At 46.3% G+C, this 127,715-nt stretch overlaps 1 protein-coding gene across 3 annotated transcripts; it reads left to right on the top strand.

Moving 5' to 3' along the window:
• The first annotated feature begins 32,001 nt into the window (after positions 1–32,001).
• Positions 32,002–123,786, top strand: MAPK4 (mitogen-activated protein kinase 4). Of its 3 annotated transcripts, none has more exons than XM_028748827.2 (6): positions 32,002–32,205; positions 77,831–79,150; positions 107,302–107,446; positions 117,898–118,059; positions 119,366–119,567; positions 120,140–123,786. In XM_028748827.2, the coding sequence occupies exons 2-6, from the start codon at positions 78,605–78,607 to the stop codon at positions 120,825–120,827; spliced, it is 1,743 nt and encodes a 580-aa protein (XP_028604660.2). In that variant the 5' UTR covers positions 32,002–32,205; positions 77,831–78,604; the 3' UTR covers positions 120,828–123,786. The 3 variants fall into 3 exon arrangements, with proteins under 3 accessions (XP_028604660.2, XP_028604659.2, XP_077792615.1); XM_028748826.2 differs by having other exon boundaries at positions 107,302–107,467; XM_077936489.1 differs by lacking the exon at positions 32,002–32,205 and adding an exon at positions 74,868–74,931 and having other exon boundaries at positions 107,302–107,467.
• The last annotated feature ends 3,929 nt before the right edge of the window (positions 123,787–127,715 follow it).

Raw genomic sequence — 127,715 nt, 5'->3', positions numbered from 1 at the left:
TGAGAAGATGCCACAAGCAAGAAAGCAACTACCTTAAAGTTTGAAAATAGCATCACATGGTAAAAGCCTTCGATGACGGGCTCAACATCTAGGCTGTGTATACAATATCCATTTAAAGCACATGAGCTCCCCAAAGAATCCTGGGAACTGGACTTAATCCCTCACAGAAATACAATTCCCAGCACCTTTAACAAGCTACACTTTCCATGATTCTTTAGGGGAACTTATGTGATTTAAATGGTGTGCGCAAATCTGCAGACTGTTTCATGGGAGCAAACGTGATCCTTCAGCCAAAATACACGTTAAATACATGGCCAGACCCGAAGTTGTTGGCGCAAGCTTTGCTGTGCAGACCAGGTTGCTTGCCACCCGTGCCATTGTGCCATCTCTAACTTCCTGATCAAATAATTGCCGCAATAGGCTTCTGTTCACTGAGCTGTTTGCTCAAATGGTTCCCGTATGCATTGGGTTGGCCATTGTGGGAACAGGAGGGTGGACTGGATGGGGCCTTCGGCCTGATCCAGCAGGGCTTTTCTTATCTTTTCATATTTTTTTTTAATCGAAACATGCAACTTGACAAAGTTTTGCTGAAACTTTACAACATGCGACACAATAAAAGCCAAACTAATCTAAATAAAGATAAGAGGAAACGAAAAATAAAGCGCGCGCACACACACACACACACACACACAGAGAGAGAGAGAGAGAGAGAAAATACAGAGACCTCTAAAAAGGTACAGTGGTGCCTCGCAAGACGAAATTAATCAGTTCCGCGAGTCTCTTCGTCTTGCGGTTTTTTCATTTTGCGAAGCACGGCTATTAGCGGCTTTAAGAAAAAGGAAACAAACTCGCAAGATGTTTCGTCTTGTGAAGCAAAAAAAACGGAAAACCCTTTCGTTAGTGAGTTTTTCGTCTTGCGAGGCATTCGTCTTGCGGGGCACCACTGTAGATCTTATCTTTGGTCCTATGCAAAATGTGGATTCTCCCAGCAGGCACTTGGAAACTTCCGTTTCTTCTCTCAGCCTCCCACCCTAGGAGATCTTTCTTTCCCTAGCAGGGCTTTTCTTATGTTTACTCTAGACCAGGGGTAAGCAACCTAAGGCCTGTGGGCCAGATCCGGCCCAATCGCCTTCTCAATCTGGCCCGCGGACGGTCTGGGAATCAGCGTGTTTTTACATGAGTAGAATGTGCCTTTTTATTTAAAATGCATCTCTGGGTTATTTGTGGGGCATAGGAATTCGTTCATATTTCCCCCCAAAATATAGTCCAGCATGGTCTGAGGGACGGTGGACCAGCCCATGGCTGAAAAAGGTTGCTGACCCCTGCTCTAGACTGTGATCCAGGCGGAAGTTCTTATGCTCCTTGTCTTCCTCTGCCTCCCTCATGAAACAAACTACCCCATACAGCTGCCACCTTCTCCTTCAAAGTGATGTTCTACCTTCCTTTCCATTTCGTCTATTCCTCTCTTTTTTCTAACTTCAGAGAAGGGGAGGACAACCTCCTTGCTCTCAGGGGTCATTGTTACAGCAACAGCCAAGGCGACATTTTTCCACCTTCGCCGCATCAAGCAGTTGGTCCCTTACCTTTCCCGCCCCACCCTGGCCACAGTGATCCATGCGACGGTCACCTCCAGGCTTGACTACTGTAATTCGCTCTACGTGGGGCTGCCCTTGAAGCTGACCCAGAAACTCCAGCGGGTGCAGAATGCTGCAGCGAGGCTCCTCATGGGGTCTCTGCCATGGGAGCATATTCACCCAGTGCTTTTCCAGCTGCACTGGCTCCCGGTGGAGTACAGGGTCAGATTGAAGGTGCTGGTTTTGACCTTTAAAGCCCTTCACGGCCTAGGACCCTCGTACCTACGGGACCGCCTCTCCTGGTATGTCCCACAGAGAGCCTCAAGGTCCATAAATAGCAACACCCTAGTGGTCCCGGGCCCTAAGGAAGTTAGATTAGCTTCAACCAGAGCCAGGGCCTTTTCAACTCTGGCTCCGGCCTGGTGGAACGCTCTGCCTCATGAGACCAGGGCCCTGCAGGATCTGATCTCTTTCCGCAGGGCCTGTAAGACAGAGTTGTTCCGCCTGGCCTTTGGCTTGGAGCCAATTTGATTCCCTCCCTCTCTTTCTTTTTTCTTTTCCTTCTCCTCCTGCGATGAGGCTACATTTTAATATTTTAATGTTTCAATATTTTAATGTTGTATTTTAATTTTGTTTTTAAGTTGTAATCATTCAACTTGTTTTTATTATTGCTTGTAAGCCGCTCTGAGCCCAGCCTTGGCTGGGGAGGGCGGGGTATAAATAAAAATTATTATTATTATTATTATTATTATTATTATTATTATTATTATTAATGGTAGAGAGCAGTGGTCAGGGGTTGCATGGCCATTGGTGTGACCTCATCTGTTGGGTAAAAAGGTAAAGGACCCCTGGATGGTTGCGTCCAGTCAAAGGTGACTATGGGGTTGCGGCGCTCATCTCGCTTTCAGGCCGAGGGAGCCGGCGTTTGTCCACAGACAGCTTTCTGGGTAATGTCGCCAGAATAACTAAACCGCTTCTGGCGCAATAGGACACCATGATGGAAACCAGAGCGCATGGAAATGCCGTTTACAATGGTGGGACCATTGTCTCATTCTCTTTCTCACACCCCTTCTCTCACACATATACTTATGGGAGACACACTCACCCAATATCACACTCCCTGTCCAGTTCACTAAACTGTGAGTTGGTTTTATGTGGCTTTTAGGCGCCTGTTTCAAATGTGAACCCCTTTTCCTACCCCCAACTCCATCTCAGACTTCATCAAAGCTTGCCTCTTCTGGAGGTGGACCTAATCCTGCAAAGGCCCAAACTAGGCATAGGCAAACTTGGCCCCCCAGATGTTTTGGGACTACAATTCCCATCATCCCTGACCACTGGTCCTGTTAGCTAGGGGTGATGGGAGTTGTAGCCCCAAAACAGCTGGCGGGCCAAGCTTGCCTATGCCTGGCCCAAACACTCAGCATCTGACTGCTTTAAGACTTGGGGTTAGTTTATACCTGGGAGTATCATAATAAATGCTGCTGTTATTCTCCTTTTGCTCATGCTGTTTTGAATAGAAGTAGCCTGCCAGATTATAGTGGCTCTTGCATATATAAGCGGCTTAAGCAATTTAAATATTTTCTCCTTTGGGAAACAGTCGTAATCTTAATATGGTGTTGTTGTTGTTTTTAATTGATTAATATGCTGGCTTTATTACAAGTTGGGTTTTAGAAAAACAAACATGCACAGGCACTCTGAATCTTGGATTCACTATTTTTCTTCCCCTCCCCATCCTTTTGTCTCCCTCCCCCTTAAAAAAAAAAAGACAAAGAAAACTAGGCACCTGGGAAGAAATTTAACCTGCCTACTGGTGGCAGTAGAACATTTTGATCCTGTGAGGAGACTTTGGTGCTGTGCCGTTGCATAATAGCATAGCTGTGAGCAGAGTCCAATAACCCTCAAAAGACTAGGGAGTTCAGAGAGGGCAGTTGGCTTTCACATCCGGATTTGGTTTAGCACAGTGGTTAAGACTGGTTCTCAAGGGGTGTGATGCGGCAAGAGAGGCTGGCAAGTGGCAGGAAGATTCAAGGGCAATCCAAGAAACATTGTAACATTTTACCATCATCATCGTCGTTGTTGTTATCTTCATAATTTATTATTTATATCCCGCCCATCTGGCCACTCTGGGCGGCTCCCAACCGAATATTAAAAACACAATACAGTATTAAACATTAAAAACTTCCCTAAACAGGGCTGCCTTCAGATGTCTTTTAAAAGTGAGATAGCTTATTGCCTTGACATCTGACGGGAGGGCGTTCCACAGGGCAGGTGCCACTACCAAGAAGGCCCTCTTCCTGGTTCCCTGTAACCTCACTTCCCTTAGTGAGGGAACTGCCAGAAGGCCCTCGGCGCTGGACCTCAGTGTCCAGGCTGATTTCAGTGTCGTACAGTATCAACATTTTTTTTATTTGCAGAATATTTTTTATTTGCAGATAGATATTGTTAAGTTGTGGGCAAACATATCAGACAACACAGCGATTCTTCCAAAGCAGCTCTTTATTTGTAAGCTGGAACAGAACTGAACTGAGGAGCTCAGTCAGCCTGCTTATATAGAGCTCCAGAACAATTGTAACTGTTGCAACTTTCTAAAACTATCCAATCACTGAACGTCACTTTTCGATCCTTCATTTGCATACAAACTATCCAATCACTGAACGTCACTTTCGATCCTTCATTTGCATAACTATCTACAGTATCCCCCTGCTGGACCAGGGTGAGAACATCAGTACATAACACCCCTCCCCACCGAGATAAGCTGTTAGTTACAATCGTAATGGTTTCCTTATATACAGCACTACACGTAATGGTTCAATTAGGCACAAAAGCATATCGGTTACATTTCACATACTTAGACCAACAGTGATAAATGTCCAACAGCATAGTCCTTTAAATAAGTTGGGCGCTTGGAAACTCTGCCAGACCGCTGGGGACTGGCAGCCAAGTCCGGGGGGCCACACAATTCTTGCTGCAACTTTCTAAAACTATCCAATCACTGAACGTCACTTTTCGATCCTTCATTTGCATACAAACTATCCAATCACTGAACGTCACTTTCGATCCTTCATTTGCATAACTATCTACAGTATCCCCCTGCTGGACCAGGGTGAGAACATCAGTACATAACAGATATTGTCAGGGGTCTGCTTTCAGGGGAGGGGGGAGAGACATGAACGTACAGCCAGCCTCCTCCTCTGTTGAGCAGCTGCACTTCGTCAGAGTCTGGGGAAGGGGAGCTTTCAGGAGACACGGTGTGTTCTGTGATTACATGATAAAGCAGTTGTGTCCTGTGTTATAAATCAAACACTGCTAGCAGTTGTTTATTTTGTTTTCCAATGCATTTCTTATCAATAAAAAAAAAACCTCAGTTATCCCCAACCCCATCCCCACTAATCCCCCTGGCATACCACCCATTATTCCACCATGCAGCACAAAACCTCCAGATAAAAACCTGGCGAACCAAAGGCTTATATCGCCTAATAGACTTTTATAAAAATAACAAACCCTTGTCAACACAAGAAATACAAGACAAACTAGAAGACACCCAAATGACCTGGTTAACACGACACCAACTACATGCCCTCTTAAACAACCCAACAGTAAAATCAGCAGCAACTAGGCCCCTGACAACCTTCGAAAACCTCCTCCTAACAACAAAGGAAAACGGTAAAGGGACGGTATCCGCAATATACAAAATACTACTCCAAAATCCCGCAAATCCCCTAGACGCAATCAAAAAACAATGGGAGAATGACATAGGCTATGAGATTAACCCCACTCAATGGACCAGAATGTGGTCTAAACCCCCCTTTAAATCCATATCAACGAAAAGAAAAGAACTCACACTGAAACTCACCTACAGGTGGTACCTAACACCAAGGAAACTAGCGCTAATACACCCAGGAACCTCACCAAAATGCTGGAGAGGGTGCACCTCCACAGGCACATACCTCCACATGTGGTGGGAGTGTCCCAAAATTCAACTATTCTGGACAACAGCCATACAAGAAATATGTAAAATAACTAAGCAAGTAATAGACATCACCCCAGAATTGGCCCTACTAAACATCTTCCAAGACAACAATGCCCATTTACACCACAAAGAACTCATAACCCACCTGCTCTCAGCAGCCAGAAACACCATAACCAGACACTGGAGAGACCTGTCAGGAGTAAGCATGGACCAATGGTACCAAATAGTATGGGAAACAGCCCTACTAGAAAAATTAACTAATAAACTGAAACTGACATGGGGACAAACAGAAGAAGACGCCTTCACCCCGGTATGGCTCCCCTTTATCACATACACAGCCCAACAGGACAATGACAATAATCCACCAACAGCATACAAATCAATATGGCTAACCTGATCCAAAACACCCACCCACCTCACTCACACACAAAAACAAAGATCACCACAGCCAATCACAAGCAAACAATCACACCCTAGGCCAACCCCAACCTCTCTCACCACCAAAGGAACACAAGTGAACAACACAAGCAACGCTGACACCAAACTCTACATACATTAAACATAATAGAAACACCGCCACCCGACCCCACCCCCATCCATCTTCCCTCTCTCCACCCCCCTTTCTTTTTTCTTTCTTTTTTCTTCTCCCCCTAATGCCTCAACAAATGAAACGGATTTGTAAAAATGTTACATGGAAGAAGAAGAAAAATACGAGGCACTACACTTCTGTAAAACAAGAAAATCCTTAATAAAAAATATTTAAAAAAATAAAAAATAAAAAACCTCAGTGTGGTGTGAGGAAATTTTCATTCTGAAAGTGTGGTGCAGAGAAAAAGGTTTTGAGAACTACTGTGTTGGGAAGATGGCTTCAGCCTCACTATCTCTGGCATGGCTTAAAGGTAAAGGTAAAGGGACCCCTGACCATTAGGTCCAGTTGTGACTGACTCTGGGGTTGCGACGCGCATCTCGCTTTACTGGCCGAGGGAGCCGGCGTACAGCTTCTGGGTCATGTGGCCAGCATGACAAAGCCGCTTCTGGCGAACCAGAGCAGCGCACGGAAACGTCGTTTACCTTCCCGCCAGAGCGGTACCTATTTATCTACTTGCACTTTGACGTGCTTTCGAACTGCTAGGTGGGCAGGAGCAGGGACCGAGTAACGGGAGCTCACCCCGTTGCAGGGATTCGAACCACTGACCTTCTGATCAACAAGTCCTAGGCTCTGTGGTTTAACCCACAGCGCCACCTGCGTCCCTCTGGCATGGCTTAACCAAGGGCAATTTCCAGGTGTGTGTGTGTTTTTAAAGGAGCTTGTAGCATCTCCTGCAGGAAGAGTCCAGCTTTGCCACTAAAATGGCCGAGCAGTTTGTCACATGCTAGCTCAGCTGCCAATGTATTCCTCCCCGCCTGTCCTCTTGCCTCAGGCGGGCTGTCTGTCTGTCTGTCTTTACAAGGAAAAAAGTGCCTTGTGGACACGGGTGCTTCTCTACATTAAATAGTTTCCTTATTCCTTACTAATCCAGAATGCGGCAGCTAGACTGGTGACTGGGAGTGGCCGCTGAGACCACATAACACTGGTCCTGAGAGATCTGTATTGGCTCCCAGTACGTTTCCGAGCACAGTTCAAAGTGTTGGTGCTGACCTTTAAAGTCCTAAACGGCCTCGGTCCTGTATACCTGAAGGAGCGTCTCCACCCCCATTGTTCAGCCCGGACACTGAGGTCCAGCACTGAGGGCCTCCTGGCGGTTCCCTCATTGCGAGAAGTGAGGTTACAGGGAACCAGACAGAGGGCCTTCTCGGTAGTGGCACCCGCCCTGTGGAACGCCCTCCCTTCAGATGTGAAGGAAATAAGCAGCTATCTTCTCTTTAAAAGACATCTGAAGGCAGCCCTCTTTAGGGAAGTTTTTAATATTTAATGCTGTATTGTTTTTAACACTCAATTGGAAGCCGCCCAGAGTGGCTGGGGAAACTCGGCCAGATGGGCGGGGTATAAATATATTATTTATTTATTTAAAATTAGGCAGTTATGTTATGATCTGTTCAGTGGCGTAGCGTGGGGGGTGCAGGGGGGCTGGCCGCACCGGGCGCAACATCTGGGGGGGGGCGTGGTCGCACTCGCAGCTCTCTGCCCCTACTAAAATCCACAGGTTAGGGGGCACAAATTACTTGCCTTGCCCCGGGTGCTGACAACCCACGCTACGCCACTGGATCTGTGCCAGGGATGGAGGAAATTCAGGCCTTGGGCTTAAAGGCAGTCCTTCTGGTCCCTTTGATTGGCCCCCAAGACTCATTGCTCCATTCACTTTTCCCTCTGGCATGCGGACCCCAGAAGGGAATTTGCCCCTCAGAAAAGGAAAAGGCAGGGAGGCAGGCTGTGAGTGTTCTTGCCCCATGGCAAGTCACAATGGTGCTGTACTGAAGACGGAGTGTCTCCGCACTTTTAAAAGCTATCACAACGGTTTATTTCTACATAGCGGACTGTTTTTAACCCTTCTGCCACCAGTCCCGGCTGCCCCAGTTTGCTGCCGCTGATTCAAGTTTAAGCCAAGAGATTCTTTAAATTATAAGGAGAGAGTCTATGTATGTTCGCACCCACAATGCTCCCGCCTGTGGGGTTGCTATGGTTTTGCTATAATAAGGAAGACTCCCTTTCGCAGGGAACCGTTCTAAGGTGAAACTCAAGCGACTTTTGAAATGTCAGGCAGGGTGGGCGATGTACACATTTAAGAGCCACATTACAGACTTTGGACATAAACGGCGGCTTTGTTCAGCTAGCACTCTCCCCACAAACCTCCAGTCATGGGATATCAGTGATTTGGCGACACTGCCGTTCATATTGGTGAGCCACATGCAAATTGCACGGAAAGGACACCAAAATATTAGGTGAAAATTCTGGTGTTTCCTGAAATTCATCACTTGATGTTGACAGCCATCAAGTGATGAACACGAGCTGCCTGAGAGATCAGCCCTGTTTTTATGCTCTTCATAGAATCAGAGAATTGGTACAGTACTGATATATCACACACAGGTGTTGCAGTGGCAAAGTGAGGAGAGGGAGAATTCTGTGATCCTTGGGATTGAAATTCATTTTTAAAAAATTATTTTCTGCGTAAGGAAAGAGGGGAGAAGGCCTCTTCTAAGATAGTGGCGCATTTTCTGTTGGCTCTTGTAAAAAAACAAGATCAACAAACACTTCCAAGAACAGAAATTTGCCTTCTGGTTGTTTGGCAGGGGCGGAGGAAGGTGAACATTCACAAGATATTTAGCCAATTAACCGAGCCCAATGCATTAGTTAAACATTGCAACTCTACAAAGCACTCCACACATTTTGAAGAGAATCCCACCCCCAACAGTTAACTCTATTCCTCTTAAGCAAGATCGCCGCCACTGTATCAACCACCGAGTTAACCTACAACGAAAGAATCTTAGGTTTGAACTTTTACACGTATTGACAGAGCATCCCTAACCCTGGAGGGGAATTAGCTGTGCTGGTTTGACGCTCCTGCTTCTGTACCTTGACAGCGGTGCCTGGAAGGGCGCAGCACAAAAGCGAACCTTTCAAAAGGAAACTTCTTAGATGGCGAATCATAACTTATTCATGTCTCTTGAACTGAGGATGCTGGCATGCAAATCCCTAAAGGCCACGCGCAGAGGGCACTGAAAGAGCCATCCTCCCAATTAGCAGGAAAGCCTCATTTCTGTTGGATCAATCCATCAACCTCTGAGGGATGATTTAGAAGGATTGGGTCTGGCATCACTTTCACTGCTTGTGTGTGCCGGTAGCCATACTCTGCAGAGTTACATCCTTGGAAGCGTCTTCGGGGTTGAAGGTACACACAGTAGGCAATAAACACACATGGGCACCGTAAAGATTCAGTCTTTACTGAGATTTACTCGAAGGCGTTAAAGCATATTGGTAGTAATTGCAAAATACTGGAAAAGCAACACAATTCCAACAAAGAATGAATGGTTATCAAAATTAAGCGAATATCTTGAACTGGCAAATGTTATGTACTGAAGTTCTCACCCTGGGCCAGCAGGGGGATACTGTAGATAGTTATGCAAATAAGGGATCGAAAGTGACGTTCAGTGATTGGATAGTTTTAGAAAATTGTTACAGTTACGTTGTACTGCAGCTCTATATAAGCAGGCTGACTGAACCCTTCAGTTCAGTTCTGTTCTGGCCTCTGAATAAACAAGAGCTGTTTGAAGAATCGCTGTGTTGTCTGATATGTTCACCCACAACTTAACAGCAAAGTTAACAGAAATAGTAAGAAATCAATCAAGTGGAAAAATCAGGAGAGAATGGGATGTCTTTACGAATTATATGAAGAGGGCCGGTTTCCCAAATTAGGATTATGACTTCGTCTAGACTAAAACCTCCGACAGGTACCGGTAAACTAATTGTCTCTCCATAAAGTGTATAATGATTACAGATAATCAAAGATATGATAATATACTGCATGGAAGTTGAAGGAAGTCAATCTTTCTTTTCTTTTAGGTTTTTTTTACTTTTGACTTTCTATTTTTACTTTTGTATTTATGTATTTTTTCTTATTACCATTTTTTTGGTAATTTGTATTCTATTCTTTTATGGATTGTATGTACGTATGGATTTATGTATTATGTATATAGCAAACAAACTAATAAAATAAATTTTTTAAAAAGCATATTGGTAGCAAATACATACAGAAATTCACCACTGCTGTGGCCTAGGCATGCTTAGAGTCCAACAAGAGCCCAAGACTATCTCTCTGCTTCTCTCACCGCAAGGCACAAGCAAGAGACCCACAACAAGTTACAACAAGTTACACAGAACCATTGTTATCAGTACTCCCTGTCACACTGCACATGTCCAAAAAACAGTTCCCACAGAAAACGTCCTTGCATAGAAAACATAATCTCAGCCTTCTGCTGCTTTCTTGAAACTTCTTCTCTGTTTCTAGAACAAATGATTCTCTCACACACAGAGAGAATATCCAACAGTTTCATTTTGCTGCTTGGTTTCGGAGGCTACAACATTAGCAGAAAAGCTCCTGGATCTACCTAATTGTTCTCCACCACCAGTTGTGACTAAGGTTGCCAGCTGTTCAATGGGCCCCTGCAGTCTTGCAATTAACAAGCGAGCTTAATTTTCGGTGATTAGCAGGTGACAATAATTACCACCACCGCCCAATGAAGCTTCAGCTTCTCATTCCAGCAGATCACTGCTTCCAGGCTCAAATTCAAAGACAGCCAGTGGGATGCGTTGGTTAGAGGGCTGGACTACGACCTAAACGCATAGGGTGAAAATCCCTGGATCACGTAGGGCCAATCACTGCATCTCAGCCTAACAGTGTTATTGTGAGGATAAAATGGAGAGAGGTAGAGCCATGTGTACCACCCTTGAGCTCCTTGGAGGAAAAGAGAGATGCAACAAATAACTAAAAATAAAGCACTTGTTCTAGCCTCTGAAGCAGGGATGGGGAACCTGTGGTTTCCCAGGTGATTAATAATAATAATAATAAGCAGAGACATCACCTTGCCAACAAAGGTCCGTATAGTTAAAGCTATGGTTTTCCCGGTATTGATGTATGGAAGTGAGAGCTGGACCATAAAGAAGGCTGATCGCTGAAGAATTGATGCTTTTGAATTATGGTGCTGGAGGAGACTCTTGAGAGTCCCGTGGACTGCAAGAAGATCAAACCTATCCATTCTGAAGGAAATCAGCCCTGAGTGCTCACTGGAAGGACAGATCCTGAGGCTGAGGCTCCAAGACTTTGGCCACCTCATGAGAAGAGAAGACTCCCTGGGAAAGACCCTGATGTTGGGAAAGATGGAGGGCACAAGGAAAAGGGGATGACAGAGGACGAGATGGTTGGACAGTGTTCTCGAAGCTACCAGCATGAGTTTGACCAAACTGCGGGAGGCAGTGGAAGACTGGAGTGCCTGGCGTGCTCTGGTCCATGGGGTCACGAAGAGTCGGACACGACTAAACGACTAAACAACAACAACAACAACAACAACAACATTATATCTACCCCACCCATTTGAGCAGCTTCCAGCAAAATATAAAAACATAATAAAACACCAAACATTAAAAACTTCCCAATACAGAGCTGTCTTCAGAAATAATAATACTTTTTGTTATTGGACTCCAACTCCCATCATGCCATGTTGACTTGGGCTGATGGGTGTTGGAGTCCAGCAACATCTGGGGCATGGCAACTTGGCAAGTCCCCTTTCCCTTTGCTAAATGGCTAAAAATCAGGATATGCTCAGGGAGGGATAGGTGCCACTAGATGCTATCAGTCTAGCATCCCTTGCAAGCATGAATTTCCAGAATCTGTAGCGTAGATAGCCGGGGGGCGGTGGATGGGGTTCTGTACTGTGGCAAGATGGCTGCTGTGCATTGGAGCTTGGGACTCTGGGCGGCAGGGGAGCTTGAGCGATTACAGCGGTTGCTTGGTGTTTTGGGCGCATTTCCCTGAAGTCGGACTTTTTCCACACAGCACATAGTTAAAAACTGTGGGGTTTTGCTACTAGAGAGCCAGTGTGGTGTAGCGGTTAAGAGCGATAGACTCGTAATCTGGGGAACTGGGTTCGTGTCTCCGCTCCTCCACATGCAGCTGCTGGGTGACCTTGAGCCAGTCACACTTCTCTGAAGTCTCTCAGCCCCACTCACCCCACAGAGTGTTTGTTGTGGGGGAGGAAGGGAAAGGAGATAGTTAGCTGCTTTGAGACTCCTTCGGGTAGTGATGAAGCAGGATATCAAATCCAAACTCTTCTACTACAAGCTGCCAATTCGGACAGCTTTAAAAAGGGATTAAAGTAACCAATTCACAGAGGATAAGGCTATCCATGGCTATTAGTTGTGAGGGATGTGTTCTACCTCCAATATTGCAGGCGATATGCCTCTTAATACCAGCAGCCAGGGAACATGAGTGATGTTAAGTTCATGCCCTGCTCGTGGGTGTCCCATAGGACCCTGGCTGAGACACTGAAAATAGGACAGTGGGCAAGCTGAGTCATGCTTTTGAACCTCTATATGACGCCTCTGGGAGCTGTCATCAGGAGATTTGGAGGGAGGTTGACACTCGATGACACCCAGCTCTGTCCCTCTGCTCCATCTGAATCAGGAGAGGTGGTTGAGGTGTTAAGACTGGCGCTTGAAGCTGGTGATACGATACAATACGATAATCTTTATTGTCATTGTCCCATACAGAACAACAAAATTGAAAAAATCTACATAAGACATTCAAAAACCAACCAGCCTGCTATCCCAACCTGGTTAGCCCCCTAAAAACTCCAATACCCCATTTTTAAATACAATATACTCCCATAGAGACTCCTTAAGGTAAAGGTAAAGGGACCCCTGACCATTGGGTCCAGTCGTGACCGATTCTGGGTTGCGGTGCTCATCTTGCTTTATTGGCTGAGGGAGCCGGCGTACAGCTTCCGGGTCATGCGGCCAGCATGACTAAGCCGCTTCTGGCGAACCAGAGCAGCGCACGGAAACACCATTTACCTTCCCGCCGGAGCGGTACCTATTTATCTACTTGCACTTTGACGTGCTTTCGAACTGCTAGGTTGGCAGGAGCAGGGACCAAGCAATGGGAGCTCACCCCGTCACGGGGATTTGAACTGCCGGCCTTCTGATCGGCAAGTCCTAGGCTCTGTGGTTTAACCCACAGCGCCACCCTAGAGACTCCTTACACTGCATTTAAAACCAAAATTGCATTTGGATAGAAACTGATTTTCAGGTGGCTAGTCCTAGTCTTTATAACCCTGCACCTTCTTCCACCGCCATCTTCTTTCTGCTGGGTAATCTTGGCACTAACTGATTCATAAGCAAGAGGGGAAAGTTCCTTCGGTTAACAGTTTTCCTTTAGCAGTCAGAAGCAGCCAGCTCACTAACTTGGATCGGCCAACATGTCTTCTCTCAGCACGGCGGCCTTTATTGCCAAACTTATTAGCTGGCTTGCATTGAGTGTGAAATTAATATGCGGCCCATTAACGAACCAAGGAGAACCAATGCCTCTTGTTTGCCCAAAGCTGTTCTCTTTGGCTGAGGTGAAGTAAGACAAGCAACAGGCACATAAATACATCCTCAAGAAATAAATAAATGGCTCTTTCGGAACGCCTTACTCGCCATAGAAGGATAATTATAGGCACTTCAGAGATAGACACTTTTGGCGAGACTTGGCTCCCAGTCTTTTCCATTATAAATGAGACAGAATACACTTTTATTCCACCCACAACACAAGAATCTCTGTGGAGAGGATACTTGAATTGACAATGCATAAATAAACATATTGCTTGTGTACTGTGTACTGCATATGGAACTTAATAAGAATGTATCACTGGACAAGTTACTGCAGTTACTGTATATGTTGTTCTTGTATTTTCATGAAAATCAATAAAAATTATTTGGATAAATAAATAAAGAGGAAGGGAGGAGAGATGGTGACCCAGGTGAATTGCAGATAGAATTTTACCTGGGGTAAAATTTAAAGTGGTAGAGGGGGGGAGTGAAACCTATGAGGAAAATATCTGAGGGAATTTTGAGGGAAGCTGACAAGAGTCTGAATAAGATTAGGTATATTTCTCAGGAGTTGCATTGACTAGATGAGCTCTGAGGTACCTTTCAACTCACCTGCACTGTCATTTAAAGCAATATCAGGCCACTTTAACAGCCATGGCTTAGCCAAAGGAATCATGGGAACTGCAGTTTGTTAAAGATGCTGAGCGCTGTGAGGAGACCCCCATTACCCTCCCAAAACTACAGTTCCCAGAGTGGTTTGACAATGAATCAGGCAACTACAATTCAGTGGATACTTTGCAGAAAGTGATGACTGTTAAAAGTAGTACAATACTGCTTTAGATGAGAGCCTTAGACTACATTTGTAACTCCCCAGGAAGCACACTGTCCCTCCACAAATCCTTATTTCTGTGGGATGGGTGTGAGTATATATGAGACCGCACCTGCTGCCCATTGAACTATAGCTCCCGTAAGACCTAGGCAGCATAGCCAATGGTCAGGGATGATGGGAGTTGCAGCCCTGCAATGCCTGGAGGGCAACACAGTTCCTCATTGGAGGCTTCAAAGCAGAGGATGGATGGCCATCTGTCATGGATGCTTTAGCTGAGATTCCTCCATTGAAAAGGGTTGGACTAGATGTCCCTCAGGATCCCTTCCAACTCTACAATTCCACGATTCTCTGATTCTACTTGCACCAGTACTGCATACCTGTCTACACTCATTCACTTCCACCTCTGGCTTAAAGGCTTTTAAGAACTTCGTGGAGAAAAGACTCGAGAACAGCAATACCCCATCCAATGTTGTTGCCTTTGCATAGGGCAGTCATTAGGCACACAAATTTAACACCAAAAAGGAGACAGTCTCACAGCTCTCTGCTATTTCTGGAGACACAAGCAGCCGTGGTGAGTAATTACTCTGCTCCTTGCTTTGTGTTTATTATCTGACCAATTAACGCGGCAACAATGCTATGTTTCGCCTTGGAGTCCTCTTGTGTTAAATAGGAAGCTTCCATATAGGGAATCAGACCATCCGCTCACATAACTCAGCACAAATCCAGAGCGAAGTCCCTAAGATAGTTGGGTTGGCGCCTTGTGCGCCTCCTTCCAGCAACTCCCGCAGCCCGGCTGGTGCTATGAAGGTATTGCTCTGCTTTCCTTTGGGCCAAATCAGCAAGGCCAAGAGGGGAGGTCTTGTCAGCTGGGCAGCCAAGAATGTCCATTTGCCCAGGCTTGCACCCTGGAGAGGTCACTTTGGTGCTGCTAACACAGCAAAAACAATGCAGGAGGCAGCAGTCAGCAGTTACGAGTTACTGGTCTTTACAGCCACAGCAGGCGCTGTGATTCTCCAGCGGCTTGACTTCACCCCAAAGGTGCACTCCATTTGTTGTTGTTGTTGTTTCGTCGTGGCCGACTCTTCGTGACCCCCTGGACCAGAGCACACCAGGCACTCCTGTCTCCCACTGCCTCCCACAGTTTGGTCAAACTCATGCTGGTAGCTTCGAGAACACTGTCCAACCATCTCGTCCTCTGTCGTCCCCTTCTCCTTGTGCCCTCCATCTTTCCCAACATCAGGGTCTTTTCCAGGGGGTCTTCTCTTCTCATGAGGTGGCCAAAGTACTGGAGCCTCAGCTTCACGATCTGTCCTTCCAGTGAGCACTCAGGGCTGATTTCCTTCAGAATGGGTAGGTTTGATCTTCTTGCAGTCCATGGGACTCTCAAGAGTCTCCTCCAGCACCATAATTCAAAAGCATCAATTCTTTGGCGATCAGCCTTCTTTATGGTCCAGCTCTCACTTCCATACACCACTACTGGGAAAACCATAGCTTGTGCACTCCATTATTGGATGCCAACAAGGTCTCTCTCCAAGGCAGGTGCAGGATCTAGGCAGTGTTTTCTCTCAGATTTCTTGATATGTTTTAGCTGCCTTTTAGGTGTCTTAGCCTCCAGGTGCTGTTGGACTTTAACAGCCATTAGCCACCCACAGCCCTGGCGTCATTAACTCTCCTTTTTGCTTTGTGTTTATTAACTCAACAATTAAAAACACACACCACAAAGCTGCAATTTCACTGTTCTGCTCAAACCTTTCCCCCATCTCCCCAGTCCCCTTTATTTTCTGCATTTGAACACCCACATACGCAAGCCAGAGCCATTTTCCTCCTTTTCCCCCACAGCAACGCCAGTGATGAAATTGAACGTGCAGGGCAAGGAGCAGCTGAGAGGAATACTCATATATTATTGACAGTACAGTATAAGAAAAAAGAGAGGGGGAGAGGATTGGAGGGAGGCAGCTGAGAATAAATATGTGCTTGGCTCTAGCTGTTTGTAGAGCTTTTCCCTAAATGAAGATAAACAAGCTTCTCTCGTGTATCCCTGGAATGAAAACATTTAGAATCCCCATTTATGACTGTGGGCTTGTCCACACCAGAGGAAAATGTGACTTTGCAACTGCCTGGCTCCCCATTAATGTAGAGATGTCCCCATGATGTCTTCCTCATCTCAGTGTCATCCTAGACCTCCCCCCATCCTTTAAATGAGTGGGTTTTTTTATATTTTGGCTCTTTTGGATTTCCCAGTGATCGAAAAACCCCACATTTAAAGGGGGAAAGGTTCAAAGTAACACTAGGATTAGGAGGATGCCATGTGCCTCCACTGTATTAGAGAGACAGGCTGGCACAAATCCACATTTTGGACAAGCTCATAGACAAAATGTACATAGGCTTGTCTTTCTCTGTTGATACGTGACAGAATCTAATTGCCACAGTATTTCCAGGCTACATTATTTTTCAAGTTAAAGGTAAAGGTAAAGAGACCCCTGACCATTAGGTCCAGTTGTGTCCGACCCTGGGGTTGTGGCGCTCATCTCGCTTTATTGGCCGAGGGAGCCGGCGTACAGCTTCCGGGTCATGTGGCCAGCATGACTAAACCACTTCTGGCGAACCAGAGCAGTGCACGGAAACGCATTTTACCTTCCCGCCGGAGCGGTACCTATTTATCTACTTGCACTTTGATGTGCTTTCGAACTGCTAGGTTGGCAGGAGCAGGGACCGAGCAATGGGAGCTCACCCCATTGTGGGGATTCGAACCACTGACCTTCTGATCAGCAAGTCCTAGGCTCTGTAGTTTAACCCACAGCGCCACCCGCATCCCATTTTTCAAGTTGGGGTCTGCTTAAAAAAACTTTCCAAGTTCTTGTTGCATAGCAGCCTCATAGCTGCACTGGTGGAGGAACGGGAGTGTGGAGGGAGTGGACTGCCCCAGGCACCACTATTTCAGCATGGTGCCGTCGCAGCAGCCCCCCTGGACATGCACCGCGCACCCCCACATGCACCAGGCACCATGCCCCCACAAGCAGCGTGCCACACACCCAGAACATGCGCCACACCCCTGTGGGCAGCATGCCACGCCCTTGCAGGTGGCGTACCACGCCCCTGGGATGCGTGTCACACCCCCAGGGGGGGCGCCAGCCACTCCCCCACCTGCTCTCCGCCCCTGGTAGTGGAGCACGCAGCTTCGCCACTGCATAGCTGTCCCCATTGTTAAAGCTCAGGACGAGTTCGTGATAGTTGTTCTGCATAGATACGGCCTAGCAAGTGTATGTGTCTGCATGTATGTGTATGTTGTGTATGTTGAATTCTGAAAATTATGTCTTCCTCAGGCTTGCGGGTTTATTTTTTTTAAAAAAAAATCTTTCAGACTAAAGAAGAGATGGTTAAAAAAACCCTGATGGCTAAGTTTTTCTAGATTGAGAGTAAAGCTCAAGTTGAGCGCATGCATGCATGAATTTAGTTAGTTGTGTCCTGGCAATGGGTATGTTTGCATGTGCCAACTTTTACTGGGTAAATTTTGCTAGGCTTGTCGCAAACCGCCATGGGTCTTTTCCTAACTGCACTGTTCCACCAGGGAAAGGGTTAAGCCGTCTTTGCCCATTTTCAGTTCACTTTGCCACAAAGAAATGCAGTAATATCAAGGTCCAGTTTAGGAAGAAGAAGAAAAAAGGAAAATTAAAGTAGGGTTGGAACTTTGTGCATTCCTGGTAAAGAAGATCAGTGCCTTCACTCGTCATAGCTGTCAACGTTTTTTAAAGGGAACTTCCCTTATTCTGAATAGGATTCCTCGCAAGAAATGAGAAAAGTTGACAGCTATGTCACTAGTAGCTGAAAGGCAGAAGGAAATTTAGTAGGTGCCATGTTTTCCTATCCTTGAGATGGAACTGTTAGATGCACAGATCCTCTAAAATGGCGACAGCCTTAAGAACATGCAAAAAATAAGGCATGCTCTGTTGTTGCTTTTAAGTGCCACAAACAGCCAAACAGATTTGGTTTGGTTTGCTCTGACTTACAGCCAATCTCTTACAAAATATACATTTTACAGCATCATCATTATCCATCTTATAGTTCTTTTTCGAAAATGCAAAAATTAAACTGAACAATATTAAATCCTCCTAGTAATTTTGCAGTGCAATCCTAACTGTGTCTACTCAGAAGTCGGTCCCACTGGGACTTACTCCAAGGTAGGTTCATTTAGGAGTGCAGCTTATATTGCACATCTGTAGAGCTGTGGCTGTTAAAGGCACACAGCCTTTGCTGGGTAGAAAAAAAGGAGAAATTTTAAAGAGAGACTTGCAGAACAACGGAACAAAGGGCTAACAACTTTTTATTGGTCCAGCTGTTGTACTTTTAACAGCCTCTTGACGTACAGAAATTCAGCAGAAAAAGATTCCTAGGGGAACCCATCATCTGCTCTCTTTATTTTGGGTGGTTACTGAATGCAGAAGTGGGAGGAAGGTGGTAAAATAAAGTTCTTAATTTGCCACAGTCCGTGGGCGAGAGGTTGGCAACCAAACAGGGTTTGAGAGACTAAAATCCATTAGGGAATATTTATTTTTAAGACCTCAGCAGACGACTGATGAACACATTTCAGTTTATGAAAGATGTGAGCATAATAATATTGAAGAGAAATCAACAGCACACGATAGTTGGGTGAATTGTCAGGTGGAGGCCAAACATTTGCTGTGGTTTGCTCCTTCTCTATTCCACTGACAAAAAGTGGCTTGTCCATGTAATGGGAACTCAACTCAACTTCCCCTGACAAGAGTGCCAACTTACCAGCTGACCTCTGTAGCTGTGTCTTGAACAATGTAGTAGGTATGCCACAAGCTTAATATGAGACAACAGTGATGTGGCAGCAAAAAACCAAAGCTAATGCTATTCTAAGCTGCATCAACAGAAATAAAGTGGTACCTCGGGTTACAGACGCTTCAGGTTACAGACTCTGCTCACCCAGAAGTATTACCTTGGGTTAAGAACTTTGCTTCAGGATGAGAACAGGAATTGTGCAGTGGCGGCGCAGCAGGCCCCATTAGCTAAAGTGGTACCTCAGGTTAAGAACAGTTTCAGGTTGAAAACGGACCTCCAGAATAAATTAAGTTCTTAACCTGAGGTACCACTGTATAGTGTCCTAATCAAGTGAATAGTCCCGTTCTTGGTCACCTAGAATATTGTGTCCAATTCTGGGCACCACAATTTAAGAAGGATGTTGACAAGCTGTAATGTGTGCAGAGGCGTCTCAAGGTGGGTGATGTGGGTGCGGTCTGCCCCAGGTGCTACCTCTGAGGGAGTGGGGTGACAAAACGCTGTGCGGCAGTCAACGTCGGTGAGAGACGCTGTTGCTTTCCCTCAGCTCTCCGCCAGTTCTTTTTTTTTTTTTTTCTTTCATAATTTTTATTGAATTGCAAATAAAAAGTACAAAACATAAAAGTTACTTCTCATATTCACAAATTATATAATACAACTTCCTTCAGCCTTCCCGTGAATCATCCGTTATATTCTTATAAAACTTCGCATTTCTTATGCTGTATTGTCGTTAACCGCTGTAATTCTTCTTTTTCTCTCTGACAATACCCTTTTTTTCCCTTTTACAGAGCTCTTTTAAAACCCACTAGCGTTATCTGACCTTCACTCAAGTTTTCCAGATAATTCGTAAAATTTTCCCACTCCTCAATGAACCTCTGATCTTTAGAGTATCTTATTTTCCCTGTCATCTTATCCATCTCTGCATAATCTAACAGTTTTGCTCTCCATTCTTCGATTGTCGGCAGTTTCTCGGATTTCCAATTTTGAGCTATTAAGATTCTTGCAGCCGCTGTTGCATATTGAAAAAGCCTATGATCTTTCTTTCTTATCTCCCTCCCTATCATTCCCAACAGGAACGCCTCAGGTTTTTTAACGAAAGTATATCTTAGAATTTTTTTCAATTCGTTGTACACCCCCTCCCAGAACTCTTTAACCTTTTGGCACTCCCACCACATGTGGTAATAGGACCCCTCCCTTTCTCTACACTTCCAACATTTATTACAGATCCCGTACATTTTGGCTAACTTTACAGGGGTTAGATACCAGCGATAGAACATTTTCATTAAGTTTTCTTTCAATGTCACACAGGCTGTAAACTTAAGGTGTACTTTCCAAAGTTTCTCCCACTCTTCAGCATATATGTTATGGCCAATGTCTCTCGCCCAGTGAATCGCTACTGCCTTTACTTCTTCATCTATTAGATTCCAGCCTAACAACAGGTTGTACATTTTAGATAGAGTTCTATAATTGTTGTTCAGTATTTCGGTTTGGAATCTGGAGTCTTTATCGGCATACCCTTTGTCTGCGATATCTTTTCTAAGCATTCCGTTTAGCTGAAAGTAATGCAACCAGTCATAAACTTTCTCCTTAATTTGATCGTACGGCTTTAGTTTCCATTTCCCCTCTTCTTTCATTAACAGTTGCTCGTATGTAGGCCAGTTATCTCCTCTATTTATTTTGCTAACACTCATCGCTTCTAGCGGCGATAGCCAGTGGGGAGTTTTGGGTTCCAGCACCTCTCTGTTCCTTTCCCACACCTCTATCAGTGGACCTCTGAAGGTGTGATTTCCAAAACCCCTGTGTATTTTCCTCTTCCCATACCATAGGTAAGCGTGCCACCCAAACCTAATATTATATCCCTCTAAATCTAACACCTCCCTGTCTTCCAATTTGATCCAAGTTCTGATCCAGCATAGGCAAGCTGCCTCGAAATATAATTTTAGATCCGGTAGGGCGAAGCCCCCCCTTTCCTTCACGTCTGTCAATAACTTATATTGAATCCTTGGCTTCTTGCCTTGCCAGACAAATTTCGAAATCCGCCAGTTCTTCCTCAGCTGTATCTCCCCCCAAAAAGCTCGACAACATTGCCCCGCCAAATGAAATAAAGTCAAACCATTGTTGCAGGCAAAAATAAAAAATTCAATGTTGGGGGGGGGGGACAAGAAATTTTCTGCACCGAGTACCACCTGACCTTGCTACGCCACTGCCAAGATGATCTAGGGCAGCCTTTCTCAACCTGTGGGTCCCCAGATGTTGTTGAACTACAACTCCCATCACCCCTAGTTAGCAAGGCCAGAGCTCAGGGATGATGGGAGTTGTAGTCCAACAACATCTGGGGACCCACAGGTTGAGAACTGCTGACTAGGGTCTGGAAACCAGGTCTTATGAGATACGGTTGAGGGGGTTGGGCATGCTTAGCCTGTTAAAGTGCTGTTGCTAGAGGAGACTCTTGAGAGTCCCATGGACTGCAAGAAGATCAAACCTCTCCATTCTTAAGGAAATCGGCCTTGAGCGCTCACTGGAAGGACAGATCCTGAAGCTGAGGCTCCAATACTTTGGCCACCTCATGAGAAGAGAAGATTCCCTGGAAAAGACCCTGATGCTGGGAAAGATGGAGGACACAAGGAGGAGGGGATGACAGAGGACAAGATGGCTGGATAGTGTTCTTGAAGCTACCAGCATGAGCTTGACCAAACTGCGGGAGGCAGTGGAAGACAGGAGTGCCTGGCGTGCTCTGGTCCATGGGGTCACGAAGAGTCGGACATTACTAAACGACTAAACAACAACAACAACAGCCTGTTAAAGAGGAGACTGAGAGGAGACATGATAGCCATCTTCAAATATCTAACTATCACAAGCTTGTTTCTGCTGTTTTGGAGGCTAGTACTTGAACTACGGTAATGGATTTGAGTTACAGGAGAGGACATTCTGACTAAACATCAGGTAGAACTTCCTGACAGTAAGACCTTTTTTTTTTTTTTTACAGTGGAACAGACCCTCTCAGGAGGTGGTGGGCTCTCTCACTTTGGAGGTTTTCAAGTAGAGGATTGGGGGGGGAGGGGCACCTACCCTGTAGGATCTACCTGAGATTCCTGCATAGCAAGGGGTTGGGCTGGATGACCCTGAAGGTCCCTTCCAACTCTACAATTCTGGGATTCTAGGTGGTGAAAGAGCATCAGCAGCTGGTTTTTGTGCATGGAACTATTGTGAAAGGCACAAGAGGAGACAAGGTTTGGGGCTTGTTTGTTTTTTGACTCTAGTGAGTTGGCCCTGCAGGATTCCTAAAACACACACACACCTTCCAAGCCTCAGACTGCTCAGGCACAAATTGGAGTGTGCATGCTCTCCTGCCTTTTTTAAAAAAAAAAAAAGAGACTCAGGAGAGAACCTGAGAGGTGAAAGTGACCTTAAGGGAGATTGGGCTGGCTTTCTCTCTTCAGCATTTTCCATTAGCATGAAAATGGTTTCTCAGCCTCAGCTCCTATTACCAAGATGGAACAAGTTCACCTACACAGCTCTTTGCAGAAGGGTCAGGAAGACTCTGAAATCAGATGGCTGGAAGAGCCCGGTGGGGAGAGATGATAAAGTGAGGCTTAGAGGACTTGCCTGCAATCCAGCAGCTGTAATGAGCTTCCCTTGGTTATTGCTCTCAAGCCAGTGCAAACACCAGACATAGCTAGCTGTGCATGCAAATGCTCCAGCCTTAACAGAAAAACCAATTCTGGAGTGGGAGAGCAATTCAGAGTGTGGAAGGGAGATCTAAACTCTTTCCCAGCAAAGAAGATTGTGTGTGTGTGTGTGTGTTTGCCCTTGTAAATAAGCTGCCGTTAGTGGTTCTCTCTATTTTCTTTACTGCGTTTGTTTTCGCCACCCAATAACATTCCTTTAAAATATTAAAATACCATAAAGCAACCGCAGAACAAAACAGTTCTAACAGAGAGAGTCCTTCGGCCAAAATTCACAGCACTGAAACCCTGTAGCAGGGAAGTTGCAAGGCGAGAGTAGTGGTATTGTAGTATTGTATTTTAATATTCTGTTGGAAGCTGCACAGAGTGCCTGGGGAAACCCAGCCAGATGGGTGGGGATATAAATATTATTATTATTATTATTATTATTATTATTATTATTAGTGGGGGTTTCGATTGTTGCAGGGAGAGGAGCAAGACTGAGAATCCCCTGCTAATTCTCTGCTCTCAACTAGCCCCTTCTCAGGCTGCATATGGCTCTTACATTTAAAGTACTTCCCCATCCTCCTAAGACTCATGGGAACTGTAGTTTATTAAGGCTGCTGGGAATTGTGGCTCTTTGAGGGGGTAAACTATAGATCCCAGGATTCTTTGGGGGAAAGCAATGTGCTTTAAATGTGTGGTGTGTACATAGTCACGAAGTGCTTTTCCTTTACATAAAAATGGCGTTGGGTTCTAATATGCACCTCTGCATGCAATATTCGTTCAGAGGTTTAATGACCTGCTTCTACATTTAAGCAAACTCTCAAAAGTGGAGAACCCAAAAATATAAATAGGTACTGCTTAAAAATGAACAATATTAGTAGCAACAAAACTGTAACAATAAGTAAACACTAATCCAATAGCAGAGATTTACAACAACAGAAATTAACCATGTTGTTATCTTGTTGTCTTTCTTCCCTTTTCTGGAATGGTCTTTCTTGGGAATCAGCTACATTAGTAAAAAAACCACAGCATTTTGTATGCGTTATAAACAAGCAACACCAGATGGCACTGTAAAGCACTTGGGAATTCAAAAGTTAATTTGGTTAAATTAATATAATTTGCTTGGCTTGGTAAGGAAAATGTGTGTAAAATTGCATAGAAACCATTAGAAATGACTGCCAAGTACTTGCAGTTATATATCATTATCATTAAAATTACTATTATCATTATAAAAAATTATTATTATTTAGAATTACCTGACCTTTTCAGAAGGTAAAATTAAAATTCCTTGGTTTTCTGAAAGCAGCTTATGTGCTTCTTCATCAAACGTATACTTACCAAGCTAAATGCTTTCCAGTCACAAAAACAACAGCAGATATGAACTCATCGGACTCAAAACCATATATTAAAGACCTACCATGGAGGAAATTTGCAAAACTTAAGTTGCACTCCCTAAAATGACACGCCCTAATGGGGCAGTGTCTTCTCTGTGGTGGCTCCCTGCTTGTGAAACATCCTCCCTTCTGAGGCCCACCTTTGACTCTGTTCTGCCACCGGGTTATGGCCTGTTTATTCTCTCTGCTGCAACATTTAGGAATTGTTAATTCTATACCTTAACATTGTAATAGCTGCTGCTTTTGTTTTAACAATATGTCATTACTTACTGTTTTATCTTACCTGTGTTATAAAACCATCACACAAATTAACTGCATAGTCCTGCCCAGAGGTCCTTTCCGTATAGGGAAGTCTTTGAATATTTAAATATTTAAATAAGAATGACTCCCTGTGGGTTCAGGCAAGAGTCTTCTCCAGGTTTTTCAAAAACTGGAAATACAATGAACTGAACCTGGGGGGCTTTTGCTAAATGACTAAGGGCGCTTCATCCTGATTTTCTTGCAGGGGAATTAAATGATGGTGGCTGCGGGTGGTGCTGTGGGTTAAACCACAGAGCCTAGGACTTGCCGATCAGAAGGTCGGCGGTTTGAATCCCAGCGATGGGGTGAGCTCCCGTTGCTCGGTCCCTGCTCCTGCCAACCTAGCAGTTCGAAAGCACATCAAAGTGCAAGTAGATAAATAGGTACCGCTCCGGCGGGAAGGTAAATGGCATTTCCGTGTGCTGCTCTGGTTCGCCAGAAGCGACTTAGTCATGCTGGCCACATGACCCGGAAGCTGTACGCCGGCTCCCTCAGCCAATAAAGCGAGATGAGCACCACAACCCCAGAGTCGGTCACGACTGGACCTAATGGTCAGGGGTCCCTTTACCTATTTAATGAGCATTCATACAAATTTGTGGGTTGCGAGGCCGGGTGGCATTTGCATCTACGCTTTGTCATCCCACAGTTTCCAGAGCATTTCTCCATCAGCCTTCATATAAGTCTGATCATTGGGAAGCTGGTTTGTTGTGGAAGACCTTTCACCCGACTACAATCTCATGACCTGAATTTGCTGGTATGAACCCCACCTGAAAACAGTGACAGCCTGGAAGTGCCTTAAATAAACGTCCGGTATTAAAAGTGGAGGAGCAGAATTGGGGAAAACACTGGCAACCACATGCCTTGCTTCAATAACATGTAGGGCAGGAGAATGAACAACCAGGCTAATACCTTATTTTCCTGCCCGCCCCTCTTTTTTTGCCTGCTTTTTTTGGAAGTCCTATCTGCTCGTAGGGTTGCCATATGTCCTCTTTTCCCAGGGCACATCCTCTTTTTCATGGGTATGTAAAATGAGAGTCGTCATAGCGATCCATAGTTAAAAGTAGAAGTCGGCAAATGTGTCCTCATTTTTGCTCTCAAAATATGGCAACCCAAATAAACTGGAGCTTCCTTTTGGTCTGAAAGAGGCCAGATACAGAAAGCAACTCCTGTTGAATTTCCACTATTTTATCAAGCCCTTCAAAACACCTTTCTGCCATCTGCTTAAGTCATGCATTTTTTATAAAAACTAAAAGAATACAATTTAAAATAATGACATCAGCTTAAACCAGTGGTGGCCAAACTTGGTCCTCCAGATGTTTTGGGACTACAGTTCCCATCATCCCTGACCACTGCTTCTGTTAGCTAGGGATGATAGGAGTTGTAGTCTCAAAACATCAGGAGGGCCAAGTTTGGCCACTACTGGCTTAAACAAACAACACTTATCTCCATGCTAGGAAAAGCTTCACCTATTACAGTGGTACCTCAGGTTACAGACGCTTCAGGTTACAGACTCCGCTAACCCAGAAATAGTACCTTGGGTTAAGAACTTTGCTTCAGGATAAGAACAGAAATCGTGATGCAGCAGCAGCAGCAGGAGGCCCCATTAGCTAAAGTGGTGATTCAGGTTAAGAACAGTTTCAGGTTAGGTATGGACCTCCAGAATGAATTAAGTTCTTAACCAGAGGTACCACTGTACATTTTTATGGCTGCAGACCTGAGGACACTTATCACTGAACAAAGTGGGGCTTGTGACTATGTCAAGACCGCAGCATAAGATTGCAGTGATTTATTGAATGGGAGGGGGCAGCGGATGCTTCAGCAGGGGGTATGCCTGACAGCTGTTTCCGTGCTGCTCTGACAGGTGGGTCAAATAGCCCATCCATCAAACAAAAGGGGCCATAAAAAGGTAAAGGTACCCCTGCCCGTACGGGCCAGTCTTGACAGACTCTAGGGTTGTGCACCCATCTCACTTAAGAGGCCGGGGGCCAGCGCTGTCCGGAGACACTTCCGGGTCACGTGGCCAGCGTGAGAAAGCTGCATCTGGCGAGCCAGCGCAGCACACAGAAACGCCGTTTACCTTCCCGCCAGTAAGCGGTCCCTATTTATCTACTTGCACCCGGGGGTGCTTTCGAACTGCTAGGTTGGCAGGCGCTGGGACTGAGCAACGGGAGCGCACCCTGCCGCGGGGATTCGAACCGCCGACCTTTCGATCGGCAAGCCCTAGGCGCTGAGGCTTTTACCCACAGCGCCACCCGCGTCCCTAAAAGGGACCTAAAAGGGGCCATAGCATCCTACGATTCTCGTGCAATCTCTTGCCCTTTGCCCCTATGGCTACTTTGCAAGCTCTGGGGTTCTTCCAGTACACGATGGGCAAGTCAGACACGCAAGCGCACATGCCTGGTTATTATCCTCACATTCTCTTGCTTTCGCCCACCAGCCTCTCAAATATTCATTAAGGCTCCTGCGAAGCCATCCTGCTTAACTGGGACCTTAGGGAAATTATAGCCTTTCTAGAGCAGGAATAGGGTATCCTGTTCTTCAACGAGTGAATAAAGTAATCTTGTGTAAAGAAAGAGGAACCGTCGTCGCTGATACGGTATTTCATTCCCCTTGGGTTGTCAATTGACACACGCAGACATCTATAACCCTGGCCTGGCTTGTTCTTGTGCCTCAAACAGCAGGCTGGAGGTGCAGAAGTCAGCAGATGGAGGTTTTTCACAGCAAGGAAATAAACTTGCTAATGTCTGTGCATCAAACTACTATTTAAAGGCACAGATACTGAGGATGGCTGAGAAGTTGGGAGCCCCGAACTGAATTTTGATGCTGTCTCTTTGCAGTTTGATGCCGTGTTGCCTAGAGAATACTGAAAAAAGAAACAGTGCAACCAGATATAAATTTTTAGCATTTCAGTCTTGGAAAGAACCAATGTTCTCCTCTCCCTGATCTTTCCCATTCCCTGGTATGATTGCCGTATTTTTGTCCTATATCTGCTCCAGTGCCTACAACAAGCAGGCTGAAGCTTTTCCTCCATGCTAGGAAAAAGCTACATTTGTTAAATCTCTGCGCTTGCAATTCTGTGCACGCTTTTCTATGCAAGGCCCAGCAGGATTTCCTCCCAGCTAAAGACCCATAGGAACAGGGAGCATGTATCGGGGGGGGGGGTGCTATAGGCACAGAAGAGCAAGAGAAAGGGGGCAGGATATGGTAGGGGGAAATGCAAAATTGCATTTGTCACCTGAAGTTCTTCTTCATGTACCCTCTCAAAGGAAAGTGTGGAACTGGCCTTTTAAGTGGTGGCTCCCCGTTTGTAGAATTCTCTTCCTATGAAAGCACCCCTGGCACTATCACAGTCTCTTTTTAGGTGACAAGCAAAAACATTATTAGTAACATGGAGGCTTATGGCTTTTAGTTGAAAGGGTAGTTAGATATGTCAATGGCCTTTGTTTTGTACATCCAGTCAAAGACAACTATGGGGTTGTGGCGCTCATCTCGCTTTCAGGCTGAGGGAGCCTGCATTTGTCCACAGACAGCTTTCTGGGTCATGTGGACAGCATGACCAAACCACTTATGGCGCAATAGAACACCATGATGGAAACCACAGAAACACCATTTACCTTCCTGCCACAGTGGTGCCTATTTATCTACTTGCACTGGCGTCAGTGGTAGAACTAGTTGCTTGGGCACCCAGAGCGGCACACATGCCATGCACCCGGAGGACGGGGCGAGCCGCCCAGGGGGGCAATTGGCGTAGCAATTGGCATGCAGAGGGGTGATCAGTGTGGCGATTGGTGCCCATTGGGGGCGATCAAAGTGGTGATTGGTGCCCAGGGGGTGATTGGAGCAGTGATTGGATCCCAGGGAGGCGGCATGGCAATCCGCCCAGGGGGAATTTTGTCACACCCTCCCCCCCCCAGGGATGACACCCGGGGGCCAACCGCCCCCGACCCCTCTTCCTATGCCCCTGATTGGTGTGCTTTTGAACTGCTAGGTTGGCAGGAGCTGGGACAGAGCAACGGGAGCTCACCACATTGCAGGGATTCAAACCGCCGACCTTGGCAAACCCCAGAGGCTCAGTGGTTTAGACCACAGTGCCACTCGCGTCCCAAAATACTGTAGAGCTGCTGTTTTCAGTGTGGACAGTACTGAGCTAGGTGGACCAATGGTTTGTTGTTGTCGTTGTTGTTGTTTAGTCGTTTAGTCGTGTCCGACTCTTCGTGACCCCATGGACCAGAGCACGCCAGGCACCTCTGTCCTCCACTACTTCCCGCAGTTTGGTCAAACTCATGCTGGTAACCTTGAAAACACTATCCAACCATCTCATCCTCTGTCGCCCCCTTCTCCTTGTGCCCTCCATCTTTCCAAGCATCAGTGTCTTCTCCAGGGAGTCTTCTCTTCTCATGAGGTGGCCAAAGTACTGGAGCCAATGGTACAACTCATTATAAGGCAGTTTCCTCAGTTCCTACATGCAGAAGACCTACATTTCCAAGGCATCCCTCCTCCTCCTCCATCTAAAGATGTGACAAATTGGCTTACGGAGATGGCAATATGTGGTACAACAAGGTCTCTTGATCACTCCACAAAATGGTGTCTCCCTCAGCTACATTATTATGCAAGTTATCTTTTTTTCACACTTTCTCTCCGCCCCCCCCTTTTGGCAGTGCTAGTTCAATTTAATAAGGAAAAAGAGGGGCCTCTCGCAAGAGTTGATACGCAGGCGGTGACAGCTTTGGAAATCAAAGACTCCACGCCACGCAAAGTTCTTTTCCAGAAGCAATTTAGCTTTGGATTGAAGGGAGAAAAGCCATCTCTAAGCAGCCAGTGATCCGGTTGCATTCATATCGCACCACTCTTCTCCAGCCCCGTACACAGAACGATTCGTGACAAATATAATGGTTAACATATGCATTGTTAGATGAACAATGAGCACGAGGTTCCAACTAAACGCCACCCCACGATTTTTTGCTGCCTGAGGCAAAGAGCAAAATGGTGTCCTCGATTTAAGAGCTGCTCAACAGTGGAACGGACTCCCTCAGGAGGTAGTGGGCTCTCCTTCCTTGAAGGTTTTTAAGCAGAGATTGGATGGCCATCTGTCATGGGTGCTTTAGCTGAGAGGGGGCTAGACTGGATGGCCTTTAGGGTCCCTTCCAACTCTGCAGTTCTATAATTCCCTGTACAGAAGTTGACTGGCAGTTGAGTCTGCTGAAACTGAGGCTGCTGAAGAGACCAGAGACCATCTTGGCTGTGAGTCCTGGAAGACCTGCTCCCTGCTTTGCGGGCTTTTCCCACCTGGGGTTGGTAGTTATTCCTGGTAAGTTATCAACAACAAACTTTTGTGCTCATGAACAGCAGCACCAGTACTGCCATCTGACCAAAACCCGATTTTTCTTTTAAAATAAAAATAGATCAAAATATTTTTTTTAAAAAACCTCACATGTTTCTAGACCTCATGGTGGAGTAGATTGTCTTGCATGTAAGCAAAGCTATATAGGCACAAGACCAGTGTTTGGAGTGGGTGCTTTTCTGCTGCATGCAAGCTGAGGCGCTGGCGTTGTCTCACGATTCCCGCAACTTGTACATGTGGTTGTGATCACATATTTGCATGCAACGAAAGTAAAAGTTGCATCCAACAAAGTTCTATCCAGAAGAGACCCATACAAATGAATGGGCAATACTAGTCTAGGCCCATTAAGTTCAACGGGGATGGTATTCAGTCCCAACAAATTGTAGCGATGGCCACCACCACAGATGGCTTTCAAAGAGGACTGGGCAGGTTAATGGGAAACGAAGCCATCAGTGACTACTAGCCAAAAAAGCTATGTTGCACCCCATCTGTTGTGAAGGGAATCACAGGAGAGAAGAGTGCTGTTGTGCTCAGGTCCTTCTGGTCAAATCTGGGTGCCCACTGTGAGAACAGGACAGAGCCGGCCCACCCATGAGGTAAGCTGAGGCAACTGCCTCAGGCAGCAAGTGTTAGTATTCCTGATCTATGATTGCAGTCATGGGATTTTTGTCTATCACATGACGGTGTATGTTTTGACTCCACAAAGTGGGAAGTGATAGAGACAGGATGTTTGTGTTACTGTGTTCCGTGAAGTGGGGCTATTGTCCTTTGTTCTTTTTCTCTTTGCTGTCTGATGCTAGAGAGAGAGGGAGCCATGTTGCAGTGCTCCGTGCGTCTTTATATGTAAATAAAGTAGATTAGCCAAATTGCTGAGTTGCTGAGGTCTGTTACACAACTGCGCAAACTCTGCGGATCCCTAAGTGTGCTGATGTCGGTTGGCACCAGTCATTGTGATGTTCGGGCTGAAGAAAGCTTAGGAAGCTCCTGAATGATCGGCCAGGAGGGAGAGAACTTGCCAGTTGAGCATGTGTCTCTACCAGGGTCCTACTCGAGTGCAGGCTGAACTCCTGACAGCAAGATCCACAGGGACAGATTATACGGCCTCCAAGAAATGCATCACCCATTGCTGCAGCGGCACTGACAGCAGCGATGCACCCTTGGATCTGTTCCCCACATGCTGCCTCTGTAGGAGGCTTCCTCAACCTCAGCCCGCCAGATGTTTTAAGACTACAATTCCCAGCATCCCTGACCACTGGTCTTGCTAGCTAGGGATCATGGGAGTTGTAGGCCAAAAACATCTGGTGGGCTGAGGTTGAGGAAGCCTGCTCTTGACCAATAGGAGAGGTGCTCACTGATCTCTTCTGACCCTTGATCCCAATGTAGATCTCCCCCCTGCACTTGTTTTGGATGTAGATCTTCACCCACCCCTTATTCCACAGCAGGGGAGGCTGTGCCATTTTGTGGTCTGCCTCAGATGCCAAAATGTATTGGGAACAGGATTCTGGACTAGTTGGACCATTGTCCAGCAGGGTTCTCCTTCTGTTCCAACCTGTTCAGCTTTCAGCCTTAAGCTTCTCTTACCTTTGCTCTTCTCTCCACCCCCCATCACACACACACACACACACACACACACACACACAGAGAGAGAGAGAGAGAGAGAGAGAGAGAGAGAGAGAGAGAGAAGGAAGTAGATACCATCTCCAAATTTTCCTGCTGATGTGCCCAAATTCCCATCTGAGCAGGGAACTACACAGCTGGCAGACTTCTCCTTTCTTCCGCCTCCCTTTGCACATAAGAGCCTCTCACTGTTCTTGCACCCTTGAACCAACTGCTGTCTTCCCTCCCTCCCCCCTCCCACTTCCCTGCCTCCAACCGGGGACGGGGTGGGGGCGCAGCTGCGGTTGCAACCAGCCTGAGCTAACAGCAGGTGGCTGCCCGGTGACTGACAGCCCTTCCATGACGTCTTGCAGGTGGGCAGGGCGCCGGGAGGCGTTCTTTTTGCATGACTATAGAGGCAGTGACTGGTAAGTGACAGAGGGGAGCTTATCAGTACACAGAGAGAGTGAGTGGAAGGAGGGAGGGAAGGGAAGGAGAGACAGAAAAGAAAGCCGATCTCTCTCTCTCTCTCTCTCTGTGTGTGTGTGTGTGTGTGTGCGCGCGCGCGCGCGCTTCTGTCTCTTTATGGCCGGTGCTTTTAAATATGAAATGCACCTTAGGTGAGGCTTCCCTGCGAGAAGGGAGATAAGAGATCAGGACCATCCTTCCTGCCTGGGCTCATTCAGCTGGCTGGGCTTTCCCCCCCATAGGTGAGTAGCTCCATTCTTCCTTCCACAGGGATGCTGGTTCTCAATTAGTTCCGAGGAGCCTGTGCGCGCGCGGCTGCTTGATCTGCTCTCAGGAAGAAAAGGATCACAATAATAATCAATGAAATGAAATCCATAGCCAAGAAGATCCTGGAGGGGCATATAGAGGAAAAGGAGGGGGCGAAGGAAGGGAAGAGATTCGGAGGGGCTTTGCTCGCCTCTGCGCCTCTTTTTTATCGGTCCTATAACGCTCTCCTTCTCATTGTCCTAGAGAGAGAGGGGGGTGGGGAGCTGGTCCTCCGCCTTTTAGTCCTAGCCGGATTGTTCCAGGGGGGTGGATGGGAGCTGGCGGAGGCATCGGCGGCTGCCTTGGCTGCCAGGGGTTCTTTCAGGACAGGGTGATGGGAGGGAGCGAGCGAGGGGAGGCGAGCAGCAAAGAATGAATGACGAGACGAGTTTGGCTGGGGAGGCATCTTTTCCTCGCTCTCGCTCCCTCTTTCTCTCCACTGGCAGCATCTGAGCCAGGCAGCCCCGATTCTTTTTGCGCGTTTTGGTCGGGAGGAAACCCCTCTTCATTCAGAGGGTCTTGATTTTAATGGAAAGCCCCTCCTAATTCAATGGGACTTCACTCCCCAACTCAAAAGCGCGCAGAATTGCAGCTTTGGGGATTGCTTAACCGTGGACCTGGGAGAGAATGTATTGTTGCGTTTGTGAAAGGCAATGTCTTTCTTTCTTTCTTTCTCTTTCTTTCTTTCTTTCTTTCGCCCCTTCCCCTCTTGCTTTGTATTGCACTTAACCAGGAGATTTGCACTAATGTCCTCCTTGCGCCAAGTGGGTAGGCGCCGGAAGAGGGTTTTCCCCGGGGCCACCTTTCCACTTCGGATTCTGATGCCCGCTTAGCGCTGGGTGAGCAGGTGGGGAAAGAGGCGAGGCGGTGCATCCAAGCGAAAGGGCTGTAGCTCAGTGGTAAAACATCTGATTTGCGTGCAGAAAGTCCCAGGTTCGGGTCCTTGGTTTCTCCAGGTACGCAGATAGACGCATGTCACAGTTCCTGGATAGCCGCTGCCAGCCATCAATAAATATTGATTGGCTTTTAAAAATCACATCACAAAGTCCAGTCTGAATAAGATTAAAATATTATTTGTGCCTTTCACAACTGAAGTGAGAAAGACTGTAGCTCAGTAGCTCCAAGTAGAGCTGGGAATGTCCCCTGTCTGGAACTCTGGAGAACAGCTGCCAGTCAGTGTAGACAATACTGAGTGAGATGGATCAATGGTCTGTTTCAATGTTTAATACTAGGAGCCCTAAGGAATATGACCAGGATCCTTTTCACGTGGTCTTGCATCCTCCTTTCCTAATTCTTTAGCCTTTACTATGCCATGAAGGCTGGTGATGGATGTTGGCACCTGTCTGTCTCGAGAGCAATGGAGTGCGCCTCGAGGGGTGAAGTCAAACCGCTATGTTAGCAGCACCAAAGTGACCTCCCTGGGGTGCAAGCCTGGGCAGAGTGTGTGGAGGTCCTGGGCTGCCCAGACGACAAGACCCCACCCCCTGGCCTCGCTGATGTGGTCCAAAGGAAAGCAGAGTGATATATTTGGCACCAGCTTGGCTTGCAGGAGTTGTGTATAAGGTACCATCCAACTGCTTTAGGGACTCCACTTAGGATTTGTTGTAGGGTTTACTCCTTTGCCATTTCTTCTCCTGAAGATGTCTGGCAAGGCAGCACAGGTTTAGGACCAGAGTTTTCCTTCTAAATGGACTGCCTTCTCAGGTGGATGAGCCCCATCTGCCCCTCACTTCCCTCTACAGCACATGCAGAAACCACCCTCCTCTTGACTGTTGGGTCTCCACTATGGGTCTCCACCAGCTAGAAGGTGACTAGCTGTATGTTTTCTTGGACACAACAATAGTGTATTGCAGGGACTGGGATACACGATAACAACCTGATTCAAGAAAGACTGCTAATGGCTTGGGAGTTAACAGTGCAGTCCTAGGTAAAGGTAAAGGGACCCATGATCATTAGGTCCAATCGTGGCCGACTCTGGGGTTGCGGCGCTCATCTCGCTTTATTGGCCGAGGGAGCCGGTGTACAGCTTCCGGGTCATGTGGCCAGCATGACTAAGCCGCTTCTGGCGAACCAGAGCAGCACACGGAAACGCCGTTTACCTTCCCGCCGGAGAGATACCTATTTATCCACTTGCACTTTGACATGCTTTTGAACTGCTAGGTCGGCAGGAGCAGGGACCGAGCAATGGGAGCTCACCCCATTGTGGGGATTTGAACTGCCAACCTTCTGATCGGCAAGTCCTAGGCTCTGTGGTTTAACCCACAGCGCCACCCTAAACCATGCCTATTCAGAAGTTAATTCCCATCAAGTTCAATGGGGAAGTGGGTGTAGGGCTGCAACCTTAGAACAATGTAGGGGTGAACTGGGACTTTGCTGGTTCAACACTAAGCTCTGCGCTGAGCATTTTTCCAGAGGTCTGGGGGAATGAGCTGTCTGCCCCAGCAATTCATCTGCACTATGGAGGCAGTTCTAGGTTGCTTGACAGCAGTCTTGCCCGATCTGGGACTCTCCCCAGTCTGCAAAATTCCCCAGTCCTTTCTTCATGTCCTTCTTGAGTGGTTTTACCTGGCTGGAATGTGCCCTTGAACTCGGGCAATGCTTTTTGTTCGCCTGGATGGAGGATAGAGAGTTCTGTTTAGGAATCAGCCTACTGTATGAAGATAACATTTACATTTGCTGCTGCACTCACTTTCGCCTCTGCCCCTACTCCCCATCAGAAGGTTGCCAAGAAGGGAGTGGGTCCCTCGGTGTGGAAAAGATCCCCCACTTGAGCCGTAAATTCAGGGGCAGTCTACCTCTGAGAGCAAGTTGCTAGGGAACAAGATCAGGAGCGGTCCCCCATGCCCTTATCTCAGTTTGCTTCTTGCAGATCAGTTCTCACAGCCCAGTGCCTAAGCAAATGTGTTCAGCGAGGTTACCCATTAAAAAAGTTAAATAAATGTACACCTGTATTTCACGTGGGACCTGGCAGGTATTGTACAGACATTAAACAGGAATCAAATTGCTTATGAAGTTGGCTGCAGACGCACCAGGCAGCAGTTTTAAAGAAGTCGAGTCACTGCTGCTTACCGGGAGGGAGAGTGGAAGAGGCGAGGTTGCAAGGAGGTCAGCGCTGTGCAAACTCACTGGCAGAACCCCTGGCAATTCCACAGCACCAACCAGCCCTGTCCCACTCTCTGCCTGGTAAGCAGAAGCAAACTGCCTGCCTGGAGGTCAGGTGAGTGTCATTGCCCAACTGCAGCACCTGCCACTGTGTTTGGCTAGAGGTAGCCAACATGGGCGCTCTGTTGAACTGCAGCTCCCATGTCACTCCATGTTGCCCTGGACTAGAGCCACAAGGGTGCCTTAGCAAGCAGAGACAGGGTAGGCACCTGACAGAGTGGGCCCTAATCCATGAAAGCTTCTGCCACCACAAATCTTTCAGATGCCACAAAGGACTCCGTTGTTCTTGCTGCAACAGGCAAATGGGCACCACAGGCTTGCAAGGAATACTGGACTAGGCTAACCTCACTATGCTCTGGCAAGCACTTCTTACGTTCAGAGGCCAGATTGTTAATGCAATGACTCCTGAGTATGGGACCTTTGCTTTTATAAATGAAATATATATATAAGCAGACCTCATGGGGATTCTCTTTCATTTTTTAAAGCAGACAACACAAGCCATCAACTAGTTTCAACATTGATGTTGCATTGGCGGCTCCCAGACCACTCACGCCCCTGCCTCTATATATATATGATGTCTAATCCAGTCTCCCCCCCTCTCTCTCTCTTTCTCTCTCCTCCCTATGCTATAAGTCTGCTTTGCTTGCACATTGCTTTTCCTTTGCTGGCTCTCCTGTGCTTTAAAAGCCAGCGTTCCTATAAAACCAGACCTGATGCCTACAGCGTACAAATGCTTCTGTTGCAAATAACTGATTTACATTTGTATGAATGAATTCTGTTATGCTGTAAGTCTACGTAGCAGCTCGCCCATTGGCTGAATGCATCCTTTGCTGCGCTCATGCTTTCAGATCTACAAAAGAAGCCCTTTTGGTAGTCACTGCACCTAGTGAGGTCTGTGCTGGAGGGGGCTGTGGGAGTGTGTTCTCTGTGGTTGCTCCACACCTGTGGAATGACCTTTTGTCAGAAGTATATCATGCTCCAACATTGCTGCTTTCATTTCACCAGTGGGTGAAAGACGCAACTCTTTATCCAAGCCTTTGAGGAGTACCAGGAGATGGAGAGTCTGAGACTGCCTCATTTAGCTGCTGCCGCCTATGTTTTTTTAGTGTGTTTCCACTGCAATTTGATGAATGTTGTGTTTAGTCTAGCTTATTATTATTGTCAGTTGTTGGTTTTCAATACCTATGCATTTACCTTCCTAGGACCTTTGGGCCAAAGGTGGATTATAAACGCTTGTAATAAACAGATTCATAAACGGCAGGTTTCCAAGGGAGCAACCTGTTTATTGAGCATTCGTTCTGTTTGATTTGTGGGGAGATTTGATGATGTTGGCTGTTTAAGGAGCATTCATTCTGATTTGTTTCTGGGGAGGTTAGTCAACATGGTTTCAAACCATTTCCCTATGGCTTTCCTTACTGTAAGCTTTTGAGGAAGAGGGGTTGTCGCGCAAGGCCTCCCAATGATCTTTGAGTTCCCAAACCTGAATTTGCTGCCAGGGGACTGGATCCCACCTGAACATAGTGACAGTCCGGAACTGCATGGGCAGACTCAGAACATGATACCACACTCACCAAACCAGCACTCTTTGCATGCACCCAGGAGCATGGGATTTGGGTGCTGTTGCATGGCTTTCGATGCACAAACTCTATTTATATTGGTGCTCACTGACAAGCTGCTGCATACAAATTTACCACTTAAACTGATCAAGTAGCAAGGTACTTATATGCACCCCAGACTTAAAAGGAGTTTACTTGCAGCAGATGCATCCCATTTGTGACACACAAATTTATGATAAATTCCTCAATAGCAACTGTGGTAGTCTGCCATGGCAAGAAGCAAAGAAGAAACTTGAGACATTGCCCCCCCTTAAAGACTGTGATTTCGGACTATAAGATCTAGTGTGGAGTAGTGGATAGCTTGTCACACCAGAATTGGGAAGACCAATTCAAATCCCCTCTTGACTATTGGGTAGCCTTGGACCAGTCTCTGCCTGACCTACTTCACAGGGTTGTTGTGAGGTTTAAATTTGGGGGTGTTGAGGAGAAACATATATGCTACCTTGAACTCCTTGCGGGGGAAACGTGAGATGCAAAGGCAATAAATAATTGCTAGGCACTTGTAACCGGAGAACGGGAAGCTTAGTTCAAACCAGCCTCTGAAATTTGGGCCCAGGTGCAGATTTCTGCTGCTTACTGCTTCATAGTCCTTGTTGACAGATCGCAGTGCGGAAGTGACAGCGAAAAACATTAAGTGTTGGAGTTATGTCAGACTTCAGTAGCGCAGGGAGGTAGTTTTGTGCCTGGACTTCGTGCTCTTAATTGTGTCACCTTTAGGTAGGTGTAAGAAACATGGGAAACTGGCAGAATACTGGTCTGGCTAGCTTGGTATTGTCTCCACAGACTGGCAGCTGCTGTCCAGAGTTTCAGGCAGGGACATTCCCAGCCTTATCTGGAGAGATGAGGGAGATTGAACCCAGGACCATCTGCTTACAAAGCAGCGGCTCTGCCACTGAACTGCTGTTCTTCTCCACTCCATACGTAACCCTTTGCTTGTGAAACATGCAAATAATATTTCTTTCCATGCTTTGCTACCCTAGGGGAGTTTTACTTGCATTGCATTGAAAAATATTTTAAGAATTGCTTTTAGGATAGGTTTTTTAAATTAAAAAAAGGTCCACTTTTTGAAAAGACCCCCTCTAAGGGTGACGAGAGGACAATTAATTTTGTTAACATGCCAGCATTTGAGACTAGGTTATGTCCAATTCTCACAGAAAAGGTCTTAGCACCAGTGGCGTAGCGTGGGGGGTGCAGGGGGGGCCGGCCGCACCGGGCGCAACATATGGGGTTAGGGCAAACCCACAGGTTAGGGGGCGCAAATCCACGGGTTAGGGGGCGCAAATTACTTGCCTTGCCCCGGGTGCTGACAACCCACGCTACGCCACTGCTTAGCACTAGTATAGCTCTTAGTACTATTGTCCCCGCAACCACACCACACAAAATTGCTCTCCTGTGTTGCCGTTTGGAAGCTTTCTAAGTCTTCAAATGCCTAAAACGACCCCTGTTCCATGTGTGTGAATAGCAAACAAAACAGCAGATGAAATTGAAATTAACTGGCGTTCTAGTCTAAGCTGCCTAACTATGGTTTTTCTTGTTTTGTTTTATTTTGCTTTTTTAAAGTGTGCTAATATTAAGCTGAGTTATCTGTCTTCGGCTTTCACTTGTTTGGCCTTTTTCTGGATATGCAAAGCTAGCGACCAAATCCTCTTAAATAAATCTTCATCAGTGTCTCTTAGAAAGCGCAGCCCAGTTTGCAAGAAAGTCGATTACATCACCGCTCCTGTGAAGGAGTCCTCCTGGACACCTACATATCAATGCTCGACCGCACGCCATGGGTTCAGAGCCCTGTACAAACATGGATCGCAACAAGGCTCCTGTGACAGCTGTCAGTGTTGCAAGCCTTGTTTTACAGACATTTTGGAAGGTGAAATGTCTTGCCTGAGGCTATATTGGGGGTGGGGGGGAGGGAGAGAAAGCAAAATTGATGGAAGTTAATCTCCACCAGTGATTCGCAAGCAGTAGGGCAGCCATGGTGGCATGAGGTGTTTAGAAGAGGTAGTTTTGATGTCCCAGGGAAGGGAGAGGTCATCTGACGAGGCACGGCAATGCCAAATTTAGCATGCCCACAGCTAGCTCCCACTTACCTCCTTACTTCCAGCCAGTCTGGGAGGGAGGTGGCAATAGATGTCAGCTTTCTCTTCCTCCTCCTCTCTGTCAGTGCTGTCCTTGCAGAACTCAAGGGGGAGGAGAATGGGGAGAAAGCTGGAATTAGTTTTGAGTATATTGGACTCCATGACATTCATGTAGGAAAGTCCTGCCCAATACAGATAGGTGTTAAATGTTGAGAAGGCTTGAAGGAAGAAGAAGAAAATTACAGGGACAGAACTACCTAAAATGTACAGAAACGTATTTATGAATGAAGTGAGGTACCAAACTTTGTACGATGAAAGACAAGCTGTGAAGCTTTGTGTATTCAGCAAATATGATGTCCAACACTGAACAGTGATTCTGGATATTGGCTACTGTTTCGTAGAATTCTTCATCAGCGTGGTGGGAGGATGTGGAATTGCCTCATAAACTGGATTTTTATTTTTTTTTACAGACGATGACCTGCATGACATATTACTTTACAAAAATTATAAACTATAATACAAACAGTAATGAAAAAGAGTACATACCCCATCTTCATTTAAAGATTTTCAGAGACTAAAGATTTCATTTTGTACTTGTTATGGTTTGAAGGAATTCTATAAAGATTGTCTATTACATATGTATATGGTCATCGTGTTGCCTAGACATTGCTGACGTTCTCTTTGCAACACAGGGGTTTGTTTGCCGACTTACCCATGGAGGCAAGAGCATAGCCATCATGGCTAATAGCAATCCATAGTCTTATGCCCCATGGAGTTGTCTAATCCTTAAAAAAAAAAAAAAAAGCCATTCAAGTTTGTGACCATCACTGCTTCTCGTGGGAGTGAGTGCCATAGTTTAACCTTGCACTGCCTGAAGTTGCTATCCACATCAATTTTGTATCGGCACAATCCTTGATAATTGCAGGTGTTCATGTACCGTGCTTATACAGTGGTGCCCCGCAAGACGAATGCCTCGCAAGACGAAAAACTCGCTAGATGAAAGGGTTTTCCGTTTTTTGAGTCGTTCCGCAAGACGAATTTCCCTATGGGCTTGCTTCGCAAGACGAAACGTCTTGCGAGTTCTTGCGAGTTTGTTTCCTTTTTCTTAAAGCCGCTAAGCCGCTAATAGCCGCTAAGCCGCTAATAGCCGCTAAGCCGTTAATAGCCGCTAAGCCGCTAATAGCCGCTAAGACGCTAATACCCACTAAGCCGCTAAGCCGCTAATAGCCGTGCTTCGCAAGACGAAAAAACCGCAAGACGAAGAGACTCACGGAACGGATTAATTTCGTCTTGTGAGGCACCACTGTATGTTCCTGTAGTCTGGGGGAGTTAATGGGAGGACACCAGAAGTGGACTTTGCAAGCCTTTCTTGTTGCTAAGAGACTTTGTCCACCATCTGTTATGAAATGGTCTGAGGACCTCGCTGCCCTGGCTATATATGTAGGATGCATGTACTGATAATATTATTATTCATACACTATTTTTATCTTCTTCTTCCCCTCCCTTCCCTTGTTAAATTTGCAAAAATAAAATAAAAAAATAATAAAAAGCTTGCACTGAATCCAGTGAGTCAGCCAGGGCTACACTATACCACACTGCGGAAGATAAGGCTATTGATGATTTCTAGCTTTGACAGCTGGGTAGGACCTCCGGTGTCGGGGACTGCATGCCCCTCTGACTATCAGCTGCTGGGGAACACAAGTGGGGAGAGAGCTGGCTTTGCGAGAACAGGATGTTGGACCAGATGGGCCTTTGGGTCTGATGTAGCAAGGATCTTCTTATAGGTGGCTGTCCAAGTACACTTCATACAGATGAATGACACAGTCAACGTATGAAATGAATACGGCTAATATTCAACTTGAATCGGTTCTCACCACGCTAGTACCTTATCTTCCAAAACTCGATCAGTCACATATGCCCGCTGGGAGGACAGAATAAATTCCATTCCCCAAATTTATTTTCCACGTTGATATGCGTAGCAGAAACCAAAACCACAATTCTAGCGCTTTTCATGGTGGATTTTATCTCTTTCTCTTTCCCAACCGTGAAGTGCAGTAAATACAAAGCCTATCTATCTAATCTCAGTCTCTGTGGGTGCACATGGAGAGAGGGAGAGAGTAGGGTGGAATGCTGTTTTGGATAAGAACATAAGAAAATGACAGTCATGGGTTTGAGCCCCACACTGGGCAAAAGATTCCTGCATTGTAGAGGGTTGAACTCGATGACCCTTGTGGTCCCTTCCAACTTTCCAAATCTATGATTCTATGCATAGCTGTCAAGTGTCCCTTATTTGAAGGGACAGTCCCTTATTCCAGTGCCATGTCCCGCTGCTGTCCCTTATTGATGGATGTCCCTTAGATGTCCCTTAAATGATGTCCCTTAAATTTCAAAGGAAGCAGCTCCCCTCCCTCCCTCCCTGCCGGCCAGGGAGGAGGGAGGCTCCAACTGTGTTGCTTGGCTGTGTTGCTCACCCAATAAGAAGTTTAAGAACAACTGGGGGGTGGAGCTTGCATGCCTTGTGTGTGGCTAGTTAATGCAAGCTGAGGGGGTTTTGAATGCTGGACGCCATTTTGTTGCACGTGCTGCTGCAAACTTTGCAGTGCAAAGCCAGGCCGGGGAGCCATCTTAAGTTGAGTCTGCATAGGCCTTGTGGTGCATGTGATCCAGATTCTATTCAGTTGAACCTCTGGTTACAAAGTTGCTTGGACAGTGTTCTCGAAGCTACCAGCATGAGTTTGACCAGACTGCAGGAGGACAGGAAGACTGGAGTGCCTGGAACAGGTGAGGCTGCAGGTCCCTTATTTTGGCTGCTGGTCCCTTATTTTCAAGGCCGCTGGTCCCTTATTTTCAAATCTGTAAGTTGACAGCTATGTCTATGTGAAGTGTAGGTGGGTTCCCATGAGGCAAGACACAGCGATAACAGCAAGAAGCTTTATGGAACTAATAGAACTGGACAACAGGGGCAAAGCAAATGCTTATATATATTTTTGAAGGTGTGGGCCACTCCCACTCCCAACGTGATTGGCTGCCTAAACTTCCAAGCTGCAAATCATGACTCAGAGTTTAAGGGCCAATGGCAGAGGCCAAATCCTGAAATGTGCTATGATTGGATATTATGTATCAAATCAGAACACAGGGGCTCAGAATCCTTAGTCCAGACCAAGGGTCAGCAAACTTTTTCAGCAGGGGGCTAGTCCACTGTCCCTCAGACCTTGTGGGGGGCCAGACTATATTTTGAAAAAAATAAATAAAATAAACAAATTCCTATACCCCACAAATAACCCATAGATGCATTTAAAATAAAAGCACACATTCTACTCATGTAAAAACACCAGGCAGGCCCCACAAATAACCCAGAGATGCATTTTAAATAAAAGGACACATTCTGCTCATGTAAAAACACGCTGATTCCTGGTCCGCCCGTGGGCTGGATTGAGAAGGCGATTGGGCCAGATCCAGCCCTCAGGCCTTAGTTGCCTACCCATGGTCCAGACTCAAGCTCAGGCAAACACTGAATACATAACACTATGAGAAACAGCAAAGGTCCTCACCAGCACCCTTGTTGAGAAAAGTTGTGAGAAACCATAGAAACAGCTTGGTCCTTTGTGCTGCCCACTATACTGTACGTCACGTACCCAAAGATTTATGCTATGGAATGACTACACAGAAGAAGCAACAGTTATTACTGATAGGCGACCCCGGTGGACGAGCCCCATCTGCCTCTCACTTCCCTCTACAGCACATGCAGAAACTGCCTTCTTGACTGTTGGACCTGTTAGAATTCCTGCTCCATGATTGCAGTCATGGGATTGTTGTCTTTCACTTGACGGTGTATGTTTTGACTCCACAGAGTGGGAAGTGACGGCGACAGGATGTTTGTGTTACTGTGTTCCGTGAAGTGGGACTATTGTCCTTTGTTCTTTTTCTCTTTGCTGTCTGATGCTAGAGAGAGAGGAAGCCATGTTGCAGTGCTCTGTGTGTGTTTATATGTAAATAAAGTAGATTAGCCAAAATGCTGAGTTGCTGAGGTCTGTTACGCAACTGCGCAAACTCTGCGGATCCCTAAGTGTGCCGGTGTTGGTTGGCATCAGTTGCTGTGATGTTCGGGCTGAAGAAAGCTTTTGAAGCTCCTGAACGATTGACCAGGAGGGAGAGAACTTGCCAGTCAGGCATGTGTCTCTACCAGGGTCCTACTCGAGTTTAGGCCGAGCTCCTAAAAGGACCCACTATTGGTCTTGTTCACTCAATCTGCCAGAGCCTGTGTTTAGGTGCAGAGGAAGGTCCCTAACTTACTGAGGGTTTGAGACCCATCGGCTCCCCTCACCTGGTTTAACTGGCTATTAGAAGCCATTCTCAAGGTGTGGCCTGTTGGGAAACTGTGTACGTACAGCTACTCACACAGAGTCAATTAAGGTTTGGCAGACAGCCAGAAGGCAATCTGAAGGAGTAAGTCTGCCTGGTGATAACAGAGACATGGAGACTGCTCCCTGATTGGTCATGCTCTCTCAAGGGAGTGATAATTAATGGCCTACTAACTGGAATGTGTTCATTCGAGAGTTCAGTGGTTCAGTGTGTCAGTGTAGGAGATGTGAGTCGTGTCAGAGAGAGCTAGCAAAAGATCCATGTTCTGTTCCTGTAAATAGGTAAAGGTAAAGGTACCCCTGCCCGTACGGGCCAGTCTTGACAGACTCTGGGGTTGTGCGCCCATCTCACTCAAGAGGCCGGGGGCCAGCGCTGTCCGCAGACACTTCCGGGTCACGTGGCCAGCATGACGAAGCTGCTCTGGCGAGCCAGCACAGCACACGGAAACGCCGTTTACCTTCCCGCCAGTAAGCGGTCCCTATTTATCTACTTGCACCCGGGGGTGCTTTCGAACTGCTAGGTTGGCAGGTGCTGGGACCGAGCAACGGGAGCGCACCCCGCCGCGGGGATTCGAACCGCCGACCATGCGATCGGCAAGCCCTAGGCGCTGAGGCTTTTACCCACAGCGCCACCCGCGTCCCTTATCAGAGGTACTACCCTTCCCCTAACACCCTATAAACCCCTGGGGCATCTTGGCAGGAAAAATAACACTTCTCATGCCACTCTACAAAAGAGGGCATTTGGAGCAGGGGTTTCTGTGGAAGATCTTAAGAAATGTAATTGCAATTATAAATGTCATTTTAAAAAATAATTCCCCTTTGTCTGCATGCCTGATGAACCCATGGCGAGCATTCTTTTGCAAAACCAAGTATGCAACGCAGATTGAAAATGAGGAAGGAAAAAAATGGTAGATAGTTCTGGATACTGCTCTAGTAGGGAAAGTAATTTTTAGTACATTTGAGTTAATTATTATTGGAAACCTTTCTCGCCCCGCCACCCCGCTGTCTTTTTTGCTCTGCTAAGTTCAGGATTCTTGTACTCTTGGTTTTGTTTCATCTCCTTTTGCATGCCACCCACTGTGGTTTTCACTACTCATTAAGCGAATTTCTCAGGCAGCCGGAACGCTAACTGGCATTTCTGAAGATTCCTTTCTCCCTATGCCCCCCAAAAAGCAAGTGTTAATTCGTGTCATCAAAAAAGAGAATGAATTAATGAGGGCAAAATGAGTGAATGAAGGTGAGGATCAAAAATACCGCAGAACGCAAAAGAGAAAAAAAAGGGGAAAGAAAGGTATCCTGATAACAGGACTACTAAGCGTGTTATGGGCCATACCCAAACTCAATTACTTGCCTATTTTGGATAGAGATAAATTAAAACAGGCTTTTAGCATATGGAAAGCTGTGCCAGTTGGTGACATATATTTTAAAATGAGTGTCGGGCTGCAAAGGAAGAGCCAAACACTATGCCTTGTTTGTTTGTTTGTTTGTTTGTTTATATTTCTTTACTGTATTTATATCCCACCCTATTATCCGAAGGTGAATTATGGTGCTGGAGGGAGACTCTTGAGAGTCCCATGGACTGCAAGAAGATCAAACCTATCCATTCTTAAGGAAATCAGCCCTGAGTGCTCACTGGAAGGACAGATCCTGAAGCTGAGGCTCCAATACTTTGGCCACCTCATGAGAAGAGAAGATTCCCTGGAAAAGACCCTGATGCTGGGAAAGATGGAGGACACAAGGAGGAGGGGACGACAGAGGACAAGATGGCTGGATAGTGTTCTTGAAGCTACCAGCATGAGCTTGACCAAACTGCGGGAGGCAGTGGAAGACAGGAGTGCCTGGCGTGCTCTGGTCCATGGGGTCACGAAGAGTCGGACATGACTAAACGACTAAACAACAACAACAGCCTGTTAAAGAGGAGACTGAGAGGAGACATGATAGCCATCTTCAAATATCTAACTATCACATGGAGGGAAGAGCAAAAGATGAAAGGCACAAGGAGAAGGGGACGACAGAGGACGAGATGGTTGGACAGTGTTCTCGAAGCTACGGACATGAGTTTGACCAAACTGTGGGAGGCAGTGGAAGACAGGAGTGCCTGGCGTGCTCTGGTCCATGGGGTCACCAAGAGTCGGACACGACTAAACGACTAAACAACAACATTATCCACGGAGCTCAAGGGGGTGTCCATGGTTCTCCCCTGCCTCATGGAATACCCACAACAACCCTGTGAAGTAGGTCACCCTGAGAGGCAGTGACTGGCCACACGTCACCCAGTGAGCTTCATTGCTGAGTGAGGATTCAAACCCTGGTCTCCCAGGTCCTAGTCTGGCACTCAAACCACTGCACTACACTGGCTCCTTAAGTCTTGTACCTTTCAAGAAGAGCCTTAGGGACACAAGAAGCTGCCTTGTAGCAGGTCAGACCATTGGTCCATCTACCTTAGTATTGTCTACACTGAATGGCAGCTACACTATTTTAGGCAGGAGCTCTTTCCAAGCTGCATCTCGAGATGACAGGAATTGAACCTGGGATCTTCTGAATGCAAGGAAGATGCTCTCCCATTTTGTGGTGTCCTTTCCCTATTATGTCCATTGCACAGGTGGAAAACTGAGGGCGAGATGTACTTTAAAAGAAGATTAGAGAAATTCTTGGCTATTCATGAGCATGGTGGCTATTTCTCTCTCTGCTGTATTGACTAGGGGAGGATGGGTTATTGGTTTGTTTTCGTTCCTGGTTTTTTGTTGTGGATTTTGTGTTTTTTTTAAAATCTTGCATTGCTTTGTTGTAAACTGCCTTGAGCTCTACGGATGAAGGGTGGTATACAAATTTAATTAATAAATAATAATAATAGCAGCGGCTCTCCAGGGTTTCTGACAGCCCACCCTGAAGACATTGAGGTTGGAGTTGGGACCTTCTGCATTCAAAGCACCTGTTCTGCCTTTGGACAATGGCCACTTCTTCCCTTTCCTAGCAAGCAAAGCCTTTACCCTTCTTCTATGTTTTTCTCTGGTTTCTGGTGCTTTTTGATGTTCCCCGGAAAAGGCTGTTGACACACTTATCTGAGAGGCTTGTGCATTTATTTTCTGTTTGTGCAGAGAGCAATTTAGGGTGACAGAACAGAGCAAGGCTCCGTGGCAGACTGGAGATGAGAAATACGTCCCGTCACCCCATGCATAATGCATACGCAATTACCTATCCAGAAGCCCTTCTGAAATGAGCTGTTTCAAAGCTGGGTTAGAGCTTCCCCTCTTCACTGATCCACAAAAGGTGGGCAGTCCCATCATCAACATCCAACGTATTTAGAGCAAACTCCAACTGTACGAAGACATGGCCATGCCAACTTTGCTGCCTCCACTGAGTTCTTGAGTAGCCTCCATCTAAGTGTTGTGAAAGATGAAGGGTTGCTTTCGCCTACCCCAGTTATCCCAGTCAGACCATTGGTCCTCCTAGCTCAGTCCTGTCTCCACCGATGGACAGCTGCTGTCCAGGATTTCACACAAGGGTCTTTCCCAGCCCTTCTCATACCCTCCAACATTTCTCTGATAAAAATAGGGACGTCCCATTCCATAATGATAATTTTACTATATATACCTCAGATATCTGACTGGGTTGCCTCAGCCACTCTGGGCTGCTTCCAACATATATAAAAACATAATAAAAGATTAAACATTGAGAAAAAAAATCTTCCCTATACAGGATTGCCATTAGACGGCTCAGGGGTTGGATAATGCCATACCCTCCAACATTTCTCCAATGAAAATAGGGACATCCTAAGCACTGGCGGAGGAAGAGGAGTGTGGGGAGGGGGGGAGTGTACCGCCCCCGCCAGTGCGATCCCAGCAGAGTGCCATTGTGGCTGCCCCCCCGCCCGCACTGGGGCCCCCGCCCCCGCCTGCTCTCTGCCTCCCAGAGCATGAAGCTCCACCACTGAGCCTAAGGAAAAGTGGGACATTCCGGGATCAAATCAGAAACTGGGACAGCTTCTCTAAATCAGGGATGTCCCTAGAAAATAGGGACACTTGGAGGGTCTGCCTTCTAGGAGTTGCCGGGAATTGAACCCGGATCCTCCAGCGTGCAAAACAGAAGGGTTCATGCTACCTAAAGAAACCATTGTGTGTTCTTCCGTGCCGTTTGGACATACTGCATGATTGATCTCAAACTGTTCATCCAAGTGCATTACTCATAGGTTCCCAAATCATAAAATAGTCAAAGCTATAGTATACCTGAAGGAGCGTCTCCACCCCCCATTGTTCAGCCCAGACACTGAGGTCCAGCGCTGAGGGCCTTCTGGTGGTTCCCTCCTTGCGAGAAGTGAAGCTACAGGGAACCAGGCAGAGGGCCTTCTCTGCAGTGGCGTCCGCCCTGTGGAACACCCTCCCATCAGATGTCAAGGAAATAAACAACTATCTGACTTTTAGAAGACATTGAAGGCAGCCCTGTTTAGGGAAGTTTTTAATGTTTGAAGTTTTATTCCGTTTTTAGTCCTCTGTTGGGAGCCGCCCAGATGGGTGGGGTATAATAATAATAATAATAATAATAATAATAATAATAATAATAATAAATAATAGTTGTTAGTATGATTATGATTTTGACTGGTTTTCCAAAATATATGCTCCTAACTGCAACCTTCATGAAACAGCAGGTCGCTTTTCTGTTCGCAGTGAAGAAAATGGGCTATAAGAAAAATCCCAGGCAATTATATTTCTTTAGCAGCCTAGCAAGCTGTGCACATCCTTCCCAGAGCATAAAATAAAAGAGCTCTTATGCGTCTGGCCAAGGCCGGGAGCAATAAATTGACATCGGTGCCATACGCGATGGTTGGTGTGTTAGCTTTTGTCCATTGTTATCACTGCATTCTCCGTCCCTTATTTCCATTCACCTACGGCCAAATGCTATCCCCCCCCCTGTCTTATTTACATATATGGACAGTGTCTCTTCGAAACTGCCTGCAGCTCCACCAGCAAAAAAAATATAAAATAAGGATGCGTCATTGTGGGAAACAAACAGGTTAGTTTTGTTAGTTTTGCAAAGCAATGGGTTATGGAAGGCTGATCTCAAGGCTCAGGTGGATTTGCACGGGTGCAGGCAGTACTTCACATAACCTGGTCCCCAAGCGAGTAGGGCTTTGAAAGTCACCACCAGCTGTTTAAATTGGGTCCCAAATCAATCAGCAGCCAATTCATCTGTTTTAGGGTGGCCAGTTGCACATCGTCAAAAAAGAGGGCAAGCAACGTCAAGCAATAGTACAAAGGGGAATGTATATGGTTATTTATGGGTATAAAGGTAAAGGTAAAGGGACGTGGGTGGCGCTGTGGGTAAAAGCCTCAGTGCCTAGGACTTGCCGATCGAAAGGTCGGCGGTTCGAATCCCCACGGCGGGGTGCGCTCCCGTCGTTCGGTCCCAGCGCCTGCCAACCTAGCAGTTCGAAAGCACCTCCGGGTGCAAGTAGATAAATAGGGACCGCTTACTGGTGGGAAGGTAAACGGCGTTTCCATGTGCTGCGCTGGCTCGCCAGATGCAGCTTGTCACGCTGGCCACGTGACCCGGAAGTGTCTGCGGACAGCGCTGGCCCCCGGCCTCTTAAGTGAGATGGGCGCACAACCCTAGAGTCGGACACGACTGGCCCGTACGGGCAGGGGTACCTTTACCTTTACCTTTAAAGGTGAAGGTACCCCTGACCATTAGGTCCAGTCGTGACCGACTCTGGGGTTGCGGTGCTCATCTCGCTTTATTGGCCGAGGGAGCCGGAGTACAGCTTCCGGGTCATGTGGCCAGCATGACTAAGCCGCTTCTGGCGAACCAGAGCAGCGCACGGAAACGCCGTTTACCTTCCCGCCAGAGCGGTACCTATTTATCTACTTGCACTTTGACGTGCTTTCGAACTGCAAGGTTGGTAGGAGCAGGGACCGAGCAACGGGAGCTCACCCCGTCGCGGGGATTCGAACCACCGACCTTCTGATCGGCAAGTCCTAGGCTCTGTGGTTTAACCCACAGCGCCACCCGTGTCCCTCCATTTATGGGTATAGAATCAAATTATTTCTTTACCTATAAATTATCTTATGCAATACTGTAATTTAAATATAATAACTCTATAAAGCCGGTGACTAGGTGACATGTGTGTGCCTGTCTAGTCTGCTGATGCTGCAAACTGTGGATGGAGAACTTTGATGCCCTTCCTGTTCTCCATTTTTATGGTTCTCCAGCTTTCATGGACCAGACAGCCCTTCAAATAGAGGATTTTATTCGTCTGTCCATCCATTCAACCAAATTCCTATGCTGCTTGGATGTAGTAAAACCTCTAAGCAGTTTCCCAGAAGTATTAAAACAGATAATATCATTTAAAGATAACTAAAATTAACAGCAATGAAGATTAAAGCATGTCAACAGCCATGTGCCTGGATAGACTTGCCTAAACAAAAATGTTTCAAGCAAGCACTGAAAAAAGTAGATCAAAGATGCCTGCCTAGCGTCAATAAGCAGGGAGTTCCAAAGTGGAGGTCCTACCACACTAAAAGGTCACTTTCTTACAGCTGTGGAGCAAGTATTATGTGACACCAGTAGCAATACCGATTCCACTGGGAACTGTAAGATATGGCATTGTGTGAACCTCCATAAGCTGTTTCTGTTGGTTAATGGGCACTGTTTTCCTAGCTCCTAAGCCTAGCTCTTGTTTGTATACTGTTGCCTGCTCTTCCACACCTCTCATCTTGAACCCACTGATCATTTAGGAAGCATCTGTGTCTCACTAGACTGGTGATACTATAGAGTTTCCTAGGAGGTGATGTATGGAAGTGAGAGCTGGACCATCAAGAAGGCTGATCGACGAAGAATTGATGCTTTTGAATTATGGTCTGGAGGAGACTCTTGAGAGTCCCATGGACTGCAAGAAGATCAAACGTATCCATTCTTAAGGAGATCAGCCCTGAGTGCTCACTGGAAGGACAGATCGTGAAGCTGAGGCTCCAATACTTTGGCCACCTCATGAGAGGAGAAGACTCCCTGTAAAAGACCCTGATGTTGGGAAAGATGGAGGGCACTAGGAGAAGGGGACAACAGAGGACGAGATGGTTGGACAGTGTTCTTGAAGCTACCAACATGAGTTTGACCAAACTGTGGGAGGCAGTGGAAGACAGAAGGGCCTGGAGTGCTCTGGTCCATGGGGTCACGAAGAGTCGGACACGACTAAACGACTAAACAACAACAGGAGGTCATAGGAAACCTTGCCTTTGGCCACTGTCATCCCTCCAATCGCTTTCACTTGGAGCAGGCAGAACTCTCCGCTCTTTAATGCCCACTCTTAATTACCAACCAGAACTACTTTGGGCAGAGATGAATAACTGTTCAAGCCCACCAAACACTCCCTGGAGATAGCATTGTGTGGATAGCGTCATTATGCATTCTGATCACTAGGTGGCTTGGGACTACATCCAGATGAAGTCATGCTGTGGTTCTGTTCTTGCTTAAAGGAGAGACCATAAAGATCTGGCCAGCTCCTAGACTGGTATCTATCCCCTTGAGTTTTCCATAACACCAATTAAGGAAAAAAGACTTGCGTGTTCAGACCTTGAAACCTCCCCCTTAAATAAATCCTGACATGACTCAAATTTTGGTTTAGTTTTTGGCAGAATTTAGGCCACAACTTTATTGATTACAGCATGTGAATGGTTGCATGGGCTTTGGTTCGACTAGCTCCCCGCCATGCAGGTAGCGCTGACCCAGGGCACCAGCATAGGTCAGCCTAGGGTGAACACCTGGATAGGTGGAAAGCCGGGAACAGGCTATGTCCACCACCCAGATGTACCCCTGGACTCAGGCATGGGCACAACCCCCTCACAGGGTTGACCAAACCATTGAGTCCCTGGATTCCTTTAACGGAATACCCTTCACACAGGGATGTCGAGAGCGTTCCCCCATCCCTATCACCTGAACCAGAGCCTATTCGCAACCTTACAAGTTGTGACGATTTGCTACTCGGCAGGCGAAACCCAAATGGCTCCAGCCAATCAGCCAAGTGGGGAAATTCCTGCCGTGCCCCTGTCCCAATGGCAGACAACACACGACGGCATAGCAAGGTCAAGCGCAAAGCCCTAAAAGTAGGGAGAGGTGGGCAGGTGTTCCGATGCACGCACCGAAAGAGGAAGCTCTGAGTCACGTGCATAAGTCCCTTGATCCGTTTAGCCTGCGTCCCATTGGCCTGATTAAACCTGCATCAAGGGACCTACCAATCAGGTGTTGTGGCTATCCAGTCGTACCCACCCACAACACAGGGTTTGGTTGCCGGGTCTCACCGCAACATGTGCCCTCTTTAAGGGAGCACCCGATTTGCAGCAAAAAAGTTCTGCTGATGAAAATCGGGACATGTGTCCTTTGGTGCCACACTTTTGTGTGTGCCAGCTGACTCCAGTGAGAGTGCGGCACCACTGCAAAGACCAGCTCCTTCTGCAAGCGCCGGCTCATCCTCCTTCCCCAAGCTTGGTGGCAGTGCTGAAGCAGGGAAATGGGACATTCTGGAATCAAATCAAAAGCTGGGATGGCTTCTGTAATTCTGGGATGTCCCAGGGAAATCAGGACACTTGAAGGGTATGTTATGATAGGTTCTTTGCATTCTCATTATGCATTTTTACGCTGTAAACTTCCCTGTGATGAAAGGCAGGATATAAATTTAAGAAATAAAACACAGTGGTACCTCGGATTAAGTACTTAATTCATTCTGGAAGTCCGTTCTTAAACTGAAACTGTTCTTAACTTGAGGTACCACTTTAGCTAATGGGGCCTCCCACTGCTGCTGCTCAATTTCCGTTCTCATCCTGAAGCAAAGTTCTTAAACCGAGGTACTATTTCTGGGTTAGCGGAGTCTGTAAGCTGAAGGGTCTGTAACCTGAAGTGTATGTACCCTGAGGTACCACTGTAAAATAAAAAGGCAGGACGGGTTAAAGGTTTGGCTTGGGGAGGGGTGGTGATTAGGGAGGGGGTTGACCTGAAGAGACTCCCAAAGGCCGTACATTGGGCTCTCAGGCCTGAGGTTCCTCACCACTATCTTTTAAGGTCAATTGATTATTATTTTTTAATGAACATGTGAAAAACAATTGCATATTTTGGGAGACTGGAATGGGAGGTTCATTGGCAAAGTCACAGACACTCACTATTGTGGCCTTGTGCTCTTCGTAGTTTTAGTCTTCGGACCACGACAAACAGTTTCAGAAGCAAGCCCCCCCCCCCATCTCACCTTGGGACAGGAGAAGAACCTTTCGTTTGTTTTGAATGCGGCAAGAGTGCCTTCCTACCTGCCCTTTTGTGCTTGAAATGTTGCAACTGTCTGGACGCTCCTTTGTATATTGAAGGTGTTCCAGGAAAGGGCTTTCCCGCCCATATGCTTTTATCCATCTCTTGGATTCATTAGGGATACTACAAGAAGAGGTTTCTGATGAGGAAGGGGGGTGGTGAAGAGAGAGCTGAAGCCCCACTTGAAAGCTCATTAACCCTCTACTTTTCAAACGAAGGAAGAGTAGAGGAGGCAGAGGCAGATCCCTCCTGCAATATGTGCAGTGTCCTTTCATTCATCTCCAAAATGCCTCAAATTTAGCATGCTTCAGATTGTGCCTGGGAAATTAACATAACAAAAAAGCCTGAGAGGCAGAAACAATAAAGAAAATACCGTACCTCTGAATTCTTTCCTCCATTCTTGAATGGGGGAAATGCTATTTTCAACTAAATGCATCACATAGTGACAGTGATAACACGAGTGACTTAGCTTTTCATCTGGTGTGACACATTTTGAGGAAATTAGTCAAGTCTGCTTCACAGGATTTGTTTCATTTATCGCAGAGATATATATTGCATTTTTAAAAATCCTGTCCTTCCACGTACAAACCTAAGAAGAACATTGCTAGTCCAATAGCTTGTTTTTGCCATGACCAGCTAGATGCCTCTAGGAAGCCCACAAGCTAATGCGTTTAGGGCGCTGTTCAGAGTCTCCCCCTCATATCCTCACATCGACCTTGTGAGGTAGACTAGGATGAGAGAGCGTGACTTCCCAACTATGCTTCTTTAACAGACTGTGACATACCACCCCAATATCTAAGTTAATCAGCCTGAGCCTCCATGGGTTCCATAATTCAGTTTCCTTGGAATGAAGGTCAGCGGAGACTGTGAAATCCTTAGAATATATGGTTTTATTTACACATATATGCAACCTGAGTACAGGATGGAGGGGCTCACAGCATTAACACCCCACAGCATCAACAGTCCCAAATATCTTCCTTCTCCATTAGTCATAGTTTGGGGTCCAGCATGGAGCAAGCATGTCTCTGTGTCTCCAGCTTCTAGACTGCATTCTGCTCAGCTCAACTCTGGCTGTTATTCTCCTACCCAGCAACTAGGTGAGGTGTGGTGGAGGAAAGACCCCATTATCCTTGAGGGCACCATCACATAGTTGTAGCTCTTGCAACCTAGCTCATTTTTTTGGGGGGACGACCTGATGAGGACACTTAAATGGCCAGTTAAAGTCATTGTCTTACAAAGAAATTTGTCTGACTAGTTCAGCAAACTTCTGTTAGCCGCTAACCCTCACAAGGGGGCACAGGGCCCTAAGAATTGGAAGGAACGGGGTATCCCCTAAACCAACCCCCCACAAACCTACAACAATATTTACACACCAATCTTTAGCAGAATAATTAATTAATTAAATTTGTATACCGTCCTATACCTGTGGTACACAACACAAAACAACTACTGTAATATCACCTGTCTATCTCTATCTCTATCTCTATCATTATCATCTATCTATCTATCTATCTATCTATCTATCTATCTATCTATCTTCTATCTATCTATCTATCTATCTATCTATCTATCTAATCTATCATCTATCTATCTCTATCTATCATCTATCTATCTATATCTACCAGTATCTATCTGTCTGTCTGTCTGTCTGTCTGTCTGTCTGTCTGACTGTCTATCTGTCTATCTATCTACCGTATTTTTTGCTCTATAAAACTCACTTTTTCCCTCCCAAGAAGTATGCATCTTATGGAGCGAATGCAGGCTGTGCAGCTATCCCAGAAGCCAGAATAGCAAGAGGAATTGCTGCTTTCACTGTGCAGAGATCCCTCTTGCTGTTCTGGCTTCTGAGATTCAGAATATTTTTTCCCTTGTTTTCCTCCTCCAAAAACTAGGTGCATCTTGTGGTCTGGTGCGTCTTATTGAGAGAAAAATACGGTATCTATCTATCTATCATCTATCTATCTATCTATCTATCTATCTATCTATCTATCTATCTATAATACGTAATAAAACCAAAAACAGAAACAACCCAATAATTGCCCTTCCACAACATTTAAAAGGCCATTGGACGTCGATCAGCCAAAGGCCTGGCTGAAGAGGAACATCTACAGCTAGTGGCTAAGGGTGTATAATGAAGGTGCCAGCCAAACCACCCTGGGAGAGCATTCCACAGCTGGGGGGCCACTGCAGAAAAGGCCCGTTCTTGTGTTGACACCTTCTGGACCTCTTGAGGAGGAGGAACACAAATAAGGGCTTCAGAGGATGATCTCAGGGTCCAGGTAGGTTCATATGGAGAGAGGCGGTCCTTGAGGTATTGCAGTCCTTGAGCCGGGTAAGGTCAAAACCAGCACTTTGAACTGGGGCTGGAAACGAATTGGAAGCCAGTGCAGTTGGCTCAGGATCGGTGTAATACGCTCAACCTGCCTTTAACCAGGTGAGCAACCTGGCTGCTGAATTCTGCACCAGCTGAAGCTTCCGAACCATCTTCAGAGGCAGCCCTACGTATAACGTGTTGCGGTAATCTAGCCTAGAGGTTACCAGAGCATAGGTGATGGAAGTTAGGCTATCCCTGTCCAGATAGGGGCGTAGCTGGACCACCAGCCAAAGCGGATGGAAGGCACTCTGCGCCACTGAGGCCACCTGAGCCTGGGACAGCTGAGAAGAAGAGTTCAGATGCTTTGATTTCTCTGTTTTATTAATAGGGAGGCTGTGATTGGGAATGCTAGGAATATACCAGTGCAGAAATAGGTAAAGGTAAAGGGACCCCTGACCATTAGGTCCAGTCATGACCGACTCTGGGGTTGCGGCACTCATCTCGCTTTACTGGCCAAGGGAGCCGGCGTACAGCTTCTGGGTCATGTGGCCAGCATGACTAAGCCGCTTCTGGCGAACCAGAGCAGCGCACGGAAACGCCGTTTACCTTTCCGCCAGAGTGGTACCTATTTATCTACTTGCACTTTGACATGCTTTTGAACTGCTAGGTTGGCAGGAGCAGGGACTGAGCAATGGGAGCTCACCCCGTCACGGGGATTCGAACCGCCGACCTTCTGATCGGCAAGTCCTAGGCTCTGTGGTTTAACCCACAGCGCCACCCACGTCCCACCAGTGCAGAAATAGGACTGAATAAACCTTTGTGAGAGGTGACACTGACCAAGCTGATTGACGCCAAGGGCCTGTTGCTGGGACCACACTTGGCAGTTCTGCTGCATGGAGGTCACTTCTTATCTGTCCACCTCGCCCGTGGAAGACTATTTAGAGAGACTCTTCCTTAAGTACAGACAGCTGGCTGGAGTCCTCTTGTCTGCTCAGCTCACCATGTAGCACCAAAAATGCAGCACAGATGGGTTACCCATTTTAGCGACATTCCTTTTTAATTCCCCTCCACCTCCCCGCAAAGGTTAATGCTCCTAATCTCATTATTGCTGTAGGTGATTGCTCTGGGCTGCTGCTAAAGCTGGTTCCTTGGTACAACCTTTGATTTTTTTCCCCCCAGTGTGTCATGGGAACGGTGAAAAAGTCACTGGGTATATACAGTGTGTTCCGTCCTGTGCTATTTTAGGATTTTGATTTATGATGCAGACCTCTTTTCTTCTTCTAAAAATTTAATTCCTATAAGGAGATTGTGAAGTATTATTTATTATTTATTGAAATGCACACTGTATGTAGGAGTCTGCTTGGGAAGATAAGGTTTCTTCAAAAGATGCATCTCTGTGTGTTGTTCCATGTTTGTGCCTTCTTGGAAACCATATCCCCTTTTTCCCCTAATCTCTCAAGTGTGAGGACTGTCTGTAGTTATTCAGGGAGGGGGATATATTCTGTATGTTCTCAGAGGCACCCTTGCCTCTTGTTTCACATGTCAGCGCTGCTAAACTTTAGCCCCACAAATAGGAGCTGGCTGGGGCTGATGGAAGTTGGAAGGATTCATTAGTTGTGATTCCTGCAATTCAGGGGGTTGGACTAGATAATAAATAATAATAATAATAATAATAATAATAATAATAATAATAATAATAATATTTATACCCCACCCTCCCCAGCCAGAGCCAGGCTCAGGACAGCTAACATCAGTAAAATTACAATAGAAACATAAGGGGGGGGGGAGAGAGACCCAATTTAAAATACAGGTTAACATGCAATTTAAAAAGCAGCCTCGTTTTAAAAGTAGCCCATAAATCAAAACTGTAAGGGGAGGGAAGACATAAGGGTCAGACTGAGTCCAAACTTGAAATATACTCAGAGTTGAGTGTGGATTTCATGCTCTTTATTCAGCTCATAGTGGTGAGGAGGAATGGAAGTTCCCCCAAAGTGTCTGCTTTATATACATTATTTACACAATGGGCCCCGCGTGATTGGCTAATTCCGGGATTCTCCTGTAGGCCAATCAGGTTGCGGATTCACTTCCACCTGGAGCTGGATTGGGTGGCTCCTGTGGACCAATCAGACTGCTGCATTTTGGATCCTAGTCAGCTCAGTACATAACAAAACCAAAGGCCAGGCAGAACAGATGGTCAGCCCTTTCCAACTCTTCTATGATTCTGAAGGCCACAGATCCCCTCCCTTCCTTGATTTAAACCTGTTTCTCACCACCCACAAAGGGCAAAAAGCAGTCTGGGTGCTATATTGCTTGAGGAAACAACCCAGGAGGATAGGTTTGAGAAGCTTTCTTCACCCATTATTTCAACTCAGTATACTCCCAGCTGCAGTTCAGTGCTTTTAAAAGTCGGGAGGTGGAATCTCGCATTTTGCTCCTCTGAGTGGGTAGGGTTAATGGCACATTCCGAGACACCGTCTTCCAGAAATATATCCCGATATAGACTCAACTGTTTCTGTAGAGGAACTTTGAAAGTTCCCATTGGTGAGCTGTTTTGGAGCAACGGCCCCAGTTATGTAAAAGTTTACGAGATTACGAAAGACAAAAGAGTGCCTGCTGGCTCAGGGAAAATGTATTTCTGAGACTCTATTGCAATTTAGGTTGAAAGCTCGGTCAGGTTACTGGTGCCAGTTACCTTCTTACATAAGATGGGTGGGCGCAGCGGGCATTTTTTCAGCAGCATGGGCGATCTGAATGTGAACTTGCTGCGTTCAGGCTAACTGTACTTTTGCTTTTCTGAGCAGGTTGGCCATTAGAGCAGACAGTCCTATCTCTGGCGGACTCCTCTGTCTGAAGGGCTGTCCAGCATAATAATAATAATAATAATAATAATAATAATAATAATAATAATAAATTTGTACCCCGCCCATCTGGCTGGGTTTCCCCAGCCACTCTGGGCAGCTTCCAACAAAGATTAAAAATACATTAAAATGTCACACTTCCCTGAACAGGGCTGCCTTCAGATGTCTTCTAAATGTTGTTGTTGTTGTTGTGTAGTCGTTTAGTCGTGTCTGACTCTTCGTGACCCCATGGACCAGAGCACGGCAGGCACTCCTGTCTTCCACTGCCTCCCGCAGTTTGGTCAAACTCAGGCTGGTAGCTTCAAGAACACCATCCAACCATCTCGTCCTCTGTCATCCCCTTCTCCTTGTGCCCTCAACCTTTCCCAACATCAGCGTCTTTTCCAGGGAGTCTTCTCTTCTCATGAGGTGGCCAAAGTATTGGAGCCTCAGCTTCACGATCTGTCCTTCTAAATGTTAGGAGTTGTTTATCTCTTTGACGTCTGATGGGAGGGCGTTCCACAGGGCAGGTACCACTACCAAGAAGGCCTTCTGCCTGGTTCCCTGTAGTTTTGCTTCTCGCTGGAGCTCAGTGTCCGGGTAGAATGATGGGGGTGAAGACGCTCCTTCAGGTATACTGGGCCGAGGCCATTTAGGGCTTTAAAGGTCAACACCAACACTTTGAATTGTGCATTTGTAGGGTTGCCATATGTCCTCTTTTCCCAGAGCACGTCCTTTTTTTCATGGGTAGAGTCATCAAGCGATCCATAGAAGTTGGCAAATGTGTCCTCTTTTTGCTCTTCAAAATATGGCAACCCTAGATGTGACAAGGGGGCCCTTTGGCCCTTTGGGGGTTGCTGAATTACAACTCCCATAATCCCTGGCCATTGGCCATGCTTGCAAGGGATGATGGGAGTTGTAGTTCAGCAACATCTCAAGGCATAGGTGCCAACTCCCTGGGGCCCTGGGTGCCCAAGCACCCACAAAATTCTCCATGAAGGGACTGGGCACACACAAATTTCAGGGTCAGGGTCATGCATGCCACATGGCACCCATGGCCCCGGACACCCATGGTTGTGGGGCCAAGCCAGCACCCTTTCTGTCAAAGATTCTCCACACCTGAAGTTCCCTCTCAGTCGCTGGAGCAGTTTGTATTTATTTATTTATGGAATTATTTTATCATGCAGAATTGGCAAAGTTAACAACCAAAATAAGAGAACCTAATTCCTTTGTGGAAGAATGGAAGCCTTTTTTTGGGGGGGGGATGACTTAAATAAACACTATAGTATCAATTTGTGAGCAGGATTCATACTATGAACAGAAGGAATCTGAGATTTTGTATTGTTGTTATGGTAAAAGATATAGAAGACAGGGTGCAGCAAGGGGAAGAAATAAAAAATCACAGAAAATGGGGTGGGAAGTCAACAAAACGAAAGAAAAAAATATATTATGTACAGGTATTGGAGTGTCTATATTAAGCTTTGGAAAATTTAATAAAATATAACTGAGAGTGAGAAAGAAAGAAAGAAAGAAAGAAAGAAAGAAAGAAAGAAAGAAAGAAAGAAAAGAAAACCTCCACTCAGAAGGCTTGTTGAAAGGGGAGAGCTTTTTTATTTTTATTTTTTAAGAATCCTTTTAAACAAAAAGGAATATTTGGCGGCTAAGGAATGGCTAATCATATGAGTGTTCTTGGGGGCAAGGGACAATTTTGACTCCTGAGCCAATGTCTGATTTGTTGCTATATGTGTCTGTCATTATTGTCCCTCCCTTCCCAGCTGGAGAAGCTGATGAATGTTCACAGAAACATCACAGACATCTTGGCAACAGTGGGGGTCTCTGGGGAGGGAAGGAAAGGTCTTATTTAGGCACCGACTGCCCCAGAAATCTGACTCAGGATTTCCCAGCATGTAACTTCGGTCAAGCTGTTTGTGGGTGTAGTTCTCCTGCCCATCACCTCCAGCCTGCAAAGCTAAGATGACAGGACCTGTCTCACTGGCGCCATCTTGGCAGTTTTCTTCCCTCACGAAGGGTGTGAAAAACTAGGGCAGCCAACTGACTGAAAGACTTTGACTGCACTGTTCTAGCCATTTCTACTCAGAAGCAAGGCCCATTCAGTTCAATTGGATTTTCTTCCAGGTAAACGAGTAGAGGATGACAACTGCAGTCAGCTGTATCACTTTTTAACAGGGATACAGCTCGGTCCTAATCATGTCTACTCAGAGAAGCAGGTCCTGTTGAATTAAATGAGGCTCGATTTCAGGCAAGGGAGGATCGCAGCCTCGCATACATGGTGTGACACCACAGTAAAAGTGTTTCTGAGGTTCCCGAATGAAGTCCGATAATAATACTTAAGGAGAAAACGCATCCTCCTTTGCTAAGGGAAATTAAAATCTCCCAGTCTCCATAAAAGTGACATGGATGCCTGTTGCTTTGAGGTGCTCGAGTTAAAAAGAAAACAGGTGCGTGGGACCAAACTGCATGGAAACTGTGCTCCAATGTATTCCATTTTATGTATGCTATATTACATAAATAGTATAGGATTTAGGTCAAAACAACATCTTTGATCAACAATACATGGGTAATTGGCAAAAGGAACAGAGTATATTTACACCCGGGGGGGGGGCAGTGGTGAGAGAGAGAGACAGAAAGAACCAATATACAGTGGTACCTCGGGTTACATATGCTTCAGGTTACAGACGCTTCAGGTTACAGACTCCGCTAACCCAGAAATAGTACCTCAGGTTAAGAACTTTGCTTCAGGATGAGAACAGAAATTGTGCTCTGGTGGCGCGGCAGTAGCGGGAGGCCCCATTAGCTGAAGTGGTGCTTCAGGTTAAGAACAGTTTCAGGTTAAGAACAGACCTCCGGAATGAATTAAGTACTTAACCCGAGGTACCACTGTACTTCCTTAACAGAAAACTACTGCTATACTGGGGAGCTTTTCTTGAAAACTATCTAGAAGCTGGTTTGGGTAAGGCTGTCATATGTCCAGATTTTCGTGGGAGGAATTTCTGAAAGGCAGTGCTTTTTCCTGGATCTTAGGCAAGTCAATCAAAACATCATGTTCTGAAGGGGGGAGAAAGCTCAACAACTTTTTTGGGGGGGTGTCCTGGTTTTTACTTTTTGAAATATGGCAGTCCTGGTACTATTACTTCCCGTGGTCTGGAAAATACACTTCTGTTGATGCAACCTAGAATAGCATTACTCTTTTTTTCACTAGTGGGACTGGTTGGTTGAATCTGGCAGTTTTAGGCCCTTCAGATGTTGCTGGACTTCAGCTCCCATCATCCTTGACGTCAAACCATGCTGGCTGGAACTGATGGGAGTTGGAGTGCAACAACCTCTGGAGGGCTACACTCTCCCTACCCCTGCCATAGAAGGACCCAGGGGGGGGGGTCTGACCCTGTATAAGGTAGCTTCCTGCGCCAACACTAAAGCAAAAGAATCAGCTGTTGCTTATTTCTGTTCCTTGGCTGTTTGCGCTACTCTTGTTTGTTGCATATTGACATGGCATATTGACTAGCTTAAATGAGTGTTGAAAAACAACCTGCCTCTTGGCAAATCTTGACGCTTTGCCTTGAGCAGAGGTCAGTAGTCGCACACTCTTCCTGATGATTTGCAAGTGGTGATTTGTAGGTGCAATCGCTTTAAGCTGTAATTGATTGGATTGATTTTGTTGTTGCAGATGCCCGAGAGCCCCCCCCCCATTCCCAAGCCCCTTTCCTGGACCACTCTGCTTTCCATGCAGTAACAGCAAAGCCTATTTTTATGGCCAGGATAACTAAGGCTGCCATAAATAGCCTCTGAGCATCACTCCCTTTTTTCCCTTCTTTTTTTTCTGCTTGAAAGCAAATAGTTTTTGCAGGGCTCCTGTTGATGGATAGGGAGCCTTTTAAGTTAATTAAGGGTGCATCCGTGAGGCTCTTACTTTCTCAATTAGGGGCACTTAAGCAACTCAGACCATTGCTGCTTTTCCTGCTATCTTCCCTGGTGCACACTTTATTCCCTGCACTGTGATTGCCTGCATTGGTCCTAAAAAGGTAAAGGATAAAGGGACCCCTGACCATTAGGTCCAGTCGCGGACGACTCTGGGGTTGCAGCGCTCATCTCGCTTTACTGGCCGAGGGAGCCAGCGTACCGCTTCTGGGTCATGTGGCCAGCATGACTGGCAAACCAGAGCAGTGCACGGAAACGCCATTTACCTTCCCGCCGGAGCGGTACCTATTGATCTACTTGCACTTTGACGTGCTTTCAAACTGCTAGGTTGGCAGGAGCAGGGACTGAGCAACGGGAGCTCACCCCGCCGCGGGGATTCGAACCGCCGACCTTCTGATCGGCAAGTTCTAGGCTCTGTGGTTTAACACACAGCGCCACCTGACTGCTTTATATGGTCAGGGAAAAAGCAGGCAGTCTTGGACTATATGCCAATGCAGAATGCAGGTGGGGATGTGGGATGCATGACTGAGTATTCCCCAGCATTAAAAAGAAGAAGAAGAAAAGCCAATTTTCCTCAGCAAAGCTAGCTAGCTTGCCTGCACAGTGATGCTAGCATGCCTGCTTCCTGAGTTGCTAGTTTTCAGGTGGAGTGGGTGGGAGGGGAAAATTGTTTTCTTTTCTCCAATGTATCATATGGTAGGGTTGCATTCAACAAGATCATAACTGGGGCCTGAACTCACGAACAGCGTGGAGTGCTCGTTATTTTATTATTTATTCTTTAACAGCATTTATCCACCACCCCTAGCAGTTTTCCAGCTTACGGTAACATGCAACTGCAAACCATCAAACAAGTCCTAACTGAGCCCATAGAAGGCAATTGCAAGAACTTTCTGACAGAAAGTGCTGTTCTACAGTGGAATGAATGGGTTCCCACGACGGATGGTTGTGGACTCTCTCTCCTTGGAGGTTTTTAAGCAGAGGTTGCATAGCCCTCGGTCATGGATACTTGACAGTGGTACCTCGGGTTACATACGCTTCAGGTTACAGACGCTTCAGGTTACAGACTCCGCTAACCCAGAAATAGTACCTTGGGTTAAGAACTTTGCTTCAGGATGAGAACAAAAATCGGTGGCGCGGCAGCAGCAGGAGGCCCCATTAGCTAAAGTGGTACCTCAGGTTAAGAACAGTTTCAGGTTAAGGACGAACCTCCAGAACGAATTAAGTACTTAACCCGAGGTACCACTGTAGTTCATATCCCTGCATTGCAGGGACTTGGACGATGGTTCTCAGGTGTCCCTTCTAAGTCTACGGTTCTGTGATTCTCTGTCTTCCATCCAGGGCATGATCTGTTAAGTTGTGGGTGAACATATCAGACGACACAGCGATTCTTCAAACAGCTCTTGTTTATTCACAGGCCAGAACAGAACTGAACTGAAGGGTTCAGCCAGCCTGCTTATATAGAGCTCCACTGGAACGCAACAGTAACCATTTTCTGTAACTATCCAATCACTGAACGTCACTTTCGATCCCTTATTTGCATATGTGGACCTGAACTATCTACAGTATCCCCCTGCTGGCCCAGGGTGAGAACTTCAGTACATAACATGATCAAAGTCCAGCCAGACAAAAACAGTCTACACAGAAGTGAAACAAGGACAATGACTGGTATGGTTCAGGAGAGCCTATGTGGTTGGGAAGGGGGGTGGGGCGTTGCCTAGGCAAAGTCTCAAGGGCCAAGTAGAGAAACCTTCTTTGGCCCTTGAGCTTGAGGTTCCCCACTCCTTTCCTAACACATCCCTTCCTGGTAATGTGCGAATCGGTCCTGAGCTTGCTGGATTTTGTTGTCTCTGCTCTGAGCTTCTGCATGCTGAAGCTTCCCACTCACTTCTAGACATTGAAAGAGACTCAAGACCTTGCAGAGCTGCTGCTGCTGCGCACATCAGCAGATCTTCACAGATTCTCCTTCCCACGCCTGACGGAAATCGATCCAGGGAAGGCTGTTTGCTAACATCACCTTGTCGAGCCCTCGACTGTTGATGCTACGGCTGATTATTCCTCTCTGCCAGTGCTGGATTCAGCATGTGTGTTTTACTCTTCTCCAGAGGAAGTGGAGGCCTTGCTTTGGAAAAATGCGACCTTTCCCTCCTCTGGGCTGGGCTTCGCCCTTTGAAAGCGCAACCAGCTATATCGCATGCTGCGCCCTTATAAACTGGAGAGAAAATTGTAAACTTCACACTTGTTGTGGTATTCTTAATAATGCCATTTGGTTGCCATAGAAACGTATTTTCTGAGCATTTTCTGGAGAGCATAGGGGGAGAGGAGGCAATGGGAAGAAGAAGGCAGGTTTGTTCTCAGGTCAGATCTGAAGGATGAACTTGGCACGTCAGTCTACTAAATCATACCCAGAGTAAACTCATTGAAATCAATTGACAATCTAGTTTTAAGAACATTAAGAAAAGCCCGCTAGATCAGGCCAGTGGACCATCTAGTATATTTCTGGGTTTTTGCCATGCGCGCATGCCCAGAAGCGCTCTACCGCCGTGCGCATGTCCGCAGAAGCGGTCCCTCTATTTGCGGATACTTTGGGATCCCGTCCACAACTGGAGGTACCATTGCATCATCATCATCATCATCATCATCATCATCATCATCATTATTATTATTTCTGGACCAGAGACCCACCTCTGCTTCCCCGGCTGCAACATGGGACCCACTTCTACTTTTGATTCGTACTTAATACAGTGGTACCTCTGGTTACGAACTTAATTTGTTCAGGAGGTCCGTTCTCAACTCGAAACCGTTCTTAACCTGAGGTGCACTTTCGCTAATGGGGCCTCCCACTGTGCACACACCTCTGGTGTGCGATTTCTGCTCGCATCCCAGGGCAAAATTCGCAACCAGGAACACCTACTTCTGGGTTAGCGGAGCTCATAACCTGAAGCATTCACAAGGAGGAGGGTTCGTAACCAGAGATATTACTGTAGTGCTAATAATGCACATTATTCATCTTGGAGTGGCAATTCACAGAGCAGTATGCCTAGCATTAGTCCAGCATTACTCCTGAAGGAAAACTAGCCCTGCAAAGTGGCAAGAGAAAGACAAGCATTTGGCCAGAAATGTGTATCTTATTAAAAAAAAGCTCCTGCCTTTCTTCCGTCATGTTGCAGCGCTTGTGGAAATCTGTAAAATGAGCATCTCATCAAAAGAATGTCTTCTACTCCAGACACACATGTAGTTCTCCTTTGTTCTGGTCGGCCTAACATGGAATCCAGCCTGGTAGCAACAGCTGTGTTGTGGCACGTCTGATGTGGCCTTGTGCATCCCCATAGGTCGAGGACCTATGCGCTAGACCACAACCTGCCTACAAATTTCCACCATAGAAATGAGTCGTGCGCACAACAAGAATACAAGAGTCAACAATCTCTGGTTTAAATAAGAAATGGAATGAATGAATGAGTCATAATAATGATACGCTGCTTTTGTATTTTCCATTAAGGCATTTCATAAACCCAGTTGCGGGATCAAAATGGAAGGGGAGGGGGAACGAGAGAGTGGGTGGAATTCAGTAGTGTGTTTCAGCTTGCCAGACGGGAGCTATCTCCCACTTGGACTACTGCATTGCGCTCTACGTGGGGCTACCTTTGAAGGTGACCCGGAAACTGCAATTAATCCAGAATGTGGCAGCTAGATTGGTGACTGGGTGTAGCCACCGGGACCACATAACACCGGTCCTGAGAGATCTGCATTGGCTCCCAGTATGTTTCTGAGCACAATTCAAAGTGTTGCTGCTGACCTTTAAACAGTGGCGTAGTGTGGGGGGTGCAGGGGGGGTCGGCCGCACCGGGCGCAACATCTGGGGTTAGGGCAAATCCACAGGTTAGGGGGCGCAAATCCACGGGTTAGGGGGCGCAAATCCACGGGTTAGGGGGCGCAAATTACTTGCCTTGCCCCGGGTGCTGACAACCCACGCTACGCCACTGCCTTTAAAGCCCTAAACGGCCTCGGCCCAGTATTCCTGAAGGAGTCTCCACCCTCATCGTTCAGCCCAGATACTGAGATCCAGCACCGAGGGCCTTCTGGCGGTTCCCTCGTTGTGAGAAGTGAGGTTACAGGGAACCAGACGGAGGGCCTTCCCGGTAGTGGCACCCGCCCTGTGGAACACCCTCCCATCAGATGTCTGTAGTTTCCTTCTTCACAGAGCTGCACTTCCTAACACTCTTACCAGACTATAGTTCCCAGGGTTCTTTGGGGGGTGGGGAATGTGCTTTAAATGCTTCATCTTTTCTTTTTGGCAGAAGGCAGCTGCCACAGTGGGAGGGGTGTGATTTGCACCTGAATAAAATGTCCTTAAGGGGAAGACCTGCCAATGGGGTTTTGGTTCTGGGTCTGACACAGCCCTATTTGGAGGTAGAAAGGATTCCCCCCCCCTTCCCAAACCCCAATATTATTAGTGAGCATTCTTTGCTTGTACCTGTTCCTTAGGGCAGACTTTCCCATCCATTTGCCCTCCAGCTGTTTTGGACTACAACTCCCATCAGCCCCAGCCAGCACACCTCATGGGAGTTGTAGTGTAAAACAGCTGCAGGGTGCCAGGTTGGCAAATGCTGGCTTTAGGGCTGCTCAGTTTGTCATAAGATCTTCATTGGCTCCCAGTACGTTTCTGAGCACAATTCAAAGTGTTGGTGCTGACCTTTAAAGCCCTAAACTGCCTCGGTCCTGTATACCTGAAGGAGCATCTCCACCCTCATCGTTCTGCCCGGACGCTGAGGTCCAGCTCTGAGGGCCTTCTGGCAGTTCCCTTGCTGCAAGAAGTGAGGTTACATGGAACCAGGCAGACGGCCTTCTCGGTAGTGGCACCTGCCCTGTGGAACGCCCTCCCAGCAGATGTCAAGGCAATAAACAACTATTTTACTTTTAAAAGACACTGAAGGCAGCCCTGATTAGGGAAGTTTTTAATGTCTGATGCTGTATTGTTTTTAATATTCGGTTGGAAGCCGCCCAGAGTGGCTGGGGAAACCCAGCCAGATGGGCGGGGTATAAATAATAAATTATTATTATTATTATATTATTATCGATCCCACCGTCCTCCCCACTCTAGTACTGTTCTGGGGCTTCATCAGCCTAATTTCAGGAAGCACACAAGGAGAAGAAAGGAAGGGGAAGCCCTATTGTGCAAACTCAGTTTCTCTGACGGCACCAGGTCCACCGGCAGACCAACTCTGTGTTGCAAAGATGTTTGCAGATGTGACATGAAGGCTGGCAACATCTACAAGGAAATCCCTTGTAGACAACTGCAGTGCCTAGAGACAGACAGTCAGATCATGCATCCACAGCAATGACCAGAGGATGAATGACTGCCAGGAGGAGTGCAGAGAGAAGAAATTCTGTGCTGCATCTGCGGCAGTGCAACCGGACGCCTTCAGCTGCCCCAGCTGCAACAAAACATGTCTCTCCCACATTGGTCTCTACAGCCACAAAAGGCGCTGTAACCTTCCAGCGGTTTGACTTCACCCCCAAAGGCGCACTCCTCCGTTGTCTCCTGAAAGAGACGGCTGCCAGTAGTTCTGCTGTTGGAGCTCATAGTGCGAATCCTGCCCAGTGTCTTTCTTCGGGAAGGCTTGCTTTGTGTGCAGGAGTCCTGAGGTTAAATCAGCACCACTTCCACAAAGGGCTGGGAATGTCCCCCAATGTTCCTACTGAAGGATATTGTTTCTAGGAGTTTAAAGATTATGCGTGGGATGGATAATTCTCAGCCTTGCATTAGGGGAATTGAAAGCTGCGCATGGCGTGATGCTTTTAAAAGATTCTCTGAGATCATGGATGTTTGCAGAAATGTTTGTAAATCTGATAAAGAACATTTTCCCGGCAAAGCAGCTGCCGTTCCTGCCGAGGGCTGCTCTTTACCAATCTAATTTGTGCCGCACACACTCTGCATAGGCGGGTGCGATATACACAAGCCAATATCTGTGCCAAACCCTCAGTGATAGAAGATGTCTGGGTGGGGAAACCCAACAGAATTATTTCAAGGAAAGCTTTGGCTTTGAGACCAGTTCTCTTGTCATTGGTTATTACAGTAGTACCTCAGGTTAAGTACTTAATTCGTTCCGGAGGTCCGTTCTTAATCTGAAACTGTTCTTAACCTGAAGCACCACTTTAGCTAATGAGGCCTCCTGCTGCTGCCGTGCCGCCGCAGCACGATTTCTGTTCTCATCCTGAAGCAAAGTTCTTAACCCAAGGTAATATTTCTGGATTAGCAGAGTCTGTAACCTGAAGCGTATGTAACCTAAGGTACCACTGTACCTATATCCCAGTTCTATTCCAAGGCAGGGATGTGGACCTCCAGATGTTGATAGACTACAAGTCCCATGGACCCTGGACCATTGGCCTTATGCTGGCTGAAATCTAGTAACATCTGGAGGGTGATGGGTTTACAAGCTCTGCTGTAAGGAGCTGAAGGCAGCTTATAACACCATACATTCAAAGCACGTGTAAAGCACGTTCCCTACTCCCCAGAAAAGAATCCGTGGGCTTTCTTTAGATTTGAAGGGTTGTATTCAACTAACTCCCCCCCCCCCAATTTTTTTTATTCATTTTATAACGCAAATAAAGAACACAAACAGAAAAACAAACAATGCAAACAAATTCTTGTCATATCCTTATTTTGTATTCAACTAACTTTTACTCAGAGTAGACCCATTTAAAATAAATGGCAGCAACTACGTAGTTAGGGCCATTAATTCTGGTGTGTCTGCTCTGAGCTGAATGCAACCCAAAGTAATTGACATTCTCAGCCTTAGCAAAACACAGTCTCTTCCTGGAACCCTTTTTCTGCAAAGCCATCAGCCGTGACCTCATTAGCAGCCCTGCCTCTGTTTCCTCTTTGTCTCCTTGGCAAAGGTGCCTCAGGCCCAGCCTGTCTAAGTAAGTAAGTAAGTAAGTAAAATAAAGTAAGTAAGTAAGTAAAATAAAGTAAGTAAGTAAGTAAGTAAGTAAGTAAAATAAAGTAAGTAAGTAAAATAAAGTAAGTAAGTAAGTAAGTAAAATAAGTAAGTAAAATAAAGCAAGTAAGTAAAATAAAGCAAGTAAGTAAAATAAAGTAAGTAAGTGGAATAAAGTAAGTAAGTAAGTAAAATAAATAAATAAATATCTGCATGATGTAATGGTTTGGCTTCCCTGACAAAGCCTGCAGGCTTGCAGCCAAGAGTCAGGCTGAAGCGCCGTGCTTTGGGATGATTTACTGCTGAACCTTGAATTCAGTGGAAGCTCTGCCCGGTTATTATGCCCGCAATGTATTAGGCCAGACACCCTTTCAAAAAGCTGTAGGGGGGAAAGCCCAGGATGGACAGCTCGTAATGCAGAGCCCATTAGCCAAGTGTGACAGGGCCTTTGGCTAGAGTGCTTAGGGATTTGGCAATCTCACAAGGCACAAGGACAGGAGATTTAAAAGGCAGCTGAACCTTCGTCAGTTCGACCTGCTTGCAGTCATACGATGGCCGCAGCCATGAATCTTCTCTGTAGCTGAAGAACTGGCCGGAGAGGTGGAAATGCTGGAAAGGAGATACATGATTGGGTTCCTCTCAAGGAGATGGACCTTTGCCTCTGTGAAACACTTTCCATCGGTTTCTGTCAATGTCAACAGGTGGTTGTTGTTGACATCCATTTGTCTCGAGAGAACATGGATTGCGCCTCTGGGGGTGAAGTCAAACTGCTGCGTTAGCAACACCAAAGTGACCTTCCTGTGGTGCAAGCCTGGGCAGTGTGTCTGGAGGTTCTGGGCTGCCAAGATGACAGGACCCCCCTCTCAGCCTCACTGATGTAGTCCAAAAAAAAGCAGAGCAATACGTCTGGCATCAGCTTGGCTGCAGGAGTTGCTGGAAAGAGGCGTACAAGGCACCATCCAACTGTCTTAGGGATTCCACTCCAGATTTATTCCTTAGCCTTTTCTCCCAGTACGTTTCCGAGCACAATTCAAAGTGTTGGTGCTGACCTTTAAAACCCTAAACGGCCTCGGTCCTGTATACCTGAAGGAGCGTCTCCACCCCCATCGTTCTGCCCAGACACTGAGGTCCAGTGCCGAGGGCTTTCTGGCGGTTCCCTCTCTGCAAGAAGCCAAGTTACAGGGAACCAGGCAGAGGGCCTTCTTGGTAGTGGCGCCTGCCCTGTGGAACGCCCTCCCACCAGATGTCAAAGAGGAAAATAACTAAATACAGGTACCACTGTACTATTTCTTTCTACAGATCCTTGAGGGGGGAAATCCACTGGAATGCAGCAGTGAACTTCGGTTACCTTAAATCAAAGTTATGATGGCTAACCATAAAACATATTTTTTTTTGTGTGTAAATGGAAGGGGTGCCCTCAGCAATGCTTTTTTTCCCTTTGCAAAAAAGAAAAACCAAACCGCTGTGCTTTTTGAGCCAGAAGAAAAGAATTGTACAGAAAAGGGCAGCATTTGGGACTTTTTAGTTTAGGGAAAAGATGAGTAACAGGAGACATGACAGAAATTTATAAAATTACATACGGCATCAAGAAAGTGGACAGAGAAAAGACATTCAATGAATGTTGGTTTTAAAAGTGGATTAGACAAAATTCCTAAAGAAGGCTATCAGTGGCTATCTGAATGCCACAAAGTGTTAGTGCTGACCTTTAAAGCCCTAATCGGCCTCGGTCCAGTATACCTGAAGGAGCATCTCCACCCCCATCGTTCTGCCCGGACACTGAGGTCCAGTGCCGAGGGCCTTTGGTGGTTCCCTCCCTGCGAGAAACCAAGTTACAGGGAACCAGGCAGAGGGCCTTCTCGGTAGTGGCGCCTGCCCTGTGGAACGCCCTCCCACCAGATGTCAAAGAGAAAAATAACTACCGGACTTTTAGAAGATATCTGAAGGCAGCCCTGTTTAGGGAAGCTTTTAATGTTTAATAGGTTATTGTATTTTAATATTCTGTTAGAAGCAGCCCAGAGTGGCTGTGGAAACCCAGCCAGAAGGGCGGGGTATAAATGATAAATTATTATTATTGTATTATTATTCCTCTGAAGATACTGTAAGTGTGGTATACTGTATTTTTTGCTCTATAAGACTCACTTTTTCCCTCCTAAAAAGTAAGGGGGAATGTGTGTGCGTCTTATGGAGCGAATGCAGGCTGCGCAGCTATCCCAGAAGCCAGAACAGCAAGAGGGATTGCTGCTTTCACTGTGCAGCGGTCCCTCTTGCTGTTCTGGCTTCTGAGATTCAGACATTTTTTTTTCTTGTTTTCCTCCTCCAAAAATTAGGTGCATCTTGTGGTCTGGTGCGTCTTATAAAGCGAAAAATACGGTAATTAAGGGTCCCTTGTGAAAACTGTCCACCTCCTCAAGGGCCTGAATCCAAAAGCCAGCCGCAACCCGTTGGCTATGCTCCCTGGGATTCTCATGTCCAGCCTCTGACTTATTGTTTGGCCTTGGGGAAGTGATAAGCAGCATGGAGTTCTAACTCCCAAATGGCTTCTACACTTAGAAGTGTGCTGAGTTCCAACAGTTAAATCCAGTGCTTCCCTAGCACCAGACATCCAGCTGGTGGCTGGGTATTTGGGAAGTGTTGTGCAAAGCAGGAATTGTTGTTGTTGTTGTTTAGTCGTTTAGTCGTGTCCAACTCTTTGTGACCCCATGGACCAGAGCACGCCAGGCACCTCTGTCCTCCACTACCTCCCGCAGTTTGGTCAAACTCATGCTGGTAACCTCGAAAACACTATCCAACCATCTCGTCCTCTGTCGCCCCCTTCTCCTTGTGCCCTCCATCTTTCCCAGCATCATTGTCTTCTCCAGGGAGTCTTCTCTTCTCACGAGGTGGCCACAGTACTGGAGCCTCAGCTTCACGATCTGTCCTTCCAGTGAGCACTCAGGGCTGATTTCCTTTAGAATGGATACGTTTGATCTTCTTGCAGTCCATGGGACTCTCAAGAGTCTCCTCCAGCACCATAATTCAAAAGCATCAATTCTTCGGCGATCAGCCTTCTTTATGGTCCAGCTCTCACTCCCATACATCACCACTGGGAAAACCATGGCTTTAACTATACGGACCTTTGTTGGCAAGGTGACGTCTCTACTTCTCAAGATGCTGTCTAGGCCTGTCATTGCCCTTCTCCCAAGAAGCAGGCGTCTTTTAATTTCCAAAATGGTCTCGTGGGCCAAATGGGGAGGAGGTCTGGTGGGCCATAAATGGCCTGAGGGATGGAGGTTCCCTACTGTTGGTGTAATAACCCTGGTCTACTTTGCACCTTGTTGCCTTGCATATCTGCAGCGTTGGTGATGTCTAATGAATAGTGGGACCATAGCTGTCAACTTTTCCCTTTTTTTAAGGGAAATTCCCTTATTCCGAATAGGATTCCTCGCAAGAAAAGGGGAAAAGTTGACAGCTATGTGTGGGACAGCGTAGATCTTCACCAACCTTCATGACTTCATGATGTGGGTTGGTGAAAGGTATGGCTGGGAGAACTGTTTCAGCCTGAGGATGTGGGTGTGGAAAGGGCCTGAGGCGAAAAGTAGGCACAGCCACAAATGTAAATATTACCTATGTGACGTAGGCTAGCTTCTGCATTCACCCATCCATCTTTGCTCTACATCCAGCCAAGCAAAAAGCATTTTCAGAGCTCAAGGGCTGAATCTACTTTGATCTGTACAAACTTTATTAACTCAGCTACCCATTGTCAAAGGCTCGCAGCTCTACAGCTGGTGTCACATTTTGATAACACATTTTTAATGTTATATGCGACCAGTGTAGATCTGTCGCTTTCGAGGAAGCTGGTAAAATGTGGCTTGAATGAGGTAACTGGTTGACTGACTGAACCCGTAGAGAACTCATTAATGGTTCCTTGTCACCTTGGGGAAAAGTGACAAGTGGGGTACTGCAGTGTTCTGTCCTGGGTCCGTTATTGTTCAATGTCTTTATAAACGACTTGGATGAAGAAATTGAGGGGATGCTCATCAAATTTGCAACTGGGAGGGAGACGAAGCCAAGCCTTATGAGGAATGGTTGAAGGAGCTGGATATGTTTAGCCTAGAGAAGAGGAGACAGAGAAGAGATATGATCGCTATCTTCAAAAATCTCAAGGGCTGTCCCATGGTAGATGGAGCAAGCTTGTTTTCTCCTGCTCTGGAGAGTAGGACTTGAATCTATGGCTCCAACTTACAAGAAAGGAGATTCCAACTAAACATCAGGAAAAAACTTTCTGACAGTAAGAGCTGTTTGACAGTGGAACAGTCTCCCTCAGGAGGTTGTGGACTCTCCTCCTTTGGAGGTTTAGAAGCAGAGGTTAGATGGTCATCTGTCATGGATACTTTAGTTGAAATTCCTTCCTGCTCTACAATTGTATGATTCTATGATTCTGTGATCCTGGCAGCCAGAAGCACTCAAGGGGCGTGTGAAGGAGGACCAGCAGGGGGCACTCATGGGTAGGCAGTGTGCCCTCAAGAGAGTCTCAAGGGCCAGATAGAAAGCCTTGGTGGGCCACATGCAGCACCTTGGCCTGACCTTCACCACCCCTGGCGCAAGGGCTTGTGTGGCACCTAAAAACTGGCGACAGTGCCCAGCACCCGTCTCTCTTACAGTTCTGCTGGGGCCTGCTGAAATAGCTGTTGCATTTTTCACCCCCCTAGTTGGCCTCTGTTCATTTGGCACAGGAATGGGTTGCTAAACATAGCCTGCGCGATCAGTCAGCGCTGCAGAAATGCAGAGATCATTATCAGAGGCAGACTTCTAGTTGCATTCACTTGAGGAGTACACGCCAGAGCGACCTGGCGGTGCTGAGCTTTGGGAAAGCACTTCAAGATGCGGGCGTTTGAATCGATATGTTTTGTAATTCAGCTCCTGTTCCAGCTCAGCTATGGTAAAAACACACACCAAAAAACCCAAGGCTTTGCTTCCGTTCCACTTCGTGTCGCCTGCATTTTTGCTTCAACTTTTTCTCATAACAAGATTCTGTTATGAAACTGGACTGGGCTGGGATGCCCTGAAGTCAGGTTTTATCAGCCTGCTGTCCTGCAAGGATATATATATATATTGTGGGTAGATTTGGGACTTAGCCATGCCTATCTCCAGCACAGGATTGAAGCCTTAATGAGAGAGGTGGCATTTCATGGTTCATTTTGATAAATCCAAGGCCTCGCCTGGTACTCTGGAGAGAAGGAAGAACTGCTGTTGGCACAGGGCGCCTGAATGGAGTCTAGGTGGCTGACATTTTTAGAGCAAAACTTTAGGGTGATTACTTTTCCACCAAAATCTGCAAGAAATGCCTCTCAGTTTCTAATTTAGTGTAATTAAAAAACAAAAAAATACCTTCGTGCAACCTGAACAAACAGGGAACACCAGACCCTCCTAAAGGTAAAGGTAAAGGGCCCCCTGACCATTAGGTCCAGTCGTGACAGACTCTGGGGTTGCAGCGCTCATCTCGCTTTATTGGCCGAGGGAGCCGGAGTACAGCTTCTGGGTCACGTGGCCAGCATGACTGAGCCGCTTCTGCTGAACCAGAGCAGTGCACAGAAACAGCTTTTACCTTCCTGCTGGAGTGGTACCTATTTATCTACTTGCACTTTGACGTGCTTTTGAACTGCTAGGTTGGCAGGAGCAGGGACAGAACAACGGGAGCTCACCCCGTCGCGGGGATTTGAACCACTAACCTTCTGATCGGCAAGCCCTAGGCTCTGTGGTTTAACCCACAGCGCCACCCACATCCCTCCTAAATATACCTAAATCTTAAAGTTTTACAGACAGCTTTGTACAATATCCAGAGACTTTCAAATACATCTTACCATTACCGTCCCTTTGAGTTTTATGGTGCTGATAGGGAGGGAAAGTGGATTTCTCCTCCTTTTCCCTAACATGCTCCTACTTCTCATTGCTCATTCCCCTCACCTCAAGCACAGTCCTCCAGAGAGACAGCCATGTCTGGGGGGAAAAACTGGAGAGATGCTAGCAGGCAGTATACACAATACTGAGGTGGTCTGGCTAGGAGTAAAGCAGTTTCTTATCTTTCTTTTCTTTTATTTCCACAGTTCAGAGAGAGCCACAGAGAGCCATGCAGAGCAGACCCAATCTATTTTGCTAGCTGAGGTAAAGCAGCAAATATTAACCCCCCTCCCAAGTCAAGGTGCAGAGATCAGATTATTTTGGCACCTGAACACAGAAAACCTCACAGATTCCTCTCCCCTTCCCTGCCAGTAAGAATACAACCATAAAAAAACTAAATAAATAACAATTTGCTTCTCCTTCAGTGCGGCGGCGGGGCTTGTTATTGAAAACATAGTGTATACATTGGTTAGAAGTTCTTTCTTTCTTTTGTATAGTCTTTGGGTTCATCATCGAATTATCGAATTGTAGAGTTGCATATGCAGGAATCTCAACTAAAGCATCGACTAAAGCCTTCCAACCTCTGCTTAAAAACCTCAATTGAAGGAGAGTCCACATCTACCCGAGGGAGTCCAGTCCACTGTCAAACCACTCTTAATGTCAGAGAGTTTTCCCAGCTCCCTCAACCATTCCTTATGAGGCTTGGTTTCCAGACCATTGATCATCTTGGTTGCCCTTCTGAATAACAAAACATACGGATTTGAAACTCAGCTACAGGTGGTACCTAACACCAAGAAAACTAGCGCTAATATGCCCAAGAACCTCACCAAAATACTGGAGAGGGTGCACCTCCACAGGCACATACCTCCACATGTGGTGGGAGTCTCCCAAAACCCATCTATTCTGGACAACAGCCATATGAGAAATATGTAAAATAACTAAGCAAGTATTAGAAATCACCCCAGAATTGGCCCTACTAAACATCTTCCAAGACAATAATGCCCATTTACACCACAAAGAACTCATAACCCACCTCCTTTCAGCAGCCAGAAACATCATAACCAGACACTGGAGAGACCTGTCAGGAGTAAGCATGTACCAATGGTACCAAATAGTATGGGAAACAGCCTTACTAGAAAAATTAACCAATAAACTGAAACTGACACAGGGACAAATAGAAGAAGACGCCTTCACCCTGGTATGACTCCCCTTTATCACATACACAGCACAACAAGACAATGACAAAAATCCACCAACAGCATACAAATCAATATGGCTAACCTGATCCAAAACACCCACCCACCCCACTCACACATGAAAACAAAGATCACCACAGCCAATCACAAATAAACAACCACACCCTAGGCCAACCCCAACCTCTCTCACCACCAAAGGAACACAAGCGAATAGCAGAGAACCTGCACAAGCGATGCTGACACAAAACCCTACATATAGTAAGTAAAATAGAAACATCGCCACCCCACCTCACCCCCACTCACCTTCCCCCCTCCACCTCTTTCCCCCTTTTCTTCCTAATGTCTCAACAAATGAAACTGATCTGTAAAAAATGTTACTTGAAAAAAAGAGAGAGAGATTGTACATACTTTTGTAAACCAAGAAAATCTTTAATAAAAACACATTAAAAACAACAACATACGGATGGAAGTGCTTTTCCAAAGTACAATGCTTAAATTATACGTGGTCATTATTCAGCATTTGTTCTGATTTGCTTGTGGGGTGTTTATGCATCTTCCCATTAATTGTTAATTCATCTCCACTCCTTTCAGTGCATTTGATTGTCACTTTCCTAACTGCAAAAATTTCTTTTTTAAAAAAAAAATGTGGATTTGTTGCACTAGGGCAACAGAACACTATTAATCTGCTTTAATTACATGAATTACACCAACCTAAATTTCCCACAGAATACTGGCAGCCTGGTGGGCATGTCTACAGGAGCACGGCTCTCATGCAGAAAACCTGCTGTTCAGAATTTACCACTATACCAGTGGAGAAGAGATATAGAACATAGAGGTGACCCCAGAGATGGGAGAGCAATTCAGTTCCTCTACCCCACTGTGAAGCTCTTTCCAAACAAAGTCTATCCTTGGTCAGCAGTCATGCATCCAATCAGTAGCAGCACAGAAAGGATCCTTCCTAGGAAGGGGGAGAAATATGATTCGGTTCATGTTTAAAAGCTAACCTACAGTGGTGCCCCGCAAGACGAATGCCTCGCAAGACGAAAAACTCGCTAGACGAAAGGGTTTTCCGTTTTTTGAGTTGTTCCGCAAGACGAATTTCCCTATGGGCTTGCTTCGCAAGACGAAATGTCTTGCGAGTTCTTGAGAGTTTGTTTCCTTTTTCTTAAAGCCGCTAAGCCATTAATAGCCGCTAAGCCGCTAATAGCCGCTAAGCCGCTAAGCCGCTAATAGCCGTTAAGCCGCTAAGCTGCTAATAGCTGTGCTTCACAAGACGAAAAAACCGCAAGACAAAGAGACTCACGGAATGGATTAATTTCGTCTTGCGAGGCACCACTGTATCTAATTCTCACTTTTCAAACCAATTCGCAAACCAAGACATACTGTAGCTACCCATCGAAAATTGCACTTCTGCAAATTTTGTAAATCATTTCTCCAGCCAAGGTTACTGATACAATGCATTTTTGCATGTTCTTTTCATTAGATGCATATATACTAGTGAAAGGAACATACAGAAATACATTACATTGCAAAAAATGTGTATATCAGGGAAATTGCACACAAATGTGTATATTAGGAGAATTTTGCAGTAAAGTGCTGATGAATTTTAATTATTAGTATTATTAGTACTTATTAAATGTTTTTACCACCATGTACCCTATACCTACAGGTCTCAGAGTGGTTCACAGGATAAAATGAGGACCACAGGATTTTAATGAGGACCTCTTTTTAAAACATCACAAACTATGTGAAAATGAAGAGAATTGAACTTAAGATTGGAAAAATGAGAAAGAGAAAACCCCAATTTGACAGATTTGCCCACTCCTAGGTGACCGTAATGATGTATTTTCTAATCCTGCATAACTAAATTTGTATTTTCTTTAGGTGTGTTAACCTTCGAGATGGTAGGGTGTGGATAAAAGTAACTGCAGTAGCAAACTACTTCATTATCTATTTTTCACTTGCAGGAGGAGGGGCTATAACAAGTGAGGATTTGACAGACACGACAAAGACCGAATGGTGATGAAGGAAGGATGTGGGAAGAACTGAGCATGGCTCTTTGTGGCACTCAGTTGATGGGGAGCAGGATTCACTGGGAGGAAAGCACTTCCGTCTTTTATCAGGTCTTGTGACGACGAAATGGAAAAATCCACCCTGCGTTTAAGAATGTGTGACAGAAGATTCACCAAAGCCTTGCAGAACTAGAAAAAAAATGCTGAGTCCACTTCATGGAGAATAAAGGTTTCTGGAGAACCTCTCCACCATTTTCTTTCTGAAGGTCCATGTTTAGGTAGCCAACTGAATATTAAAAGCATGTATATGTTGAAGCTTCACTTTCCCCAACTTAAAACAAAACAAGAAGGATGACATTTAAGAACTCTTGGAGCCCATTAGTTTATCAGCATATTGCAACGAAAACCATTTGCTAGATTGGCAACTTTTCGCCTTTCCCCTACTTGCTTACCCGAACCGAAGAGAGTCAATATTTAAAGTTTGCAAGCTTGTTTCCAAGACTATTCTAGAATCCACTTTACGAACTTGTGTCTATTTTTCTTTTTAACCTCTGAACATTTGACTTGAAAACCTTCTCCTGTACGATTATGGGCTCCAAGCAAGGAATTGCACAGATTCTCATTCGTGGTAACGATGCACTGTTTTCTATTAAATCGTATTGGTGACTTGGAGGCTGGGCTCCTCTGCTGCCATTTCTTTGCAGAGACAAAGGCGGATCTGACCCCACCATGGCGGAGAAGTGCAATTACATCGCGAGTGTGTACGGCTATGACCTGGGCTGCCGTTTCATCAACTTCAGGCCCCTGGGCTTTGGAGTGAACGGGCTTGTCCTCTCAGCAGTCGACAGCAAGAGCTGCCGCAAGGTGGCTGTGAAGAAGATCGCAGTGAGCGATGCTCAGAGCATGAAGCACGCCTTCCGGGAGATCAAGATAATCCGCCGGCTGGACCACGACAACATCGTAAAGGTCTACGAGGTGTTGGGGCCCAAAGGAGCTGATCTCCAAGGGGATCTGTTCAAATTTAACATGGTGTACGTCATCCAGGAATACATGGAGACGGACCTGGCCCGTCTTCTGGAGCAAGGACCTCTCTCTGAGGAACATGCCAAACTTTTCATGTACCAGTTGCTCAGAGGCCTGAAGTACATCCATTCAGCTAATGTCTTGCATAGGGACTTGAAGCCCGCCAACATCTTCATCAACACAGAGGATCTGGTGCTGAAGATCGGTGACTTTGGATTAGCTAGGGTGGTGGACCAACATTACTCACACAAGGTACGTCCCTCGATTTGTTTGGCCTGATAAAAGCTGAGTGTTCTTTAAAATAACAGCATGCAGAAGTTTAAACAGATACTGTGGCATCTTCACAAGCGGTTCCAAACAAAGTTTCCCATAGAATGAAAGAGCAATATTGATGAGGCTGTGCAATCATGCTAAATTGGCTGGCTTCCCCTTGGAGGCCAAAAGGCATTGCCTTAGCATATCCTGTGAAATCTCGCTGCGTTAATTGGATTACAAACAACCCGGTTATATGTGGGAGGGAGTCCAGCCACACCACTTTCCAGATGTCAGGTAGCAAAAAACTTCAACCTAGAAACTAATTTTCAAGTTATGTACAGTGGTACCTTGGTTCTCAAACTTAATCTGTTCCGGAAGTCCATTCCAAAACCAAGGCACACTTTCCCATAGAACAGGCATCCCCAAACTCCGCCCTCCAGATGTTTTGGGACTACAATTCCCATCATCCCTGACCTCTGGTCCTGTTAGCTAGGGATGATGGGAGTTGTAGTCCCAAAACATCTGGAGGGCCGAGTTCGGGGATGCCTGACATAGAAAGTATTGCAAAATGGATTAATCCATTCCAGTAACATGACTGTTACTATATAACGAGACCATTGATCCATAAAATGAAAGCAATAAACAATGAACTGCAGTAGCACAATCAATCAATCAGTAGCTGAACTGGGTTCTACACAGTCACAAAAACAAAACAAAAAGAGCCGCAAAAACAAAAACGCAAAATAAATAGCAAAACCAGACAGACCTTAGCGGAATACTCAAAATGGAAGTTTGGCACTCAAAACGAAACATGTTTAGCTTCCGAAAAAAGTTCGCAAACTGGAACACTTACTTCCGGGTTTGCAGTGTTTGGGTTCCAAGTTGTTTGAGGACCAAGGCGGTTGAGAACCAAGGTACCACTGTATTCCGTATCCGTGTTAGACGAAGAATGAGCAGCTGGTTACTTCCTTTTCCAGATCCAGCCTTGTAACGCATCTGGGAAATGCAGCTGAAAAGTTCACACAGAAATAAGTCCCACCCAATTGTAAGAGTCCTGCTTCCTGGTAGGTCTGCATAGGATGGACCCGTAGAATGCATTCCAGCCCTAATTTGAAAGTACATTTAGGCTGCAATGCAATCCTTGCTTCACTGAAATTTTCATCTGAGTATGTGCATCTGGGATGTGCTTCCCTTTGAATTCTTCAAGTTAGCATGCAGAAGCTTGTCACCTTCAGAACTTTTAAGCTTCAGCTGGACTGCCCTCAAAGGCTAGATACCAAACAAGCTTGCGTTGTGTTGCTTTCATTGGAAGGTATGACCGAGAAAGCTCACCGGGGTCTGCAGTGGGCCGGAAGACTTGGGACAGGGGTGGGAAATGGTAGGTTGGTGCTTCGTTGGCTATGGAGCAACACTAGAAGAGAAGCAGTCAGAGCCAAAGAAGGAGCCAACTCCTAGGCGCTGCTGGGCCCCCACAAAGTTGATGGGCATTGCCATGGTGTGTGTGCGCTGTGTCATGTGATCGATTATGCAGGGCGGGGCTTACCTGGCCCCCACAATATTTTATTCAAGTTGGAGCTTCCACAAGCACAGGCAGTTAGAAGTTGAGTTGAGAACAGAGGCTGGAAATTGGGCCACGCTCACACCAGTACGTTCAAAGCACTATGATACCACTTTCAATTGTCACGATACCCAGAGTTTCCTGGGAAAGAGGGATTTATTGTTAAGCCACCCTGGCCATTGTAACTATGTGAGGGGAATAAGGGGGGGTCTCCTAAAAACTCTCAGCACCCTTAGCAATCTACAGCTCCCATAATTCTTTGGGGGAAGCCATGTGCTTTACATGTGCAATGAATGCACTCCATGCATGGTGTGGGTCTGCCCTTTGTAGGAAGAAGGGGTAGGAGGGATAGAGTCAGGGAGAGAGCAATTGGGGAGTGGGAAACGTCGTGCATGTGATGACGGGAGGAGCCAGGGGTGGAGCCAAACGTGGAGACCATGAGGCTTCAATGGTTGGTGGCTCCTCCTCTGCCTGGTGCCACTGTGGCAGTGTTGGGATGTGTCCAAGGGAATGGCGGCATCAGGCAGGCCCCCAGCTGGCTCCAGCCCACTGGCCAGCAGCAGGGCAAACTCCGGTCTCCCTTGGAACAGCATCAAAACAGCGGCACACAGCTTCAGAGGGGTGTTATGTACTGAGTTGAATAGGATCCAAAATGCAGCAGTATGATTGGTCCTAGAACAATAGGATCCAAAATGCAGCAGTCTGATTGGTCCTAGAACAATGCAGCAGTATGATTGGTCTGCAGGAGCCACCCAATTCAGCTCCAGATGGAAGTGAATCCACAACCTGATTGGCCTACAGGAGAATTCCGGAATTAGCCAATCACGTGCAGCCCATTGTGTAAATAATGTATATAAAGCAGATACTTTGGGGGGACTTTCATTCCTCCTCACCACTATGAGCTGAATAAAGAGCATGAAATCCACTCTCGACTCTGAGTATATTTCAAGAAGCCTTTAGAAACTTGAGCACGCCTTAAGCGGCAGGGTGAATATCACGCAACAGAAGTGGAGGACAGAGGCATATGTAAAGCGTATTTATAAGCATTTTATTCAGCATCAGGACAAAGGAAAAACATGTCTGCTCCCCTTCGTGTCCAAGCAGCAGGAAGCACAAAGCAAAAGCAATACACAAACGGAAGTTCCCAGCAAGCTGTGCTGGAATGTAAACAGACATGTGACATACAGCAGCTCCACACATCTGTTTAGGTGGAACGGAACATCAATATCCTAACAGGCAGGAGGAAGAGAAGGAGTAGAAGGAGTCAGCCACTGGAACCACACAGTGCTCAGCAAAGTTCTTCACTCAGCTCTGTGCTCAGTCTCCTCTCCCCCCTCAACATTGGGGGGGGGTGGGGTGGAAGGCTTGGCCCATCCCAAAAGATATTGAGGGCCCCCAAAACAGCTCAGGCCCCCAGGAGCTGATGTCCCTGGATAGAGTATTTCACCTGCAGCATGGAAAATTCCACCATGAAAAAGCCTATTCAGAAAGAATGTCCTATTTCAGAAAACTTTGACCACCCCGCCCCATAAAAGAGAGTTGCGTCCAAAGCGTGGGCTTGGCTCATATGCATGATTTCCCCAGATAAAAGGAACAGATGGACAGAAGGAGGAATTCAAAGTATGCTCAGCAATTTCGCTGCTACATTCCACCCCCTTCCAGCAGCCCGCCTGCCAGCTAGGGGCTTAGATGGGATTTTTGTCTGACATGCCCTTCCTTTGCCAATGAATAATAAGAGAGATGCTTGTCCCCCTGTCCCCACCCCACCTTACTAATTATGGGATACGTATGACTACTGCTTAGCTTACTTTAGTAAGAAAACAACGTGAAACCTTGGGCTCTTAAGGGGGAACCATTTATTTTTGAATAAGCATTTGCAGTGTCAGAAAACTAGGCAGTGTCCCCCCCCCCCCCCCGGGAGATAGTGCAGCTTACAAAATTTTGAGAATATTATTAAAGCGGTTGGAGTACTTATCCTCTCCTGTGCAAGTAGCTCACAGAAACATAAGCAGGGCTTCCTATTCCTCCTTCCTGTGCTAATATTTTTTATTCTGACAACAACACTGCAAGGTAGGCTTCAGGCAGAGAAAAAGAAAGGGAGAGAGTGGCTGGCTTAAGGAAACCTGTTAAGTTGTGGGTGAACATATCAGACGACACAGCGATTCTTCAAACAGCTCTTGTTTATTCAGAGGCCAGAACTGAACTGAGCTGAAGGGCTCAGTCAGCCTGCTTATATAGAGCTCCAGTACAACGTTACTGTAGCAACTTTCTAAAACTATCCAATCACTGAATGTCACTTTCAATCCTTCATTTGCATAACTATCTACAGTATCCCCCTGCTGGCCCAGGGTGAGAACTTCAGTACATAACAAAACCCAAACGTCTTTTCAGGGGCAAACTTCATGTCACACCCAAATACATCTAATGAAACCCCAGTACAGTTTTTGTTTTGGGCTATGTGTGTGCTTAGGGACGCGGGTGGCGCTGTGGGTAAAAGCCTCAGCACCTAGGGCTTGCCGATCGAAAGGTCGGCGGTTCGAATCCCCGCGACGGGGTGCGCTCCCGTCGTTCGGTCCCAGCGCCTGCCAACCTAGCAGTTCGAAAGCACCCCCGGGTGCAAGTAGATAAATAGGGACCGCTTACAAGCGGGAAGGTAAATGGCGTTTTTGTGTGCAGCTCTGGCTTGCCAGAGCAGCGATGTCACGCTGGCCACGTGACCCGGAAGTGTCTCCGGACAGCACTGGCCCCCAGCCTCTTGAGTGAGATGGGCGCACAACCCTAGAGTCGGACACGACTGGCCCGTACAGGCAGGGGTACCTTTACCTTTATGTGTGTGCTTGTGTTTTCAGAAGCATCCATGGAGACGAGATGCTTAACTCTGAAGTCTGCTCATTTCCCCACTCCCTATCAGTTTGGTGACGCAGAAAAGTTTTCAACAGGTGTTTGAAGGTTAAAGCAGAAAGCTCCTGTCGAATTTTCTGTTGGCAGAGCATTCCACAGGGCTGGGCTGATGACACTAAAAGCTTGGCATCTTCTTGCTATCCGATGAGCCGCACCAACTTGGGAAACGATCAGCAATGCTCCTGCAGATGATCTCAGAGACTGAGCAGGGATATAAGGGATCAGGCTGTTCCTAAAGTACCCTGGGCCTAAGCTGTTCAGGGCTTTGTAAATTAATACAAGGCCCTTGAACCTAGCTTGGTCGTAGATGTAGTAGCCAGTGCAGGTGTTTTCACAATGGTGTCACGTGTTATCAGCCATGTGACCCCAACAGCAGTTTGGCTGCCGCATTCTGCACCTGCTGGAGCTAGCAAGCCAGACTCAAGGGCAGCCCCGCACAGAGTGCATTGCAGTAATCCAGCCCTGAGGTTAGCAACGCATCAGCTACAGTGGTCAGGCTACTAATAGGAACATTCATTTCCAACCAGAAAGAAGACACCCAACTTTCTTTCGTTCAGCAGCATAATTATAAGAGGCAGGGAGGTGGCGGTGTTAATTTTGTTGCTCCTGGTATTAAAGAATTAGGAGCTGAAATGTTAGCTGATCTACAGTAAATCACCCAGTGGATCCAGATTGAGTTTCTGTCCACTCTGGCCCATCTCACCTATTTGACAAATTCAGGTCTGAGCCAAAGACTTTGGGGGAAGTTGGGTTTTGACAAGGGATTTGAATGTCAAATGTTATTCTTCCCTCTCACTTGTTTAAATGAAGATTTTGGATAACTATTCGGATCTATGCAGAGTTTTGTGTGAATGTATGTCTGAGCTGCTTGCAGAACCGTAGGCATCAATCCTAGCCTGAAACGGCCATAATCTTAGTTCATTTTGACTCTGGAAAACCTTTTTTTCCCCTCCAGGTTTTTTTGTATTGTTTGGCCAGGCCTAAGATGATATTTGTACACTGTGGTGAGGAATGATGTGTCTCTCAAACTACTTTCAGCTCTGTCTGAAACTAATGTCTCTCTCCATCTGCACAGAGTCATCTGTTGCCACTCTGTTGTGATGCAACTGCAGAGAGGCTTGTGGTCAAGGGCTAAGTGACATTTAAAACCTTCCACTCCTCCCCCCCCCCTGCTATAGAATCAGATAAAGGTTACCCATTCAGCACTATTATAGTGCCCTGCAGGTGAATGGAGGGAGATTTAATTCCACCTGGGCGGCTGAGTATAATTTCACTGGCACAGTGGCATAAATCACCTACCTCTATTGTTACTGGCTTAAGAGAAACTGGAGAAGCCTCAGCCAGACCTTCCCCATTCAGGATGAGATTAAGGCAGAAAGACAAAAAGATCGCCACCCCCGGTCCCATCCTACAGGGCAGGCTCAAGAGCTGGTTGCAATAGGAACAGGGCAGAATGAGAGGCTACAGTTTCTAACATTTTTATTTCGAAAAGTTGTGCTTGGACAGGACTGAGGGTTCCTGCAGAATGGTTTACTGAGCATTCATCCTGATGTGCTTGCACAAATCTTACGCAGAGGTTAGATTATATTTGGTCTTCATTCTGATTTGAGGTTGGGTTGCTCATCTTGGCTGTGAGCCCTGGAAGACCTGTTCCCTGCCTTGCAAGCCTTTTCCCACCTGGCCTGGGAGGGAGGGGCCCTGACTGACTCCAGCTACAAAAGCTGAGGCTGCTGGACAGACTCTTGGGCTGGGGTATTGCTTAGTGGGGGTTTTTGGGCGGGGGCTTTGTTGTTGTTGTTAAAAGGTAAAGGTAAAGGGGCCCCTGACTATTAGGTCCAGTCGTGACCGACTCTGGGGTTGCGGCGCTCATCTCGCTTTATTGGTCGAGGGAGCCAGCGTACAGCTTCCGGATCATGTGGCCAGCATGACTAAGCCGCTTCTGGCGAACCAGAGCAGCACACAGAAACGCTGTTTACCTTCCCGCTGGAGCGGTACCTATTTATCTACTTGCACTTTGACGTGCTTTTGAACTACTAGGTTGGCAGGAGCAGGGACTGAGCTCACCCCATCGCGGGGATTCGAACTGCCGACCTTCTGATCGGCAAGTCCTAGGCTCCGTGGTTTAGACCACAGCGCCACCCGCATCCCATTGTTGTTGTTACTAATGTTAAATTGTTGTCTCTGTATTTTAGATCCAGTTGTTATTTATGTGGCAATTATTCAATTTGGTTGCGTGGTTTTTTGATGAACATAAGAAGAGCCCGCTGGATGAGGCAAATGGCCCATCTAGTCTAGCATCATGTTCTCACAGTGGCTGACTTGATGCCTGTGGGAAACCTACAAGCAGGATTTGAGCACAAGAGCAACTCTCCCCTCCTGTGGTTTCCAGCAGCTGGAATAATAATAATAATAATAATAATAATAATAATAATAATAATAATAATTTATTTATTATTTATACCCCATCTGGCTGGGTTTCCCCAGCCACTCTGGGCGGCTTCCAACAGAATATTAAAATACAATAACCTATTGAACATTAAAAGCTTCCCTAAACAGGGCTGCCTTCAGGTGTCTTCTAAAAGTCTGGTAGTTAATTTTCTCTTTGACATCTGGTGGGAGGGCGTTCCACAGGGCAGGCGCCACTACCGAGAAGGCCCTCTGCCTGGTTCCCTGTAACTTGGTTTCTCGCAGGGAGGGAACCACCAAAGGCCCTCGGCACTGGACCTCAGTGTCCGGGCAGAACGATGGGGGTGGAGATGCTCCTTCAGGTATACTGGACCGAGGCCGATTAGGGCTTTAAAGGTCAGCACTAACACTTTGTGGCATTCAGATAGCCACTGATAGCCTTCTTTAGGAATTTTGTCTAATCCACTTTTAAAACCAACATTCATTGAATGTCTTTTCTCTGTCCACTTTCTTGATGCCGTATGTAATTTTATAAATTTCTGTCATGTCTCCTGTTACTCATCTTTTCCCTAAACTAAAAAGTCCCAAATGCTGCCCTTTTCTGTACAATTCTTTTCTTCTGGCTCAAAAAGCACAGCGGTTTGGTTTTTCTTTTTTGCAAAGGGAAAAAAAGCATTGCTGAGGGCACCCCTTCCATTTACACACAAAAAAAAATATGTTTTATGGTTAGCCATCATAACTTTGATTTAAGGTAACCGAAGTTCACTGCTGCATTCCAGTGGATTTCCCCCCTCAAGGATCTGTAGAAAGAAATAGTACAGTGGTACCTCAGGTTACATACGCTTCAGGTTACGGACGCTTCAGGTTACAGACTCCGCTAACCCAGAAATAGTACCTTGGGTTAAGAACTATGCTTCAGGATGAGAACAGAAATCGTGCTCTGGCGGTGTGGCGGCAACAGGAGGCCCCATTAACTAAAGTGGTGCTTCACGTTAAGAACAGTTTCAGGTTAAGAACAGACCTCCAGAACAAATTAAGTTCTTAACCAGAGGTACCACTGTACAGTCATACCTCTGGCTGCGAACACTGTGGGTTGCGCGTTTTCGGGTAGTGGACCGCGCTGAACCCAGAAGTACCAGAACGGGTTACTTCCGGGTTTCGGTGCTCACGCATGCGCAGAAGCGCAAAATGATGTCGTGCGCATGCGCAGAAACGCCAAATCGCGTTACGCGCATGTTGCGGGTTGCGAATGTGCCTCCCGCACGGATCATGCTCGCAACCCGAGGTATGACTGTACTCAAGAAGGATTCCTCTTCCCCTGGATTGTCTCTTGTATATGACGCTGGCATATTTTGAGCCCCTCTCACACTTTTGTGCCATGTGCAAATGATGTTGAAGGGAACTCAGAAGAGAAAGCTCAAATGGAACCGTTATTAACGCTGAAACAAAGTGGACTTTGCTGTAAGAATAGGGTGGCCCTGTGTCTTCCTTTACAGATTACAGTCCTCCATTTGAAGTCCTTCCTCTATGTGAAGGAGTCCTCTAGAAGAAGGGTATTGTAGTTCATTTGTGGTTTAAAGATACCTAAGGAAGGTGAGCAGGAGAGGCCTTGATGTTGCCCGTTTGGAGTGAGCAGTACCTGGGCATCAAACCCATCAGGCACACAGATCACCAGGTCATTTGCCCCCCACTGTTGTGTTTCTGCTGAAATAATAGTCTTTCTAAAGTTTCATCTATAATATGTACAAATCTGTGCCTTTTTCATTCTCTCTCTTTTTGTGTCCTCTCACAGAGCACTGTTGACAAGAAATGATACAATTTTCTTGTGGGTTTTTCTCTCTCCTAAAAAAGGGAAATATATTTGCTTGTGGAATAATTTTCTATTACAGTGGACTCTCGGGCTGCGAACGTGAGCCGTGTGGGATGCACGTTCGCAACCCGCGGCAGCGCGCCTGCGCACACGTGGGTTGCGATTCGGCGCTTCTGCGCATGCGCAAAGCGCGATTTAGCGCTTCTGCACATGCGCGACCGCCAAAACCCGGAAGTAACCTGTTCCAGTACTTCCGGGTTTCGGTGGTCCGTAACCCGAAAGAAACACAACCTGAAGCGTCTGTAACCCGAGGTATGACTGTACTACAGTTTTGCGTTTTGGCTTCAGTATATGATACTGAAAATAACCATGACAAACCAAAACAGATTTTTATTTTTTTGCATTTTTATCGTGATCTCACCTTTCTTCCAAGGAGCTCAATGTAGTGTACATGGTTCTCTTTTCCTGCTTGGCAGGGGGTTGGACTCGATGGCCCTTGTGGTCTCTTCCAACTCTATGATTCTATGATTCTTCCCCATTTTATCCTCACAAGAACCCTGTGAGGTAGGTTAGGCTGAAAGACAGTAACTGGCCCATGGTCACCCAGTGGGTTTCATGGATGAGCAGGGAATTTTAACCTTGGCCATAAGCCAAGAATCTAACCACTATGCCATACTGACTCTCAATACTGACTCTCAATACTGACTTTGAGCCCCATGAGTGAAAATTGCCTCATATATTTTCTGATAGACTATTCTTACTATTTTCATTTATTTGTCACTTTCCACAACAAAATGTCTCAAAGAGACTTGCTGATCTCTAACAAATCTTTAAAGGCAAATGCTTCAAGAAAAACAAGTTTGTGTAATCTGGAAATGATAGCAACAGAGAAAGCTCCCCTGGATGCGTGATTTACGATGCTCTGATTTGACAGAGTGTTTCAGGGTGAAGACGGATATAGACTTTTAAGAGCAGGGCGCTGTCTATTTGCAATCTACCATATAAACTAGATTCAGAACTTCCTGAACGTACAGTAATTCATAAAACAAGGAACCTGCAGAGGAAAGGAGAGGAATCGGATGTAGCCACTGGAACAGAAGGGGTAGAGATCTGCAAAGTTACATGTGCCATAATTTATTAAGATCTGGGTTTCAAGTCTCCAGCTTTCTTGATGTAGTGTGAAATACGGTCGTGTTTTTTCTCTGAAAGAGCTGAATCAGTTTTCCCTGAGAAAGAGCTACAGTACATGAAACGCATCATCAGGCAATAAATGATCTTCTCTGCACCTTTTGGACGTCTCTTCTGTTTTCATTCTTAACATAATTCATACCTGCAAGTCAAGTACTAGATCAGCCTTGCAGCTTCCCCTGTGCATCTGGCAGACTGCTTTTGAAAGAAAGAAAGAAAGAAAGAAAGAAAGAAAGAAAGATAGAAAGAAAGAGGGAGGGAGGGAGGGAGGGAGGGAAAGGTAGGCAGGTAGGAGGCACATGAAATCCAAGGGCTCTACCAGACTACCTGTTCATTGAGAATTCCTTCAGATTGGTTCACAGAGAGATCAAAGCATGTGTTATCTTATACTTCACAATATATTTTCTTCTCACTTTCCTTACTGCTAAAAGTCAAATCTTTGGAGGAGGAGGGTTTCTTGCACATGACCTCTCAATCAACCATCATTCTACAACCTGAATTTGCAGGTATGTGCTCATAGGTTCAAAGAGCAACAGAGGGCAGTTTGAAAGCCTTCCCCTGAACAGCCCTTTGCTCCTCTTTAAGTCTCTGTTATCCAATTTTCTTTAAACTTCTTTAAGCATCTGGTTTGCTTGCAAAGGTCTTTCAGATAGCTCCATGCTGCACTCTGAAGACTCAAAGTGGCCTTGTCACCAACGGAGCAGGTGAGCCAGCATCCAGATGCATTGGCAAATCCTCCCAGTTGCATTGGTGCAACTTGGTTCCCCCGGCATAGTGTGACTGACCTGTGACCCCCCAGATATTGCTGATTACAACCCCCGTCATTCCAGACCATTGACCATGATGAATGGAGCTGATGGGAACAGCATCCAGATGGCCACAGGTTAGACGCCCCTGCTTTTGCTTCCTAGCTGGTATATGTCAAGTAAAAGAATGCTCTCTAAAATTAATACTGCTACAGACAAGCACATTAAAGTGTGGAGTGCAGTTATAACAAGCAGGAGAACTTAAAAACACACAGCTGCTGATTCAGTGTACACTTAGATATCTTTGCACCTAATGCTATTAAAGTGCAATTCTAAAAAGATATAAATATCATTCAGTATCGAATATTACAAATATTATTGCACCTGGTGCTACTAAAAGAAAATACAGACCACCTCATGGTTCTGTGTGCCTCGCTGGGTGATTTACAGCTCCTTACAACCAATCAAACCCTGGCATCTGTTTTCTAATTAAGGCTCATCTTCCCTTTTGCACAGAATGCTGAGAGCTTCCTGGAATCGAATGCAAACATGAGGCATTTGCTATAGTGATGTGGTACGCGGCATTGCTAATTAATTTCAGCGGGAGCTCGGTCTGCTTTGGTGTCTTTGTACCAGCTCAGACTTCTGAGACTGTTGTTCTTACAGTGAAGCCTAATTAACAATCCCCTTTCTGAAACCAATGCTGCTGTGATGCTCTCAGATTTTTTTGGTGCGTGAATGCAGCTAATATTGCGTTGGTTTTTACAACCGACACTCTCCTGTTAGTCGATCAGAATGTGCTGTTCATTTATTTTAGGGAGAGAGGGGAAACCTCCTGTCTTTGGGAACAAATGTCCGTTCTTTTACTTCGTTGCTTTCTCTGCGAGGGCAGTCAATAATTCTTCTGAGCATCTTAGAATCAGGCCTTGGCAAAGGTCTTGCAGAGGTAGCACCAGAGGAAGTGGGACATCACAGACTGACATAAGAAGCCAAGGCAGCTTCTGTGTGATGGCCTGGGATTTGGACTCGAATGCTGAACCTGAGGGATCCCAGCCTGCACAGGATTCCCTGCCTCCAGAACCAGCTGAGCCGGGGCTGGGGCATGAGCCTGAAGGGTCCTCACCTGTGCTGGATCCTCAGGTGCAGGCATCAGCTAAGTCTGCTCTGCCTCCTGAGGTGATGGAGGACCCATTGCCTGCAGGTGCTCCACTCTCAGCCCCGTCAGAGGAAGCTGAGGTTGCCTCTGGGTCCGGTAACCCTCCAGTCTCTCCTGAGCTGCAGAGGCTCAGGGCAGAGAGGCGGAGGGAACTAAGTTTCTGCAGGAGGAGTGTTCACCTCCAGGCCAGGAGGGGCGAGTCACCAGAAGATCGGGGCCGCCCTATGCCTCGGGGCAGATAAAAGCCGGCCAGCCCCAGTCCCAAGTTGCAGGAGCAACATTGTTGGTTGCTAGTTCCTGTCTGACCCTGTCTTGCTTTCCTGCCTGAGCTCCTGACCAGCCCTGGCTCCCTGCTTGCAAGCCTGTCCCTGACTTCACCCTGCTCCCTGCCCTGCACCCAGCTTCAGCTACTACGGACTGCCTCCTCGTTGCACCTTTGACCACAAACCAGACTTGGACCTCGCCTCTTGGGTAACCCACGGGACCAGCACATTCTGTCAATCTGTGATGTCCCAGAGAAATCAGGACTATTGTCACAGGTGTTATATGCTAGGTTTGCCATACGTCCGGAATTTCCCAGACATTGCCAGGATCCGGCCGTTGGAAAGAGTGTCCGTGTGGGGAAAAAGCTCAACAACTTTGGGCGACAACTTCTTTTGCATCCGGATTTTCACTTTTTGAAAAATGGCCACCCTGTTATATGCTCAAGCCACCTTGCTGCAATGTGCAATTTGGCCGCCGAATTCTGCACCAGCTAAAGTTTCCAAACTGTCTTCAAAGACAACCCCAAGTATGACGTGTTGGATTTCTGTTTCATGCATGGTGGGGAATAATCGAACATCTGTAGTTTCTGCTTGTGTTTTTGTTGGAATCCTCCGGCATCTCTCGTCAGGGTCTGCGGCTCCCGAAGTTCCTCTGCTTCAGATGCGGAGGCCACAGAAGTAATGACTTGGTCTCAGAGTAGGCTGCTTGATGTGTGAGTCAGTGCTCTGGGTGCAAGAGTACAGTGCATGTTAAGTTGTGGGCGAACATATCAGACGACACAGCAATTCTTCCAAAGCAGCTCTTTATTTGTAAGCTGGAACAGAACTAACTGAGGAGCTCAGTCAGCCTGCTTATATAGAGCTCCAGAGCAATTGTAACTGTTGCAACTTTCTAAAACTATCCAATCACAGAACGTCACTTTTTGATCCTTCATTTGCATACAAACTATCCAATCACTGAACGTCACTTTCGATCCTTCATTTGCATAACTATCTACAGTATCCTCCTGCTGGCCCAGGGTGAGAACATCAGTACATAACAGTGCACACTCCGGTCCTAAATCTGAAAGTCAATCTGCACGGCTGCCAGCCTTAGGCTAGCCTTCTCCCAACCACGTGACCTTCAAGTGTTTGGGGCTAGCATACCCATCAGCTAGCATGGCGGTGGCTGATGAGAGCTGGTCCAAAACATCTGGAAGGCACCAGGTTGGCAAAGGCTGCCTCAGACCCCAGTGGCCATTGGGACAGGTAGAGCGGAAAGCAGAGTATCCTACTGGAGATGGAGGCAGAGCTAATGACAGGCAGAGCCAATGAATTCTAGTTTGTCCCCATCCTCTTCCCTGCTGGGTTCTGCAAGGGCAACACTAAGACTACAGAGGAGGAAGCTGTATTAGCTGTAAGTAAGAAAGCAGATCAGTAGGGCAGGGTAAAGCCCCATTTGCCCTACGATATGATACCACAGGGATGCGGGTGGCGCTGTGGGTTAAACCACAGAGCCTAGGACTTGCCGATCAGAAGGTCGGTGGTTCGAATCCCCACGACGGGGTGAGCTCCCGTTGCTCGGTCCCTGCTCCTGCCAACCTAGCAGTTCGAAAGCACGTTAAAGTGCAAGCAGATAAATAGATACCGCTCTGGTGGGAAGGTAAACGGCATTTCCGTGCGCTGCTCTGGCCACATGACCCGGAAGCTGTCTGTGGACAAACGCCAGCTCCCACGGCCAATAAAGCGAGATGAGCGCCGCAACCCCAGAGTCGGTCACGACTGGACCTAATGGTCAGGGGTCCCTTTACCTTTACCTTTATGATACGATAATCTTTATTGTCATTGTCCCATACAGAACAACGAAATTGAAAAAATCTACATCAGACATTCAAAAACCGACAAGCCTGCTATCCCAGCCTGGTTAACCCCCTAAAAACTCTGATACCCCATAATTAAATACAATATACTCCCAGAGAGACTTCCTTACACTGCGTTTAAAACCGAAATCAGCAAAATTTCTCAGGCGGCTAGTCCTAGTCTTAGAATGCAGAAAGCTGAAAGAGATCACTTCCGGGGTGCGTACTATCCTGCACTATCTCTGCAGCTTTCTTATGGCACCTGGAAGCATAGATTTGACTCAAAGTGGGAATTATTCTTTCTGCAGTTTTTACAACCCTGGACAGCATTGTTTTTTCCCTAACCGTGCAGCTCCCAAACCACACACAGAGACTATAAGTTAATAGACAAGCCTCCACTGGCCTCAGACCATTTCAAATGAGGAGGTCGAATTCTGGCCTTCCCTTTCTAACCCAAGGCATTTCTCCCTCCACTGGGTTCCGTCCTAGCATGGGCTTGGGAGATTTGAGGTAGAGCTGCCTCCCAATTTGAAAACACTTTCTAGTTTTGAGTGGGCTTAGAATCACAGAATCGTAGAATTGGAAGGTTTACCTAGTGCAATCCCCTGCGAGGTAGGATTCTTTTGCCCAATGTGGGACTTGAACCCACGACCCCAAGATTAAGAGTCTTATGATCTACCAACTGAGCTACCCTTCTTAAGGAAGCTGTCAGAAGAGCAAAAAGGTGTTTTTCATTTTTTTGAAAAATGCAACCAATCGTAATAATAACCCCAATTTTGCTGCATGGGCACAGAAAGCAATGGCGTTGAAGGATATCATTATCTCATCAGGGAGCGAAGATGATGATCGGAAATATCTACACACTCCTGCTGGCAAACTGCTGCTATTTCCAGGGCACTCGTCCATTGGATTAATAGCCAGCAGCACCGCCAAGGAGATGTCCGACCGGTTTTGTCAGGAATGGCTGCCATTCTGTTCTGAGGGCACCTTTAGCAGAATGCCCCAGGATGCTGTCTGGTCCGCCCATCTCCGCCGACTGCTGGTAAAGGTTCCGAAATGGACGGCCCTTTGCACAGTTCACTTTGTGGAATTTATAATGGAGTGGAGGCCTCCAACTTAGTTGGCTTTAGAAGGGGTGTTGAGAAATCCGCTCCACTTCATCGCGGGGAGGAGTTGAGGTGGACTGCGTGGCTACCCACTCTTCCCCAGGGGCGGGGGACAAAGTCCCGCATTGCCCTGGGGATCTCGGCCGCGTCAGCACTCAGCCAGCCAATCAGCTGGCTGGTGGGGGGAGTGGCCGGGACCATTAAAATGGAGGCACAAGCCGGAGGGCTTCCTCTTGGCTCGCTTCTTCAATCTCCTGCCCTCCCTCCCCTTGTTTGCAGGTTTTCACTGGCCTTGCTAAGGACCTCGGTTGGTCGCCGTTAAGGGGCCTGGTAGGAATTTTTCCACTTGGCAAAATTGGCATGGGCCATTTGGTTTTCACCTACCTCGTAACAATTGTCACAACTTGGTAAGGTTTTGCGGTTAGGCATTGTTTGACCTTGTGATGGGGGAGGGGAGGTGTGGCCATCACCTGCCCCTCCAAGCTTAAGAGTATTCTGTTAAAGGAATCCGGGGGTGTGGATCTTGTCCGAAGCCCGGTTGGGGGCTAGGGCCATGACACGACCCCGTCGGGAACACCTGGGGCAGCTCGAGTTGGTCTGCATCGACGGGGCTCCCCCTTCTGGCAGTATCCCTTACCAGACTCCCTGCACAATGGGCAGGAGTCAAATATAGTCGGGTCCATTCAATGCCTAAGCCAATTACTGCTCAAATTCTGTAATCAATAAAGTTGTGGCCTAAATTTGCCCAATAACATTAACCTAATATCTGTTTCCTGGTGTATTTTATGCTTCCACGAGGGGGTGGTTGCGGGGTCTAGACACGCAAATTCATGTAGGAAGAGGCCAACAGTGACTACTAGCCATGATGGAAGTTCACAACCCGTGAGCCATCTGAAAGCAGCTCTGCACAGTCATACCTCTTGTTACGTTTGCTTCAGGTTGCGCAATTTCAGGTTACATCCCAAGGCGACCCGGAAGTACCTGAAAGGGTTACCTCTGGGTTTTGCCGCTTGCACATGCGCAGAAGCACAAAATGATGTCACGCACATGCGCAGAAGCGACAAATTGTAACCCACGTGTGCACAGAAGTGCCTCTGTGGGTTGCGCTCTTTTCATGTTGCGAACAGGCCTCCGGAACGGATCCCGTTCTCAACCAGAGGTACCAGTGTATAGGGAAGTTTCTTTTAATGATTTATTATGCTTTTAGACATGTTGGAAGCTGCCCTAAGTGGCTGGGACAATCCAGGCAGATGGGCTGTGTATACAAATAGTAACATTACTGTTGTTGTCATGATGGAATAGGACATCTCTGTTTTCATTGGAGAAATGTTGGAGGGTGTGCTAGACAGACCTTTGGCCTGATCCATCTTCTTACACTCTGATGTCTTCCATTGCACATTTATTGGAAAAGGTTGTGATTCCTATTAAATTGGGGATGGGCAGCCTTTCGGGCCCTTGGTTGGTCACAGGCAGGGGTGATTTTGTGGGAATGTTCAGGGTGGCAGGAGAGGATATATTGTTTATTAATATTCTTCCTATCTTGCATTAGCAAGTTTCTTTACTTAGCAGAGTTTACATGTACAGCAGAAATCTGGTTGCAGGCTCATTAGAACCTCTTACTATTATGCAATTCAATCTCCCTCAGATTGAATTGTATGCTCCTGGTAAGACCCCCTTTTTAAATCCCTCCTAAAAGAATAAAGACACCACAGTCTTATTCATAAGCAATAAAAGGAAAGTTTACTCACGATCAGGCAGAGCACAGTGTGATCCCTGAAGGCAGGCTTAAGGCTTAAAGTTACAAGCATATACAAACTGGTTTACCCCATATGTGCGTTGAGACTGCAGTTAGCAGTCTGGGAAGTTCACAGGACGAAAGGAATATGGAAAAGAGAAGGCAGTGCCCGCATGTCACACCCACCTACTAGTCACATGCAAGGAAGGCTGCTCCAGGCCAGGAGGAACAGGAAGTTCGACTGGCTGGACCAAACATTCCCTTGCATGTCCACTCTAGCAAAACAAGGAATGTTGTACTTGACTGCTCTCAGTGGATTACATCCCACAGATTGGTTGGCGGGGCATGTTCAGGTAGGTGTGGCCAAAGCTAGCCACTTCCACAAAAGCACACATTAACACACACAGTGTGGACTGACTGACTTTTCTCCCCATTGTGGCAAAGCCATTATGAGGTGAGTTTTCTTGAGGGCGGTTGTCAGGCTTCAGGGAATCAGATCCCTCCCACAGTGGCAGCCAATAAGCAGAGAAACGATAAAAGTTCTTACCAAGCAATGTATTCAGTAATTCACAGAAAGCGACGAAGGAATGCAGTCTTCCCTAAATAATGGTGTTGCTCCAAATAAAGTCCCCACCCCACTACATTTCCCCTGTTCGACGTCACTCTTCTGTCGGTTAATCTGAGCTTTCTGCCTCTGAGCTCTCTGTTCTACTACCCTCAATGCACGCCTGGTCCTGGGAGAGGAATGCTTTCCAAGGACACTGAGTCTGTCAGCTGTCTCTCTCCCCCCCCCCCCGGTGCTTCTTCTTCCTGCTGTTCCTTTCCCAATATTTCCCAGCTTTTGCCCTCTGCAGCCTCTGAACTATGCCCTTCTGCAAACCACTGTTCTAAATCTATACTGTCCTCCTGTTCTAGGGAAGGTTCGGGAGAGGGGTGGGGTGTTCCCCACCCTTCCTCCTCAGTCCAGCCCCTGACAGCAGTCCTGTCTGGTTGGTATCCCTGCAGTGAATGGAGCTCAATGGAGGAGATATCGTTCCCAGAGTGGCTGGTTTTTAGCACCTCCCCAGACAGTAGAGAATTATGTGTTGTTGTGCATAGTTTGCGGCTCACAGCCTGCTGTGTGGAGGAGGCCCCCGAGCCCACCCTGAGGAGAAATGATGCACCCCGGGAACAAGTATTCGTGACTATAGCCGTGCAGAATGGTACCACAACACCCACCAGAGAGTCACCAACAACTACCTTTCAGCCTTCCGCCACCCACTGAGTGTATGGGAGATGGCCGTGAGTAATGGGTGCAGGTAGGCAGAAATAATGAAATCATAGGATTGTTGGAAGGGACGCAAAGGGTTCCTCTGTGTGTTTCTATGCACCCAAGAGAAGGAATGAGAGTGAGTGGTTGTTACTGTACACTTGATGCAGTGGGCGGGCTGATTGGACCATGTGGTGCCATTTTACAGCAGCTCCGAGTACAACTCTTGCCATATGGAATGGGAGTTCCCAGCTCACAAGTCCTGTTCCTTTCCCTCCTACGGCCAGATGTCCTAAGCTAGCAGGAGGGTGCTCCATCTTTTGCCTCGTCTAATTTGAGGGATGACGCGTCATCGGTAGCAGGCACCGTTCCCAGCGTTGGCTCAGCAATGGCTCAGATCCTCCTGTCTGTTTTCTGTTGAAAAGCGCGGAGTGAAAACAAGGGTGTTTAATTGAGACCTACAAGTAATGCTGTCATAGATCTATGGTGCTAAATGTTTAGGTTGGTAAACATTAGGATTTAATCAGAACTTGTATGTTATGAGGCGGTCTCAAATATATATTAACATAACGGGTTTGAGGTGTTTAAGTAGCGTTTATGTGTAAAGGCTGCGTATCAGACCTTGAGGATGTAATCAAGATCTATGTGTATTGGAATATGTGTGTGGACCTACTTCTGAGCATCACCTATTATTAATTAACTAATTAATTAATATCTGGCCTGCAGATCTGATTAGGCTCACCAGGTCTCCCCATTTGGTCTGCGAAGCTGTTTTGACCAAGCCATGCCCACCAACTGTATGCCTGGTGCTATATATGACGTCGGATGCGATGATGACCAGCTGATTGCTGGGACTTGTAAAGCACTGTGTATGTGCAGTTGTCATTTGATTTTGCAGGCAAAAACATTCCACCTGACATCAGATGACTGACAGGTGGGTAGCTCTGCCCACTTGTCAAACCTGGCCTGGGGGGGGGGAGGTCCTCTTCTCTTTCCCTGGCTTAGTGTTATGAATGAACCTTGTGCAGTGTTTTAACTATGGTTTGTTTACTGCCACCAAGCCCACAATCTGAATCCATGGTCTGCTGTTAGCTTGCAAAGCTTGGTTTGCTTTACCTACGGGACCGCCTCTCCTGGTATGCCCCGCGGAGGACCTTAAGGTCCACAAATGACAACATTTTGGAGGTCCCAAGTTGCAAGGTGGTTAGATTGGTCTCAACTAGGGCCAGGGCCTTTTCAGTACTGGCCCCGACTTGGTGGAACGCTCTGTCACAAGAGACTAGGGCCCTGCGGGACTTGACATATTTCTGCAAGGCCTGCAAGACAGAGCTGTTCCGCCTGGCCTTTGGTTTGGACTCAGTCTGACCCTTATGTTTCCCTCCCCTTATGGTTTTGATCTATGGGCTATTATTAAAATGAGGCTGCATTTTAAATTGTATTTTTAATCTGTATTTTAAATTGGTCCCCCCCCCCAATTATGTTTTTATTGTAATTTTACTGGTGTTAGCCACCCTGAGCCCGGCTCTGGCCGGGGAGGGTGGGGTATAAATAAAATTTTTTTATTATTATTAACTGTACTTTGTGCAACCAACACACTCCCCCGCCTCAACCTGCTGGATTTAGAAACGACTTTGAAATGGCAATTGCTTGACCTGATATCATATACCTGCAAACAAATCAGAATGAATGCTCAATAGTCTCTTGGAAGCAACCAGTGTTGGGGTGGGGTGATAGAGTTAGCCGCCATGTTTTAGGTTCCCTCTCCTTAGTGTAGAGATCGAAGTATATACCTGTGCATTGTTTTTTTTTAAAAAATAAGTTTTTTATTTGATATTAAAAAATTTAAACATACGACAAACAACTATTCACAATCTAAAGAATGAATTACTCTGAATCTCCCGACTTCTCCCCATCCCTTCCATGGCTCCAAATGAAAGTATTTACAACTGCATATCAATATTTATCCAAGTATTTTTCCTTCTGAATTATCCATAGTATCCGTTACTTTACAAGTGTGGTTAAAATCCTGCCAATGTTTTAACCTGCTTTCAGTGGTCTCTTACGTAAATTATAAACTTTCCCCATTCTTTTTTTAAAGAGCTTGTCTTCTTGATTTCTGAGCTTCCAAGTTAGTTTTGCCATTTCGGCATAGTCCACCATCTTGATTTGCCATTCTTCTCTGGTCGGGGTTGGCTCTTCCTTCCATCTCTGGGCCAGTAGTAGTATCTGTGTGGCCATCTGTGCATTGTTTTAACTCTTCTGCCACAATTATATTCTTAGTCTTAACGCTTTATCTGCAAAACCTTGGAACTGAAAAGCTTTGGCTCAGGCTGAGGGTGCTGGTGCCATTTTTCTTTTCTTTTTTTAAACAGAAAAAGCAATATTAAACAGGCTTAATAACAGGCATTTCCCACCCTGCCTATTGTTTATATGTATAAGCTACAGGGAACAGCCACCTAATTAAGATAATTGTACTTTGGCAAGGAGATTCTTGATTTATGCTGGATACTCACTCCCCATGCTCATTACTGAAAACCATGTGGGTGCTTTCCTAGTTGAACAAAGCAGAACAGGGAGAGCAAGCCAGATACCCCTCCCCCGGCATTGGGATGAATCTACAGAAAATGCATCCGCAGTATGAAACATCGATGGTATGTGTGGCGATCACACAGGGTCCCCGGATGTTTGACGGTCTATTGATCCCTATGCCACCACTATAATCACTTCCCTGCTGCCACCAACCCATTTCTCTCAGGTACACACGGAGTCCAGACAGTTGTTAACATTAAAATAAATCAAGTTTATTTTATAAGCATGAACAAGTTTATAAAAAGGTAAAGGTACCCCTGCCCGTACGGGCCAGTCTCGACAGATTCTAGGGTTGTGCGCCCATCTCACTCAAGAGGCCGGGGGCCAGCGCTGTCTGGAGACACTTCCGGGTCACGTGGCCAGCGTGACATCGCTGCTCTGGCGAGCCAGAGCCGCACACGGAAACGCCGTTTACCTTCCCGCTAGTAAGCGGTCCCTATTTATCTACTTGCACCCGGGAGTGCTTTTGAATTGCTAGGTTGGCAGGCACTGAGACCGAACAACGGGAGCGCACCCCGCCGCAGGGATTCGAACCGCCGACCTTTCGATCAGCAAGCCCTAGGCGCTGAGGCTTTTACCCACAGCACCACCCGCGTCCCCGAACAAGTTTATGGTTTCAGATAATTTTTCTTGTCAAGTTTCTTATCCTTAGTTTCTATACCGGCCTATACCTTCCTAATAACTTCTAACTGATCACCCCAACTGTCTATCTGACTCCTCCTAACAATTTCACTCACTCTCACATCCAAACTAGACCAACCCACAGACATCCTCCCTCTTCCTTCTCCAACTCCCAACTGACTCCCCAACAACTCCAACTCTAACTCCTCCCCTTGGGTTCCCACTGGCCAATCACTTCACCCTCATCTAACCCTTTCCTTATGACCCACCTAGGAGGGCAAACGCCACAGTAGGAAACTTCGATCCATCCTTGGGCTCCTCTGAACAACCTATCCGTTGAGCATTCATCCTGATTTGCTTGCTCAAAGCTTATGCAGCAGTTAGACCACAGGCCCCTCTATAAACATCCTCCCCTCTCCCCTTTTTGGTATACATTTTTATTTATTTTAATACAGACAGAACAAAGAAACATATTACAAAGCTGCGCTGTGGATCAATGTCAAATATAAAGCTTTTAACTTAAAATGCGGGGAGAATGAAAAAAAAGGCAATAGCACAAGATACAGATTAGGAAACACAGGTATCTCCAATATCAAAGGATTATAATTCGGAGCTAATTTATTTAATCTGTTAGGTGGAAGAGACATCAAGAGGCCTGCGGCGCATGACATCTATTGAATCAACCAGGTGGAGGAGAATGTCCGTGTGTCATTGACAAGCATAAGAAAACTGTGCCACACTGAAGGAAATCTGTTTTTCTTGCTTTGACCTTTAACAATTCACAATTTATATGCTAATTTTTCTAGGAAGGCTATCTCCCAAACTTTCAAATACCATGCTTGGAGGACGGCACCAGCAAGGTCTTTTCCCAGCAGACATCCTTTTTATTGTGCATTGATGTTGGTTTGTGCTTATCATGGTATTTGGGAAGTGACATGTGACCCCACTTTCCATACTGTTTGCGGCTGCAAATGTTCCAGAGCGGACATACTACTTCCTTTCTGATCAGTGCACATCCCATAACTTCCTAAAATCCCGCAACTTCTCATTTCACAATTGTTCCAGGGCTTGTTTGTTTAGTCCCAGTTTTGTTGCTGCTCCAGACGGCAATGTTGCAAATAATATGCATGTATTCCCAGCATGTTCACACTCCTGGCTTTGTCATGTCCACAAAATGGAAGATGGCAGGATTCCTAAGGACGTGCTCTACAGGGAGCTGGCTTCAGGCACCAGGCCCATTGGCAAACCAACTCTGTGTTACAAAGATGTCTGCAAATGTGTCACGAAGGCTGGCAACATCAACCTTTCTCTTTCCCCACAACACAACAGTAGCGATGGGTGAATCTCTCTATTTCAGTTTCTCATTTGTCCCATCTAAAGTTCAGTTCTCCAAATTTCCACATTACAGTTGTCCGTTGTCGAACATAATCTGTTCCAGAAGACCATTCGACTTGCAAAACGTTTGACAACCGAGGAACAAAGGGTGGTCTCCAAAGTCAATGGAGAAAATTGAAAAACACGCACCATTCGACTTCTGAGGTGCGTTCAAAAACGGAAGCAATTACTTCCAGGTTTTCAGCATTCGTAAACCAAAACTTTTGGCTTCCAAGATGCTCAAAAACTGAGGTACCACTTTAGTTTGTGGTTGCGTGTCGAGGTCCCCAATCCACCCCCCAAAATAACTCACAACGGACACGTAATTTTTGTTTAAGATTTTTGGCATGATTTTGGCCACAACTTTATTAAAATACAAACCGTGAGTGGTTGTTTAGGCATTGGTTAAGACTATCTCCCCCCCCCCCCCCGCCTGGGGACAGAACTGACTTCCGGGCACCACCCGGAAAGCAAGTCGGGGAGAAATGGAGCTGAGTCACAGACCCTCAATTCTCACCCGCCTGCTCCCCGAAGGCTTGCCGGCCCTAGTCCCATTCCAGGGATTGGACGAAAAGATGGCAAGCCCCAGGATTCCTTTAACGGAATTCCCTTTCCGCAGCAACCATGGAGGGGCAGGCCCAGCCTATCCTAACCCCCCCTCCACCAGATTTATAACCAATGCCTAACCACAACCTTACAAGTTGTGACGATTTGCTACGCAGTAGGCAAAAACCACCCAGCCAGCCAATTTGCCAGGTGGAAAAATTCCTACCAGGCCCCTGCTCAAAGGCAGACGACCCCATGACAGGCATAGCAAGGTCAACGCAACAACCCCTTACTCTAGGGCGGGTGGGCGGGTGATCCGTTGCACGCAGCAAAAGAGAAAGTACAAGGCTGCGTGCAGAGTATTTAAACCTTTTACCCCTCCCACCAAAATTGCAACATAACTTTTGCCCCAGCAACTCAGCAATCCAATCACTGCCCCCTGGCCATCTTGGAGAACTTACCCAGCAACAAAAGGGGTGGCTCAGTAGACCCCACCGCAACACGTGCTCTCCCTGAAGGAGAACACGCTTTGTTGTTTTTTTTAAAAAAAGCCCTCAAGAAAATACATCAGCATTTTAGTGTGACTTTCTCCTACTACACAAATGTTGTTTGTGTGCAGTTTTCCCTAATACATACATTTTTTGCAAAGCAGTTCCTCCCTAATATAATGCGTTATTGTTTCCATTAATATATGCACTTCAATGTACACTTCACCCTAGCGTATGCATTTTTGAATACATTACTTGACTGGGGAACAGCGCAGCAAAATTATGAGAAGCGCAAATATTGAGGGATGGCTGTTTTGGGAAAATGTGAATTAGGCAGGTTCTCCTTTAAATGCAAACTGAATCCCATTTTCCCCCATCCTTACTTGACAACAAAACTAGGGCTTCGTTCTCCTTTGCAAAGCCCAGACTGCAAGGCTCAGATTTCCTGTGCCATAGCAATGTCTGGAATCTGGCAGGGTGATCAGAGACCAAATTACCTAGAGGAAGGTTACATAAATGTGCCGCAGCTGAATATTTTCATTTTACTGCATCACCTCAGTTCCTAGGATGGGACTACCCTGCGGGGCTGGATGCGGATCCTGGAAAAGTACAGACAGAGTGATGAGGAAGTTAGCAGTATTCTTGCTCCCCCCCCCCCCTTCTAAGGGTGCTGGCTGGGTCATAAAGCAACTGTCACATTGCATTAGCCTGCGAACTGCTTCTCTCCACACATGCCAGCGAAGGCAACTGCAGCACCGTTTGTGAGCAGTGAGAGATCGGTGCCTGTTTGTTCATCAGGCAACGCTCCCTCCCCATGAGACCCGCACGCTTGCTTCTTTCGCATGCAGAACGAGGTTCTCATGCACAGCAACCACCCGGTCCCTTGTGGGTTTGTGATCTTGTGCAAAGAGATTCTAGAACACGTGCAGCAACTGTGCATTGAATTATCCTAAATCCAGGCTGTTTATGAGCCTACATTTCAGGAAGGTCTCCCTGCTGCTTGCATATTGAGAGGCAGTGTGGTGTACTGGTCAGAGAATCAGACTAACGTTGGGGAGGACTGGGTTCAAATACTCACTCAGGCAGGGGTGCCAACTTGAATAAAATACAGGGTGGGAGCAGGCAAGTCTCGCCCTACATAATCGATCACAAGATGTGGCTGCAAACACCATTTGAATGGCAATGCCCATCAACTTGGGGGGAGGTGCTCAAATATTTTAGGGGGGGAAGGGACCTTGGCCCCCCAGGAGTTGGCTCCTATGCACTCAGGGCCCTTCCAGACTGTCGGCGTTTTCAGCTGGGATTCTATCACCTTCCAGCAAATTACAACTGATGGGATGGTTGTGCAAAACTAACCCACTTACCTGAAAGTGGCAGGAAAATATACCCAGGAAAATACAAGATAACACCTGCTTGGATGCAGCCTCATCTAACCTCCCCACAAACAAATCAGAATGAATGGTCATTAAATAGCCAGTCTCATCTGATCTCCCTGCAAACAGCCAGGATGCTCAATAAACAGGCCAGCTGATGTCCCAGGAGAAAAATGGATCTACTATTGCATTATGTGTGTGACAAGAAGCATTCCTACCAAATCACATTACTGGTCTGCCCAGAGTACATAATGGGAGAGATGGAGCATGCAGCCCTGAAGGCAATGGTGGCTTTTGGACTTTGTATTCATTCCCCTCCTCCAATACTCATTGGTTGAGAGGTCCACTAATAGCCTCTTACCTACAACCCCAGAAGATCCTGTGTCAAGACCTAGGCAATAAGTCCTGCTTCCTTCCTTCCTTCCTTCCTTCCTTCCTTCCTTCCTTCCATGTGTTTTATTCTCAACAAAGGAGAGAAGCTCCGTGGAAATGAATTAATTGTAGAGTCTGTCTGGAAAAGGACCATCTCTGATGGAGTCTTCATAATCATCAGCAGCATTAGCAATAAGACAAAAGCCGTAAACAAGCTGGCTGCAAAGGAGCTCAGCAAATTGGTCTCAATTACTTGCCTATCTTGGGCAGAGAAAAATTAAAGTGGCCTTTTAAGTGCAGAGAGACGTGTTGAATGGAAATCCATAGTTATAAATTAGAACAGCAGCACATGGTCGCAGAGAGAAAGCAAAGAGGTAATATGCTTTGTGTGTCCCTTGCATTGCTTAATAGAGCCTGTAGCAAATTGCATTCCATTCTACAGGTAAATTAGGTGTTTCATTTTCTCCCCTTCCTATTTTTGCTCACAAGCACTGGAGCCAATTTGTGGGTGGGATTCAGTAACGTAGCGACAAATTTAGGTTCCTCAATTGAAGTGGCTTCAGCACTCTTGCATATCAGATCCCCTCCCCAAGGACATTTTGCAATAAGTAAGGGGGCGAAAAAATGCATTAGAAAGTGAGGTATAACCATCCCTTGATGCAATGTCGTATAACGTTTGCTGATTGTTAGCTTCAACAATGATGCATTTAGTGATCTCAGTACTACCAGTGGCAGCACCGGGGGGACGGGGGACGGACGGGAGTGGGGCATAGAAGCGGCAAAGTTGGAAGGGACCACAAGGATCATCTAGTTCAGCCCCCTGGAATGCAGGAATCTTTTGCCCAAAGTGGGACTTGAACCCACTGCCCTGACATTAAAAGTCTCATCCTCTACCAACTAAGCTATGATATCCTTCCTCCTACAGTACTTCTCTTGTAGAGACATCACCTTGCCGACAAAGGTCTGTATAGTTAAAGCTATGGTTTCCCCAGTAGTGATGTATGGAAGTGAGAGCTGGACCATAAAGAAGGCTGATCGCCAAAGAATCGATGCTTTTGAATTATGGTGCTGGAGGAGACTCTTGAGAGTCCCATGGACTGCAAGAAGATCAAACCTATCCATTCTGAAGGAAATCAGCCCTGAGTGCTCACTGGAAGGACAGATCCTGAGGCTGCAATACTTTGGCCACCTCATGAGAAGAGAAGACTCCCTGGAAAAGACCCTGATGTTGGGAAAGATGGAGGGCACAAGGAGAAGGGGACGACAGAGGACAAGATGGTTGGACAGTGTTCTTGAAGCTACCAGCATGAGTTTGACCAAACTGCGGGAGGCAGTGGAAGACAGGAGTGCCTGGCGTGCTCTGATCCATGGGGTCACGAAGAGTCAGACACGACCAAACAACTAAACAACAACCTCTCTTGTGTCATATTAGGCTTTGCAGCTGAGCTCTGGGAATGGCTGCTTTCACTTTGGGGTAGAGTTTCTAATCAGCAAAGAGCAGTACGAATTTCCCAGAGTCGCCATCCCACTGGTCCAGTGACTGAACCAGCCTGAGGCTCATTATCTTACAGCTGGCTCTCTTGGGTTCCAGTTTTCCTGCATTTAGAGCTGTGTAAGTGTCCCTTTTAAGGACCTGCTATCTAGTACAAGCTGGGAGCTGGAGTCTACCTGCTCCTTTCATGAACGCATCGGTGCGTGAAAGAGGATGCCTCCAGCCAGCTGTTGAGTTGGATTAAGTTATTCATCCCTAAGACGTCAGATAGGCAGGCTGTTTAGCAATTAATAATGAAAAGGCATTGCGTGCTTTAGAATAACCGCTATGGTTCTGCAAGGGAAAAGAAAGATGCAAGAAGTATTATCTTAGCAAATGCCCTACAGCTTTGTGGAAGAGCAGGAAGAGAGCATCTTCCTGGAGCTCTCAAATCAATACCCACAGTAACAGTGGCAGGTTGTGCTCTTTGAATGTTCAGAATTGCTCACTTCTGAATTTTGCGGTTTAATACAGAGGAGATATTCTGAGCACCCATCTGGTCCAGTTTTGTTGAATGTGTATCAGTTATTGGGGCTTGTGGAGAAGGTATTTGGTCAAGGCCAGCTCTCCATCTTTGCCTATTATGGCAACTAGCAGTGAAAGGGCAGTTGGCTGGGCCCAGGGGGCTGTAAATGTCTCCATAAAGAAGACATTTCTTTTGAGTACTCAAAAGATGTTGACAACTATGGTCTGGTGGCTAAAGGCTTCTCTAGATGTCCTCCATATTGTGCTTTCATGATGATTGGTTCTCATGATGCTATAGGGACATTTACACGTGATGACGCTTTCAATACTTGTTGCACCTGCAGAGGTTTTGGGCTGGTCCTATTGCTTCATTTCCAATCAGTGCATGTCCTATAAGTGAGCATGGTGGGCATAGGTGCCCTGGCCCCTTTGCCCCTCCAAAAAATATTTAGGTCCTAAAGCCAGTGTGCCAAGGGGACCTTGCCTGTGGAGCAAGGCTGAGAGCTTAAAAGCTCTCTTTGGGCCAGGTAACCCCAAGTGGATGAATGCTTGGCCTTTCTCCAGCAAGGCCTGCTCAGTGTGCCAGTTCTGGCCTCCCTCTCATCGTCCGCCTTATTGAAGGCAGGCTGGCTAGCTGCGAGGTGGCTCCAAGAGCAACGTGATTCTGATCAGACGCGAATTTTGTGTTCCCGTGTTACCCGTGGAACCGAACCCCCATGTAAGATGCTGGTGTGCTGTGCAACGTGCCTGTATTAGGTACCTTAGGCCAAAGCATCGTTTCCATGATGATTTATATACGTGTGGGTGTAAAAGAATATTTCTTTCTCTTGCAGGGTTACCTCTCGGAAGGGCTGGTGACAAAATGGTATCGATCTCCTCGCCTGCTGCTTTCACCAAACAACTACACCAAAGCAATTGACATGTGGGCAGCTGGTTGCATTCTAGCAGAGATGCTGACAGGAAAGATGCTTTTTGCTGGTAGGTCTTCAGTTCTTGCTGGTAGGTCTCAAATTTTCCTTCTTTCTTTCTTTCTTTCTTTCTTTCTTTCTTTCTTTCTTTCTTTCTTTGGTGGAAAGAAGCTTGTTTAAATGCAATAGCTCAGCCGTGGACATCCATTTAGGCTGAGCGTAAAATGCTGAGCATTTCAGTTGGCTTTCAGATTACCAGGTATTTTGCAGGTATGATTCAGTTGTACCTTGGTTGTCAAATGGAATCAATTCCAGAAGTCTGTTTGACTTCCAAAACATTCACAAACCAAGGCGCGGCTTCCGATTGGCCCCAGAAACAATGCCGACAGCCGAAACAGATGTTTGGCTTCCAAAAAACATTCGCAAACCGGAACACTTACTTCCGGGTTTGTGGCGTTCGGGAGCCAAAACATTTGAGTACCAAGGCGTTTGACAACCAAGGTACGACTGTACTGGTGAATTTAGGTTGCGCAATTGAATCCGGCAGTCTTGTGCAACAAACCACTTAAGAAACCAAAACACCCTGGATTTTTTTTGCAGATTAGGAACGTGATGGCAAAATACAGTGGTACCTCAGGTTACATACGCTTCAGGTTACATATGCTTCAAGTTACAGACTCCGCTAACCCAGAAATAGTGCTCCAGGTTAAGAACTTTGCTTCAGGATGAGAACAGAAATTGTGCTCCGGCGGCACAGCGGCAGCAGGAGGCCCCATTAGCTAAAGTGGTGCTTCAGGTTAAGAACGGTTTCAGGTTAAGAACGGACCTCCGGAACGAATTAAGTACTTAACCCGAGGTACCACTGTATAGTGGAAAGTGTGGGATAATGGTAAAGAGAATTGAAAGTGGGATTGCGAATAACTGCCTGGATAGCATCACAAGCACAAATCATCAGAAGTGTACAATAGGAAGGATGCCTAGAGGGGTCCAAAGTGCTTATAAAAAAAAATAACCTGGCGAGAAGAAGAAGTTTCCCCACCTGCTGAAAAGCTGTTGTCCGAGTCCATCGCCAGCAGCTGGAAACGGGGCCATCCATATTTGTTCAGGAATCGAGTGCACCCCTGATGCTACTTAACAAATAAACATCCCTCCTTTTCGGTTTGACCCAACAGCCTTTCTTTCATCTCTGCTTTCATGGTGGTTATTATTATCCTATCCTTGCCCATTATTTGTTTTGCAAGACTGCAGGATTTTGACACTCTGGGTAAGCTGGCCGCATGCAGCTTTCTCTAAATAAATAACAAGGTTCATTAATAATGGATTCGAACGCTTGGCCTTCCAAAATATTTCTGCTCTGAAGACCTGGTAGCGTTGGCTGTGCATAGACTAAGGCCTTGTCCACACTCCTGTTTGCCCTGCACCTCAGGGTTTTCCACTGGCCCTGTGCTTTCTAAGCATGGGTCTGAGAGGTTTTGCCTTTCCCTCACCACTCCCCCCCCCCAACCCCCCAACCCCACTTTTACAGAGATAGTTCCATATCTTCCAAGTTCCCTGTTTTAAGAGGGATGGCCCCACTTTCTTTGAAGACTCCCTGGGCTCTGCCTTTGGCACCCAGGTTTTGCGTGACAGGTGGGATCTATTACATGTTCTGGGATTTTTTTTTATTTAATCATTTTTTCAATACAAACAACAACCAAAAAAACCCATATACAACAAAAACCACAATAACACTAATAACACAATTTAACAATTCAGATTTGAGTACTGATATACCTATAACTACACCTTTTTAACAATATTTCCCCACCTCTCCTCCCCCTACTTCCCACCACTGTCCGCCTTATCGCTTAAGTATTCCTTCCAGATTTCTTCATATTTATCCATTCTTAATTTGCGTCGATATGCAATTCGTTCGTAGGTAACTAGTCTGTCCATATTGCCAATCCATGTGCTCAATGGGATCTTTTTGTCCTGGGGCACCCAGGTTTTGCGTGATAGGTGGGCTTTATTACATGTTCTGGGATGTGTCTTTTGAGTACAGGTTAGGTAATTATGACTTGACAGTGTGGGAATGTTCAGGGAGGCAGGAGAGGATATATTGTTTATAATATCCTTCCTAACTTTTGTTAGCAAGTTCCTCTACTTAGCAGAGTTTACATTCCCCTTTTACATGTGCAGCAGATATCTGGCTGCAGGCTTGTGTAAGCCTCTCACTATTATACAATTCAATCTGTCTGAGATTGAATTGTACGTTCCTGGTAAGCTTGCATGGATCCCTCTTAAAAGAATAAAGACGCCACAATCTTATTTAAAGCCAATAAAAGAAGTTTGCTTACATCCGGAAGAGCACAGTGTGATCCCTGAAGGCAGACTTAGTTACAAAAAAGCACAGTGGTGCCCCGCAAGACGAATGCCTCGCAAGACGGAAAACCCGCTAGACGAAAGGGTTTTCCATTTTGGAGGTGCTTTGCAAAACGAATTTCCTATGGGCTTGCTTCGCAAGACAAAAATGTCTTGCGAGTTCCTGCAGGGTTTTTTCCCTTCCCCCCCTTTTTCCCAAGCCGCTAAGCCGCTTATCAGCTGATCCGCTAAGCCGCTAAGCCGCTTAACAGCTGATCTGCTAAGCCGCTAAGCCCCTTAACAGCTGATCGCTAAGCCGCTTATCAGCTGATTCGCTAAGCCGCTTAACAGCTGATCCGCTAAGCCCGCTAAGTCGCTGATAGCGCTAATCCGCTAAGCCGCTAATGGGCTTGCTTCGCAAGATGAAAAAACCGCAAGACAAAGAGACTCGCGGAACGGATTCTTTTCGTCTTGCGAGGCACCACTGTACATGTGGATCTACCCCATATGGCTAGCAGAGCATTCCTAGCTAAGAAGCTGGTCCAACGAGGAAGGAAGTGAAAAAGAGAGAGGTGTGCTGCGTGACTCGTCCTTTTGTTACCTAGACAGGTTAGGTCACGCCCACCTTCTATCACATGCAAAGGAAGGATGCTCCAGCCAGGAGGAACAGGAAGTTTCGACTGGCTGGACCAAACATTCCCTTGCATGTATTCTCTAGGAAAACAAGGAATGTTGTGTTTGGACTGCTCTCAGTGGATTACATCCCACAGAGAGAAGAAATAACGTCCTTTTTAATTTCAGTCTTCTTTCATGTAATCTCACCTGACACGTTGATCTCATTTTCAAAAGGCACCACTGAGTGGCGTAAACCACTCATGAGAGACAACAAAAACAATAGCTGAGTGCTGAATCCAACGTTAGTAATATTCAGAGCAGACTCATTGAAATGAATGGACATGACTAGCTTATTTCCATTCATTTCAGTGGATCTACTCTGGGTAAAACTATGTTGTATACAACATAGGAAAAGAGGAAAAGAAAACAGAGAGATAAATAAAAAAATAACGTTTGTAAAAAAAACACAACAAAAAAACCTAGAAGCTTTTCTCTTGGGAATTATAGGGATGAACTACCTAAATTGTATAGAAATTTACTTGTGTATTTCACTTGCTCCAAAATGGAAAGAAGTCCCAGCAAATGAAGAATGGATACAAAAACTTATGGAATATGCAGAAAAAGCAAAACTTACCAGAAGAGTAAGAAATCGAGATAACAAACTTTTTATAAAAGAATGGAAATGGTTTATTGAATATTTACAGATAAATTGTAAACAGATAAAAACACTGGCAGGATTATTGTAATAACCTGCAGCTACATAAGTGTGTGTGTGTGTGTGTGTGTGTGTGTGTGTGTGTGTATGATAAATAAATGAGTAAGTTAATTTGGATATGCAGAAAATATTAAAAATAAATTTAAGGAACTGCAGAAAGAGAGGGAAAGAAGTCAAGTTTTAAAATGTTTGTAAAATCAATGAAATGTATATATCTGAAAAGTATAACTATTTTTTTAAAAAACAACAACAACCATAAATAAAAATTCCTGCAGCGTGATTAACAATAGGCTTCCTGAATAAGGAGACTTTTTATCTGATGGTGGAAGCTAAAATGAGCAGGTGCTGAGTAGAATCCTAGAACTGTAGAATGAAAGGGAGCCTCAGCGATCATCTAGTCCAGCCCCCTGCAATGCAGGAATTGTAGCTAAACAGCTGAGGTCTATGAGTGGTCAGGGCGGCCCAGAATGCCCTGCCCAGGCTCCTGGCCTGAAGGTTGATTGTATGGTCACATAGTTCTCCAGGCAAATATTCCCTGTACCTAGAAAAGCAGCTTGCCATGCTAGTCTAGACTCTGTCTCTGACACCTAATTTTGTATGTGCAGGGATTTTGTGGAGGAGCATTCAATCTTGTGAGCCACCACTTTTGACGTGCCTTAAGTGGCGCAGTCCAAACGCACTGCTGGGAACAGCGAGTGCAAAACACGGGTGATGTTGATGGCTTCTGGAGTGGTAGATCAGAGTTGCCACTGGTCTGCCGCTTCATAATTTGGCTAAAACTGTTGCAGAGAGAGTTGTTTTGAGCTAAGGGATAGAAGAAGGTGCTGCTAAATCTATTCTGGGTGGGATTTGGTTTGTTTGGGGCCCGGGGAGAGGGAGACAGCATGTCCACACATTCTTCAGCACCCCTCCTTGCAACCCCTAGCTAGGACACGTACAATTAGAGCTGTTGTTTTAAAATAAATAGTCAAGTGCTTTCCAGTCGTGCTGAGGATGTGCTTCTCCACCCAATTAAGCTATGGGAAGCAGGGGAAGAAATGGAAAATGAGTCAACTGATTCTGTGATCACAACATCGGTTCCCTCCTGTGAAAGAGCGAGGGGGGGTTGGGGAATGCAGGACATAGCAAGGCGATGCGTTGACCTGTGTATCAAAATACTGACCTGACCAGACTCCAGGATGTTAGTGCAAATCTGCAGAATATTCTTATGCAAGAACTGATTTGCTCCCAGCAGTTTCTTCAGACGATAAATAATGGTGAACACGCACAAGTGTGGCCATGCCATAGATGTGTCCAAAGTTCTCCAGACTTACTAGTGTCTGAGGATATATGTAAATAGTAGACACATTTCTCTTCTAAAGGGCACAGCAAAATTAGGTACATGTTATGAGCATTCCCACCAGGGACGTGGGTGGCGCTGTGGTCTAAACCACTGAGCCTAGGGCTTGCCGATCAGAAGGTCAGCGGTTTGAATCCCCGCGACGGGGTGAGCTCCCATTCTCGGTCCCTGCTCCTGCCAACCTAGCAGTTCAAAAGCACGTCAAAGTGCAAGTAGATAAATAGGTACTGCTCCAGCAGGAAGGTAAACAGCGTTTCCGTGTGCTGCTCTGGTTCGGCAGAAGCGGCTTAGTCATGCTGGTGACATGACCCGGAAAAACTGTCTGTGGATGAACGTTAGCTCCCTTGGTCAGTAAAGCGAGATGAGCGCCACAACCCCAGAGTCGTCCACGACTGGACTTAACTGTCAGGGGTCCTTTACCTTTACCTTTTATGAGCATTCCTACCTTTACAGCACCTTGCCTCCTGTGGCTGGTGTGGGCATATGCGTACCTTTCAAATGAACAGTGCAAGGGGGTTTCTAGATGACCTGTTAAGAAGACATTCATTCTGACTCATTTGCACCAAGTTTGCAGAAGATTATACAACATCACGTCAGGCAATTTTTACCCTAACCTTCCAGTCACTTTCTTTAGAGCAGAAAGTCTGATTGTTTTTGGAAGCAAGTTTCTTGCATGTCAAATCCATTTTGGTTGGGCAACCCAAATTTGCTGACGTGCAGCTGAAATTCCACCGGCAAATTAGCCTTGATGTGGCCCAAGAGGCTATTGTCATGGTGTTCAGTGGCAGAGTGTGTACTTTGCATGCAGACAACCCCAGATTTAACCCCCAATATCTCCACTAAAGGATCTCTAGGAGGAAACACATAGGTAGCCGTGTTGGTCTGCCATAGTCAAAACAAAAAAAATTCCTTCCAGTAGCACCTTAAAGACCAACTAAGTTAGTTATTGGTATGAGCTTTTGTGTGCATGCACACTTCTTCAGATGTGTATCTGAAGAAGTGTGCATGCACACGAAAGCTCATACCAATAACTAACTTAGTTGGTCTTTAAGGTGCTACTGGAAGGAATTTTTTTTGTTTTGTCTAGGAGGAAAGTTAGGACAGTGTCTATAATGGCTTTCAAACACATGCATAGGTACCATGATTTTCACACATGACTTTACCACGTGTACCGCTCCCTCACCTGATATATTGGAGTCAGACCTATTGGGTGATCAAGCTCAGCATTTTCTACACCTATGGGTAGTGGCTCTCTGGGATTTTAGGCAAGCCCTATGTGGAGATGTCAGGAACCTGGGACCTCCTACCTTGAGATCTACTGCCAATCTGTCTTGTCCATACTGAACTAGATAGATCAGGTTTTGACCCCAGCAAAAGATGGCATCCTTTGTTCATAAATTCAATATATCAGCACATACATGGGTCCCTAACATTGTACTTACCTTTACCAGTGATAGTTATTGCCCCTTATTCCATATGCATAATTGCTGCTGTGTATATGTCATGGTTAAAGGGTCTTAATAAAGCTGGTCCATTTTAGCCTGTCCTCATGAAATCAAAGAGCTTGAAGAGACTAGAAGACTATCAAACCCAACCCCTTCTTCATGCTCCATTCCCCCCATCTTCAATTAACTCACATAATCCACTTTTTAAAGAGGGCAACCTCATTTGCTAGCATGCGAGAGCGGTGAGCCACTTTCAAGAGATGAGACCCCAGCCTAATTCCTGCATGGCTGCTGGAAGTAGGCAATTTCAGCTGCTAAAATAATCATGAACGCAGATCTGGAGTTTGTTAATTATTTAGGCAACGTTAATGAGACTCCAACAATAAAAAAAAACCCCTCTGTTGTGGTAGTTATGCTTTCAGTCTGACCTGGACATCTCTGGCTAATGGTCCTCAGAAATAAATGCACAAAGTGATTGAATGAAATGCACCCTATGTTAAATTATTTTGGTTTTGCTGTAAACCTCCTTGCTTAACTTTTTGCCCTTCAGCTATTACTTTTTTTAAGTTGCACTGATAGCCAATTCTGAACATTTGGTGTGGTGGTGGGGGTGGGGGAGAGAACATGCATAGATGGTCTTCTTCGCAGCAGGTGATTGTGGACTACACAGTGTCCACACGATGTCACCTTCATCAAAATGCTATCCTATGTGATTTCCCCATCTAATCTGGACTTATCATTTCTCCAGAAAATCCAGAAAATCAAACAAACAAACAAACAAACAAACAAACAAGCCTGGGCAACGTTAAATCCAGATAAAAGGAGTGGGAATGGAATGGCATTTTTATGAGGATGATGTTGTGTGGATGATGTCGAAAACTTGCAGGCGTAAGCAGACCAAATCCACAACAAGTTGCTTTGTGGAAGCACCCAAAGGACACCCCCCCCCCATTAGTTATCTCCCTTGTTACGGAAATTACTGGGGAGGGCACATCTTTAAAGTTAAATATTACAAATATTATGCCTGAATGTATCCTTTCAACTTGACAGCTCAGGGAAGTTACCTAGCTTTAAAAATAATATAAAATCATCTCCTTTCCCAGTTTCCTCCATTCCAAAGCTATTTTCCCCTTGAAAAGGGACTCCGGGAAGTTCCCAGAGGTGACAATTGCTGGGCTCATTGTTAGCCAAAGGAAGCCAAATCTCATCACCTGACTTGCCTCAGGCTCCAGACATGCAAAGGAACTTCCATTGTACTTTTGGGTGGTGGGTACTTAAGACATATTTGTCTATGCTAATCTTATACCTGAGTCTTGCCCTGCCATGTCTGCTTATGCTAATCTTGTACCAAGGACTTGTCTGGACGTGTTAGCCAAGGTTAACCCCTCCCTTTTTGTGACATGTCAGTGATGTAGCAATGATCCTGTACGAACTGTATTCTGGGATATGGTGGGAAAGTTTTAAAAGTCTTTGTCACCCCATCCTCAGGGTTCAAATTTGCTCTTTGAACCTATTGCGCAATAAACTTTGGTCTACAGCTATTTGCTCCGGTTGGCTGGAATCCTTCCTTTATTCCGCAGGGACCCGCGGGCTCTGCCCGACGAGCTGGGTGACTGAGCAGCCTTGCACCTAGATTTTTTCCATAACACCCTTAACAAAGCCTCTCTTCTGAACCACCAGTGGTGACTGGTGCCTATTGCAACTTGTAGGGCAGATGGAAGGGAAATCAACAATAGGCAGAGCCACAACTGTCCTGCATAGAGGTGCAAGGCACACAAACAAGTTATTCATTGAAATGTTATGGAAGTTGCACAGCCAATCGGTGGACTGTGCTTGGATCTCTTGGCTGTTTATTGTGGCACAGAAAACTGTTGTCTTCTCCCACCTAGTGGCAAAAATGAACCATGAGCTTATAGTCCTTGTCTCTGAGAGTTTTTATAGAGCATTCATCCACATTTATTTTCATTAAGTTTGTGGGGAGGTTATATGATGCCTGCTGTTTACTGAGCCTTCATCCGATTTGTGCGTAGGTTTTAAGACACAGCATCAAGAGATTGTTGTGTCACACATTATAGTATATTTTTCTGCCACTTTCCTTACCTCAAAAGAACAAAAGGAGCAACAACAATTTTGGGAGGCATGAGTTTCTTGTGAAAGAGCACCATAGAATCATAGAGTTGGAATAGACCACAAGGGCCATCGAGTCCAACCCCCTGCCAAGCAGGAAACACCATCAGAGCACTCCTGACATATGGTTGTTAAGCCTCTGCTTAAAGACCTCCAAAGAAGGAGACTCCACCACACTCCTTGGCAGCAAATTCCACTGTCGAACAGCTCTTACTGTCAGGAAGTTCTTCCTAATGTTTAGGTGGCATCTTCTTTCTTGTAGTTTGGATCCATTGCTCCGTGACCGCTTCTCTGGAGCAGCAGAAAACAACCTTTCTCCCTCCTCTATATGACATCCTTTTATGGTAAACGTGCTGGCACCAAACCCACTTTAATCGTGCAATCGAACTCTACTGGTATAGACCTGAATCTTGAGGGCTTAGCTACACTCCAAGTTTTGTATTGAATTAATCTTCTTCTGACTCCTGTTTCCAAGGAAGCTGAATGCTGGAGGATTTCAAAACAGATTTTTAAAAAAGCACATACAGTGGTACCTCGGGTTACATATGCTTCAGGATACATACACTTCAGGTTACAGACTCAGAAATAGTACCTCGGGTTAAGAACTTTGCTTCAGGATGAGAACAAAAATCGTGCTCTGGCGGCATGGCGGCAACAGGAGGCCCCATTAGCTAAAGTGGTGCTTCAGGTTAAGAGCAGTTTCAGGTTAAGAACGGACCTCCGGAACGAATTAAGTACTTAACTCGAGGTACCACTGTATTCACGCAACACATAGTAAAATTGTGGAACTCACTCTGAAAGGAGACAGCAATGGCCACCAACTTGGATGGCTCTACAAGAGGAAAAGAAAGTCATGGGGGAGATGGCTATTAATGGCTACTAACCATGATGGCTAGACTTTGCCTCCACAGCTGGAGGCAGTAATGCTTCTGAATATCAGTTGCTGAAGACCATAGGAGGGGAAAGTGGTCATGTGCTTGGGTCCAGCTCATGGGTGTCCCACCGGCATCTGGTTGGCCACTATGAGAAGAGGATGTTGGACTAGATAGGCCGTTAGCCTCATCCAGCAGGTTCATCTTAGGTTCTTATAGTATACCTGAAGGAGCATCTCCACCCCCATTGTTCAGCCCGGAAACTGAGGTCCAGCTCCGAGGACCTTCTGGCGGTTCCCTCACTGCGAGAAGTGAAGCTACAGGGAACCAGGCAGAGGGGCTTCTTGGTAGTGGCGCCCGCCCAGTGGAACGCCCTCCCATCAGATGTCAAGGAAATAAAAAACTATCTGACTTTCAGAAGACATCTGAAGGCAGCCCTGTTTAGGGAAGTTTTTAATGTCTGGTGTTTTATTGTATTTTTAATATTTTGTTGGAAGTCGCCCAGAGCGGCTGGGGAATCCCAGCCAGATGGGCAGGGTATAAATAATAAATTTATCATAATCATCATCGTCTTATGTGCTGGCCTGGCTGGTAAACGTGCTGCCTAAGCAGACACTTGCAGTCAGCTGTATTGAAACCTCCGCTCATCAGTTGGTTCCCTGTGGAAAATGAGCTAGTGAACCAGATCCGTCCACCCACCCAGTTCGACTTTGAGAGGTGGGCAGGACTGCCCTCTTCTCAGTCACCAGACACCGTCATGCAGTCAGATGATTGACAGGTGGGTGACTTTGTCCACCTATCAAAGTTGGCCCATGAGGAGGGGGCGATAAAGATCTGACATGCCAGCTCCCAAAAATTCTGTACTTCTCCTGTAGTACTAAAGTTCTGTTCAGCATTGCATCCTACCCAGCCCTATGTGTTTTGATATGACTACGTCATGTTTGCTCTGTGGTGGCTCATTAGCACATGCCAAAGCTATCAAGTGATGGAATGCACGCGTGAGCAAGGCCAAAGGCCCCAGAGGTCACAATGTCACCCTTCTGAGCAACGTTCTTTTTGTTCATTTAGGAAGCCACGAGCTGGAGCAGATGCAGCTCATTTTGGAGACCATCCCTGTTTTCCACGAAGAGGACAAGGAGGAACTGCTCAAAGTGATGCCGACGTTCGTCAACAGCACCTGGGAAGTGAAGAAGCCGTTGCGGAAGCTCCTTCCTGAAGTGAACAGCAAAGGTAGAGACTCGGTTCCACATCTGCTCGGATCCAAGTGTGGGCTCCTTTGCTGGAAAGCATTTGGTTCCTAGTGGGACTGTCCCAGAAAAAATGGGGCATCCTGTTTTCTCCTGTGAGAGAGCACGGCGGCCATTTTGGGCACTGTGCTCTTGTGTGATTTCAGGCTGAGCTCTTGCCCTGAAGAAAGCACTTTTTCTTGTACAGCATCCCAAAATGTGTTTTTTTTGGGGGGTGTCATACTGGGGGGGGAGAGGGATGCGGGTGGTGCTGTGGGTTAAACCACAGAGCCTAGGACTTGCCGATCAGAAGGTCGGCGGTTCGAATCCCCGCGACGGGGTGAATTCCTATTGCTCTGTCCCTGCTCCTGCCAACCTAGCAGTTCGAAAGCACGTCAAAGTGCAAGTAGATAAATAGGTACCGCTCTGGCGGGAAGGTAAATGGCGTTTCCGTGCACTGCTCTGCTTTGCCAGAAGTGGCTTAGTCATGCTGGCGACATGACCCGGAAGCTGTACGCCGGCTCCCTTGGCCAATAAAGTGAGATCAGCGCCACAACCCCAGAGTCGGCCACGACTGGACCTAATGGTCAGGGGTCCCTTTACCTTACTGGAAAAAAGTGCTTGGGGGGGATGCACTCTCATGCAGGTCATGTGACTCGTGTGGGACTGCAGCCCTGGAAGATGGCATCAGTGGTGTAGCGTGGGTTGTCAGCACCCGGGGCAAGGCAAGTAATTTGCGCCCCCTAACCCGTGGATTTGCGCCCCCTAACCTGTGGATTTGCCCTAACCCCAGATGTTGCGCCCGGTGCGGCCGGGCCCCCCTGCACCCCCCACGCTACGCCACTGGATGGCATCCTGGTTTTTTGTGGAAAAAGCCTTGGAGGATATGCTTTCTCAAAATTCCAAATGTGCCCTCCGGCTCAAAAAAAGAAAAGAAAAAAATGCAACCCCTGGGTTAGGGACGTTAGGGCTTACTTCTGAGTAGACATGTATAGGATTTCTTTCTCTCATGCTTGTTAGACCAGACTCTCTTTAACTGTGACTCCTGTCCTTTCTAAAAATAAGTAACATCCCCAAGACTCACTGTCCTTCCAAAGCTTGCACAACACTCCCATTAAATATAATTAAGAGCTTTACTTCTGAATCAAGGGCAATTACATTCAATAATTAAATAGAAATGGAGCTTAAAGGTGAAGTCTTTAATCTGATTTCAGAGTGACTGTTCTTATCATGCATATAAGTGTTCCCAGGTGACTCTGTCTTGGGGACTAAGAACTGCTGACCTGATTGTAATAACTTGCCCCTCACAGCCATCGATTTTCTGGAGAAGATTCTGACATTCAATCCCATGGACCGGCTGACCGCAGAGATGGGTTTGCAACACCCTTATATGAGTCCCTATTACTGTCCTGAAGACGAGCCCGTTTCTCAGCACCCATTCCGGATTGAAGACGAGATTGACGACATTTTGCTGATGGAAGCGAACCAAAGCCAGATGTCCAACTGGGACAGGTACATTTATTCATGTTATTCATGTGTGCAAGGATAGTAAGCCCGTTTGGATGACCGGCTCTTGGAGACCGATGGAAACTGAGGGGTTCCTGACTGCTCTGGAGGATCTTCTAGTGGAAAAAGTTGGTGGTTCTGCTGAAGATGGAGTGGGTGGGTGGTAGAACCACTTCTGAGTGTCTTCTCTGGCTTTGTGGAGCCCTGATAGCTTCTCAGTATTCTGGAGAGCTTCAGGCTATGAAGCAAGCTGGACAAAGACTAGTACACAAATGATGCAAGCCTCACTCCAAAGGTAATAGAACGCTGGTTAGTGTACATAATTGTCAGAATAGAAGGCTCATTTTGCAGCTTGCATTGTATTCTCTAGTAGCCGGCCAGTTGGAGTTATTTCAGATGGTCCAAAGGTTACTGACTCCCAGTGAGGGACAAAGCAAAGCAGAGAGCTGGGGCCCTTCCCAATTTCTGGGAAATGTATTCAGTGAAAGTAAATAAATAATTTCTAAATTTGCTTAAATGGGAGTATGCGCCTGACCCTTCGTTGTGCGTCTAACGTTGTTGTCACTTCGAACAAACAGGTACCAAGTGAGCTTATCCTCGGATTTGGAATGGCGGCAAGAAAAGTGCCACGATTTGGAGGAGGTGCAACGAGATCCCAGAGCGGGGTCGGAATCCATTGCTGAGGAGGCTCAGGTGGACCCGCGCAAATATTCCCAGAGCAGCTCCGAGAGATTCCTGGAGCAGTCGCATTCCTCGATGGACCGAGCGTTTGAGGGAGATTACGGGCGGTCGTGTGATTACAAAGTGGGGTCGCCTTCCTATTTGGACAAGCTCTTGTGGAGGGACAACAAGCTCCATCATTATTCAGAGCCCAAGCTCATCTTAGACTTGTCCCACTGGAAAAGGGCATCCATTGCACCCACGGCGGAGATCGCCTTGGAGGAGGAACCATCCAACCTATTCCTAGAGATAGCGCAGTGGGTTACAAGTACCCAGACAGGACTCGAATGCCCAAATCCTCTCCCAGAGATCCAGGAGAGGAGCTTGCCATCTTCTCCTCACCATCTCCACAAAGAACCCAAGGAGGTCAGCAGCGAAAGCGACCCCCAGTTTGACTTGGACGTCTTCATTTCCAGGGCATTAAAACTTTGCACAAAGCCAGAAGATCTGCCTGACAACAAGCTCAAAGACATCAACGGCGCATGCCTAGCAGAACACCCTAGTGAGATTGTACAGACGGAGGTGTACCATAAAGAGAGGTGGTAAAATAATAATAATAATAATTAAACGTTGCTGCTGGTATTCGTGGCTGATTCCTTACAAATTCTTCCAGTCTTCATGCTAATTACCCAATGCTGAACAGTAACCAAGGTTTGATCGAACGTGCTCGGTACCCAATGTTACTGAAATGCCTTTTTTGTTAAGGGCAGGTAGAAAACCAGGTCCCCTTCTGATGCCTTGAACGGAAAAGGAATCCAGAAGTGTGAATGAAATTTTAGGGGTTTTACGCTGCCTTAACAATCTTGCCTTGTGCCTCCAGGGGTGTGTTTTGGACATGAGTCCCCCATTGCGGAGGTGTTCTGGATGTTAAACTCTTGATCTTACAGAGAGAGGCTGAATTGGCATTATTTTGAGAGTCATAGGACTTGAAGCCCCTGCTCCTTTGATAACCAGGCTGTGGCTATTGGATGGAGTCCGGCACACTTCCGTGCCCCCCACTGGACCCCCGTGGATAGCTCTCCGTCAGCTTCTTGTAGCAGAGTCATCGCAGCGGTAGAAACTGTTGCAATGTGTGTGTGTAATAACTCAAACTGCACGCAGGCTTCCTTGCTTATCTCCAACAGTCTTTAATCGTGTAGAAAAACAACATAAATCACCCCAGCGAAAGAGCGCACATCTTGCTGCGTCACCGCAAAAGCGAAAGAACAAAGACACACAGAGAAACACTCCCCTCTGTGAACATAGCCACGCCTCAGAATGTGAGACGTCACTCAGAACTGCTTAACCCTGTAAGTTCTGATTCTCTTCACACGGGCAGCCTGGTTTTTAGTGACCTCATGATTTACATTGGTATGACACTTTTCCTGAGAGCCCAGAGCATTTAAGGGAAGGGCTGTAGCTCATTGGTGGGACACCTGCTAGGCATGCAGAGGGTCCCATCTCCGGCACCACCAGGTAGGGCTAGTAATGTCCCCCTCTAGACAATACTGAGCGAGATTGACTTGGCAGCTTCCAAGGTTCCTCTGTTCCACAGGGTTCCTCTTGTTCTAGCTTGGCCAGGTTGGCTGGTAGTACTCTCCTGATATTACAGCTAGACTTTGCTTCCTAGTTAATTGGTGACTGAGCTGAGAGTCGGAATGGGGATCTCTGGCTTGTAGTTCATGCTTGCAACCACCACACAAGCATACCCTCTTTGTCACACTTAACGAGTGGAAAGGTAGGGCTTCTCCTGAGACATATTTTACCATCATTCCTTGGAAACAAAACCGCCATATAGCTAAATCAGTTTGAACATCGCAACCCTAAGAACTTTAGGGCACAACGTTTATTTGCTTACGCATCGCTCTTTGTCGGATCAGGGCAAAGGTGTCAAGATGCTTGCCAGGCCTCTAACCTCCCCTTGCCCTTCACATAGTACCCTTAAGTCCCCTGTTCTTCCCAGCTCTCTGTGGGTTCTTTTTGCTTTTTTTGCAGGGCGTTTGTGCCTCATTTGTGTGTGTGTGTGTTTATCTGTTTTGGGAGATGTGTCTGTGTCCTCCCTGGGCTTTTTTGTGTATGTGTGCGCAGGGGGTTGAGCATTGCCAGTTTGGATTCTGGGTCTTTTATAGTGCCCATGACACTTCCTTAAATTTCCAAATGTGCCCCTGGACCTCAAAAAGTTGAGGAACTCCCACCTAGGCTATCAATTTCCAGACTGTCAGTATGCATGTTTCAGAAGCAGGTATATCACCCCAAACAAGCAGGCTCTCCAGGCTGAATACAGGGACTAGGTGCTTAAGAGGATATTGCTGCACACAGTGGCTTGCTGGCATCGAGGCCTTTATGGCATCCCTGAAGCATAGAACCGAGTCTATCGGGCTTGCCATAGTGTTTCTTAGGAAGCATGGTGGCGGAGCCTGGCTGTTGGGAACCCCAGTCCAAGCGCCTTACAAGCATAGTGAATTTATTATGCCGTTGCCTTAAAGCCCACCAGGAAGAGTTAATGCCAAAGTCAGATTTCAAAAGCGAAGCAAGGAAAAAGACCAGAAATTCTGAAAGTTGAATCTGAATTCTGAGGTGCCGTCAGATGTTGGAACTTCTGTGGAATTTAGTTTCGCGTGTACCGTTAAACCAGGTGCTCAAAATAAGTAGTGAAGCTGAGGGCTTAAATGTTAAGTGATGGTCTTTTGTGCACAGACTCTCCCGCAGAAAAACAACAACCCCCCAAACAAAAGACCCCACCCTGAAAAAGAATGCTAACAAATCTGGGTGGTATTCAATTAAATAATTGCTCAAGAAGAATTCCTTGCACTTGTGCAATGGGACTCCCACGCCCAAACTCTTCCCCTAAATATGTTCTGGAGCAGATATGGGGATGTGTAGGGTGCAGGCAGGGGGAAGAAGATTACACAAATAGAAGTTGTTGAGGCCAAGGGTTGTAGGCCTTACATCTTGAAAATGACACTCACAAAAGTTTCCTGGGATTAGCCAAGACTGAACTCCAGCTCTTCTGCCACAGTTGTTTTTGCACTGAAGTGTCCTTGGAAGGAAAAGGAGTCAAGTGAAAACTCAAAGAAGCTTTGTAAATAAATAAAAATTACACACCATGGATCTGCTGTAGGCTCTATTTTCATTCACATTTCTGAGCACCTTATTAATGAATCGGTTGAGTTTGATTTGTATATTCAAGAAATGTTATGAACTTCTATGTAATCTGCCTGATCAATTTTTTTTTTCAAAAAAAAGGAAATACTGAAAATGTGTAATTAGCATGCGCTTTTCTAAAAAAAAATAATAAGAATTACCTTCTTTGCACCATTTTTGTTCACCGGATTATGTAAATTTCTTCTGGGAAATTCATCCTGCTTATTATTTAACACTTGGAAAGCTGGTATATTACTTCTGCTGAGATAGTTATTTTTATTAGCGGCATTCAGAACGTGTGCAAGCTTTTGAGTTCCATGGAGATCTTTTAAAATGTGCATTGCATTTTCAGCTGACAGATCTCAATAAAAGGCATCTTCTATCTTGCTTGCTCTATGGTTCGACCCTCCCACTTACCGTGGGGCCAACGCTTCTACCAAGAGTTTGCATCCTAAAAAGCTAATTCTGCCATTTAGTAGCCAAGTTAGTAAACTATTGCCTGCATGTTGTGGGGGGAGGAGAGAGATGGAAAATCATTCTGTCTGGCAAGCAGAACGCTTACACTAATGATTGTTTGTATTAACATGATGCTGACGTTTTTGGCAATGACGGGCTTGGAATTTGGCTACAGTGGTACCTCGCAAGACGAATGCCTCGCAAGACAAAAAACTCGCTAGACGAAAGGGTTTTTTGTTTTTTGAGCTGCTTCGCAAGATGATTTTCCCTATGGGCTTGCTTCGCAAGACGGAAATGTCTTGCAAACTTGTTTCCTTTTTCTTAACACCGTTAATACAGTTGCGACTTGACTTCGAGGAGCAACTCATAGAACGCGGTGTGGTAGCCTTTTTTGAGGTTTTTAAAGACTTTGGTGATTTTTGAAGCTTTTCCAAAACTTTCCCGACACCGTGCTTCGCAAGACGACAAAACTCACGGAACGAATTAATTTCGTCTTGCGAGGCACCACTGTACAAGATTAACTCCAAGGCAGAGGTTGCAGCAGACCTCAGCATTTAGTTCGGCAAAACTCAGAACGCTGGAATTCACAGATGTGCTGCATATTCAGAAAAGAAATACAACGTAGTGCAGCCTTTCGTGAAGGAAAGTGCTCCCCCTGCACACCCCTCCACTTCCCTGTACTTAGAAAACTATCATGTCAAGAAGGCTAAGCTTGAGACATCTTCCTGACCTGCTTGTTTCCTGTAAGCAGGGAGCAGTAAAAAAAAAAATTAAAGGTATTTTCAGGTGAGTCTTTTTCTACAATGAACAAAATGAAAGAACCAGGAGCAGAGGGATTCCAAAGAACTGATATACCTCAAAAACAAAAAATTGGCATGTCCTCTAGCCCAATTTAATCTTTGATGTAACAAGCCCAGTTGTTTTCAGTGAGGTTATAACTACGTAGACCATAGGTACAGTATGAATTTTACGTTGCCCCACCTAACTCATACAAATATTATTGATGTATTTATTAGTCTACTACAGGCTGCAATGAATTCAGAGTTTTTCCTGTGTGTGCCCTCGTAGTTTAATGGTAACAGGACCAGTTAGCTCCCCTCACCTTTGGGATGAGGGTGATCATGCAACTGCTTTCTTGATCTTCCTGCTTTACCTCTTCATCATTTCCTGCCCTCCTGCTCACCTGGTGGTTCTGGTTTGTCAGAGCTGGTGCCACGGTTTGGCGTTGTGCAGTACCTGTCAAGGCCCAGGAGCTTTGCAGGGGACCCATTGCAGATGCACACACCCAAATGTTTAGTACTCTACAGCAGAGCATCTTATTTTGCCAGGAGTTTTTTAAAAAATCTTCCTTTCAGGCTTTATGCAACCCTTTAACATAAGGACAAATCAAAAGCTGATGAACATTTGAAGCGTCATAACCATAAGGGAAAGCACTAGATATTTTATGTATTTATGTGTTTATTTATTCAGAGAAGTTGCCCGCTGTTCTATTGAAAGAAATGCTCATAACAAACGATAGGTTTAATATTGATTCTCTCTCTCGACGTATCTGCAGTATCCCACATAACTGTTTTATGCCAGCTTCACTCCTATGGCTTCCTCCAAAGAACACTAGGAATTTTAGATTGCTGAGAGTTTTGAGACTTCCTTGTTAGAGATTCCTATCTTTGCCCCCTGAGAATTGACTTGCTTTGGGGGGAATGACTACTAACCACGTTTGTAGCGTAGATCTGGCTTCGTTCGCTCACTGTACGTTGGATCTGACACCACACCAGCGGCCAGCTTGAGAAAAATAAGCAATTCCACATGAGTTCATGTCTCGGATCTTATGCTGTTCACCTGCGTAGACAGTTTGTGTGGACCGAGTTTGTTTTCAATAGCTTATAGCTGGTTACTGCTGTATCACTAGAACTTATGTTCCTGTATGAACGCACATTGGAAACTGAGAAACAGAGAATCCCCTATGGTCAACCCACATAACAATGTACCAGTTGAAAAAGCATCTATGGTGAGGCGCATGTTCTAGCTGAAAGTTAAACACTTATAAGTCTCTACCACTGAAATCAGTGGGAGTTAAAAACACTTAACTGTGACCAAACCATACCCATTGTCATAGCTGTCAACTGTCCCTTATTTGGCGGGAAAGTCCCTTATCCCAGTGCTGTGTCCCGCTGCTGTCCCTTATTGATGATGTCCCTTAAATTTCCCGGGTTTCACAGGAAGCAGCTCCTCTCCCTCCCTGCCGACCAGGTAGGCTCCTCAACTGCGTTGCTCGGCTGCGTTGCTCACCAATAAGGAGTCTGAGAACGACTGGGGGATGGAGCTTGCATGCCTTGTGCCGATCAAATCGGCCGCGTTGCCTGGGGACTCGCCTTTGCTCAGTGCTTCCCAGCAGAGAGATGACGGTGGTTTTCCTTGCTGCATCCCCTTTGCCGGGTTGCTGCGCTGTGGGAACCACTGCTTGAGGCTTTGTTTGGCTGTTGGCTGGGTTTTCTGCCTTTGGCTCGGAGGGGCTCGGAAGTTGAACATACCTGTGTTCAGAAAATCCCTTATTTTGGCTGCTGATCCCTTATTTTCGAGGCTGCTGGTCCCTTATTTTCAAATCTGTAAGTTGACAGCTATGCCCATTGTGGTGGTCACTGGTTGTAACCCTTATAAGACAGAAGTTTCAAAAGCAGTTTTTAAAACGCTTCCTTTTGTGTCAAAGAATGGTCCTGATTCACCCTGTTGAAGCTAAGTGGTTCTGGTCAGTTCCTAGATTGGCAGGCTGTGTACCATACCTTGAGTTCCAACGTAGAAAGGCAGGGTGACAAAAGGAAGGACTTTTTTCACACAGCACTCCCAGAAGTAATGATAGCCAGCAATGCTTCTGAACGCCAGTTGCTGGAAACTGCAGCAGGAGGAGAGTGTTCTTGTGCCTGGGTCCTGCTTGCAAATATCTGGTTGGCCACTGTGAGAACAGGATGATGAACTAAGTTGGGCCACCAGCCTGATCCACCAGGGTTTTCTTACTTTCTTAATCTCAGTGAGTGTTGGCATGAGCAACGAAATATTTCACCAGCCCCTTCCAGTGACCAGTATCTGGTATTTGCAGTTGCATCGAAAACTTTCTTACTAAGATTCAAGATCTGAGCAACTGATCTTACATTTTAAATGTTTTAAATATTTGCACCTGGAAAACGGATGTTTGAATATTTGGTATTATTTTACTGTCAGGTTTTAAATGTCTCTTTTGTACCCTTTCGATGGATGAAAGACAGTGCCCTCCCATCGCATGAGACTTGATGTTGCATACACTACAACATGAATAGCTACAACAACAAGTCACAAGTAATGATTTATATGCATTTCCTTTTAAACATACAGTCTGAATGTCATCATACATCTTGAAATTTATCACCGTGGATATGAATGTTAATAAAATAATTCTGTTTCTTTGAAATGGCCATTGTGATGAGGAAGCCATTGAAAAATCAGGAAAACTCCCACATCACTCTGTTTCTTAGTACTTTATCATTTTCTCTGGATCTCCACTGGTACACAATCAGTTCACACTGTTTCAAATTCCAGTATTCTCAAACCACTTTTAAAAAGAACAGAGCGCTCTTAAACTTACCACATGATTGCTTTCAGCCAGCCATGAGCCAAGACTTTCTCATGTACGTAACCAACAACAATAAAGGAATTTTAACAATGCTTTCCGTTTGGAGACGTGTATCTTTGGTATGAAGGGACGAGGGTGGCGCTGTGGGTAAAAGCCTCAGCACCTAGGGCTTGCCGATCGATAGGTCGGCAGTTCGAATCCCCACGGCGGGGTGCGCTCCCGTTGCTCGGTCCCAGTGCCTGCCAACCTAA

Source organism: Podarcis muralis, chromosome 11 (assembly GCF_964188315.1).
Source record: "Podarcis muralis chromosome 11, rPodMur119.hap1.1, whole genome shotgun sequence".
NCBI lineage: Eukaryota > Metazoa > Chordata > Lepidosauria > Squamata > Lacertidae > Podarcis > Podarcis muralis.
This window is presented reverse-complemented; position numbering and strand designations above follow the sequence as displayed.

Bases quoted from the DNA above. Each gene is read 5' to 3' on its own strand.
- MAPK4 (XM_028748826.2), top strand. From the start codon at position 78,605: ATGGCGGAGAAGTGCAATTACATCGCGAGTGTGTACGGCTATGACCTG. The intron at 118,060-119,365 runs GTAGAGACTCGG...TGCCCCTCACAG, and splicing joins TCCTGAAGTGAACAGCAAAG to CCATCGATTTTCTGGAGAAG. The intron at 119,568-120,139 runs GTACATTTATTC...TCGAACAAACAG, and splicing joins CAGATGTCCAACTGGGACAG to GTACCAAGTGAGCTTATCCT.